This window comes from Alosa pseudoharengus, unplaced genomic scaffold, assembly GCF_046254945.1.
Source record: "Alosa pseudoharengus isolate Yale_2024_CS ecotype anadromous, Long Island Sound unplaced genomic scaffold, YU_APseudo_1.1 YU_APseudo_1.1_scf_2, whole genome shotgun sequence".
Taxonomy (NCBI): Eukaryota; Metazoa; Chordata; class Actinopteri; order Clupeiformes; family Clupeidae; genus Alosa; species Alosa pseudoharengus.
In genome coordinates, this window is record NW_027468663.1 from 21221855 (window position 1) to 21345732 (window position 123878).

The window sequence follows — 123878 nt, forward strand, 5'->3', positions numbered from 1 at the left end:
TCACCTTTTCACTGGCTGGTTCAGTAAGCCGAAGATCCTCTCCAGCCTGAGTCATCCATGTTGATTTGTCCCCAGCCTTTGAGCACCCAGTGTGGCTTGCACCTCACTTGAAAAGCCTGTAGAGAAGACTTCAGTCTTTCCTTGAGTTCTCTTTAGGAGCTTGTTCTTCCTGCACCCTTCTCTCAGCAGTGTTAGCCGTTTTAACGTTAGCTGAGCGGTTTCTCTTGGTCAACCTGGTGTTCAGCCCAGATGACAGTTGTTTCTTCAGGTTTCTCTCTTTCTCCAGCTTGATCTCGAGAGTTGCGACAGATCCTATCATTCTTGGTCCTCTGTCGTGCTCTCCTTGGTTTGAGCGGAGCGCTGTAGAATCCACACATTCAAGATTTTAACATTTATTTTAGTCAAGTCAATTTATTTTTATATCACATTTAATGCAGGACATAACAACAACAATAATAACATAATAATCAGAGCCGCACAGTAACGGAGTACATTTACTTGAGTACAGTACTTGAGTACAATTTTGAGGGATCTGTACTTTACTCAAGTATCATTTTTGGAGAGTACTCATGACTTAACTCAAGTACATTTGAGAGGCAAATGTTGTACTCTTTACTCTACTACATTTCTATAATTTTATAGTTCTATAGTTTTCTAGTTTTCGCTTCAAGTGTTTCAATTAGAAAATAGTATTTTGTATTTGAAATACGTATTTTAAATACATGTATTAGAAATACTGCCCATCCCTGGCAACATGGTAAAAAGATGAAAATGACTTGATTTTACTTTCAATTCCTTTTACATTCTCCAAGGTATTAACATTAACATTTTTCATAACTCCATGTAGGATGTTTCTGTACATAAATGTAAGCACTGTGGCAGTAGTAATGCAATATTTAGAAAATGTAGGCTACTCTTGTACTCTTGATACTCAAGTACTTTTAAAAACAAGTACTCAGTACTTTTACTTAAGTAGACATCTGACTGTTGTACTTTTACTTGTACTTGAGTAAAATTTAGCAAAGGGTATCTGTACTTTTACTCAAGTAATGAAGCTGTGTACTCTGTCCGCCTCTGATAATAATATAATACAAAATGCCTTCATATGAAGAGATAAAACAAACATATTGTCAACAACCATAAACAATCTTAGTAATGTGTTATTATTACCAATTAGTGAAGTCCAGCGTAAAGAAAATTACCAGAGATCAGTCACCCAAAAAACGGCCTCTTCTCTGCCCTACGCTCTGGAAACATTACCGTTGAAATTGAATTGAATTTGCTTAATGCATGCTTAACTTTTTAAAAACTGTTAATTTTTACAATTGTGATGTGCATATTCTGCAAGTCGCCTTGGACAAAAGTGTCTGCTAAATTCCATGACCATAACAGTAGATAGATAGATAGATAGATACGTTATTGATCCCCAAGGGGAAATTCAAGGTCCCAGTAGCTTATGACACCACACACAACAACATAAACAGGATGATAAAAAACAAATCCACATGACTAAATGCAGTAAAAGATACTAAAGATACTAAAACAAGGATCCACATGAATGTACTTTACTGTAAGCATGCATGATCCACATAAAGTAATGTAATGAATAAGCATGAGGCACTTTCTATATATTTCTAGGCTATATATTTCTTATATATAGGCTAGGCTAGGCTATATAAGAAATATGTAAATATCAAATGACAAAGGTTTTGGGGTGCTTGTATAAGAACATGACATGACAATAACAGAGATGCTAAATCAGAAAATCCTCTGGGTTGTTCCCAGACCAAAACATAGACCAAAGAGGAACACGGGCAACAAGGTTCAGACCAAATAATAATTTATTTATGCTGTATTTAATTAAATGTAACCAAATAGCAAAATGTCTAGTGGAAAATGGGAATGATGGTGTGCATGTGTGTATGGATGCAAAGAGCGTGCCAGGGCCAGTATGTGAAAAGAGATGAAGCACACAAAGAGCGATTGAGATACAAATGAGGGGAGAGAGCCAAGTGCAAGTGTGAGAGAATGTGCCTAATGAGAACAATAGGGAACCATTTATATAGACCCTTTCAACAATAAAAACAAAAATAACGTTGAATATTCTATTTGGTTCCCAATCTACTTCCTCTGCATTAAGATAACATATGGAATGTTAAAACGGAAGCCTTGTGGGGCCAACTATGATGCTGATAATGGAACTCTCTTGAAAGGGTCTATAGCCCCATGGTCCCACCCTAACCACATGTGCAAAAATGGTAACCAGGCCCAGCCCTCGCGTGCACTGACAGGAGAAGGCCTGAGGGGGCACTTGTGGTCGTCACAATTTCAACACTCCTGTATAAAACGGTAGGCTACCATCTTAAATCAGTTGCACTAACTGTCCGGAAGAGGGTTCTACTGAGCTCCGTGGTTTAATTTTTGTTTACATGGGCTTACCTTTAGATTTGTACAGATGAAAAGACAAATAGGATAGTTAGGCCTATTGTAATATATCCTCTCTAACTAAATAACCAGAACAGTATGCTTGGGTTAACTGTTTTTGACCTTGTTTGTCAGATCACAACATAGGTTAGGCTACTATCCCGAGTCACTTGCAGTATCTCCAACTGTGTTTTTCTAACGACTCCTCATTATATTCAAGATCTTCTTGCCATGCTAAATTCCCACTCCGACGCACCCTTAGACACAGCAGTGGTTGTATTTTTCTCTTAAGCATAGCATTTATTTATCTAGTGCCATCTTTTAATTGAAAAGTGCTATACGTTTTTTATATTATTATTATTATTATTACATGCTAATGGTTACTGTCTGTGTGCTATAAAAAATATAACCAAGTTTACCAACTTCAAACGTAACTCATTTGGAATGTGAAAAACATGTGCCTCATTAGAAAACGGAAAATTGAGACACATCTTCAAAATATATTTCTGTTCATTTAAGGATGGTTTCTTGTGCCATCGAAAGAAAATATGATGAGAACGTTCATGTTTGATTTTAAAATAGCCTACACTGTGCATTAAATTGTGATGATAATGGATATGATTAAATGAGATCAATGCCGAAACTCCTGCTTGATGGATGGCTTACCTCACTTGTCTTTACACAACATTCCAGGGAGTTTTCCTTCTTTCAGCTAACCTTCATCCTAGATAGCCTACTGTAGTCGCTCTGTTTAACAGAGCGTTCCACTAGGATGGTAAAGGATAAAGCATTATCTAAAATAACTAGATGTACCGCATAGCGGTACAAAATATGACCGCCGCTCAGTCCTGTACATCCGTTCCGCGTAAAGAAATCACACTTCAATTTGTCTCCATATTTTACTCCATCCCCCACTCTTGAGACTTTGTGTATGCTTGTTTGGCATGCCTGAGTGTGTGTGTGTGCGGCTGCGCAGAAAGTAGCCTACTGGTGCTGAAAAGGTGAATAGATTGTAGAATAGCCAAAGAAGATGTAGCATTGTTATAAAACCTTTAAAATCTCTAAACAATCACAAGTAGGGCAGTTCATCACAGTTCATCCATTGCAACTGATTGATGAAAGGTCACTTACACCTGTAGGCTACATTGTATTTGGGAAAAGCAAAAGGTATCAGCATAATGTTATTTATTTATTTATTTATAAACAAAAACATCTCTGTCAGTTCCATGCCGTTTTCAACAGCTATCAAAAACAAAGGTCATTTTTGGATGGATGGATTTTTTGTGAATGTTTCTTCTTCTACATAAGATTTTAGTCATCTTTAGTTCATGTGATACTTTATTGTCAATGCACAAATTAAGTAACAGTAGTCTGAAACGTTATTGTTAATGCACAAATTAAGTAACAGTAGTCTGAAACGAAATGCTGTTTTACATCTAACCAGTGGTGCAAATAACTGACATGTCCAAATGGGCCTTGATGAAAGCCTAGACTGGCAAATGGGCCTAGACTGTTCATATACATTTTAACGGGCCAAAGTTGAAGAGCTGTTGTCCGTTATTGTTCGTCCAAATATAGGCTGATTCCCTTGCATTGTGTAACTGAGGTCCATGGCTAGTCTGGCTTTCACCAGACTAAGCTCAATCTTTTAAGAAATCAAAAAATAAATAGCGGGCAGATCAGGCTGGGTTCACCCAGCCTAGTCCATGCGCCCGATATTGTTTAATTTCCCGATTGAGATATCCACGCTCTGGCTATTCTAAATGCAAAAATGCATCAGGGAGTTATGACAAAACTGTAACTAACAAACTAGATCCTAATAGAAAGCTGTTAGCTTCCCTAAGCTACAGGTAGGCTTATAAGGTAGGCCTATTTACAACATAAATTGTCAATAGGCTATGCTGGCGACACAAATAAAATCTCCTTTGGAAAACAATGGCTTACGCCAATTACAGTATCAAGCGGACTTAAACTGCCATATCGTGGCGAAAAGTTGTAATAAAATTCACGCAGCTCCATGAGTCAAGGAAAGCGCGAATGAAGTAGGCTAGCCACTTCTAAATGGGACCCACTACACAGTAGCTTAAGGTGTGTTGCTAAAGCAGCCATAATGAAATGAAGGTGTCATTGTTTGGATACTTCACACACACGTGCTTTTTAATTTCACAGACTACAGCTACCAAGCTGGAATCAAAGCACATCGATTCCCCTCTCACACCCTGCACACACTTAAAACAAAATAAACAGGCGTCTCAGTCTCACGCATGTATAGGCAAAACTGTATCAGACCGGTGTAACGTTGGTAAATCTTCCATTGCACAGAATGTTTTTTGTAGCAACAAATGACAGTCGAAAGATATAATTACAGTGCTGCTATCAATTTGCTTGGTATAACCGCATTTATAGTTTTCTACAAATGCAATCAATCAAATTGGCCTCCATCACTCAACCAATGCTAACGGTAACATTACCTAGGTCCTTATTGATATTATAAGATTAACGTACCTGCAGTTAAAACCAAGCATGTCCGATAAACATCCTCAGCTTCGCAACATTTCGGCTTCTAGAAGAAATGGGAATTACATTTCATGTGAACATCGTCCTATCCTTATTAGACACGTCCATTGTTTTTCCAACCCACTTTTAACTTCCAACAAAATTATGTCTCACTGCAATGATGCGCCATCTAGTGGACAAACGACTACTTATCGCCAATACTGGAAATGCAGCCATGATGATGATGATGAATATTTATTTTGGCTTTCTTTTAATCCTACTGAATTTGTAATTATGTATCTGCCGTTCTAATACCGATAGTATGTGGGTTCCTGTGTGTGTGTGCATGTGTATATGTGTGCACCGCCATCTACAGGCCAATGAGTGTACAGTCACTAAATGTACACATAACCTAAGTTTTTTAGAGCCCCCCATGGATGAAATTCTACGAAACTTGGTATACCTCCAGAGAATGCCAGGTCAATCATACACATAAAATTGGGTGCAGTTCTGAACATCTTAACTGAAGATAGGGGCGATTAAAGCAGAATAATATTGCATTTTAATTTTTTTACCGGGGGGTGGGGTGCAAATCACAAATGAGTGATTATGGGCCAGGTTGATGTGGGCCCTTGAGACCAACATACCATAAAAGATTCTTCATCCTCAGTGCCACGGTTCAGGTAGTTATTTAGGAAAAACTGCTTTTTTTGCGGTTCGGGGGGCCCAGCACGGGCGGGGGAGTGGCCCCCGGGGACGAAACAACATTTTTCCATAAAAGTCTAGTGGGGCTACATACCCACCAAATTTCATGTGCCCCGGTGGTTTGGTGTCCCGCGTATCGTTGACCAAAAATTCAGGAAGTAGATGACGAAAAAAAAAAGGAAAAAAAACTTTGACAATCCCTATATGACCGCTTCGCTAGCGGCGGTCATAATTAACAAATTAGCCTGTTCTGAAACCTTGCAATACAAAAAGCACAGAGTTAACTAGCCTACTTGTCAAAAATGAAAGCTCATTCTGGCATCGATTCCGTTTTGTTCTCAAGGATATTAGTTATATCACACACAGCATCCAATATGTCAAGTTTGCCATTGTAGTAGCTATATGACCAATATTCATATTTACTTTCTTTTTAGATGAGTCAACACCACACAGGCAACCAGCTCATTGCCCAGAGCTGGATGGGTCTATTATAACGCCTGCCACTTCATCTTGGGACCCAGTTGAAGGTACAGGGTCTTTGAATTTTCCATTTCCAAGTAAATACAATTTCATGACCAGGAACTTGAGAGTAACTAACTTTTTTTTGTTGTAAACAGCACAAGTGACTCATCACACAGAGGGAGGTGGCTTGGCCATGGAGACGGAAATAAGAGGTAAGAAGACTCACTTAATTTGTTCACATATGCAAGTATATAATGTATTTAAAGGAATTATCCGGAGTAAAATGCACTTTAGAAATTCACAATTTTGTCGCCGTTTTTTTTTTTTTTTAAAAAACATAGTCCAGTATTTCTTTCGAAATTGAAATGAAGTTGTATGGACTGGACTATGTTTTTTTTTTTTTTTTAAATGGCGACGAAATTGTGAATTTCCAGAGCGTGTTACAACACACTCAGCAATAAGACTCCTACGGACTTTCCCCTGAAGAGGCAGCAAAGATGGCAACATTTCCGGAAAGGTACTGGCTTGATGAAATTCATTCTGGACTCTCTATTCGACCACATAAAGACCTCGGGATACTTCGGTTTGGCTTTAGGGACCCTCTACTCACTACCACGTAAGTGTTATGTTGTTTGGAACTGTAGAAGAGGTATAAAAATAGCGTTTTGTAGCGGCGCAATTGAAATGCCCCGCTCACTTCCAGGCTACGAGTACAGAGTACAGCTACAGAAAACGGTACAATCGAACTTTCTCAAAACACATCCGAATTACATGATTTTGATGTCAACTCAACGTATGCACCCCCAATCATCCGTAAATTGATCTAAAGTGCATTTTACTCCGGATAATTCCTTTAACAACTAAAACTAACACCATCCATTTTTCCATAGCAATAAGGACAACCATTACCGTATGGCACAGCGAATGGACGCATTTGAGGAGAAGATGGATGAGCTGCTCATGCTCTTAAGGAGCTCCCAGTCACCTCTCTCTGCTCCAATCGATGACATGTTGCTGTCGTCCTGCTTGACATTCACTGAGCTGCAGGAGAGGAGGAACAAAATGCCCTCCCTCCAGGACTTGTACTCTGGGACCTAAGCGGGCAGAGGCCATTACCAAAGACTCCACATATCCTGCACACACACTCTTTAACTTCCTCCCCTCTGGCAGGTGCTACAGATCCCTGCACACAAAAACAACCAGCCACAAGAACAACTCTTTTCCCACTGCCGTCACTCTCCTGAACTGCAGATAAGTGGGGTCATCCCCACTTTGACCATGCACCTGCACATTACATACTTTATCATTCCAATATGTGTCTTGCACACTACATTTGCACTATTACTTTGCACTCTACATCACACTCCATGTGTACTTATATTGGTATTATGTCTTATTTGTATAGTTGTTTTGTATATTGTGTTGGTATCTGCCACAATGTATATTGTTGTCTCTATTGTACAGTATGTCTGTCTATTTGTTGAATGTATAGAGCGGTCTACCAAAGTCAAATTCCTTGTTTTAGTATACTTGGGTAACATGGAGTCTGATGTTTATATATATATTTAGACCTTTTATATGTTATTGTATTTTGATTATTTTATATTAAAGTTAGGCTATAGGCCTAAATCCCATCAATTTTGCCTGTTTATTAATTCCTGTAAATATATAATAATGCATTCCTGCTCATGCAGTTTAAAGTAGTTTAAAGTAATAATAAAATTGGTATGCAAAGGTTGCAACGTTAGGGGAAGGTTCCCTAAAGGTTGCAACGTTTAGGGAAGGGAACGTTCCCTAAATGTTGCAATGTTAGAGGAAGGTTTCTAAAGTTCGCAACGGTTAGGGAACGTTAGGGGAAGGTTCTCTAAAGGTTGCAACCTATAGATAACGTTAGGAGAACATTCAGGGAACGTTTTATATAACCAAGAACTAACGTTCCCGGAACATTCAGCAAACTTTCCATGGGAACCAAAACTTACTCAAAAACTAACCTTCGGGGAACGTTTGGGAACCAAAAGTTAACGTTCCCGAAACCAAAAACTACCATAAATTGTTAGCTGGGAGGGCTGCTCTTTATAATGACCGTCTCATTTATCACCTTCCACATGGGCGAGTTGCGCTGTAGCCTACTCGAGATGGGGAGGGAAAAGAAACAGCCACACGTGCTGGGTTTGAGTCTGAGATGTGTCAGTGTGTGTTGTAGGCGCACACAAGCTGACAGAAAGTTTAACCGGGTCAACGGCACGTAGAGTAAAACCTGATCTGAATTCTTGGCAACAGGTGAATCTTTGACTACTGAACCGTAAAGATGAGCAGTCGGAGGAAGAAGTGCAAACGCCAGATCCTGAAATTCGGTCAGAACGTCGTCAGGTTTATTACTGGGACACTCAGTTCAGGTAGGGTAGGCTAAATTAACTTGTTATCACGACGGTTGCCTTTTAATGTCTGTTATCCTTTAAATAGTCTACTGAAGCATCACTGTTTAATGGCATACTGATTTTAAATCCGTTTTGTGTTGGACAGTTGGTTTTCATGAATGACAGTAGCGCATCTTGTAGCCTCAAAGATTCAAAGCCAAACATTAATCCGGCCATTAATTAATTCGGTCATTGAAGATCAGATAGGTTGCACAAATCATCTGATAAAGTCTACTATATCAGTTTACTGTAATTACTGGCGTCATCCCTTTTCAGGTATAGGTTTGTAGTTCTGTAATGAGGCTGCACCTTGAATTTGGAACACTTTAGTTCCAGGAATAACTGTATGTTGTAGCCTACAGGCTATACATCATGTCATCATAGCCTAATGAGAGATCTGCCATCTCTGTGACCATCAAGAAAATCATATACAAATGTGGAGTAAGCTATACTTTTCTATACATTCTTCCCTGCCACTGTTTACTACTTGCCTTGTGACAGTTGGGCATGCTGTCACCTATACTGTGGCCATACATTAAATACAAATGAGGCTAAGCAGCTCAGGTGACTCCTATGGGCAGCAGTGCTTCAGAGAAGGTCCACTGCTGAACCCAGGGGTGGGGGTGGGGACAGGGAAGGAAGGCATTATTGAGGAGGTGGTAAAGAGATAGGTACATCATACTTTTATGGGAATTCAATGTTAAACTGGGGTAACACTCTGGCTTCTCATTCTATTACTGAAATGTCCTGTTTGTATTTTTATACATCTGTGTTTTACTTAACAGTAAGATCAATAACAAAAAAAATATTTAATTTTCTTTTAACGTAAAAAAAGCCAAAAACATTCTCTTAATGTTACAGCTTTCTTCTGCATGGACATAATCTTTTGTGGACAGTCCCTAGATGCACTGTTCCCAGCCAGAAGTACCACTTAGCTCATTAAGAATGCAATATCCGAGGTGTATTTGGTGGCACTGTCATTATATTAAGTAATTTGTATGCTAATCATTAGATGACATGCATTCTCCTCATACCCTCGATAGTTGGCATGATTAAGTCCCAGTAGTGCAGGCCTATTACTAGCTGGTGGTTTAATTTGATTATGATTATGATATATTCTATACTATATGTTTTTTTTTTCAGAATTTACAGCCAATCAGTCCACTTACTCATTGCACAATCTCTATCTGAATGGAAATGTTCACCTGCGGATTGGTTCTTTATTCTGAGTGGAATTTTAATATTTCACAAACTTAGTTAGGTAATTTTGCAGTATAATCAATAGGCCTACTTGTTGCATTGGACAGTTGTATTTGATGGCACACGGTAATTTAAAATAATGTAATTATGTGTCTCTTCCTCGTCAAATGACCCCCTGTTTGGCTTCTATGATGTAAACTATTTTTGATTTATTCGTCTCGTAGGCTCTGCCCTTTCCCAATATACACCACAGCTGCGAGGTCTGCTGCTCAATTGAAAGACATTCACTATGAATAGTTCCACAGTCCAGCAGCCCATTGTTTCAATGAGTTATCCGTATAGATGAAGCTCAAATGTGTCTGCTGTCTGCTGCACCAGGCATTCATTCCTCAGCTGTAGATGAACTTAAGCGATTTCAGTTAAACTACATGTATGCTTATTGACCAAGGGGAAGAATCATTGCAATTTTTAGACACTATGTCATACATATAAGATGATCTTAAACAGTTGACACTTTGATGCTTGAGTAGGACTATCTTGATAATGGTTTGGCTTAAAAGAGGCAGACATGAGTAGTCTAGACATGGGTATTGCACCAGCCGCCTGGGACAGCAAAGCACAACACTGCAGTCTTGTGCTTTAAGATAGCTAATCACTCTCTCTCTCTCTCTCTCTCTCTCTCTCTCTCTCTCTCTCACACACACACACACACACACACACACAAGTATGTTTCAGCATACTGGAAAGAAATCCCTTGATTGACAAGTCATCTATTAAATATTGTTTTGTATTGCTGATATAAAATCACCCAGTACACTGAACAGCGAAACTTTTCCTGTACTATAAGATATATCATACACTAAGTCCACTGTACTATAAGATATATCATACACTAAGTCCACTGAAGAGTTTCATATGGCTGACTTATGTTACAGATTTCAACAGGGCAGTTTTCATCAAGGCTACAGAGTTACACTCTGTACCACAGGTGATGAAAGGGACTCGGCTGACATTACACACAACACTATTCTATACTATATGTTTTCCCTATTTAGTCAATTTTAAATCAGTTACACAAACTCTTCAGTGGGACTCATTGTTTTATAAAAAATGTCCCAAATGTACCAAACAAAACGTTATGCCTTCATTAGGTGTGTGAATCCAGTGGGGGCAGACATGAGAAGTAACCAGAGCTGTGTATACCCTACAACACGCAGGCTGTGGCCTTTGGAACCGACTGCTGGACAAAGGCTGAGCCCCTTTTGGCTGCTACTGATGTAGGATAGAGTGACCAGAGCCTGATACGATCTGGACCTCTCAGGGTATCTCAGCTGCTCGTTTGCATCTCAGAAAGCAAATCTGTTTACTCTGTCTTGACCTTCCGATTACATGGCACTGGTTGTGAGTTGTGTTGTGAGTTTCGAAGTTGGTCAGTCAGGCGGCAGTTGTAAAGATTATGTTATGATTTAGGGTACGAAAATTATAGGAAAGTGACTCCCTTTGCATCTCAACAAACACACTAATCACATGTAGCGGCATTGACAGACAATTAAATCTTCAGTCTTCATTACTACCTCATAAGTTGATGCCAATTTCATTGTCACTTAAGCTGAAACACCCCACTTCAATTCCTGCATGAATTATTCAGGTAATAACATTTTGAAGGCTTCATAAAACCAGTCTTATCTTGTCACGCATATTTCTACATATTCTATCAGTTTGAAATGTCACCAGAGCAGAGTGATATGTGCTTCAGGAGATGGAGTCCTCATAAAACTGAAATTGAGTAAGCTGCATTAATATGTATGAATTCTGGCATTTAAAGCACACTGGTTAGTCACCATACACCTAGAGAAGGATTTGAGTGTGGGTGACTGAAATAGGTGAGAGATTTTTTCCTCAGTTCTCTTTTTAGAGTATTTGCTCATCCAATAGCAAACAGTAAATGGTTAATGAAGCCTTTTTTATTTGACAGACAGAACTACATTCTCCAAGCCAAATTCCGAGTCCAAGCCAAACATTGTGAACAGTCTCCTCATGAGTGGAGTTCTGTGGCCCAGGCCCCAGTGGATGATGGGGATTATTTGTCATCACTGAGCCCTGCAAAGTGGGCCAATGGCTTAACATGAGTTGAGGCACTTTGGTGAAACTGATTCAGTTACCTGCTCAAAAGAGGTGTGGTGGTGAATATTTAATCAAGCTCATTAAAATGAACGAGAGATAAGGTCCCCTTGTGCCATGAAGTTAGACCTCTTTTACCTGGAAAAACACCTCTCCCTTGCTCCATAAGCCAGTGCCTTTACCAGGTTATAATCCTTCACACTTTCTCTGGATGTGGTGTTGTGGGTAGTTCATCGAATCAAGGCTTATTTTGGCCATACATTGTTATTTGGGACGCCATGATAAGATGTTTTCCTGCCTACACTCCATCAAAATTTTTTCCAAAAATGAAAATGACACTGGTCATGTATTATACAGTATAATCACATGTATTGAGTATTTATGTCTTATTTTACCCCTAATTTTACTGAGTGGTGAAGTAAGAATATTTTGGTGCAGATATACATAGATGACAATGAAGGGCTGTTAAACTGGAGTTTCAGTTTCCCTTTAGGTCTTCAATTAGACAAACACGCAATCATGATACTTCCATACTTTTTTTTTAAATTTATTTCTTAGTGTCTCTATTATTTCTTTTTCTTGTAGTTATTCGTTTTAATGTGATGTATTTCTCAAGCTATTCTCTATTTTTGTTTAAGCTGTTCGTTATGTTGAGCTTTCGTTTATGTAAAGCACATTTAATTGCCTCTGCGTATGAAATGCACTAAATCAACTTGCTTTTGCCTTCCACTTTATTGTTGTGTTGTTAAGTTGGTGTATGGGTTCTGATGTGATTGAAATATTTATCCGTTTTCACAGGGATTTGGAACGTTGTAAAGTAAACAAATAACAAGGTGTATCCAACCTGCTTCTGCCGACCCATATGCATCTTACGCCACTCAGCTTATGACTTACTCAGAATACTGCCAACCCCTATGCATACAAACACACACACACACACACACACACACACACATATAGACCACAGGGGACCCAGGTGACTGACAGGTACCCTCATTCCATTAGACAAGGACATTGTGATGCAGATGGATTGCCTTGGTGTTACTTTACTCTACTTTACTATTGACTTTTTGATCTCAATAGCTCCCTCTTTTGGACATATGTTTTAACAACACCTTTTCACTCTTCAGGAGCCATTATTGCTATGTTTGTTGGGGCAGCCGTGGCCTACTGGTTGGCACTTTGGACCTGTAACCGGAGGGTTGCCGGTTCAAACCCTGACCAGTAGGCACGGCTGAAGTGCCCTTGAGCAAGGCACCTAACCCCTCACTGCTCCTCGAGTGCCGCTGTTGGTGCAGGCAGCTCACTGCGCTGGGATTAGTGTGTGCTTCATATCACTGTGTGTACACTGTGTGCTGTGTGTGTTTCACTAATTCACAGATTGGGATAAATGCAGAGACCAAATTTCCCTCACGGGAGTATATATACTTATACTTTTCCCTTCACACCACTTTTGTGTGTGTGTATACATACATATTTATTTTTCAATGCATAATGAGGTCAACTACAACTTCGATTGCACAGATTTTGTGAATGTGAGTGGCCAGTCATGGGTCCATCAGTTGCAGGTAATGTTGTGTTTTACTGTGCTCCAGACACCGCTGCTGAGGAGCAGGAGCAGGCAGCTCAGAGACATAGACCTGAGACCATAGACTGCCTGCTGGCCCAGACCCACTTTACCAAGAGAGAACTGCAGATCCTCTACAGAGGATTCAAAAATGTAGGCCAAACACCCTTATCTCCTGTCCACATCTCCACCTTGCTTTGTCTGTTTTCTACCGTGTCACATATCAGTGTCAATATATCAGTACAGTGGCTTTCCACTTCAACAGTGTGTAGGCCTACAGTGACATGTTCTGTTTTCTGTTCTGTTTTCTGTTCTGTTATTTTATAGGAATGTCCAAATGGTCTTGTTAATGAAGACACTTTTAAAAACATCTATGGTCATTTTTTTCCTCATGGAGGTTAGCATGATTTTTTTTTACAATACTGTTAATGGTTTGTAAACATAATTGCATCTTCTTGAGATTTGCTACATTATTCCACGTCTACAAGTTGACTCATTCTCCAACTGTTTCAGATTCATCAAACTACGCACATTTTCTCTTTAGAGCTTTTGACAGGAACCAAACTGGGTTTGTCAATTTTGAGGTGAGTATATACTATAACCCAGTGGCGTCATTAGGTATGGGCATTCGGAGCTATAGCCCCGGATGTTTTTTTATTAGCCCCGGATCTCTCACAACACTTATTTTTAAAAAAAGTCTATAACGCAGAATGTATTACAGTATTCCGATCGTGCATTAAAACCTTGAAATGAGATGGATCTATTTATGAAACATACAAGCAGGACACGGACGTCCTCTCACTCTCCTTCATGCACAGATCTCACTTGAACGTTGAGAGAGTTCCAGGGCTGGGCAATGTTTGCATTCCCTATTTGGTATAAGAAAGTTATAAGGAAATCATAAAGGCAACAATGCCAAGGAGATGGCGGAGTTATGCTCTTCTCGTCATTTACAAGTTCTGGTTGGTCATCAGCTGCCCTGCACTCACCTAGTTGGCATGGCCAAACAGTGCTAGCCTATACTTACTTTGCCTTCGTAGAATCGAATTAGTGAGTCTTCAATGATTCGTTCTCCTTAAGTTAAACATAACATGAACCATATGATATGCATCTTTGCTATTTAAAACGCCACTCGGCTAGGTGGCTAGATTATAGCCTATAGTTTGTTTTTAATAGCAAACAGAAATGTCAAGATAACAACAGGTCATTACATTCTTTTCATTGTCAAAATATTATTGTCCATATTATTCAATAAATGTGGTGCAAATGAGGCTAGAGTCGGTGGATTAATCTATCAAAAGTGAGCAGCAAGGGCAAGCAAAATTAGAACTGTTCTTTAATGGATCTGGTGTTCTGTAAATAATGGCATGTCTTCAGTGCGAGTTTATCCATTAATAATAATAAGGACAAAAACACTTCTCTGTGACTGGTGTGACTGCAGGACTTCAGTTTGGGTCTTTCTGCGCTGCTAAGAGGACCAGTGGAAGAAAAGCTTACGTGGGTGTTCAACTTATATGACATTAATAACGATGGATGCATAACAAAAGAGGTTAGAAATCGTAGCCTTGTCAATAAATTTGTTTTGAAGTCTGTTTAGTATTCGGATGACTAGCAGCTTCTTTTCCAGCTACCTTCATATGCTTTTTGAATTGACATTACCACTACGTAATGGATGTGTTGTACATTTAGGAAATGTTGGACATCATGAAAGCAATATATGACATGATGGGAACGTCACTAAATCCCAGACTCTCAGAGGACACAGCGAGACAACACACAGAGATTTTCTTTCAGGTGATGTAATTTTATTCATTTTATTTTGTGGAAAGAAAGTTGAGTGAGTGAGATAGTGAGCTTAAATGATGTAATTATGTGTATAAGCCGTGGCCTACTGGTTAGCGCTTCGGACTTGTAACCAGAGGGTTGCCGGTTCGAACCCTGACCAGTAGGCACGGCTGAAGTGCCCTTGAGCAAGACACCTAACCCCTCACTGCTCCCCGAGCGCCGCTGTTGTTGCAGGCAGCTCACTGCGCCGGGATTAGTGTGTGCTTCATATCACTGTGTGCGGAGTGTCTTTCACTAATTCACGGATTGGGATAAATGCAGAGACCAAATTTCCCTCACGGGATCAAAAGAGTATACACATACATACATACATACGTATAGTGCTTTTTATAGATTTGAATTCAAAAGTAATCACATATGTCATCTTAAAATATTTGCCTTGGCAGGGACAGGTATCAAAGTCTCATGACCTCACCACAGGTGTGCCTCAGGGATCAGTATTATGGCCCCTACTTTTCTCTATTTACACCATATCCTTGGGTGAGACAATTGCTCCCATGAATTTGACTATCACTGCTATGTGGACGACACTCAACTTTACCTGTCTTTCCCACCTGAGGATTCTACCGCTTCCCATCGGATTTCTTGCCGCATTCTTCTACCGTTTCCCATTGGATTTCTTGCCGCATTTCTTTCTGCATGTCTTAAGGATATTTCAGTCTGGATGAAAGATCGGCATCTTCAGTTTAATCTCTCAAAAATGGAGCTTTTGGGGTTTCCAGCTAAAACAGCTATTCCCCAACAGATTAATATTCAGCTTGACTCATCTTCACTGACCGTAACTATGTAGGGTCTTGGTAACTTGTGTAACTTGGGCGTCATAATTGATGACCGACTTAACTTCTCTGTGCTTGTAGCCTCAATTGCAAAATCCAGTTGGTTTGTCCTTTACAACACTAGGAATATCAGATCAATATCATAAAGCTGTACATCCCCATTCACCCTCCGTTCCTGTGATAGTTTTGGGTCTTTCAAGAGGGGACTAAAGGCATATCTGTTCAGCATTTCTTATAAGTTATGGTTTGTATATTATAGTATTTGTTTATTTCATTCATCATTATTTTACATCATTAGGCTATTGATTGCATTGACATTTTTGTTTATTATTGCTAGTCTTACCAACATTTTAAAACTGTTCACTGTTCATTTTAACTATTGTATTGTTTTTATTTGTAAGTCACTTTGGACAAAAGCGTCTGACAAATTACATAACCATAACCATTAAAGAAGAACCTATGTCATGGCTGATATTGATATCAGATTCCATATGGAGCAGTTAAAGTTAAAGCTCTCTCTGCTCTTTCTGTTTTTTCTGCCTTTCCAGAAAATGGACAAAAACCAGAATGGTGTGATCACCATTGATGAATTTATTGAATGTTGCCAAAAGGTAAATCCTTAGTCATGATTTTACCGCATTCTGATTGATTTATCACAGGACATATAGCGTTACCTTATCCAAATAATCCCTCTCTACCCCATAGGAAGAAAACATAGTCAAATCTATGTACATTTTTGAAAATGCAATCTGAGGCAAATCCATGGACAGACCTACATGTTCACCCAGTGCCTGGTCATCGGTGTCTTATCAAGCCTTCAGTCCTGCTGGAGAGAACATTTCCTTCCATTTGAAAAGAGAAAACAGCAGATTAGATCTGATGAATGAGGTATTTTTTTTTCTGATTTATAGACTAGAACAAAGTAGCTCTACACACAGGACAATTCTACCCAGCGTATAAAAACACAAAGTAATAGCAAGAAGATATCAAACATGGTCCTACAAGAGTGCAACAAGATGTTTTTAATATTGTATTATGTTTGACAGGCCACTTAGTTTGCCACTAAAATATTTTACAGGAGAGCCAAGACATGATGAAACACACTCATAATGATAGACTATCAAAGCAAAGTGTGGATTTGTGAAATTACAGCCCCAGATAAAGTATTAAGTAGGGTTTAGAAAGTGTCTGTTCTGTTGCTTTCGTAACTTTCTTGGATTATTTGCGATTTCGCATAGTTGCTGTGAGATTTATGGTAGCTGAGGAATGTAGGACATGGGATGAAATGACTCACATGCATAATTTACATGCCTAGCTTTACAACAGAAACACACTATGATGTAAATATGTTACTTTCAGATAACTTTAAAAAAGTTTGAAAGCTTTAGATAATGTTGTAATGTTGCAAACTCTTAGTTAATAATTTGAATTCAAATTGTGATTGCTATTGAATGTTCCATTTCAGCATTCATATTTCAAGGTAGATTCCACATTTCTTCGTCCTCATTGAACTTTACTCTGATTCCTGAGAGAGCCTACAGCATCATCTATAGGCAACATGTGCACAAACTCAATTGTTTACGAATGGCCATATGAGATCCTTAATGGAAGCACTTACAATTAGCTGAATTTGTGTGTATTTTGTGGTGTTTATGTGTGTGTGTGTGTGTGTGTGTGTGTGTGTCAACACACTCCTCACAGACCAAAAACCTCACTACCACCTATGTCTTTTGTATGTGCAAATACTGACCCTGAAGGACCTGGTGAGAGCTGATCACTTACTGGATCTAGCATTTGAGCTTTGAGAACTGGCATCTACAATATGAACTCACAGAAGATAAGATGAGCCTTTAATGTCTCTTAGAGAAATTTGTCTTGGGCAATCGAGAGAGTGTGGTTACACAAATTAGAAAAAAAAAACATACATTAACACAGAAGGTGAGCTAGCACCAACGAACACAGAGACATATTAACATAGATATAGTCTAACTTCACATCCACACACACATAGCCAAACCCCCCACCCCACCGCACTCCACCCCCACACACACACTCACTCACACTCCCAGAAGCGTTGAGAAAGTGTAGGTTCAATGGGTCGTAGACTACGCCTCAACTAAACTCTGGCAAAAGAAAGGGGTCTGCTTCTTGTCCCTGTAGAAATAACAGAGAAGTGACCATTTGCTTTGTGAGGTACAGAGATCCTATCTGCAAGTGTTCCTACGTGGATGTTCAAATGTTGAGAATGTGAAGAATGAAGGTCATACAGCACTACAGCTTTCTCTGATGTCCGCATAATATGCTGTTGACTGGACTAGTGAAGGTCCAGGTTGCCTTCAAAAGCATTTGAAAAAGAACAGACATGGATCTATTAAAGATAAAACAGGTGAGTTGCAGGCTCTCCCTTGAATTATGTGAAACACATTGTATTTTAATACAATGAAAAAAAACGACTTAAAATTCTGATTAGAGTTGGTGATGGGAGGAAATGAAGGTGATCTTCACCTGTGTGTTGCACAACCTGGAGGTTTTTAGTCATGCACTCAAGAGGTGGTGAGTTTTGATCAGTTCAGCCTCTGGTTTCTAGGCAAGAATAGAGGTCCCTTATTATGACCGCCGTGCAGCGAAGCGGCGGTCATATAGGTTTAGTCAGATTTTCTTTTTCTTTTTTTTTTCTTTTTCACATGTCCAAATTTACGTCAAGGATTCCCGGGGTACACGAAACTTGGTGGGCATGTAACCCCACATGGATAGCATGGAACCATCGTTTTTCGTTTTGATCTGTAGCCCCCCTGCTGGACTGGACCCCCCGAAAGGAGGGTAGGGCAGACACAGTTTTCTGTGAATATCTTGAGAACCGTAGGGCCTAGGATGACCAATTTGTTTTACCTCCAGGGGTCATGTTAACCCATTCCATATGCACACATGTGCATAAACAGATACACACGCACACACATTCACAGTAATCATACGTATGACGCATACTCACACAGTAGACATATGTACGCATGCATGCACATGCACAAACACAGGCACATACGCAGGCAATATGAACAGGCAAGATGGGGGTGGGGTTGTATAAAATGAATTTTACATGCATGTGAAATCTATGAACTAATCATGTTTTGGTACTTGTTGTTTAGCAGATACCAGTGAGAATTGAGTGTGGATAATGCAATTTAGTGAGACAGTTAGAATCATATAGGCCTTTCAGCGTGATTTATATTTGTGGAAAACATGTGCTGGACTGGGCGGCGGTCATATTTTGTACCGCTCTGCGGTACATCTAGTTTTTTATCTTTATCAGTAAAGTCTGAACAAATACAGGGCTACAAGTATGTGATAGAAACCAGGGATACTTACATAAATATTTTCCTGTAACTCTGTTCTCTATTTTATTTATGTATTTTATTTATTAAATTAATCAAATGCAATGTACTGTATTTAATGATTATGAGATGCATATAAATTGTCCACAAGAATGTTGAGCAAAAGGTGTCCTCTTGTCTTGCTCATATGACATTCCTGGAATGTATATTGTGTGCGCCTGCGCAGTTATTCTGGATTTTGTAAGGACCGTCAAAATGTTACCATTTGTCAAAATGGACCGTCAAAATGTTACCAGGAGCTATATGAATGGTTGATGAATAAACGGTAGCTTAAATGTTACAGATGTCCAGTAAACTGCATGTGAGATGAAACCAGAAGGATTAACTATAACTGTAACCAATAAATGAATGAACTGATTGGATACAATCTAAACAGAACCCCCCCACCATAAAAAAAAAAATCCCTGAAGGCATGAGATAAAAACAAAACCAAACCTGGAATGAATGAGTGAGAAATGGAAAGGAAGGAAAGGCAGAAAGTGAAAGAATAGAGGAGCAGGGGACCCCCACACTCAGGAGAGCAGGACAAGAAGAGAACCTGAACACTATCAGGTGTTGGGCTTTATACCCCAGAGCCCATCCCTATGTATTTGCCTCCTGCCAATCCCTTGAGGCCTTAAGATAACACTACCCCCGTTGATCAAGGCACAGCAGAGATTACATGGGACTAGTTGGGCTATAAAACTATGGGACATGTTTCAGATTGTAATGAAACAATGACGAGACTGCTGCCCATGCACATACTGTAATAAGGATCGATTAAAGACCAAATATGAATGTTTCATTAATACAGTACAATTGCACAAACTTGAAATATCATTATTAATCTCAAAGCTCTTTATCCCTTTAACTGCCTGTTCATTTGGTAGAGCACATTTTAAGACACAATTTTTACCAAAAATCCAACTTTTATGAATTCAACCTCAGTACCCCTGTAATGTCGAAGGCCACACCTCCTCAGCATACGCCATTTGAAGAATTGATCATACACTATTTCGGCCATATTTTGTGAAATCACATCTATCAAGTTTTCAAAGGTAAAACTTTTTTTTCTTCATAATTATGTTAAAATGAAGCTACACATTAATTCACCTACATACAAAATTCATATTTTCATGGTCAAATATGTTTTTGAAAACATGCTCAACCAAACAGTTGAAAAGTCAATTTATGGTAAAAGTCATGTCCGTAGATAATACTCATGTCCGTAGATAATAAACTAAGTTTATGAAATCATATTAATCATCATATACTGTTTTTAAATGTATACTACTACTGTAAACACAGCATATATATATATATATATATATATATATATTTAAAAACCATGCATAAACATGAATTATATCAAATATGCTTAATGGCGTTTTCCAAACGGAAGTTCGGGATGAGCGTGACGGAATTTGCCACGCCTCCTTCTTCAATCAGTCAGGTTATTTATTTCGCAGTCTACCTGCCGAAGTTGCAGCATCGGTGTTACTCCGCTCGCAACCCACCACCTCCCCTTACGCCTCCCGTCTTCCATAGTTAAAGAATAAGGGGGTGTATGGCGGAATCCTGCCCGACTCCTGCCTGTGCAGTCGACTCCGGCACGATTCCGCGAAGCCCTTCAGGACCATGGCCAGAGACCTCGCCAAACATGCTTTTCTATTATGCTTTTATGTATTATGCTTTTATGTCTTTATGCAAATTCAGGAATGTGAACTAGTGAACTCGCTATGCAATTCAATGCAATTCAAGTGCCGTCTGGTGGCTTGGAGGATAACATGGAAGCAAACAACAGGAGGAAAGTAGGAAGTAGGTATTGGAAGCATATGAAATGCCATGTCTGAATGCCACACAGCAATGCTTGGTGAACTAGATGTACCGCAAAGCGGTACAAAATATGACTGTCACTCAGTCCTGCCCATTCTCTCCACAAAAATAAATCACGCTTGCCAATTTGTCTCCATCCCCTAATCTTGCAACTCATGTAAGTGTGTGTGTGTTTGCTTCTGTGTGCATGTGCACTCGCTCATGAATATGTGTGCAGTGTGTGTGGTGGGGGGGTAATGGTGTGTGTGTGGGGTGTGTGCCTGTGTGTGTGTGTGAGGAGGGTACCAGTGTGTGTGTGTGTGGGGGGGGTATGGTCTAATGGTGTGTGGGTGGGGAAATGGTCTGTGTGGGGGGTGGGTAATGGTGTGTGTGTGTGGTGGGGGAGGGTGCATATGTGTGTGTGAGCAGGGGGTGTATGGTGTAATGGCATGTGTGTGGGTGTATGTTTTGGGGGGGGGGGGGGGGTAATGGTGTGTGTGTGTGTGAGGGGGGGGGCATGTTTCGACAGCCACATCTTAGAACTTGGGTAGGCCTAGCGTTAGCCTAGCCTAGGTAGCCTATGCACTTACAGTGATAGCAAAAACTAATGTGAATCGCGGACTATCCTACAACCAAAAAATTTCTGTAACAAACAGTGCCACCTATAGGCCTGGGATATGAAGTAACGTGTTGAGTCGTGTTAAGATGGATCCGTTTGGACGCAAATATTCTTGATATGGTTCCAGGGAAGACGGAGGGAAAAAAGATTGGTTTGGTACTGTGGACTAGCCCTTAATTTCTCAACATCACCATCTACAGGCTGATGGGTGTGTGTGTGTGTGGGGTGTACCTGTGTGTGTTGGGGGGGGGGGGTACCTGTGTGTGTGTGTGTGTGTGTGGGGGGGGGGGGGGGGGTGTTGTCATACTACAGCCTAAAACAAAACAAGATAGAACAAAAGAAATACTTTTTCCAACACTTTTTTCATGGTGTGCCAGTTAAAGGCCTAAGTGACCCTGGTGAAGGTCTGTGTAAAATAGTTTGAACCAGATGAGAAAAGGACGCAGGAGATGCATTATGGCCAGGCCTAGGGCACCCGATCTAATCAGTCCATGGATGCAAACAGTTTAAGATGGGGAGCTGTGGTGTGACTTGCCTTTTGGCCACCTTGGCAAATAATGCCATTGTCCATTCATTCTCAGAGTGGATTTTGCCTGAGTTTAAAGCAGTGTTTCTCAAACTTTTTCAGACCAAGGACCACCTAGTAAAAAAAAAAAGCAGTTGATCTACTTCAACAGAATATTACACAATAGGTGAATACTCACTGAACCACCTTGCTTATTGTTTTTGCACCTTGCTTACTGTGTCAGAGGATCATATGATTTACATTGGCATAGCTTACATAGGCAGTGTTGCAGAACTGTTTGGATTTACATACAAGTTGGTTCAATATTGCAAACAACTCATCTGCGGTATGTTATATTTTACCATGTCTGCTTGCGGACCACTTGGGATAACTTGCAGACCACCAGTGGTCCCCGGACCACACTTTGAGAAACACTGGTTTAAAGTGATACAAAAGATAAATTCATAGGGATTAATTGCAAAGAAATATGTTTTTTGTATTTTACATGACAGACCCTCATGAGAGGACCCTGTAACATTTAACCATCGGTCCTTTTTCCAAAGAACATGACAGACTAAAGAGAGACTGAGGATTCTATGCTGGACATTCTTGTTTCTAAGGACACTTGAATTTCCCCTTGGGGATCAATAAAGTATCTATCTATCTATCTATCTATCTACCTATCTATCTATCTATCTATTAAAGGACATTTCACAATCACTCACAGTTTCATACAATCAGAGTCTCAAGTCATGACAATAGCCCATTCGCATCATGTGTGATGTGTACATTAGGATGGGCCGGCAGTTAGGAGTCATACTGTACATTCCATATACAGTACTGTATACACAAAGTTGATTACATAAGGCACAGACACATAGACCTTCTCTTCTGAAATGATCTCACACTGTGAGATTGTAATGATGATGATTGTAATGATTCAATATCTGTCTGAACGTATTTGAAATGGTCTTTGAGTATTGTATTTCAAGGTATAGTATGGACAGAACATGGACAAATATTATCAGGACCTTGTTGGATAATGTAGATCAATTGCCAAGGGGGTATGACAGTGTATTGTAGATACAGCATTGTAATGTAGAAGTCACTATTTTGTGAATGGACGTTAATATACAGTAAGCCACTAGAACTACGAGGAAAAGTCTATAACACATAATAAATGTTTAATGTTCAAGGAATTGAGGTGTTGTGTGTAGCCTTTTTAGCAGAAAAGAGTAGAAAACACACAATCAAACGTACAATGAAGACAGTGCTTCAGGGCTGTAATGCCTATGCATAACTATATTTGCTGTTTGATGATCCCACATTTAAAAGTTTACATTTAGAGTGTAGGTGATTGAATAACTCTAAGGTATTGGTAATGCTAAATGATTTTCACTATAGCACTGCTGGCTTGTCTTCTCTCATTAGGACTATTAGTAATCAGAGACCATTTTACAGTAGATTCAGGGGTGCTAATTTTAGAGTAATTTAACGACTCCAGCAGAGTAGAGTTTATGTTTCTCCCTTCATGGGGGGATGACTGCTGTAAAATCAAGCTGGACTTCCAGTTGGGAAGAGGAACTGATTCCATGTATGGGCATAATGGTTAAGTCTTAATGTTGTGGTCTGACCTCAGGAAGACATGTGAGCTTGTAAGAGCAACAAGTGCCAGAAGTGGAAGAGAAGGTCAGTATATTTATTAAATCATGGCAATGCTTGATGATGTGATTTAGGCGGTCCATGTAATGTTATTTTCTGTAACATCATTACAGCTGCAAAAAAATACTTTTTGAGAAATGTAAATCATAAGTGATTTTGCTCTATACTGTTTTCAGCAGGTTGACTCTTGGAGTGGACTTGGATGGAGTGAAAGGAAATGAATTATTGTTACTGCGAAAAGTTTGTTGGATCGTTAAGTTTTATTGTACCCCAGGTTACATGTTTGAATTTGACTTCAGTCTATATTTACACTGAACTTCAGCGCATCAGGACATTTTAATTACAGAAAAGCGCATGACAAAGCCAGTCATGAGCTAATAGGATTACATCATCCCCATTGGGAAGGTGAAGGTCTTAACTGGATAACTGGACACATTAGAAAAGCAGACCTCTCACTGTTGATACTTCAGACACTAAACCCTCCTCCCCCCTCCTCGTGTGTGCTCTATACAGTAGCAGGGGGCTGGAGGTCTGGTCTCCAACTTATATCTTACAGCAAGCTCCCCTCCTCAGCCGACAGCATCCATCTGCTCCTGCAGACCATGGGGCGGCTTTGCTTTTTGATGGCAGCCAGTGCTCTGACCTCTGCATGATAGGCCAGGAGGAGACGCCTGTTCCTGTGGAGATACCAGAAGGATATCTGCAGCAACATCAAAAGGACGTTATTAAAGGTAATGCATTGAAGCCTCAACAAGGGAGATTAACCTTTGCTTGTTGCATCTGTATGCATCTGTGTATGTGAGTGAGAAAGTTTCAGTCACATTCATCATTATGGAGCTTATGAGGTATGATTGTCTTTGCTTATGAGGAATAATTGTCTCTGCTTATGAGGTATGATTGTCTTTGCTTTATTGTGTTTAAATATAGTTTAGGTGGTGCACAAAATTGTCAGCCTGCGGCCAGCACGGCAGATGGCACTAAAATGCTGTCCAACAGAATTTGGCATTTGAACACAGACACCTGGGCACTGCAGGACAGCAATTGTATTATGCCTCTGCATTCAGGTCTGATGTTTACTTTTCTTGAAAGGAACTTCCACTTTGTTTACATGTAGAGAAGTCCAGCCTCTGCCTTTTATGATAACTTCCTGTGTAGTTTAGAAAATAATTAATGGCTAATTCAGCTCTTGTTCCTCCTCTCTGGTGTGTTTCTGGATAGCAATGCAATGAGGTGACAGAAAACAAGCAAAGTGTATCAAGTCAATATGGCACATTACATGATACTTTACATGAGGCCACATTGTACTTGTTAGAATGCCTGTATTTTCTCAATGAAATGTTAGAATAAAAAAAATGTACTTTTCTAGTGGGTAGTTTCTAGAAGATAATCATGAAAAGGCCCTGTTATGATTCCATCTGTTTGAATTGCATGAAGCCATGCACATACTGTTTCAAAAGCGATGGGTTGTTGGAGCTCTGAGAGTGGCAGACATGTCACAGTACCTTCATGTCAACATAAAGAACTGAGATAATACTGGGGCAATTAGGGAAGATGGAAAATGTTAATCCCTGAACTCAGACTTTAGGGGTCATCCAGCAGAGCATGGACACTAATGACCACTCAGAGATAGAACAGTCTCACTGCGCGACATCTCCTTACTTGGAGACAGAGCTAATTCACCCACCCACCCTGCTGTGAAATCCAAGAGATTTACTGTAAAAGAAAAAAAATTAAAAAGATCATTCCAATCTCATTGTTGGATCGATGGGTACACAGATAAATAGTTCATGGTGGAAATCCTTAGGATTCCTGGATGTCAAACAGTAGAAGTATATTCCAGAGAAGGAATATGGCTACATTTCTTAACATGTTGAAATCCAGTTTTCTGTTTTTCCGTGTAAGCCATGATGGTAATTTTGATACCATAGATTTAATAGAGACCCAGTCAGACCAATAGTATGAAAAATCAGGAACAGAGTTTATTTACAATGATGCGCATCAAGGGAGAGACAGCATGACTTCACCTAAAGATCCATCAGCTGCTCTAACTAGACAAGGAAATAGTTAGGGTTTAAGTATCCTTCCAGGCTAACAGGAGATGGCGTTGGTCATCCCATCTCACGTGGACTACACTGAATCAGACTCTGATTAGTGGCAACCTGGCAATCCGGAGCAGATAGCTACTGACGCAGCCATGCAGAACAGTGAAACACTGCAAAGTCATAATATTCCCGCTTATCTCTAACTACAGTCACACACAGATATACACAGGGACAGTACAGATATCATACAGTCATTACATAGAATCATACTTTTAGTATCAAAGTGACCCACTAATAAGAAATGCAGAACATTAACCCACATATTGGAATATTGGACATAATGCAGAACATTAAACCACATATTGGAATATTGGACATAATGTTCTATTCCACTTTCTCTCAGCCATCATAAAATATCCAATTCGGGGTTTCACCATTTCCTGAGAGAAATTAAGGAAGCACCATATCTAAGTAAAAGTATGTAAAGAGAGGGCAAATTGTATTCATCTGTCTCACCAGTGAGAGAGACAGAGAGAGAGAGAGGGAGAGAGAGAGCTTTGGTCTTAACAATGCATTTTAGCTTTGATAACCGATAGAGGGGGCTGAAGTGCAGAAAATGAGATGTTAAACTCGATGTGGCCATATACAGTATTTTGGAGCCTTTAGTGCACAGACGAGATGTTTACTACTTGTGTTATACTATTTGTTTACTAGTTGTGTTCAGCAGAAACACAAAAGGAAAATTGACTACAATTCCATTAGATTAGTCAAAGCCTTATGTCGTAAGGAAACAGCAAAATAATCTGTTGTATTTTAAGAAACTTGGAATATCTTAAATCTTAATATTTGAACATAATAGTTTCCTATTCTTATTACAAAATAATACAAAATGAATCAAGAAATGTTACATTTATAGAACTTTCCACAACATCATCAATCACGGGCAATGAGTATTGGCATAGATGCTACTACAGTATGCTATGAATGTGCTGGTCCCCAGTTGGCTTGTATCGCTGAAGATCACATAACTGATTTGTCACCAGACGTGCGAGAGCTGATCCATATGAGAGTGACATGTCTGATCTGCTGCGGAGAGAGAATTAAATATCAAAGAAACCGTGGAACCATCTGATGCAGCATCAGTGTTCCAGTGGGCAAGCTGGCAGCTCTTGGCATCTGAAGGTCAGAGGTCTCATAGCACCAGAGCCTGTCCATCTGTCTGTTCCACTGAGAGAATGTATGGTTGCGTCATGGAATGGAATGTCGTTCATGACAAAAACAAGTACAATTTTAAAGCGTTTTGTCCCCAAACAATACAAAAGCCTTCACTTTGTGTTCAGAACAATTTGAAAACAAAACTTTAAACTGTGCTATAACAATTATGCCATTCTGCAAAAAGTTTGTTAAAATACCTTGGTATTTTAGAGGGGCTTTTGTCAGTTAAGTCTGTGGTCTGGATCAACTTGTGACTGTGTGTATGTGTGTGTGTGTAGTGTAGTATAGTGTAGATAAGAGTCGTGGTCTACTGGTTAGGGCTTTGGGCTTGTACCTGAAGGGTTGCCGGTTCGATCCCCGACCAGTAGGAACGGCTGAAGTGCCCTTGAGCAAGGCACCTAACCCTTCACTGCTCCCCGAGTGCCGCTGTAGCAAGGCAGCTCACTGCTCCGGGATTAGTGTGTGCTAAATGGGATAAATGCAGAGACCAAATTCCTTGTATACGCAAGTATACTTGGCCTAGAAACCTGATTTACGAGCTGATTTTATCACAATTAAATGTATTAACCTCTAAATTGTTGTAATTACATTGTTCTTATACATGTGAGCACTTGTGTCTGTGCAAGTACTTAAATGGAAATGTCAATGGGCAGAGTAAGGCTTCTCTGAGATATGGATCAGCTCCATCAGGACAAAGGGGGAGGGAAAAACACCATAGCATGCTGAAATCCAACCATGGAAAACACCCACCTAATTGTTTTTATCAGGACCGTTGGAAACCAGTGCTTGTTTAGTGGCAGAACCAAACAGTGAATACCATTCCATGTAGAGAGAGCGCAGGCCCAGACAAATGGCTAATGTTGGCTGCTGCAGTCCCCTACTGAGGGTGAGGAATGAGGAGCACTGATTAGTTGATATACTTTAGTTTCTCCTCCCAGTCTAGCAATGCTCCGACTTGAGCTAGATGCATATCGCACCACTATCAAAATATCACAAAACAAGTGTATTGTTGACTGGTCTGTCCAGCACATGTTTGGCATGTTATGTCACTTGTCTGCACCAGTAGGCCAGTGAATGATGAATCATTCCAAGCCCCCCCCCCCCCTTCGCTGGGGAACATTTTGTAGAATGTGGCTGTGAGTGTGGCTCACAACGGCAATGCCTATATGTATCAAGAAAGTAATACTAAGATTCAAGTCCGTTGTCAAGATCTTTGCTTATCATCATGCTAACTTCCTTAGTCACAATTTTGTCTCATGACCCAAATCTGTTTGAACATCTTAAATTCGTTTTGGAATTTGCTTCTTGACCAGTGTGCCGAGGGCTAAAGATTGTTTAGTGACGGCTGGTTTCTATATATGGCTGTCACCGACTGCTTGAGTTTGTTTATTTAATGGGGTTGCTGTCTTCTGTGTGCACCCTGTTCAGAGTTGCTGCGCTGCATAGTGTCTTGTGTGGCTGATATAGGTGTGTAGCCCAGCAGAGTCATCTCTGTGGATCTCCAGCTCAGGTTTTGCTTTGGTTTCCTAGTAACTGGTGCAGTGCTCCTCTGCATTCTGAATTCTAAAAATGACTTGCACAAACAAGCTGCAAGCTTCTTTGACATGATGAACATGGCCAAGAACAAATATAGCATTAAGATGACAAAACTCACTCTCAAAATGGTGGGATCATGTTTTCAGTGGTGTCCAATAGTGCTTACAATTAAGAATATTACTCATGTAATGGTAATGGTGTGGTTTGTCAAGTATACATGAAATATACAATAACCTATACTATAGGTGAATGAACGATTTAACAAATGAATTAAATAAATTAATACATAAAACAGGAAAGACTGCTACTCCTGATGTGTGTGGTGTTGTGTCATGATTTTTGTTTGTGTAGGATTGGCAATATTCAGAGCCCAAATCAGCCCATTCCGAGTAGATGGAGCCAGTGCTTGAGGACAAAGAAAGCCCTGACCCCGATGCGTGGTCAGGCTCCAACACCCCCGCCGAGCTTGATGACTCCCAGGATGAAGACTATTATGATGAGACAGACAGTGAAGTGGACCCTAAGGGGCTCAACGACCTTGACCAAGACCAGCAGCATGACCTTGACCAAGACCAGCTAAATGACCTGGATCAAGACCAGCAACATGACCTGGATGAAGACCAGCTGAATGACCTGGATCAAGACCAGCTGAATGACCTTGACCAAGACCATCTGAATGACCTTGACCAAGACCAGCTGGATGACCTGGCTCAACACCAGCTGGATGAACTGGCTCAAGACCAACTGGGTGACCTTGACCAAGACCAGCTGGCTGACCTTAACCAAGACCAGCTGGATGACTTTGAGCAGGATCCGCAGGATGACCTTGACCAAGACCCAAGTGGTTCCGACTCCTCTCTACCTCGCCAGCGCTCCTTCTCTGACTACAGTGCTGATGAGCCCAATCCTGGCAGGGAGCAGTATGAGGGCTCAGACCCTGGATCAGACCTCCATACTCGGGAGAGGAGCTGCGACTCTCCTGTGTACTCCCATGGCTCAGAGGCCGATTCGCACTATGCCACCCCTTCACCTGCCCAGGATGCTTTCTCTGACCGTGACTCTCCGGGTCAGCCTCAGCGTGGCCCCGGGCACTCTGACTCCTCCTCATCGGGTCAGGTGGTGACCCGGCCTGACCCAGGCCGCCGCGTCACCAGCTCACCTGAGGAAGAGGAAGTGGGAGGCAGCCCAGGGGACGAGGAAGGAGAGGGAGGAGGGCAATCGCAGGCACCTCCTGCTTGCGCTTCCTTTGGCATTCCTGTGCAGGGTGCTGAGGCGGCAGAGGACTGGGGCTCACAGGGAGAGAGAGATCTCCACAGAGCCAGCAGGAACGGGCCGAGAGACGCACGTAAGTCCCCTCCTCTCTCACTGCTGCGCACAGCTCACTGCTCAGCACCGCTATATATAGCCATGCAACTAATATTACATTGCTGTGCAGCTCTATGACTGGCATTATACTTACATGCATATGTTTTTGTACCTCAGAAACATGTTACGATTTCCCACATACTCCCTATCCAGCACTGTAGACTTGTTGATTTGTTATGTTATTATTAGCTGGAACTGTCATGTTCTTTATTCATAGCTATTCATCATGTGCATATAAATACACAGTGTAGCATCAGCTCAGATTGATATCCACTGAACTGACCATGTCCACTCTCTAAATACATGGTCAATGGACAAAAAAGGACACAGGCAACAAGAAAATAGGTCATGCTGGCTTGGTTATTACTGTGTCTGGCTTGTTATTTGAGTGGGCATGTGTCAACTGTGTGGTTTCCATTAAATGGACACGCTGCATACATGCACCAAATCCCATGTTGGTTGAGGCTGACCAAAGTGAGCGGCAGCTCATCATGAGGTGGACTGCTGAGAGAGGGGCTTGACGGACACGGACATGTGTCAGCGCTGGCGGGTCACCCGATCCCCTGGCTAGCCGAAAGCGCAGTGGAAAAGTGAGCCGCGCCTCAGTTTCCCCCTCTGCCTGACGGCATTAGATCTGCAGAGAGACCCTCTCCAGGGGAGATTTTTTTTATTGCTCGCTGCTTGTAATGTTGTGTAACTAAAATAAGACCGCTGAAGCTGCAGGTGCTCTTGAGTAGAATGAAGCGCAGCAAGTGGAGGTCTTTCTCCTTCAAACTTCTAGTCAGCTGAAGTAAACTTGGTAAATACTCTGGAAATACAGATAGCACTGTAAGTGTTTGTATTGTGATGGCTTTGTGTAGCGCAAAATATATAATATAATATTGATACCATGTGTTTTATTTTTCATCTGTGCTGCTTGCATTGCATCCTCAATGCTGATGTCATACAAGCAAGGAATTTTAACTGCTTCATTAAGTGCTGTAGACCTTGTTATAAAATAAGACTTATTAACAACTAGTGGTGCTGCTTCAGCAAGTTGACTTCTGAAATGAATTGATAATCTATTCCAGATAAGGTATAATACACTTAATATAACTTCACAGAGTTCTGGTAACCATAATATTCTATGATAACAGGTGATAAATTAACTGTTGTAGTCTTTATTAGGTAATAGCTACAGTGTCTGTGACTGCAGGAATTTGTAGATGTTTTATTTATTGTGGGAATAATTTTATGAGGGTCTGTAAAATTGCACCTAAGAATGTGTTAAATGTTGGCCAGCAATTTCCTAGATTACTAGCATGTGTGGGAGGAATTATATGGCAGGGATTTTAAACCAATTGTACTACCCTATGAATAAGTATTAGTTCATATTTGATATTAGAATGAAAGATGATCCAACGTTTAAGTTCCCTATGCTATTTACATCTAGTCGAGGACCTCTTAAAACAGAAAATGAATCACTAGTCCTATCTTCATATCTACAAGTGCTTTCCCCCAGAAATACAACCTTCACAATTACAGCATGCTTGTTTATCAGTAAAATAATCCAGTTTGAGTTAATCTTAATATGCCCCTTCAATCTCCCTCTGACCACCTTGTATTTCTCCTTGACACCCCCCTCCCCCTTCAGGGCTGAGACGGAGCCAGAGCCAATCTGAGAAGCAGCAGAAGGAAGCCAAGTCTAAATGTAAACGTATTGCTTCGCTCCTCACCAATGCACCAAACCCCCGGAACAAGGGGGTGTTAATGTTTAAGAAACGTCGCCAAAGGGCTAAGAAGTTTACTCTTGTGAGCTACGGTACAGGAGAGGCGGACTTTGAGAACGAGGGGGACAGCGCTGAGTACGAAGACTACAGATACTACGACAAAGACGGACAAAGTATCCGGATCACCCTCTCAACGCCAAGCGACTCTGAATTTGAGGAAGAGTACTACATTAATGCACTAAGCTCAGACGCTAATTTGAACTACAACTATAGCTGGGGCAGCAGGCAAGTCGACCCACCAGGCACATTCAGTTGGAGAAAAATGGAGAAGCTTCCACAGACGAAAGGAAAGGGAGTGTTAATGTTCGCCCAGCGACGTCAAAGGATGGATGAGATTGCTGCTGAGCACGAAGAGATGAGGAGTAGGGGCATTCCTGTGGAAGGTGTCAGGAACCCTGAACCTGAAACCCCCAAACCTTTCACTCCAGAGGAAAGCTATGCCAGTCCGACCTACATGGATGCCAGTACTTATCAACATCAAGAACAGCTGCAGCAACCACAATACCAGCCACAGCAACAACAGTATCAGCAGCAGGAGCAATACCAAAGTCCAGAATATCCTTACTCTCCCAATGGCATGAACGGTCTGGATGCCCTCCAATTTGGATCTGCAGCAAAAGCCCTGGTGGCGAACAGAACCGCCAAGCCATTTTTGGGTGGCCAAAGTAGGGCGCCAGCCACCTTCTTGCCAGTGCGTGGAGTCCCCAGTCCAACTCCAAAGAAACAGGACAACATTTTTAAGGTGCCCGTTCCTGTCAATTCAGCCCCACAGGTTTGGTCTCCAACCGGAGACATTATCGCTTCTCGTGACGAACGCATTTCTGTTCCGGCCATCAAAACAGGCATCTTGCCAGAGACAAGAAGGAGAGGGGCAAACAAAGCAAATGATGGTGTGAATTCTCAGCTTCAGACTAAAGGCGACCGGAGATCTTTCATTGAGTCTGGTCCTGAAGAGGACTACCTTAGCCTTGGGGCAGAAGCATGTAACTTTATGCAAGTCCCACGGGTTAAGCACAAGGGGGCACCCCCACCCGTAGCCCCTAAGCCCACGATAAATAAAGCTTGTCCACCTTGGTCTGCTGGTAGTACTGCTCAGTTGCCTGTCCAAGTCCCTCGCAGCCCCATGCCTGCATCCTCCCCAGTTCCGGCCGGGATGCCCACCATGATGCCTGGCCACGGCTACCCTCCAGCACAACCAAACTGGGCTCCCAAGCAAGAGCTTCAACCAGCAGGCCACACATGGGGTCTGTCTCCATCTCCAACTCAAGCGTATCCCCAGTATCCCCAGGCGCCCAACAACCACTGGGCACCTGCGAGTCCACAGCCTCAACAGTCCTGGATGCCTCAACCCCAGCAAGCCCCAGTGAGTATGCCATCTGTTAGCCCAACACCGGCTGGTTCAAACCAGCCAAAGACCCCTTGGACAAAACCCCAAACTGATATGAATTCAATAGCATCTTGTCCCCCAGCCCCTCGTGGGACCTCCTACTCACATGCACCCAAGGCACCACCTGCTTCTTCAAAGGAACGTGTCTCTGAATTAAGCACTTGCCCATCCGATAAGCCCAAGGGTAAAGGTGCAGAACTGTTTGCTCGGAGGCAGTCCCGCATGGAGAAGTTTGTGGTGGATGCTGACACTGTGCAGGCCAACATAGCCAAGTCCCCTTCCCCAACCCCCTCACTCCCAAGCACCTGGAAATACTCGTCCAATGTTCGCGCGCCACCTCCCACCTCTTACAACCCCATCCTCTCCCCCTCTTATCCCCCTGGAGCAGCAAAGCAGGCCAGTTCAACTAGCCCCATGGTTAAGCCCAAAGCAAAGAAGGAGAAACCCAAACCAGCCCCTAAACACCTCAATGCCCTGGATGTTATGAAACATAAGCCCTATCAGCTTGACACCTCCCTCTTCATGTATAACTCCGTTCCCGAGGTAAATGAGCCCAGCCCCAAATCTTCCCCAGTCCCTCCTGTTCCAGAGTCAGATCAGGTACCCAGGCATGACTCTCCAACCAAAGCCAACCCCCCGGTAAGTGTCACCTACCCATTCACTCAGCAGTCTGCCCAAGCTGGTCAGGCCCTGGACAAGAAGCTTTCTGCATCACCTGCCACGCATGACCGCCCTGACAGCCAAGCCCAGTCCAACTTCTGTCCCCCATCTACTCTGCCTCACATGGCGTCCAGCAAACCCACAGGCAGTTTCTACGCGCTTCCCACTTCATCACCTTTACCCTCTGATTTAATCTCTAGATGTGCTCTACCACTGGCCCCAAGACCTAAATTCTCAGCTAAAAAACCAGCAGTAGCAGCCAAACAATGGAAACCTGTAGTTATGCTACACTAGGGGATGTTAGAGAATCGTGCACGCACTACTGACAAAATTGGCATATCTGACTTATATATAAATTCCAAGTAACTAATCACTGAATATTTATTTAGCCCTATTTTGATAACCTTGGGAATATTGGAAATTAAAAATGAATGTTGACTTTCGATGTTTTGATCCAAGACTTTTTAACCATCACTTTGTGTGGTTGCAAATGAGTATGTTTGCACCACTGCATGCACTGTGTCTTGCAGGAGCATCACAGTAAACTACACAGGCCACTGGTCCTGGTAAAATATCTCTGTTACTATGAGAGAGAAATACAAAAAACTAAAATAAGAGCAACAGACATGATAACCAATAACTGATGGACGCTGAGGTTGGAGAGACCAGCATTTTGGCTGCTGAAGGTGCACAGATGTGCAAACTCAAAAGTGTATGAATAGCTTTGATGTCTGTAATAACAGAGACACTTTGCAAAGAATTCTCAGGAAATGCAAACAAAATCAAAAGTCTTTGTCCCTATATTTGTAATGTGATCTCATGGATGGTCCTTAAGGGCCAGGTTTATCAGTATGAAGGCAGGCAAAACAAATGTGTTCAGCCATGCAGTGCAGAGTTCCCCTCTTCTCCTCAACACGTCTAGGGTAGGGTGCTTTAGAGAGTCCAAAAGAATAAAGTGAACCCAAAACAACATGCCAGCGTTTTGAACAAACTATAAATAGACTGGTGGCATAATGTTTCAAAACAAGACTAGATGGTGGTTGCAAGTATACCAGTGTTCTGAATACCACCCACATTTTTAACTATTTGATTTACTGAAAAATGCATTTTAGAGAGAGCTATGACATCACGTTTGTTGACATTATCAAAACCAAGCTATTCCAGGATAGACTCCCCTAACATTCATTTGAATTAGACTTATTTCCTGCCACATTAATTTCAAAGGAGCGATCATTTTGAATGTAAAATCTCCTGCTTTGCTAGTCTCATTCCAAACAGTTGGGTGGTGTAATATGCAAGCCTTCACTGATCCTGGCACAATTTAATGCACACCACTGTGTGTTCGTAGGTCTTTTTGTTGACGCCTGTACACCCTTTTGAGGACTTCCATTATGCACTGTATGTAACCGTGGAAACTTTCCTCTTTCAATTTGTCACCAAATGTATTCGGATGAACCATCCAAGTGGTTTAATGGTTAAAAGGGGCATTCCATGGCTCAGTACAGAAGTATATTACACGGAGTGATATGGAGCTGAATAACACAGTCATGCAACACTACATAATGGAAGTCTTATGCTTTACCATGCTGCTGTTACATTTGTATGTTCCTTTGTCTGTATGAAACTTGAACAAATCTTTCCTGTCCTTTTCTTCTGTCTTCTTTTAAATATTGCACTTCCTGAATTCTTCCTCTGCAATTAAACATCTCCCTGAAACTTTTACATGTCCTTTCTCTCTCCTGTTCTTTCACTTAGCTGCCTGAACATGCACACACCTTGCCTGCATTCTATTTATGTTCAGTCTATTATTGTTGTATACTGTATTTTCTGTCTAGACAAGTAATATGTTGCAATGTAAACACAATTTTAGATCCACTGCTAGTTAGGTGCTATTGTTAGTACAGCATGCAGCACAGATACTGATATTTAGTTTCTCTTGAAAGTTGTTTAGCAGTTTTTTTTAGCAGGAAGTGTCTCAGACAAGAATAGATGCACTTGCCTTTTTGCACCCATTCAAAAAGATATTGACATATATTTGAAACAAGCTGCAGATGAGTTCACTAGTGTTCTGAAATGCCTGAAAGTTTATCAGTTTTTTATATCCAAAAGTTATGAGAATTTCAATAATCATCCAGCCTATACCATCTTACCATCTACACAATAGCCACAGGAATGAAATACACTCTATTCACAGGGTTTTAGGTCACAGGATACCGTAAAGTATCTGTTTCACTGTGGTCTATTTGTACTCCACACTAGAGCTTGCAAGACGCTAATGATAAGGCAGAGCCTGACATTATAGTGACCATGCAGTCCCTATTAAAAAGCTACCTCTGCTTAGCAACCCAGCAGGATCCACCCTTGCTTGAATGTGGCATGAGTGCCATCACATGGAGGTAAGTGCAGAGATGCCCCCCCACCAGGGGGCTGACAACCACTTGTGTGGCGATGTCATCAAGTTGAGATATGTTTGGGGTATGAGCACATTTACTTAGTAATGTTCTCCAACATTGCATCATATTGACTGAAGCGCTTTTCTGTGTACACAATTGTGATGGATGATTTTTTTGGCAGAGGGATAGCTCCATGAATTACATACGCTTAAGTAAATTAGCACTGCAATAAGACATCATAAATCACTATGTGATAAACACAGTGCAGTTCATTACCCGTCATTGATTTGTCATTTGTCATTTCAATACACAGCACACTGGTAAAAGGTGGAAAGTAAAGTATGGTTTAGCAATAGTGTTAACTTTAACTAACTTAACTATTGTGAAAACCACATTGCAACCATAGCACTTGAAGGCCCTCTAAGCTCTCTGACCACATGGTGGCAGTAGAATCCAAATAGTAATGTTAGCTTAGCCAATTGTCTGCCGCAGTTGTTCCCATGTAAAAAAAATAAATATATATGTTCTGTTTGTACATATTGTACTTATGTTGATTATCTCTAAAAAATGAAATTAAGGCCACCCAAAATTTGAAAGAAAAAAACCCCCAAAGAATTGCAAACCGTTTTGATGTCGATTTAACATTTGAATACCCAATCAGATAAGTGGTAAGGAACGTTCACTGACAGGACATGTTTTTTTTTTATTTAACATTTTCACTACAGTTAAAAACTTGTCTCAGTGGTGCTCTGTGTCCTTCCTAAAGTCTTAACTGGATAAGGTTCTAAGAATAGCATGATACTGCTCTGTTAGCAGTGGTGCAAAGTTTATGTTGTCTTTGTGCCAGAAGGGAGAATACTCAACCAGCAAATCATTTTCACACTTTTCGTCGGTATGAACCCCTGTCATCTCATAAAAATTCACTGTGATTTTAATTCTCATTTTATTTCAGGTGCTTGGCAGAAGCCGCTCTCTCTCTCTGCCCAGAAGGTCCATGTCATCTGTGTCCCCGCAGTCCCCTGTCTCCCCATACGCCAGCCCTGGTGTTGGGCCAACGCGGACCCCACTGGAGAGGCACTCCTCCGTCAAGCCGCCCTCTCCATGGGAGGCTGCTGCCAAGAGCCCTCTGGGGCTGGTGGACGAGGCCTTCGCCTTCCAGGACGTTCCGCAGGCATCTGCGGCCATGCACCGCAGGTCACTGCCCGAGCCACCGCTGGAGTGGAAGCAGAGGGTTTCGTACGAGCCGGCGGGGTACAGTCCAGTCTCCCCACTCTCTCCCCAGCCTCGTTTCCAGCCTGTGTCTTTCCCCATTAGAGCAGCGCCTGTGTCCCCATCCAAGCCAGCTTTCTATGGGCCTCCCTTCAGGCCTGCTCAGCCTCTCACCGCCAACACCAGGTATCCAGGGACTGGCTCACTACAAAGGAAAAATAGGCATTCAAACTCTCTGCCGCCTCTGCGAGTAAGCAGGGTAATGTAATCGATGATCTGATGTAGTAAGCATTTGTCTGGTTTGCAGTAGTCCAACTGAAATCCGAGACAGAGCTGTCATCACTACCACTTCACACGTCAACAGCTTCATCAACAAAATGACTTAGAGTCAAAATGAGGCGTCGTAATTAAAATTAGACACAGATGTTGAGTATGAAGTTAATGCATAACTTTTGAAATGACACTGGTTGGTCGGTAATTGTGCATGATGCCTTATACATGTGTTACGCACTGATACAAGCAAGGATCAGGTTCAGGAAACAACTCTTTCAGGTATCAGGTAAGACTAAGGAATGAAAGTCAAAGAGTAATGTTGAATGTAAAGTGCTGAAATATAATACATAAAATATATATGGAGGTAGAAGCTGTTACAAAACATGTTAAAATGGGAAATTGTACATTTTCGAGGACTATAGAATAAAATAGTTTAAGGGTTGAGAAAAAGCTAAATTATGAAACAAGCAGTGCAGCTAGGAGAAATAAAAGGGATATTCCTGCAAGTTCTTTGAAAGTTGGTGATTTGCTATATCTGTGGATTATGCAAACTGTTGTTTTTGAATCAGGGTATATGACAGGTAAAGTAAAAAGGAAGGATAAAGAATACGATTAGCATAAATCAAATAACAGCTAAAAAACATTGGTGTTGAGGGATAAATTGAGTAGAAGATTATCCTCCATGTTAGAAATGCTTCACTCGTCATCACTTTTAACACCATATTTCCATATATTCCCACCCTGTCTGTTTGATGTTTTATATGTATGAGAATCAGAGCAGATATTGTATTTTTCACTTGGCTGATATGTGAATGTGTTTTACATCATTGTGTAGTTGTTGATACGGCAAGCTGTATTCATTTGTATTGTAAGTTAGTTTGGTATTAGGCCTATACTGCATAGTTATCTCTTCCACACCAATACATCACATGGACACCATGTGGACAAAAAATCTAGAGCTAACTGCAGCTAGAGAGAAAATATATATATATATATTATAAACTAGAAGTGTTCTACAGAGTTGATTGCAAAATGATGTGGCCTACTGGGTATGAAAATTTCACATTTGCGCATTGATTATAATCAACACTATTAAACTTTTCCATGAATATGATCATGTGTGGTCTGCTCATAATGTCAAAGGTTTCAAAAATTAAACTACCATAACATCAGCCATAAACCCAGGTAATGTTTGTGTAGTGGCTATGTGATAATGACTGTGGTTCCTTCACTAGTCTAACCCCGTTCAGAGAGGTGCAACACTGACGGATGAAAGGAAACTCTTGTGTTGGAGCTATCTTAAGCAGTGCACAGGGTCATGTTTCCCTGAATGTGTGCCAAGGCCGACTGACATGTTCTGTCTACTTCTCAGCAGTCGGAGGACACTCCACATACCAGCATGGCATCATCTTCCTGAGGCCTCGCCGGCTGTACTGCTGTGGGTATCTCACCCTTTATCATCCACAAAACAACCCTAAAATCACTCAATGAACATGAACATGTAGGCAGAATGAGATTGACTTTCAGTTATGATGATGAAAGTCCTCAGATTTTCATAAAAACATCACATATCGGGTAGCTGTGAGAGTTTTGCCATGCTGTCTTTAAGACTGGGCTCATGAATGTACAGGCTAGAACAGTGTTTTATTGTACCACAAAATGCAGCACCACACAACCTGCCCATGAGCATCCGCACCCCCCTCACTCTGACGACTGCGGAGCGGAGCGGGCTCCTCTGTTGCGTAAGCCTCCAGGCTCTTTGCCACTCATGCATACTCCCCACAGCTCACTGCTGCGAGCCACCACACATGTGCAGCCACAGCGCTCTGCGCTGGTTTAGTACATGACAAAAAATTGGCCAGCGTCCAGTGGATCACAGAGGAAGCTAAACACTGCAGAACGCTGGCACAATATGATAAAACACCATGGCGCTGCTGCAGCAGCGTGCACATTCCACGATGTCAGAAGAAGTTTGTTTAAACTCAGATGCCACGCCACTCTTGTCACAAAGCATAACCAGCTGAACATCCAGGGACTAGTTACCAAGGCGACTGTTACATAATCCGGGAGGTGATGATGCCATTTGAGGGAAACTGGTGGCAACCAGGGATGACCTGCCTTTTTATGAGTCACAAAAAGCTTAAAAGAAGCTCTTAATGGACTCTCAGTACAACAGACTAGTGTTAGCACATGCTAGCTGGCTCTGTGAATGGTGGACAGTGCTACTGGCAGGGTGCATATTAATGTAACCCTTTGTATGGACGCTTCAGCACCATAAATAGACTTGCCTCATTCAGATGTTTGTACTGTTGCCACAGCAGTGAGCTCACTTGTCCCTGCTCTGTACACATAAGAAAATGAGATGGCCCTTGAGGACTTGACAGTAGCACAATTTAAGATGATGTCTTCAACATAATTGTTATAGAATACATGGAAGCCTTAACATTTTTATAAACAACTAGAGAGAGCAGGGAGAGAGAGAGAGAGAGAGAGAGAGTACATATTTTGTTCAAACATTTGTGGGCTTTGCTCTCTAAGGCTACTGTATCCCTACAGAAGCCCTCCCTTCCAGTGCATGCAAGACAAGCTAACTGCCACTGGCTAATGGATCCTCTTGTGTTTCCACTTATACAACAGGAGCTGTCATTTTGAATGGATGTGCCAGCAGGTGACCTTGGGACTATAATAAACCCAGTGAGATTAAATAAAATATTCATCCACGTGGGCCACACAGGCCCCAGCGCCCACCTTCCCCACACCCCTGCCCAGGCAGGCTTCCCTCTCCGGATCCACATCCACACTTCTCACCTCTAATGCGGGCTTTTCTCATTCTCAGCACCTTCAGCGGGGCAAAGGGGATTTGTATTGTCATGGATGCTCCTACAGTTCAGTCTTGATCTCTTAATGATGTGACTCATTGGAATAGATGCATGAATGTATCATTCATGTATTAGTGCATATGGGTGGGTCATATTTCAGTGAACAATTCAGAATACCAAAGCTGTATACATTTTTGTCTTGCTTGGTTTATTTTAAATCATTCATCGTAGTAAAAAATATGAATTAATTCATGTTATTCAAATCATGTGAAAAGGTCAGTTAGGTATTCAAAGTCAATCATGGAGACCTCTAAGTCTTTATAGTGAGTTTTAACATTCTGAAAAGTTTAGTCTATTCAATCTATACTGAAAAGGAAAGTTCTCCCGGTTGCCTTTTTGTCAGGACAACAGCAGGTTCATTTACAGCTAGTTTGTCAGCATCTCACACATTTTTATTTCTTTGGTGTAAGTCAAACAAATCTTGAAAATCCAATGTGGCAGAGTGTCTGACTGGGTATAGAACAATAGAACATAAAGAATTTGACAACTTACTTGGTGGACACAGACCCTCAACTCTTGACACCCCATCCCCCTCCAACACAAACGCATGTGTGCATGCATGTGCACACGTGCGCGCACACACACACACACACACACACACACACACACACACACACACACACACACACACACACACACACACACACACACGCCCTTTAACACTCCCTATCCATCCCTATCCCCACCACCCCCTCCAACCATGGCATTGTGAGTGGTTAGAGTGTTGAACAGAACTAAAATTAGGTTATTGATGTAAGCTTGCATTCCAGTGTCAACAGACACACACTATCACCCACCCCCTACCCCCATACCCACTGCCTACCAGGCTCTGGAGCCTTCAGGGGGAGCAACCACACAGATAGATCAGGGTGGATCGAAGTACCCAGGGTGACCCCTGAGTTTCTCCACAATTCCACTCAAAAGGTCCAGGTAGAAGCGGCCACAGACTCGGCCTTGATCAGGTAAGACAGGATCTCTCCCCATTCTGCTGATGGGTTTGTGTGTGTGTATGATATTAGATGGTGTGTGCAGTCAGCTTTGATAACAATGCATTGCAAATCATACACTAACTCACCCAACAAAATGGTCCCTAACTAAGTCATAAACCATAACAAAGCTTCAAAAGGACATAGCTCCTCTATCTATTCTCACTCATGTTATCATTTCCTCTAACATGGTGTGCTTGTTACCACACATTCCTCAACATGCAGATATCAGATAGATTTAATCTGTGTCCATAGGGTCCCGGACACACTTAACAAATTCCTCATCGGTAATAACACCAAAAACCTCTCACAGAGGTAAGGACCCGACAAAAGCTATTTGGTAAAATTATCTGTCATAAACTCACTTTAAAATCAGTAGCATCAAAAGAAATAGTATTGTTTGAACTCCTCTTTTTACAATTTAAACAACATCCCAACAGAGTATGACCATGAAGCTCTGATAACCAGATAAGTCATATTTCCCTTCAAACCAAACCCTCTTCCCCTATTAATTGGTAACAATTGACATGACAAAAGTTGACAATCAGATCTTCACTAACTATATTTATAGATATAATATGTAGCATTACCAGAAATAGTTCCATGTTCCATGTAAATCCATTTTTGTGTTCTATCAATGTATGCACAAAATGCTAAGTCTTAATAGAGCTCTGGAAAAGCACACACAATAGCAGTGAGGACACTGTAGAGACAGTTAGCATATTAGCATAGTGATTTCACTTGCACCTGTCTCGCAGTTTGTTCTCTCTTTTTTCTCTATCTCTCTTTCAAGCCAAATCTAGAACTGAGTACCATATGGCAGACCCACTTTATATTATGTTATGACAACATTAGAAAAACAGCACACATATACATGCCGTATGTGCACCATTTTAATGAAACATGACTTAGTGAATTCTGTTTTTACCTATTTAGTTCCATTTACATAAAGTCTATTTAAATGTAATATGTTGATAGTATATATTAAGGGTAAAATGTATGACCATTTATTTGTATTCAACATTCAATATCAACCCATATTGAGACATGTCACTGTCAGTTGTAGATGAGGCAGGTTTGTATCAGACAAACATGATTGGCTCCGATGTTTTGATTGTGATGTGGCGATCAGGAGAACAGCAGTGTTGGCAGGCGCGGGTCCAGGTTCCACTCAGCACCCAATGCCACACGCTTCAGCTAGAACACAATGTCCATTCACGACCTCTAAAACAAAATTAATCACTGCACCATAGGACATGTGACATCTTGCTATGCAAAAGCTTCACTTTGCAGCCAAGTTATTTTAAGGTGACTGTTACCTCTGCCCTTTAAAACACACATTCAACCACACATGCCCTGTCCAGTCACGAGAGGATGTGACACTGCGATACAACAGACCGCATCCAGTGAAGAGCTGTGAAGACTCCGGAAATGTGCAAAAGCCATGAATGTCTGCTTTATGTATTACAGTCTCTGGGACTACTCGTTTGCTGCTAAAACCCTCCTGTCTGAAAGCCACAATGTCACAATTCAGCACACTGTCTCCCAGAGAAAGGAAGATGCAAGCAGCTGCTATTTGCCGAGAGGTCCATGGTGGTGCCAATGGTATTCTGTTTTCCATCCTGTGTTATCTGGTTCTGGTTTCTTGCCCAGTTCTGAGAGAGGCTCAGAACACCCCTGTCTGGCCCCTCTCTTTCTCCCCTTACTACCGCCCCCCCAAACCCCCACCCCAAATAAGTTAACAATGCAAACTAATCCTTTTGTCTCTGGCGTTTGGATATGGCTATTTCTGAGCTGGACAGGATGGGGTACGGTAGAGCGGTTGGGTGGGTGGGTTGGTGGGTGGACATTGATGGTTGGAGGGGTGGGTGGGTTTTGGAGGGTGGACAACTGTGCGAAACTGCTTTGGGGACAGTGAGAGGATCTTGGACAGCTGGGTAGCATTCCGTCTGGCTAAACTTTCAGCATTTGATTGGGCCTTGACATCCCCATGGGTCAGCCATTTCTCCCGGCGTCCGAGAGAGGCATGAGGTGCATGCGCTTACTGCCCACATTACAGGCAAAAGGAACCAGCAGAAACATTAAACAAAGGATTGCTCCATTTGGCTCTCAATGGCTCACTGCATGTGGGCCCTAGAATACGCAACCGATAAATACTTAGATAATGGGAAACTTTAGTTACCAAAAGGTAAAAAACCTTGCAAAAAGTACAGATATAATATGTTTAATGTGTAAAAAGTACAGATATAATGTGTTCCATCTACAGATAAATACAGTAAATAATACTCAACACACGGCTCCTGTGTATTTATGGTTAAGCAGAACATACAGTTGGCATGACAGACTGATTTTTTCTCTTTTAGTGCCACTAATCAATGCATAGTGTGTTGCAAACCTCCCCTGTGTGTATTACTGTCACATACCAGTTATGTGTAGATCAAAATCAGTTCCTCATCTTTCTATCTACCAAACCAGGACTTGATTGATAAGTTCAACATGTTTGTTACAATGAAACCAATTTCAGATCCATTCTGGCTTTCATACCCATTCACAATTCACAAATGCTTAGCAGTAGTATCAGGCAATTATATACATTGACATGTCGTCCTATAAACCAAAGATGAGCTGATTTTTTCATGCAGTATAAGATGGTATGTCTCCAAGGTCTGATACCAAGATTTTGATTGAATGTTTCCAAATATGACATGCCTTGTTTATTGTGTTTGAAGGTGACACTATGGACCTAGGCAAAAAGCTGTGCACACCAAAAGACATCATGTTGGAGGAGCTCTCTCTGCTGTCAAACAGAGGCTCCCGTCTCTTTAAAATGAGACAGAGACGATCTGAGAAGTACACATTCGAGAGCATTCAGAATGAGGCCAACGCAACGTATAGTGTAAGTAACACTATATCACTAAAGCTTTCTTGGTGTGAACATGGTGGATTGGAGATGGTGAAATGTGGATTTGTAATATTCACAATTATCCATGTCTCCATCTACATTTGCATCTACTTGTACTTGATTAATTAATTCTTACATTTCCCTGACATATTGGCCTTGAGATTTGTGCTGAAGGAGTAAGCTGCCAGACGGCATGATGGAGAGGAAGCAAGCTGCCACACAGATAGACAGGAAGTGGCATGTGCTCTGCCACACAGATAGACAGGAAGAGGCATGTGCTCTTTGTCATTCCCAGCGTCCCCCTGGGGCACACAGCCTCTAGAGAGGCTGCCAGCCCACTTTGCTCTTGAGAGCTGCCTCGCTACTTATCAGTTGCAGTCAACGTGTGTGTTTGTGTGTGTGAGAGAGAGACTGTGTGTGAGTATGTGGCTGTGTATCAGTTACTGGTGCTTGTGAGTGAGTATATATATATATATATATATATATATATATATATATGCCTGACAGTCTGCTGGAGCTCTCTTTGTTTGTTACTTTTGGATGCTGTATAGATTTCCTAATGCTCAAAAACTCAAATTTGCATTGATTCTATTCCAGGACGTTTCTGTTGTGTGTTGTGCTTTTAATTTTGCAGACTCTTGAGATTTGTGAGATTTTATTTGCTATTCACTGAAAATGGTTTGAGGTGGATAAAAAAGACACTCAGACAGATAATTAGCTTACATCAAGTCCCTCTGTTGTATAAGGTTCAGATTTATACATTTAATATAGAACATTTCGACACCACGATAGCAGTTTTTGGCTGTGGGTATTTGAGTGTGATGACGTGCGATATGAGTGACTGATCATGTCATAAAATGTTTCTCCAGAATGACATCCCAGTGGAGGGTGTGGAAAATAGTGAAAGCAAAGGAGACGCGTCAAAAACACCCCCAAACACCCCGGATCCCAGGAGCGCCATGAGCCCCGACGGAATAGCACCAGGTCTGTGTCAACACAACAACCTGACACTCCAGTGACATTTGGAGAAACACATGATGACGCAGAGGTCTTGGTGAAACCCTCCAAAATAAGCATTCAAACAATATCTTATCCCACAACCATTTGACAGGAGCCGGTGATATTTGCTGATGCTGGTACATATCTGGGTGTCGTCACACGATGCTGTTTCCCATTTGGGTACATGGTGCTCCACTGTATGCCATGTTATATAACATGATCACACGGTAAAAATAGCCCAGTCTCCCCCGGCCAAACTGACCATCTCTGCCGCTGAGCCGCAGAGCCCTGTGGCGTGGTGCAGTCCTGCCTTGGCCTTTGGCAGGGAGCGCGTGTGGCTCTTCCTGTCCGCACCCTCTGTCTGCCATTGTGTCTGTGTGTGTGTGTGTGTTTGTGTATGTGTGTGTGTCTGTATGTGTGTGTGTGTGTGTGTGTATGTGTGTGTGATGTCTCGAGTCCACAGCAGGGGACGCCAGGCCTTCCCAGCCCCTCCTCCGCCCTCAGAACTTGAAACTGCCACACAGGAGTGGCATCCCACATCAACACACGGCACAGCGGCGTGGTGCATGGTGTGTGTGTAGTGTGTGTATGTGCGCTATTTTAAGCCACCCGCCTGCCCCTCCCTCCCTCCCTCCCCTGGCTGGGGACGCGTTAATGGCTCCACTTTGAGTCAGAGGGGATTAGGGCCTTTCTCATTGCTCTTTCACATCAGCCATATCGTGCTGAAATGAGGCGCGCGAGCCTGCTGCACCGCTCTGAGGTCGCCTCAGACTTCTCTGAGTGGAAATGGGAGACAGAGCCTGGTTGTGACACCTCTGCACATCCGCTGTCTCTCCTGCTATTCCACACAGACCAGGTGAAGAATGAGCAGAGCAAAACAGAATAGCTATGGTACAGGGGGAGCCTCACTGATGTGTGCTGTAGTCCCTGTGCACATTACACTGATTATCTGATATTTGAATACAACTGAATGCAGAATACTGGTGCAAAAGTGAGGGAACAGGGAAGACGTGTTTAGAATATTGGATATGTTTGATCCTGAGACCCAATCCATTAAAAAAAGGTCCAGATGCTTTGTTGATTTGAAAAATATACATTTGAGTCTGTCTTCCCATTGTTGTCTCCCATCTATTTCTTAGGTTATGGAGCCCCACTGAAAGACGTTCCTCCTGAGAAGTTCAATGCCACCGCCATGCCCAAGTCCTACCACTCCCCCTGGGAACAGGCCATCATCAACGACCCAGCCCTGGCCGAGACTCTCAACCTCAAAATGCCCGCTCCGGAGCCCAAACAAGACGTTGACTACAAGAGCTTCAACAGGTAACATGAAGTGTAACTTCCACCAAGTTATCATTGGTACGTTTATCCTCAGCTTAGCGTGGAAAGCATATTTGCTACAATAGATGTGTGTTATTCACAGTGTTCCAAAGCATTTTGACAACAAATGCAAACACATGAAGTAATTTACTGTGAATGCATTAATTGTCAGGTAAAGTCCAGAGCATCTTAGTTCAGGGGAGAAGTGACAGCTGCACAACTGCACACTCAAGAGGCAGCGGAGGGGTAGTTCATTCCAGCATGCTCTGAAACACAGAGAAAAAAACGCTCGACATACCCTGTCATATACTATTACTAGATACATTCATTGCTACCAACAGCTTTGTGGTTTTAACAGTAGGACATTAGGCTTCAAATTCAGTTGCCTTATATTTAGCTTCAAGAATTATGAACAAGACAGTTGCTGAAATAATTTCAGGTAAATATCTAACACCACACTGTATAATTACACAGATTTGCCAAAAAGAACACCCTTTTACCAATATGAACCGTTGTTCAATGTGAAAATATAGCCTAATTGTATTTGGGGGTCCATTCCCTTGATGTCGAGTGCTCACAGTTGTTTTCACCTTACATCACCCAGGGTGGCTACGCCATATGGGGGTTTTGATAAAGCTCCACGCTCCACCGGCATCATCTTCAAGGTCCCTGCCCTGGATCTGAACCCCCCTGCCTACCCTGAGCTGCAGGAGCCTGGTGTGAAGAGGCCCAGCTTCAACAGAATGGCTCAGGGATGGATCTCCGACGGCAACCCTCTCATGCTGCCCACTGTCCCCCTGGACCCACCTGAGATCCCCGAGTCCGATGACCTCTAAGATGGACAACAGATGGGCTGTAAATCATCCAGACAAAAACATTGTGCTTGAGCTTGTCCATGATCTGTCAACAGTGTTGGGAGGGTGTTGCCTTGTCAGTGCAGGTGTGGGATCAGTTAGGGATGAGGGCAAATGATTTCAGATCAGTACTGGAGAGCAAACTCCCACATAAGCAAGAACCTTTATGCTTTGCGCAGAGAAAACGTTCTCATTAGGATGTAAGGGAGGTGGACAATTAGGCCCTAAATTTCTGTGTTCTCAATCAAAAGAATATCTATCTAAAGAGACTAAATTTTGTTGTATATGCCAACTGCTCCCTTTCTTAAATATCCTGTCAGAAATTTCAGTGTAAATAGTAAATTCTTTCTGTAAGTTTCTTGAAGAAACTAAGTGTACAATTAGCAGTACCTTTCACTAATTAGAATCTGTAGAGGACCCAGTGTGGGCTGCATTTGGTTCCACGGTATTCTAAGTAGCATCCATACAAACTGCACTCTGAATAGTTTTTAACTTGACTGCAATTCAATGTATATTTATTCCTGTGTATAGATAGTATATCACAATGTGGAAATAAAGAGGGCAGGATGCAAACCACTTTGACTCCAGATGTCAGTTAATCATTGATACAATCAATGTTTTAAGTTTTAAAACCTCTCCTACTATTGATCCTTTGTAGTGACCTTTTAAGTATTAATAGCAAATAGCATTGCTGTAAACCTGCATCACAGTGTATCTTGCAGTCAGAATACAATACAGTGTCACTGGAATGAGTGCAGTATGAGGTGTGTGGTCAGCATCTCCCCCAGCCTGAACATCAAGACGTCCTATGGAATCCCATAAAGTGGACCTTCTCCTCTGCAGTTTAACCGCTCCAGGAAGCCATAAACCAAAGAGTGCATCTCACCTGCTCCTGTTACACACTGGGCTATGTGATCCACCCCCTTCTGTCCATGCCTATTGACACTGACTATATTTAAAAGTTGCTTTCTGAATTTGATACTTGCCGCGTTACCCCTACAGCAGATAGGATTTGGGGATTAACAGTGCCCTGTTTTAAGTTTGTGAACATGCTCTTGTGCTCCCATGGAACGCCTACTTCTTCTTTGTAAAAAAAAAAGCCAATAAGGGCATCTGTATGCGATGACGTGACCATGCATATCTTAAATTAAGTGCCCAAATCTCCACTGGAATATGCTTTAACTTTACAGTGGTGCTATGCTCCCCTACCCTGTGTCAGCCTGATTAGCCACAGCAGTGACCAGCAAATGCTAATTATAGTAAACAAAATATGGATTGGGCCATTTTTTTTAAAGGGCCAGGCAGTTGGGGGAAATGATGCCATGCTGTCCTTCAAATGGCAAAGAGGGCACAACACTCCTAAAATAGGCTTGTGTCCCCGCTGTCTCTTTGCGTTCTCTGAATCAGGAATGACCGTATTGGCTGTCACAATACTGTTTCTGAAAGAAAAATAACAGACTAAAACTGATATAATGGCTTGTTAATGCACTTTTAAAAAATGCAACTGAAGTAAAAGTCTCTATAACAAACAAACAAAAATAGCTTAGAATGAAACCACAATTATCTCCTGATTATAGTCTGCAGTAATTAACTGACAAAAGTATAGCTCCTACAGTAGTCCATCACCTATAAACCACCTTACAAGTGGGAAGAGATTGGGGGTGGGGGGAAATTGTATTAGACTAGCCTACTGTAGTAGAAAACTGACAGACATGTCATGACAAATTCTCTACCTAAACAAAACTTGGATAAAACATTCCATAGAGTAACAGAGATGTTCTCGATCATGACCTGCTTAGATATTTAGGGCCTGTCCTTGAAATGAATATTTGGCCATATGCCCCTTAATGAAAGGTTATCATACGGTCATTGGAGCAAATTGACATGTTCTGCTGTACTTTTAAAAGCTAGGCCATATGATGGCACCAGTGCAGATGAAACCGAGAGTGCTGGTTTCAATTTAAACACAGCCAAAAAACGAAAGCTATGCGTTACTCCTGCGCAGTCCAGAGTATGATTTTTCACTCATACCGATAGGTGTTTTATTCAGTCAACGCAGAATACTGTGCAGTGAATTATTTTCATAGTAGCATATCGATTATACGCAAAGCTAGATAGGCTACCGCGTTACTATAACCACAGTAAGAATAACATTAATAGACTGCATCAGATCAAACGCACGTGCTGCTTTATGGCGCATGATTATAAAACATCAAAGCTGTCTGCTCTTGTGCTCCACTTTGTTTTCATATGACTGGGATTTACATTATTCAGCCAAAAACTGCTTATTTCCTCCTTATGATTGCGCTACTGAATTGGCTTTACGGGGTAAATAAACGACACACATGATACCGTGGTACCAAGGCGTTTTAACAGGCTGTGTACACTGGGGGCGGAGTTTGACCCCTAAACTCTCAAACCATCACTAATCCCCAGCCGACTCTCTAGCAGCGCAAATCATTCATTGGTATTGCTTCCCGGAGGAAATGCCCACGACTGCACTGGCGAGAATACGGCAATGCTACCCCGTCCAAGTCTGGGATAGCTGAACAAGGATGGCAGTTACGAAGCAACCGGGTTGAATTTTTGATCCATTTTTTTATTTGGTTGAAGTTCTGTTTTCATAATAGCCCCATAATCTTGGTTGTAGGCTCTATTTGCAGATGATCCACATGGTATCTTTATGGACGTCTTACAGTTTTACTTATATAATTTTCAAAGCGTCCGAAGAAGTTAAGATCGAGTAGGGCAACGGTGACAGCTGGAAATGTGTCGGATATAACATCATATTTCCCCATCAAAAGGTGAGTGTATACACATGTTTTGTTGTCTTCCTTTTGATACAGGCGCTGTTTTCAGCGTGGCTTTGAAAACATTGCAGGCTTGAAGGCTACGCTATTGCTGTGAGTTGCGGTAAATATAGAGGTCCCTTTTCGCACTGAACCACGCATGCGTCTTAACAGGTGTAACACAAAGCATACCGCATAAATGCTGTTTGCAACATCACTGTTTTGTATGACAAAGCAGTAGGCCTACACATTAAAAAGTAATGGTAGCAATAGCGACTAGAGTAGGTTAGTATTTATATCAACACATATGGAAATATTGTAGTTTAGATAGAATCGATGCAGCTGCGTAAAGGTCCACCGCTGAAATAGGCTATTTAAACTTGTATGTTATGTGTTACTGCGATCGTGCTCAGTGACTTCTACCTTATACAGTAGGTTCTTGTACACATCACACAGTCTAAATCAAATCTGTCCTACTACTGCAGATTTATACTGCAGATATGTTAACTCCCATCTTGCTGCGACAGACCTATAGCCTACACTGATTACAGTATAGCTTCTGCTACTAGTTGCCTAATTAGTCAAATCAGTTTTCTTGTGTTGACAAGTGATTAAATGCAGGCTACTGCTTACTACAGTTTCAGATAGTTTGCCACTGTCTTATAAATTATTCTTCTGTTGATCATTAATTTTCTTGTTTCATTTCTTCATTTCTTATTAATTAATTTTGTTTTGTTTAACAATGATGTGGAAACCCAGAGAGATCTTACATGGGCATTATGAAGTAGCCTAGGCTATACGTCCCTTAATGCACCATAACAACTTTTAAATGTCAAAATCCCCATCACTTCAACTAAAGGTATGTTATAGGTTGCAGAATATACAGTAGAGTATATCATGTTTATTATTTATAACACAGAACAAGGACATTGTGTGTTGTAATGGGGTTGTGATGGGCTATATAACCATAAACTGATGACAGATTGCTGTACTTACATTTTGTAAGAAGAATGTACAACTTTTTATGCAAACGCATGAATAAAGTTGCCAGGATGGCTCTGTTGAATCAGTCAGGTAATGCTGAGCCTCGGGGGATCCTGACACTCCACGTTAGGACGCAGGCCTCAGTCTTTAGTGACGGGATTTCAACATGGTCTCAACTTTCATTGAGCTATGGACATGCAGATCAGTCCATTTCCACTGTTCAGATATGATTCCTTTGGCTCTCTGGAGCCGTGTACTGCTGCACAGAGTATGTGGGAAGGAGCTAAATACCTCTTGGCATCCTACATAAAGTAGGAGCAGAATATCAACATGTCGTAGCCATGGCAATCCTTGTGAAAATAGCATGGATTTACAGTAAAGCTGACCTATACTACCTTTCTGAATATAGTTAGGTTTTCTTGCTGGCCCTGATCTCAGTATTCTAATTCCATGTTTCTTAAGCAAAAAGAAGAGGTCATAAGGAATAAGAAATTAGTGTTTTTTACTGTAAAAAGAGAAGCATCAGCTGTGTTAATACCTAATAGTATTAATTCACTCAACTATATTAGGATCGATCCAATTCCATATCACATATTACACATAGGCCCCTAATTTAAGAGGTAGGCAAAGTGCAAAGTCTGTCAACAAGCAAAGTTCTTGTGAATGAACGCTAGCTATCATGTTGTATGTGCGAGTATTGAGTATACTCATCAATATTTGCACTTTTTACTCATTTGACCAAGCAAATTGATTTTCATAGTTAGTAGATTAAGTTTAGTTAGACTTAAGACTGCACTTTGCCCATCATCCAAATTAGGGCTCATTATACCTGAGATCTCTGGACATAAAACAAAGACAACAAATGGTCTGAAGCAGTGGCAGAAAGACTGGTTTACAGTGGGGTGGGGGTGGGGGGGTTGCCCAGAACCAGGCTCAGAAGGGCTGCCCATCTGCTGAAGGCTGCTCCTGGAGAATGGGAGGAGGAGGGGAAAGTACTCTGTGGCAAGTGTACACAAGAGCTAATAAGATTATAATGCTCTTTCTTATTGTGTATTTGTGTGGCCGGGGGGGGGGGGGGGGGTGTATGTCCACAGTGTTCTACCACTGTTACTCCTGCTGCCACTAATTGATAACGATGGCAATTGGAGCATTATAACATGATGGGGAGTGTGTGAGCGTGAATCTTAACCGTGATGGACAGGTTGATGGAATATTGAAGTAAAAAGTGAGGATAGAGGTTTGGCTCACCTGGTGACGGCTGTTGTGAGATGTGCCCAGCACTTAGGTTGGAATGACTATTTCTATTGCTTCTACTACTACTACTGCTGGTACTACAATAATATATTATGGTACATTTAATTATTTTTTAAAATAAAATAATTCACTATTTTGTATAATAAAAAGTAAAATAGTTATAGACCTCATTTGTAGTTATAGTAAAATAGTTATAGACCTCATTTGTAGTGAGGTCAACCTTAACACTGTTGGATTTTGGTTTTTGAGGACGGTCACTGAAAAGAGCTGTAAAGGAGCTGTGTGGGGCTGCGGAAAAGGCAGGCCAATGACTATGGCTGAGGCGCTCACAGACTACTTGGGTCGTGCTGTGCCTGAGTTGACTCTGAGATATGTGAAATGTTGTTGATTTGTGTCTGTAGTGGTATTTGTTGGTGTCTCATGGATGTGACATGTGTCTCAGCTCATCATGAGTGTGGAGGGGTGTGGGATGTGGGACGCCAGACACCACTGTTGAGCTTTATGGAGGAGTTGTGGGTCTAATTCAGGGAAACACTGGGGAGGGAAGGCGCCTGCTTAAAACCCCCCAGTGAAATTCTCCAGAAGGCTGCTTTGTTGGTGTTTTTTGTTTTGTTTTTTTGATCCTTTGGTTCTTTGGTGGGACATTCTGGCTACTGGCATGTTGTGCCAACTTGTTTTTCCAAAGCTTTTCCCAGTCAGTTGAAGACTCCTTTCTGGGAAAACTGGCAAATGCTTTCCGATGTCTCTCAAACAATGAATCAATTACACATTTACAGCGGCAGCTGCGGCTCCGATCTGCCATGCGGCTGTTCTGCCACAGACCTGCACTTGTTTCATTAGCTAAGTCGGCAGCCGTGTCTATGGAGCTGAACGGCTTGAAAGATTAGCGGTTTTAGTGGACATCAACCTATTAACCCAGTTACAGCGCTCTGTTTTTCTCAGAAACTAGCCCAGGGTCCGTCTTCACAATTGCAGAGATACTACCACTCTCTGTCTTTCACTTATGGAAAGAGGCCTACTTCACCTGAGCCACACACTGTATACACATTATAGCCTACCCATGATTATGTGACAGACATGCTGTGCATTTGTATGCATATGGTTTGCAGTTTGTGGAATTTACTTTAGATCAAATCAATTGTCTATTGGTATGGTTTTAGGTACTGTAGTATCTCATGAGTTTCTGTTTAACCTCTGTTACACTTGAACATATATTTTCTCTATCAGTTGATCCCAGGCAAGTCATCTGGTTATGTCAGTATGGCATGTCAAGTGTTTGCACTTAAAATGACATTTGTTATGCTAAATCTTTTTTTTTTTTTTTTTTTTTTTTTTTACAGTGTACTACTGTGTAGAATTATCTATAAGATTAGCACAGAAATTACCTGATGTGATTAGACCAGCAGAATGAAACACTTAATTGTCATATTTTAATATAGTAGCAATATGTTTTACACATGCCATGGTGAAGAAAATTGCTTTTGGTGTTGTATATTGTATTCTTCTTAAGTGTTTATATTTTTATTCTTCATAGGAAAATAAATCTATTTGAAATGAACAAAATTCAATACCAGTAAACAAAAGACAATAAGAAGTTGCCCAACACTGACTGTGGCAATCTCAGCAGAAACGTGCACTTGACTTGGATACATTAGAGGGGAGCTGACTTTAAAGTTGTTAAATGTGTGGGGAAGCGGGGAAGCAGTGATGGGGAACGGTAAAGTATTCCACTGCCTAGAGAGCATATTATATTGATCTAGTTGGTATCTACTTTAGCATAAAGTTACCGGTAGTTCATGAACAACCACCTCCAAATCATTGGCTGAGAGAAAGTATTTGAGTTTGGTATTAGTTTAAATAGTGTCACATCAGAAATATTTTGTCCAACTTTTAAGGTGAATCGAATATGTAGTGTTCATGCTCGTAAAGATGTGTTTCTGTACAATGATGATATCCTGCTTGGTAAAGCCATGTTTGTTTGGTTTGCTGTCAGTGTGTTTTTCTCTGTATGGTAGGGCCAGGCTGTGCAAACTTTATGCAACAGTGGTTGCTTATTGAGATAGTGATGCCTTGCACAAAATAGCTAAGGTACTTTTTATAATTTTTTTGTCTAAATGCAGATTATATCCCTCGCACAGATCCAATTGATAAACAAAGACAAAGCTACTCATGTTAAAACAACTCCCAAAGATGACTTCAAGGAGAGAGGATGAGCACTCTTGTATGATATCATATCTTGGCCCAGCTCTTAATTTCTAATTAACATTGAGGTGAACCCAGTAATTCCAAGCGGAACCTGATGCAATGCTTAAACCTGATCCGGCAGCCTGTGTAGCTAAATTAAAAGTGCTCTTCAGGATAGATTTGCTAGAGAACTTTGAGTTTGTGGCAGTTTGTGTTAAACCATTATAACTGGGTGTGCATTTGGGTTTTCTATGAAAGACAGACACAGTACATGTACATTTTATAATCTACATTAGTGTTTGCTAATTTTATATATGACCATTGTAGTAATGTTTCATCTTGAATGCCCTGTCCTACTGGTCGGCTTATTGTGTCTTTTGATACCCTGACAATAGATTTACTGTGTCCATTCACATGAGCCACAGACACAGCATAACTACACGCTATTGACCTACTCTCTGTACCACCGCGATTGATTTGGCTTTATTTTCCCCCTTCCTCTGCCTTCTCCACAGGCCATCCCTCTTTGTTATCAGATGGTTAAGTGCCTCACTCTCCAGCTCCCTTATGGATGATCCTGAGAAGGACCTCCATTGATCTCTTGGACGGACTCAGCAATTGAAATGGATCCATCTTGCAGCTGCCCAACTGTAGCACAGACTCGGCAAAGCCTTTCCACTCTGATGTTCGCCCTCGATCAGCGGAGAGGGGGGATGATGATCAAAACGGAAGCTTCTGGAATGATAACGCAAAGCCATTCAGTTTGGGGGGGAATGGCACTTACTCTGTAGGACTTCCATGGGGACTTCCACCCACCCATAGTGATGCTTGCCACTCTTTTCCATGCTCTCTTCTCCCCTTTCCGCTGTGAACATTCATGTAACACATATGGACGCACATGTAACATATATGCACATTTAAGGACCTCTGGATCTTTCTGGATCTCTATTTCTTGAGTTTCCCCTCGTCCACTGGGCCCAGGTGTGTGGACCCTCATGCTGCCCATGGACCACGGCCAGGCCAACCAGTGCTGTTCGCTGTAACTCTTCCTGAGACTCATTCCTGGCGGGGTGCGGGGCGCAAACCCAATGGCATGGGTGAAACTCTTCAAGAAGCAGGGTGGCAGTCTGGGAAAGACCTACCAGCCTGGCAGCATGGTCTCCCTCGCCCTCACCAAGGGCCTGCTCAACGAGCCCGGACAGAACAGCTGTTTCCTCAACAGCGCTGTACAGGTTGGTTCCACTTCAGCCCATCGCTGCCCTTTTCTATTGCCTGTATAGGTCAACGAATGACTTCATTATCATTATCATTATATCAAGTGTATGGGTTGAGATATCAATCTGCAACCTGTATTCACAGATACAGTTACAGTTAGTTAGATAAAAATCCATTACTGCCATAAATTCAGAAAAAAAAAATATGCTAGGTGTTATGCTTTGAAGATGTAAGAGGACCAATGAATCAGGGTTAGTTTGATAGTTTGATCTTGTTGCAACATAAAAAGAAAATATTGGTGTTTGATGCATTAAATACTAATACATGTAATGGACAGGATACAGCATGCATGCCAAGTATGGTATTTTGGTAGATTTAAAATAATCTCAGAGTTCAGTGCATCATCAGGTGATTGATCACCACAGAGGCAGTGATTGTGGTCTAATGGTTGTGCTGTGCAGGTGTTATGGCAACTCGACATCTTCAGGAGAAGTCTGAGGCAGCTATCAGGGCATTTCTGTCTAGGGGATGCCTGTATATTCTGTGCTCTTAAGGTAAGTGCTTTAATTCCACTATCCTAATGGTTTCTCATGGCCAACTGAAAGTTCAACACTCGTCTCTATGACATGTGAGAGTTAAAGGATGCGATGCTGGTGGGATGTGGGAGGGGAGGTTCAGCACAGGGATGGACTGTACTGTATTTCATTGTTTCTTTTTTAATTGCAGCTGGATTGGTGTCCTATTTGTAATACAGTGTTTATGATAACATATAATGAACTGTCACACTACAACGAACCAGCCTGTCACCCTTGTCTGTTACCACAGAGTATTTTCAGTCAGTTCCAGCAGAGTCGCGAGCGAGCGTTGCCGTCGGACACGCTACGCCACGCCCTGGCCGAGACGTTTAAGGACGAGCAGCGCTTTCAGCTGGGCCTGATGGATGATGCCGCTGAGTGCTTTGTGCGTTTCCGTGGTGACCCCATTGCAGTGTTTATTTACAAAGCTGTGGGCATGGAAGGGGGAGCAGAGAGGGGGCGAGGTCAGGACAGGACAGCGAGTGTCGTCCTGTGACGAGTGTCGGCAAAGTCACAGCACAACAATCTTGAGGCAGATGTGAAGTTGGAGTGACTCCTTGCTATTGTTTTTAACCCTGGGCTTTAGTTATGGGGGAAAGGACTACCTCCAAAACCTGCATGCCCCCTTTTTTGTTAATGTGCACAATAGGGAAACCTTTTTTCTGCTAAGACGAAAAACAAGCTCCATGCTTGTTTTTGTTTGGTACTGTCTCCATGTACCCTCCATGTTTGGTACTGTCTGTCCACTAGCCACTTGTACCACTGTCTTTATGCCTCACTGTTTGCGTGCTATATTAGCACATTAGCACATATGCATAACCCCCCCCTCCAGCCGAACTGTGGCCACACTTATACATTTTCTTAAATAGTTAAATATATAGATATATAGACTTTACTTTACCTTATTTCTGCATTGTTGCACTGTTGACTTACTCATTTGCACTATCACCATGACCACTATCACCATTGCACTACCACCATGACACTCATTCACACAGAGCACCTTAGAGCACCTTACCATACCTTACTATGCACAGAGAATCACAGGCTCAGTCCCTGCCTCAGTCATTGCAAGCGCCTCTGATTTATTAATCACCACTATGTGGATACTGTTTTTATAATTGATTTAGATTAAGTGTTAGTATAATTTGTATTTTTTGTCATTTGTATTTTAGTATATTTTTATATATTGTATTAAGTGTTAGTATAATTTGTATTTTAGTATATTTAGCATATTCTTTATCTTCTACTGTCCTTACTGCTTAGTTGTGTTTTTATATTATATACTTTAATTACTCTTTCTGCTGTTAAAGAATGTGTTTGTGTTGTATGTATGCTGCTGAGACCTTGAATTTCCCCTGGGGATCAATAAAGTATCTATCTATCTATCTATCTATCTAAGCTAACGTTAACATTAAAGCCAGCGTGGAACAGAATGAAAACAGTCTTCATTGCTGCACTGCATTGTATTTTCATGAGGGCTCTATTTTGTGTTGTTACAGGAAAACATTCTGGAGCGAATCCATCTGCACATTGTGGCAAACACGGCCTCTGAGGTCTGCACTTCCAAGTCCTGCATCACGCATCAGAAGTTTGCCATGACGTTGTACGAGCAGGTGCCTCCGTTGTTCTTATTCATTCAGTATTCATATGAGCTTCACTTGGCTCATCATTTTAGACAAGATTCCGAGTTGGATCTTCCTGCTCTGACATCTTTCCTTTTTATGACTTTAAAATCATCCATTAAGGATAAGAGTCCCATAGAGGCAGAATGGTTTTAGAAAAATCTCTCTGAGTCGCTGTCAGACATCTGTGTCATTTTTGTCATCCACAGTTTGTATGTCGAAGCTGCGGCGCCTCTTCCGATCCTCTTCCTTTTACTGAGTTGGTGCATTATGTCTCGACAACAGCACTCTGGTAAGTGTGCTTACTGTTGTCAGCTGTGAATTTGCATAAGTTGCAGTGGAACTCTAACCTTACTCTCGCCAGATACATTTTGTTCTGCTTAGCTCCGCCTAGCTCCACTCACATCCATCTGGGATCGCTTCCGTTGAGAGTGATTTCGGCACCAGATTTTATGGTAGAGCCAATCAGGACGCAGGGCGGGAGTTTCATAGATGTGACGTAGCGTAGAAGCGACTGTGAGACTGTTCTCAGCGTCACGGGTAGGCTTCGATGTGAGTGGTTGAAGTAGCACGTCAATAGATGACGGACAAGTGGCTTATCCAATCATATGCAAGGATTTTTGATAAGGCCCAGCCTTCTGAAACACCCCTCCAATGGATCGATCCCAGATGGATGAGTGGAGCTAGGCGCAACGAAATTCATCTGGCGAGAGTCAGGTTAGTGGAACTCCTTTTCCTACTGCCAATACAGCCCTCTCCCGGCCCATGAGGGAATGTTATGACAAAGCAGTAATTTACTGGACATTATAACCAGCATTTACACTCATTCACAGACGAAATTTGAAGGCACGTATGTCAATGTTACGAGCCCACAATTTTTCCTGTGATACCTCCGTTTGGGTTCAGCCAACAGGTGGAGAGAATCTTGGAGAAGAGTGACGGACTGAGAGCAGACATGTTTGGGGAACTCCTGCAGGCAGCGAACACTATGGGTGACCTCCGCAACTGTCCTGTGAGTGAGCATGTGCCAAGTACTCCTGGTTTATTTCATAACTATGCGGTCTGTGCGGTTCCCCAATGGAACTGGCTGGTTGAGTTAATTGAGGCCTGAAGAACTTGTGTGTCAGAAGGCTGCACTGTGACGTTTGGCATTTCTGGGGACTGAAATGGTCAAGCCATGAGTAAAGCCGACGCAACAGTGTCGTTAGTCACAAGATGAAGTTGCCGGTGGCATTATTCAGTAGTGTTGCTCACATGCCACTTCTACATGACAGGATGCAATGTGAGAGTCCATACTCTGATTTCTGTAAAAAGAAAGCTGTCACAGCCTGGTTTGTTTCCACGTCTCTTGAGTCTGGGGACCAGTTGGTGAGGTGATGTTGGCTGGTCTGGAGTGTCCTGTGACATTGGGGTAGGGGACAGTAGAAGGTGTAGCGCCGCGGCCCGTGGTGTGAGAGGTTGTAAATAGCTGGACAAGCCTATCCACGGATGCTGTCTTAGGCCATTGGCACCTGATGCACACCACTTCACAGCACAAGGGCTGTATCAGTGTTGAAGGCGTCTGGACCCCTGGGGAATCTATAGTGCATGCATTGTTAATGATGTTGAAAGTTTTAACAGTTCCCTTTAAAATGGTTGCATGTTTGTGTCGTCTTCCATTGTTATCTATCCTACCTTCTATCTGAGTGTTGCATCATTGTATAGCAGTGTTGCCATGACTCCTTAAGAAGGGAAAATAAGATTAAGTTAGATTAAATGGGATTTTAATTGTATTTGCCTCTATCTGTTGGGGAAGAAAATTTTAATGTGGTCTTGAATCTAAAAAAACAACATAGGTAAGATCTAACTTAAATAATGTCTTATTTATAATGTTGATATTAGAATTACACATTAATTGTATGCTATATTTATATTGAATTCATTTTAACATTTGAAGAGCATATTATCTCAATTAAAAGACTATCATCCAATGAGGATGTCCTGATACAAGGATGACAAAGTTCACCAGTATGTCTATGCATTACTGTATGTGCATCTGCTTTAAGGAATTTAAGGAAATACCTACGGCTCTAAGGAGTTGATTGAGTCTGGGTGACCACCTATGTCTCTGATATAAGGGATATTAGGAAAGCACCAAACTGAACCTGGGCCAGGGAGTCTGTTCACCAGGACAGGGCCTGCCTGTTGGTCATGCATCCAAGCCTGTTTATATGCTGACTGAGGGCCTCTGGCCAGAACACTGCAGGGGGGGGGGGGGTTTCTGGCACAATGGTTAACTTAACAGCAATGCTGACTGTTGCTTTCCTTTCAATTCTACTGATTTCTTCCTTTCTTTCTTATTGATTCATTTCAAGATAAGTTAAGTTTGTTAATCTGTCCTCGTGGACTATTATCTGCCTTGTCTTTTAAAGGGACACCAGGCAAGCCTGATGCTTTTTCTTTACGAAACTCCCCCTTGCTCGGTCTGAAGCTCCTTTCCTTTTCTTTGCGTCTTCCGTCAAGGGTTTTCGCTGCTTCTTCGCCGGCTCTGCCATTATACACACGTTTGCAACAATCTCTAGCGTTTCGTTAGCCTGCCTCTGTGCTGTAAACTGATCCTGCTTCGGTCGGCGGGTAGGATACACCGAACTTGCAAGTGGGATATTCTTCCTACAGGCAGTAGGGGCGGGCGAGAGAGCCTTCATTCGCCCCGTAATGAGTCATTTAACCATATACCGACTTACGAAGATGATTAATTAACACGAAAACATTGCCTGGTGTCCCTTTAAAAAGCAGAGTTTATTCACAATATTTGTATATAGTCCTCAAAGGATATATGGTATTAGTAAATAATTTTTGTCTAGGTCCAAGATGTCATGTGTGTGTATGCAAAACCAGTGTTTGGGGCTGTGTGAGGTCACAGCGATAAACTGAACCCACTGCTCTCAGTAGCTCTCTGGTTTGCATCTGGATGTGGATGAAATGTCTGGATGACTGACGGCCGGGAATGTCACCCTTCTGTGCAGAGCAACTGTGGCCAAAGTATCAAGATCCGCCGTGTGCTCATGAACTGCCCAGAAATAGTGACCATCGGGTTTGTGTGGGATGCCGAGCAGTCTGACCTCACAGAAGATGTCATCAGGTCACTGGGTCCACACCTAAACCTCTCGGGGGTAAGGGTCACACACTGGCCAGCCTGCTAGCCACATCCCACACACCAGGCTCACACACAACAGGCTGTGATTTGCATGGATGCTGTTGTCCTCCCAGAGAACTGTTGGTATTTGAAATGATTGGAAGAGTTACGAAGTAAATGAAGTGTGCAACTTTTCTATTAACAAATAAACAGACTGCAAATGTCATGCTGTATCACCCATACAGAGTAAAGACTTGTGTCTGGTTCCTCATACAGTACATTCCATGTCTCTTTGGCTCAGCTTTTCTACCGGGTCACGGATGAGAATGCGAAAAGGTGCGACCTTCACCTGGTGGGAATGATCTGCTACTCCAGTCGCCACTACTCTGCCTTCGCCTATCACAGCAAGTCTTCCAAATGGGTATTTTTCGATGATGCTACAGTGAAAGAGGTTTGTAAAAAATATTTAAAAATTCTATCTACAGTATATATACAATATATTATGGTTGTCCTACTTGTTCTTTGCTTTGTTTTATTGATGATGAAATCATACCTGTTTGGAAAAATGTATTGAACATTATACAGTCTTTTGTTGAGTCATTGTCGAGATTCAATGCACACTTTGACCTGATGGTTTGGTGTTCAGTAGTGTTATGTCCACTTGGAGATGAATGGCTGTATTCGGTTTTGTGGTACTTCTGCTGCTGAGTATTTAAAGGGGAGAAATACTGCTATTAATGAGATGAATACCACATGGATCATTTAATGTATAAAAAGCCCATAGAAAAGCTGAGAAAATAAAGCAAGGATATGGTTTCTTTTGCTTTTGTTTTTGCATTTAAGTGTTTATAAGATGCCTTCTCCCTTCAGATTGGATCGAAGTGGAAAGATGTAGCTTCCAAGTGCATGCGGGGCCACTACCAGCCCCTCCTGCTGTTCTATGCCAACCCAGATGGGAGTGCCGTCTCTAATGAGGATGCCCCGAGACAGACCACCATGTGGTCACACTTTAAGTCTCCCATCAACGGGGAAGTTTCAGGTGAGCCTATCTCTGCTGGCAGTCCAAATAACTTTCAAAACGGCAACAAAAAACAACTTTTCTTGTCAGAGATTTGAAAGAGTGACATGATTAAAATTAGTGCACTGCAGTGATTGCTCTGAAATTCCCATCACCGGTTTCTATAAATATTATAACTCAGGAAAAGACTTGAGACAAGAGAGGCAGACAGCCACAGCATCCACCTCTTTCATCCGTGTGCCAAAAATACTCTTTAAAGACCCTGTTGCTGCAGAACAGCTATTTTAGCCAACACGCCAGGTACCATTTTATTAATATCCACAACTCATTTGTTTAAATTCTGACCTCGCTTAAAACCCATTTCTGTGAAACAACAAAGGCCGTCCCGATATAGTACGCCAGGAATTGCACAAAGGTGGCCCATCGCTCCGCAGAGTGGCAGAGTTATATAAAAGCATCAAAAGTCTGCCGTCATCCCAGCATGGTTCTGTGTGCTACAAACCCTCTGGCTTTGGGCGCAAATCCCTCAGTCAGAGTCGGAGCGCTCCAGAGAGTGTGCCCGGTCGGTCCGACCAGTCCTGAACTCGGATGAGGACAGGCACTCTGCTGTCGCATGGAGATTACCGCCCACGCTCCTCTCTTTCTCCTTTTCTCTTTTTTTCTCTCTCCCTCTCACTCTTTCTTTCATTCTCCCTTGCTCTATCCCCCTTTCTCTCTCTCCGTTTCTTTGCCTGCGCTGTAATCCGTGCGTGCGGGCAGCCGGGCGATCCGATCTGATGCTGGACATTACCTACATGTTTATCTTCCACTCAGCCTCGCGCCGCTTTGCTCAGCCTCATGGATTTACATGGACATTATTCCTCAAGTATCCTACGCACGGGCCTTTAGTGGAATGGGACTGAGTCATTATGACCACCACATGAATCTCTGTAAGTAGTGCTGGCACTCTTTCTACATTCACAAAAGAGCAGTGTTATTTTGCGATGGCGCTCCACTGTGTTTAGTAGTAGTAGTTAACTGGCCTTTAAATGTGCACACAGGGGCTTAAGCGCCCGGTGCTCTCCTGAAGTGCCGTGAAGGAGTATGTAGTTTGAAGTGGCTGCCAGTTTGTTAGTCATGGTTTGCTGAGCACTGTGGGTTTTTTTTCCGTAAAGTGCTTTTGCGCTCACTTGGCAGTGCTTTTGCTGAGAACAACAGTGTTGGCCATTTGGAAGCACTGTAATGGCTGTGTTGGATGCCAACATTTTATGGAATTTTCAACCCTTTCACCGTCCTTAAGTGCCCTCTAAATAAAAAAAATGGTACCACCAAACTGGGGTGTTGGTTATGACAAAGATGCATTTTTGATGCACCTTTTAAAGATCGCATCAACGCAAGAAGACTGCTCACAAATCATAGACTATTATTTAGTAATAAACACTGCTTTTAGCCATCAATGAAGTTGGGTATTGGCTACAGTCCATTGTTCAGTGGTGAAAGTGCATTCGTCTGCTCCTTTCAAGCAGTCATTGAGCTATAATCATTATGTCACTCTAATACAGTTTTGGAGAAAATGCTGATGTAAGCATTGCAAGTTTCACCTTTGCGAGCTTCACTCGGATATCTGTTGTGGGAGCTGCGTGTGTGTTAGAGACACACCTCCCAGTGTGCTGTTTGGAGAGCAGTGCGATGGATTGGATTACCACAGATAATTTCCCTGATGGATAATGCCACACAATCATTTTCCCTTTCATCTCTGGCTGTAATCCCCCTCCAGCTCCCAGAGCTCGGCCTGACCCATGCTGCTCAGCATCTGGGCCATCGAGCACCACAGCTGCCCTATATAACTCAGCACAACACACACCAGCAGCCCACTGACTTAACAGATTTCACAACACAGCTAAACAACAAACACACACCAGCAGCCCACTGACTTAACAGATTTCACAACACAGCTAAACAACAAACACACACCAGCAGCCCACTGACTTAACAGATTTCACAACACAACGCAACACAACTCTTGCTGATGATATTTCACTAACCGTAAATACAAAAAATCCAGGATTTGTCTGTGACTGAGACTAAAGTCAGGGTGGCCTAGCCAATGCTGTCTGACTTCACCAAATGTGCTTTCCAAGTGGAAGTCTCCTACTTTGCCTTCTATATTGGACATGTTATACTGTATACACTGCACATTTATTTATTATGTTATGTCATACCTGTGTGTGTGTGTGTGTGTGTGTGTGTGTGTGTGTGTGTATTGTTCCACAGTGACTGACGGTCCTCATTCAGGGTCGAAGAAGCTTGACGGAGTAAGGGAAAGTGCTCCTCTGCGCACCGGACAGAGCTCCCATAAGCCCACTCAGCAGTCCACATCTAACTCAGGCTACAGCAGACGTAAGGAACAGGAAAGACTACAACACTGACACCATCCAGCTAATCACAGATCAGACACATTTACAGATATATATAGCGGTACTGTACATTTGCAATAGGAACGATCTTCTTAACAATGAAGTATACACATATCTACTGTATGTTGTAGATTACTGATTTGCTAAATATGTTATGTTTCGGGTAAAATATTTTATGGGATGAATTTACTAGTATTCTATAACATGTTCAGAATATTTTAATCCTACATTTAACCATAATTTTATATCAGTGTAGATGCTCCATACTGATGATTCAGTTCTCCCCTGTCTGAGTTTGCCATCATATTTTCTCCCCCGTCTGAGTTTGCCACCTTGCCATTTTATTTTGTCCTCCTCCTGCTTGCTGTAGTCAGAACTGCTCCTGGTAGTCCGAGCCGATTCCGAGAGTCTTCCAGGGAGAGTTTCCAGTGGGGAGGGGAGCTGCAGAAGAAGGAGGGGGAGAGGGCCCATCGACGACCAGACTCCCTGCAGAACCGAGGTACCGCCAGACCAGGCACTCAGCCAGCCTGCTATAGAGCTGCATTGATTATGTACAGTATGGCTGTGGTTACATTGGCCCAGCCAGCCTGCTATAGAGCTGCATTGATTATGTATGGCTGTGGTTACAATGGCCCAGCCAGCCTGCTATAGAGCTGCATTGATTATGTATGGCTGTGGTTACATTGGCCCAGCCAGCCTGCTATAGAGCTGCATTGATTATGTACAGTATGGCTGTGGTTACATTGGCCCAGCCAGCCTCATTGCTTTTGAATATTTCCTTGCTTGGTCCCTCTGTCTGCAGAGACAAGAGAAAGTTTGAATTTTAAATACATTCAGCTTTTGGGGCTCATCTATGGACAGATTAAGTAGAAGCATTGTGGAAGATTGATTTGACGGGCTTTGATTAACGGTGCATAATTCAATGAAGTCACCAAATTCCAGCATTTTCTCTACACTAAGTTTCTTTTCAATCATCAGTGTGGGAGTGGCTTTAATCTCTTCTTTTTGAACACTGGCACAAAGTATAATTTTTGCTAAATGAAAGATGCTCACTTTTTGCTTTTGGAATCTAGCGATACTGTTAAATCGTGTTGATCTGTGGTAAAAACAGGATTAATGAATGAATACATCTACAGCACACCATTTCCAGCTCTGCTTAAAATAATCCGATTTGGGAAATTTGGGTGGTTCTGCCTCTTTTGGTTTTTTGTTTTGTTTTCAATTTTAGACTCGTCTTTATGTGTGTGTACCAAGTTTGTACATGTAGAGCCCAAAATAAAAACATGATGGTCTTCTCAGCTCAGGCTTGACCAGAGGCAACTCATCAGCTTACAGAATGTTTGTAAACACAATTTCCTTGACACTCCCCTAAAAAAAATGCCTTTAATATTCTTTGCCTCTGGGCAAAAGATGAAAAGCCTCCTCAACATGTTTTGTCAATGGAAATTATGTTAACTGTTTTGAATCCCTGTCCATAAAACCATTGTATTCTGAATGCCCTATTTTCTAGCACCTTTTTATGCAGAGCTTTTTCACATCATGAAATATCTTTAAGCATTATTGCAACTCCCCATTAATACCTATATAAGTTCATCTGTCACAGGAATACAAAGTAAAACACTTAAATATTTTGGCAAATGTTTTCAAAACAGTATAATTTTATGTGAGTTTTGGCATCACCCTGAACAAAAACCATTTGCATTCGCTAAATGCACTTGATGTTGCATTGTGCAGCTTGCACAGCTTGGTGGCTTACTCGCTCTCTTATGAGTGGGCGATTCTGGATGCGTCACAATTTCATTTTATCCCTTTATTTGCGTTTTAGGGAAAAGAGGGCACTGGCTTTAACAGAAGGGCAAAGTAAGGGCGACTGGTAGTCAGGAAATGCGTTACAGCGCTGGCACGTGTCCAGAAGCCAAGAGCACCATCTGCCTCCAAAGCAGGAGCGAGCGGGCACAAGGCTAAAATAGAGGCTTTGCCTCTGCGTTTCAAATATTGTCTTGTGCTGCACTTTGCGAGGGTTAGCCCATTTACTGTGGGATCTGCCAACGCAGTGGGCACACGGAGCAGCATGTCCGTCTCGGCTTATTCACTATGCAGAAAACTGACCTCAGTTTTGGACATGTACACAGATATGATGTATTGGAACTGTGGCACTTGCAACAGAGTGGGACCACAAAAAATGTCAGGTAAAAATGCTCATTTGGCCTTTTAGCGAGAGTCAGCATATTTCAAACTAAATTGTGGGTGATGTTAGTTTTCATAATATGTTTGAAAAAGTGTTTGTAACTTTGTTACTACTAAAGTGATCAAGTGTTTTCTTTTGTTCCCTGGCAGATATGACATATCCTAGGGCCACGTCACCCCCAGAGAATGGCCTGCGGTCTCACCCAGAACAGCGGATGCGTTCGTCTCAAGGCCGGTGCTCCGCGAGGCAGGACCGCTCCTCCCTCCACCCCCAGCGCTCCCCCCAGGAGCCGCGGCCTCAACCCCACCCTGCCCCCCCCAACGCTGCCGCTCGCCGCCCGGAGCCCCGTGAGACGGAGCCGCCACAGGAGCGCGGAGGAGGGGGAGGGGGCAGTGGTGGTGGGGGCAGCGGAGGGGGGAAGGCGCGCAGCTCGTCCTGGCGACCGGTGCGCGAGGTCTTGAATGTGGACAGCGTGCTGAGCGAGCTGGAGCGCCGGCAGCAGGACAGTCCGCGCTGCGCCCGCGCCTTGCCCCAGCAGCGGGCGGCGCCGCCCGAGCGCAAGCCGAAGGGCCTGATGACCATCTACGAGGACGAGGGCCGCCACGACAGCGAGAGCCGCAGCTCCCAGGACTCGCAGCACCGCGCCACGCGCTCCAAGGACGGGGCCAACGCATCCCTCCGCGCCGAAAACTGGACTATCCAGCGCACGGAGTCGGGCTACGAGAGCAGCGATCGGCTAAGCAGCGGCTCCACCAACCCGGACTCGCCGGGCGTGGAGAACTTCGCTGGGAAGGAGCTGAAGCTGGCACAGGACGCGCCTCAGCTCAGGTAGGCCCCCCCAGTCACCGGGCAACAGGGTGGCATCCTTAGAGCACCCATAACAGCACTGGACATAGTCCCAGTCCACTGAGATTAATGACCATGATTACTGAATGATTGCTCTTTTGTTGAAAAGAGAATCCTTTCTTTACGAAGGATTAAATATGAAACCAAATGCATCGATTCACTGAGAAATGTACCTTCTTGTTTGTCTGTCCTAGGGGTCAGGTTCACCACAGCAGAGGCGAGGTGAAGAATGACCCCGCTCGCTCTCCACTCTACCATAGTAAGTGCTCGGTCAGTCTGAGTCAGTGTTTGATGCCGGGAAGCTGAACAGAGCCTGACAGCTAAATGCCCTGAGTCACCGTCAGGCTGTGTCCTGTTTGTGTTTACGAAAGACCTCACTGATGCCTTTATGGGTACTGCTATAATGTTACAGTAAGGCGGTTAATTAGCTGGCCTGGAGGTCTCGATGGGTCAGGTGCATCCAGTAAGTGTTTGACAACATTGTCAGGAGATTGTGATTTAAAGCAGGTTTAACCTGGGCTAGTGGTTCAGAAGAAGGTATTAATGAGGGTTCTTGTGAGGAGAGATATCTTACAGCTTTAAAAATAGCCATTGGGTGGACTGTGTTCCCTAGTCATTCTGATGAGATCCTAAAATATAGTCTGGAATTTAAATTGGGAAGTTAAATGTCTTTTTGATCTCTTTGCCTCTGTGTTATCGCTTAACAAATTAAACTGTCCAAAGGAAAAAACTGCAAACTATAGAATGTTTTTGTCCCTTCTCTTTTGACCTAAGTTTCTTGCTTTTTTTGAGGAAGAGGGTTTCAAAGGGCGAAAAGCTGATTACAAGTCCAGGCCATTTTATCCCCTTTCTAAATAGTAGAGGATTATGTTCCAGTGTACAGGGAGCAAAGGGAGCTCTGGGAAGCATACTTCAGTCATGTCTGTGGTGTTTTAGTGGAGCGGTGAGCTTGCCATACACAAAGCCCAGCGAGCTCCGCAGTCTAATCTGCATTTGCTATTTAAAAGCCAACAGCGTTTCTGAGAAGTCAGTCTTCTTTCACAGGAATTGTCTTTTCAAGGGAGACACTAAAGAGTCTCTTTGGGTGAGATTTACAGTAAATGCAATCACACGAGTGATATTAGTAATAGGATGCTAACAGAATACTAAACTTGAAATCATTAAGGAATTTGACATTTTTAATTTATTGGGAATTAATTCATAAATAAATTGTATATAAATTTGCTGTAACATTGATTGTACTTGGGTGAACCATTTAGAGCTTCCATGGTGAAACTATATACACTCAAGCATTAGAACATAATCTCAGGCTTGCTTTTTACAATGAACCATGTCACTTTAAAAACAACTTGAAACCACCTTAGCTTTCTCTCTCTACGTTGTCTCCACATCTTTAACTTCAAACTGGAATGTAGGACAACATTCTCCAGGCTCCTGACAGCCCAGGATCTAATGTTTCTGATCATCTCTCGTGGCTTTTATCCTTGTGTGTTGACCTCTGGGTCAACAGGAAAGGGAAAATAACTTTTCTATTTATAAAGTGCCAGAATTTACATGCACCCTCTTGGTGAAACACGCTGAGTGGCTTACAGTCCCTCCTCCTCCTGGGTCTGGCTCTCCCATCCCAACCCCTCTACTGCCCTCCAGTGGTCACATGCTGACACAACAATTACAGACATTATCACATGCTACATTTCAAAATGGAGGCTGTATCATCTCAAATGAAAATTTGAGATGGGAATCGGATAATAGAGGGCACAGAGGTCAGAATCAAAAACAGCTGGAAGTATGGTGTGTAGTATTTTCTGTGCACTTACTTTTGAGAGGATTTTAAATATTTGAATTTGATCTCTCACAGGTAAACATCTGCTGAAATCTCAGGGAAAGAATTCAGATCACCTGGTGAAATGCAGTCCAAGTTCCAGGTAATACATGGGACCTTGGAAGCCTATCAATCCACATTGATAGATATCAGATCAATATCTCAGTTTTGTAGAAGTGGCTATAGGGATGCTCTGCCCTAACCTGTTCTGTGTTTTTCTCATGCAGAAGGAAGCTCAGATATTCTTCCAGCAGTTCAAAGAAAGGCAGCACGTCAGAAAGGGACCCCATGCCCTGCAACTCTAGGCATGAACCGGAGGATTTGTCCCTCCGGGGCCACCGTTCAGACAGTCCGCCACCAAGACACTTGGGTAAAGTGAGCAGCTCCGAGTGCAACAGCTCGGACGACCTGACCAACCCGCTATCGGAGCAGGAGGACAGCGCATACCGCTCCAGCACCAGTGAGACGGCGCCGGCCGAGTCCCCCCGCCCCCCCCGCGCCCCACAGCTCCCGGCCCCCCCACGCCAGGAGCCCCCCCCGGAGACGCCCCCGACCCGTGCCAAACCGGCCACCGGAGCGGCCGCCACACGCCTGGGAGCGGCCGCCACACGCCAGGGAGCGGACGCACGCACGCCCGCGTTCCGGCCGCGCCTGCTGCAGGAGCCGTCCCAGACGAGCCCGCGGCCATCCGCCCGCACCGCTGCCCCCTCCTCCTCCTCGTCCGCCTCCTCCGCCTGGAGAGCCGAGCCCAGCGGCGTCCGCACGCCCTCCTCCGACATCAGCTCCAAGTCGGGCTCGGATCAGGAGCGCAGCGACGGCGGCGGCAGTGCTGGCGGCAGCGGCGGCTGTGCAGGGGAGGGGGAGGACAGAGGCCGGCGCGGCTCGGACCGCAGCAGTAGCAGCTCGGGCGCGGGCAGCGGCGGGGGTGCGGGCGGCCCACCGTCGGGGTTGGGGGTCGCGCTCACCACCTACTTCTCGGTGGACAACTGCATGACGGACACGTACCGGCTCAAGTACCACCACCAGAGGCCGCTGCTGCTCTCTGTGGCCGAGCCCAGACTTGCTGGGAGAGGAGGAGGAGGAGGAGGAGGAGGAGGAGGTGGAGGAGGAGGAGGAGAGCACCGGGACGTGGGACTCCCCGGCGAGACGCAGGGCGCCTCAGAGTACGGCCGGAGCAGAGCTGACCTGGGTTAGAGCACTCACAGCACACCAGACTCCCACCCTGTGGACAGCCCTAGGCCCACATGTAGTCTGTTATCCTTAGGTGGCCACCAAGGGCCTTGTGTCCCAGTGTCCTCACACGGCCCCCTCTGCAAGTCCCTCCCCCTAGACCCTAACCTCAGAGGAGCTGGACTGCAGAGCTGCTCCTCAGACTATGTCTTGTCCTGCCTTTAGCAGCTTGTTGCTTTTGTAGTGAAATGCAGTGTAATATTATTGGCCCCATGCTGACACAGCGGCAGATATATCACTGTTCTGACTTGGCCGTGTCTTACAATTTTAGGCTATGCAAGCAGTAAGCCCACAGCAAAATGGAACCCAGTGACTCCAAAAGGACTGGATGAGCATGGCTTTTTGTGATGAATGTTGCAGTATTGGTAAGTGGTCTTGTTGGTCTAAAAGTTATATGAGCGCTAAATATATATATAGGCAGGACAGATGACACACTGTCAAGGTTATTGGTCTTTTAGTATGAAGAAATTTCACTTGCACTTGTATGTGTGGAGGTTACATATTCAAGCCCACTTCTTGTGATGTGTGTGCGTGTTTTTGTTTTTTCTCTCTTCTCTCTCCAGGGTCTAATATGGATGGGGAATCTTGAGATCTCTCCAGGGTCTAATATGGATGGATGCCAAAGAAAACGTGTGGGAAATAGATCCTAAAACCTCAGATAAAAGGAACATTGCCAAATCATAGACCTGGTTATTGTGTACATATAAACAAACTATGTAAGCCATAAATGTAGTGGAAGCTGAATGATCCCTCCTCTGTTTACCTCTGGTGTGGGGTCATTCCCTCAGACGTCCACCAGAGGTCAGTATGCACCTTTACTTCTTGCACCTATACTATTCTCTTTGCTTGCTAACATGGTTGGCCAATTTCTATGCTTTAACTCAAGTGGTACAAATAATGTATGAAAAACCTTTGCATAAGGCTCGCCTAAAAGATGAGTCTTAGTATTATTTGTTCCCTCAAGCTTTACTGTTTTGTTGTATTTTCTTTCGATGTGGAGTTTGTACATACTTGTCAGATGTTTATTTATGGAGTGCCTTTTCAAGTTTTTTCATGAATAGATATGATTCATGATTCATGAACAATGTTGTAAAATGATGTCCACTTATATATTTTTGGAGATGCCTATGCATTTATTTTTATTCTTTGTTTAATAAACTTCATTCAAACATGATTTATTTGTTCTATTGTCTTTTATACAGGGTATTTTACGCAATACCAGTATGACTTGATGTCATGTCATGGATTTACAAGAATAAACTTGTTTTTTGTATTGTTTTGCAACACTCATGCAAGTTAGGAAAAGGATGTGGAACCACATACGTGAAAATAATGTGCCTCATGAGGAACAAAGCCTAAGACCTGACTTTCATCAGATGAAAAGTAAAACTATTATTATAGATGTGTGGTTTATAGATATGTGGTTTTGGTTTTGCAAATTCCTCTTAAATCTCAAACGTGACAAGTGCTATGTGATACAATTTCTCAAAGGTCAGGCAACACACAGCAAGCTGCATCTTTATAAGCAACCCGTGCCACAATCCTGACTGGGAATCAGATAGTTCCAGAGCATGTGAGCTTAACTTCTCTTTTCACTGTGTACGAATACATCTGCTCCACACCGGTTGTGCACTAACCAGTATCAACGCATGTGAATGGAGACATAGAACAGGGAAAAAAATACCTCCGAATTTTGTAATTGTTGAAAATATATCTGCACTCTTACTCTATAGATTCTATAGGTGGAATTAGTCACAGTAAACCCGCTTTGGACAAAAGTGTCTGCTAAATACCATAACCATAAATAGAAAATCTCATCCAGAAATCCCTTTAGTGCAGTTGAATGACTTTAGTTTTAATTCTTTCATGTCTGCCTTTATGTATGAAAATAGATTCAATCCAGCTCTAAGAATATGAAAAACAGCTCCTGTCACAACCTGTGAGGTGGTTGGGAGAGTTTGTTTGGTTGATTGATTGGTTCCAGTGGAAGCCTGAGGGATCCATTGTTTATGGCCACACAGTATACTTTGATCCACATGTACCACATCTGGGAAAGTTGCGGAACTTATGGTGCCATATTATGTACTCGCTTTCACCTTTGACTGCTACGCATCATCTCATCTCATGCGTCTCTGTGGGAGCTGTGCTCTTTTGACTAGGCGCTGTGCAATATCAGCAGCAAGTGGATGCGGGCTTCCTCTGCTCGTTTGCTGACAGGCAGTCTATATAATGTCACATTTCTTCAGGGATTACAATACAACTCCACTGTTACAAATGTGTGTGGTTTCAGTCAAAATTCCTCTTCACTCTCAAATGAAGTCACCAGAAATCTTGATTGGGGCAGAAGAGTTTTCTGTGCGCATTGCCTCTAATCCCATCACACAACACACAACACACATACACGATAAAAATGACCAAAAGCCATTCAATTCTAGGTATTTCCTTTAATATCAAAAATGCACATTTACTTAACCAATCACATTTATTTCATTTCATATCAAAACACAGTGCACATGGATGGTTTTACATTCTGTGTGTTGTGAACAGTGCATAGCTGGATGAAGGAGATCTGACAGCCTGATGTTCCAGAATAGTAGTATTAGTATTGCAGTCTTTTTGAAATGGTTGAACGACTAGACAAGCTCTCTTAGTGCCATCTGGAGCCAAGCCATCCGAGGTGCTATGTTCTCCTTGGAGTCAGAAAGACGACTGGATGAACTGGCTTTCCTTTAACCCCTCTTGAAGATCCTCTTAGCATCCACACCCTCGTAGTTGTAGCTCTATAATGCAGAAGGAATGCTTAAAATCAGAAATGACCTCTCCAACTGAATGTAATGCAGGTGTTTGTGCCACTGATAAAAAAATCTCCGTAAATGTTTTATTAACTCACCTGAACAAGTTCTCCCCCCTCAATGACTCGCGTCGTTGTCAGGACTTTGCCGTTGTCTTTCCTGGTGAATAGGCCCTTCATCAAGTCTCCCTCCATGGTCCATGCGCCCTACCACACACATGCCTGCCATTAGCACTCACACAATCTCTCTTCAGTACAGTCATCACAGCAATTCAAGTGTTTACCTACTGGGCGAGGCCTTCACAAGAGAGAACATTACAGGCGTCTCACTGGCAGACTAATAGTTCAACACTCTCAGAGACCTTCATGAATTCTGTACATGCTGTTGGACCACATTATTTTTGGTACACCAAATGATTTTGGCATAACTACTGTATGTCACATCCAAAAACAGACATCACATCAACTGACTGCAGGTTTAGAGTATCCAGTCTGTATTTTTGTTTCAATAAGTGTCACAATCATTGTATTCCACAAGCGAACTAAGACCTAATAGACTTACAGAGAGCTCAGTCCCGTCGGCCAGGGCATACTCAAAGGTGACCCCCAGAGTGAAGTCCAATTCTAGCGTCCTGAAGGCACTGGTCTCATTGATGTGAAACTTGTCTCCAGTCTGTTCGATGGTGATCTTCAGGTTGTCGTGGGCAGCCAGCTTTCGCTTGACCATATTGACGCCTGTTGATACAACAATGCAAAAGGCTACCGTTAGGAACATGGCTCAGCTGGATTGCCAAAGTACTTCTAGCCCCTGGCGAAGGCTTGGGAAATGAATGAATAATAGTCACACCTCTGAGTACAACATGCAGAAATGAAGACTTGTCTTGTCATGCCATTTTGTGCCTACATGACTTGCCTTGAAGTTTTGCTGTGTAAATCGATGTCAGACTACACTCACTATTACACCATATTTGAAGGAAATGGAAATTCTGTGATTGCTATTTTTACAGACTGGGTAAATAACACATATGAAAACAGAACTGTTGAAAACATACAGTCAGGACCTGAATTAGGCATCTCCAAATCCTTGCAGGTAACATGTATTAAGTTGTTATGTATTTATTACATTTTGACTAACTGTACACTTCCACATCTGTTCCACAGTGAGCTCTTAAAAATGCACTTAGATACCACACACACATCCACTACATTTGTATCTTTTGACCGATGAAAACTGGAATCAATTAAACTTTTTGTTTCTGCCCCTTCTGGCTGTGGCTGGCCCACAATCCCAGGTTCCAGAAAATGCACATTTTGAAGTGATATAATCTTCTTCATATTAAAACTCCAAACACAGAGCAAGTCCATACCCATCTTCTCCATGAACTTCTCATAGTTGTCGTTGCGGTCTACTTTCCAGGTACCGTTGAAAGTCATGTTTGCTGTCTTTGCTGTGGTTCAGGTGGTGAAATGAGTGTATCTGCTGTGTGCACGCTCTGAGAGTAACTGAGTGAAGCGCGGAACTTGCCCTTTTAAACTGTTCCAGGAGTGAGCGCACTTCCTTATCTCCCCCTTTATCATTATGCTGATGTGGACGTTTAAAGCTCACATTGAATAAATCTCTCCAAGGCTATGTCAGGTACCAGCATGCAGTGCGGCGACTGTTACAGTGTGTGGAGGAGATAGCTGAATTGGTTCACTCTGTGGGAAACAAATGCTGACTTGTGTTCAAAGAATGAATGTTTGTTATTTATTTCTCGGCCCCCATTGATGTGTGTGTGTGTGTGTGTGTGTGTGTGTGTGTGTGTGTGTGTGTGTGAGTGAGAGAGAGAGAGAGAGAGAGAGAGATAGAGAGAGACAGGAGAGAGGGGTTGGGTTTGGGGGGGTGGGTGGTAAATAGTCCTGATGTTAGCTGAAGTTTGCAGCTGTGTGCAAATAAAAGCAATTGTTCCTCTAACACATTGTCCAGTTCAATTTAAATTAAATGAAATTCAACCCCATTTCTGTGGATCAGCATTAGTACAATCAAACCTGGTCAAAATATAATGTAAGTAATATGAAATGGGAATTCCCTGAATTTCCCCTTGGGGATCAATAAAGTATCTATTTATCTATCTATCATCTATTACAATGATAAAAGCTATACACCATCAATAGTGTGGTTAGAAGTGCCCTAAAGATAGTATCAGGCACTAACTGCACTGTGTTGGTAGAATAAGTGGCATTTGTTCCAAAGGCTTGTTTTACATGTGAACTCCTACACAGAGGGGGCGAGTTGAGTTTGTTGACAGAATGTATCCAGGAACTGTGTAATGGGTGAACAGACTTGGAGCAGCACAGATGGTTTTCAAACCTCTGTTGCAGAAATAGAACTCTGCCTCCTCTCACCTCTCCACTCACAGGGCAAGTTGCCCGGCAATTGTTCTCTAATGTGGAAAGGATGCTTGTGTCTGTGGCCTAAACCTTGACACAGAGGAAAGGTCTAAGGATCTGTCAAACTCTTTAATGTAAGTGATAATTGACCCCACCCGGTGAAGTTTCCAGAAAACCATATGCTTGGCCTTCATGCCATTAAAAAGACATGCTGATATATTGTTCTCCATATTGCAGGACACACTATTTTTAGATCAGTGAGCCTTTATTGTACGATATTTAATTATTAGTCAGTTAATGCATTAGATCATAGAAATCTGTTTTGGTTTACAAACAGATTGCTCTGACATTTTTATTGCAGGTATAATATGGGCTATTGGTGTAATAGCTACACCAGTGCATATTCACAGATGTATGGGAGAATAAAAACGCAAGTAATGGACTTTCACCCATTCACCCACAAGTAATGGACTTTCACCCATAGCTGTACCGCAGGCCTGAGCTGCAGACATCGTCAGATCTTGGGTTTAATGAGGAGTGTTGTCACTCAGGGGTGTTTCGTAGACAGTGTAAGATGCAGAGCTGAACAGAAGAACCCTTTCATCAGAGACACTATGTCATGACTAACAATGACCAGAGTGGACTCTGCAGATGTCCAGATAAGACTTATCAGTATGATTTGCACATGAGCATACTAGTGACCTTAGGTATGGAGACTCCTCAAATCCAGATTGTGTGATGATACTGATATGTTCCATTTCGACATCAACCTTAGACTCAATAAAAGAAACTTTTGAAGTTTACAAGTTGAAGATCCTTTTATCAAAGCACTTTGATGAAGACAATAACCTTCAGAGATGGAGCCATTGTAAAAAAATACACAAAACATGCTAATAATAATAATAATATTAATAATAAATACTGCTACGAATAATACAAATGAATTAATCAATGATTATTATGATTATGATTATTTAAAATTGTCATTACTCTATAATATTTGAACTTTTTAATTCATGTCCATGGTAGCAGTATGCTACTCGGAGTCGTCTCTGATGTTGCTGTATGGAATGTTACAGATGTGGAAGTTTACATTAGTCAGCCAGCAGTCACCGCTGGCAGCAGCATGACACTTTTTCAAGCAGACAACAAAGGTACTACCAGTGCAAAACTCTGATGATCTTTTCCAATGCCATAATAAATACAAAATGTGTTTTTTATTTTAATTTTATTTGTATCACAGTATCTCTCTGCTCTACTAGTCTGATTCTGTATGTGGGATTCCTATTTCACTCGCTAGCCGTATCTGCCGCATGAAGTCCTTTCAACTCCATATCTCCAAGGTCACAACAAATTATTTATCTTTCAAATGGGCTTAATGTTTCACTAATGTAACATCATTAGACATCACACACTTAACCTGATAACCTTAACATGATAATAATGTTTTCAAATGCAGCCAAACTAAAAACTTTTACATGTGACAAAACCTGCCATTACACATTTAAACCACAGGGTGGCTATCTTTTCTCATAGTTATTTTGCACATCCGACAATGCAATATAGCCAGTTTCATCATCTGCCACTATCTAAAATGCGTTCTTTTAGTTCATATAGTCATGATCTTAAGGTCTTGTGAAAGACTATGTTGCTGACAAAGATGTTGTGAGAAGTCAGCTTAATTCTTAATTCTTTCAACCACTCAAAAGGCAGATGCTCAGTGAAGTCATCAGTCCCTTCCCACCATCCTTGAGATGAGGACAAGATCACTGCAGTGTTCAACAGGCATGTAAATAGCTGCAAGAGCAGCATGATGACACCAGCTTATACTAGTTCTGATGTGAAGGTGTGTAAGTGTGTATCCAACAAAAACATGTGATAGTTCAACATAAAACTGAGCTGTTAAGAATAAAAAGAGCACTTGGTCTTTCTCTGTTGTGACTCAAAGACATTAATAGTGGCTGAAGACAGTAATATTGTGTAAGGTGGGTTTGAATGCAAAATATAACACCACTCACTCAACTTGCTCAGATCTTTTCAGGCCAGACTATGGCTATTTCACAGCAGGATGTGAAGTGTTATGACTTCATCATCTGCTTCACAATGCCACCACCAAGGCCATCATCAGCAGGCAGTCTTGTTACATGGACTTTTGAAAGGTATGATTATAGACAGTTTTGCATCCCCACACCTTATTCATGTTTAATGCAATTATGACATTTTTTAGATATTGTATTGCAGGAAGCACCAAAATGCTTAAAGGAACATCCAACTTCCACAAAATACAAAAGATTCCCAGTTTTCCATTCAGGACAGTTTCCTCATAGCTCTGCAATAGGGTAATCTCAGTACATAATCAGGAATAAAGGAAAGTAGCTTTATATGGACAACACACAGATTTGGCACAGGGTGCTGGAAAGTTGACTCTGACTCAGTTGGCCATAGATAATGCTTTGTGTTGTTAGAATGAGATTTGTTGCTTAGTTTAGTAAATACTGTCCTCAAGCAAGCACTGAATCAGTACTAACTCATTCACTTCAGATTACACATTCACTATGAATCCTTACAGTTCATGTGCATACCAATTTAACATTATTCTGCATGCATGTACAGTTAAGAACAAAATTATTCATACCCCTGGCAAATATTGATTTAATGTTGATTTTCTCTTCATCAATATGTTTGTTCTGACTGAAAATGACACTGCCACATGGCAAAAGGTTGCAAGACAATGGAATAAAAAAGAAGTGTTTTCATCTTTTTAAAGTCATTTTTATGGAAAATGGCATGTCCAAAATTATTCATACCCTTTTTAAATAATCTTTATTTGCATAAAGGCAGTGTGCAGAGACCTGCCCCAATAGGCGTCATTGGACCATTAAACCACAATGATCCAAAACATACAGCCGAACAAGGCAAGAAATGGTTAACAGAGAACAATGTCAACATTTTAGCGTGTCCCAGCCAGAATCCAGACCTCAATCCGTAAAATAAGTGACAAGCCCAGAGAGATGGCAAATAATCGTTTCTGCCTCAAAACCCGGATTGCTGCTAAAAAAGTGCTGTCTACAATCATTGTGAAGACATGGAGAGGCTTGGTAGGTATTATAAGAACTATTTTGAGAGCTTTGATGGCAAATAAAGATGTTTTAAAAATGGTAGAATAATTTTGGACATGCCATTTTTCATAAATAATGTTAAAAAATATAAAAACGCTTATTTTTCTTTATTCCATGTTTCTACCACATTGTCTTACAACTTTTTGGCATGTGGCAGTGTCATTTTCAGTCAGAACAAACATTGGTCAAGAGAAAATCTACATTAAATCAAAATTGCCAGGAGTAATAATTTCATAATGTCTCAATACTTTTGGCCACCACTATATGTATGCATGTAGAGTATGTATACATAATCACAATATAGATACAATTGAAATGATTTTAGTTCCATATTGCTTTATTCATTTTTATTTTCACACTAACGTAACACTTAATTTTCAACACTTTAAAGAATCGGGAAAAAAAAGGAATCTAATCTGAGGAACTGCTAATAGTACTTCTACGCAAAATGAAAAGTGAGCAATTAGAGAGTGTGGATTTCTCACAGCCTGCTCAGTAACTTAATATCTTATTCAGCCTCTCACACCTCAGGAGATGCCTTCCTGCAATCCTGAAAAGCAAGTAAATGGCAAAATATGCCACCTCCTAAAAATAACTACATAGTATACCTGACAATGTTACTGAACATCAGAGAGAATCTAAATAGGCCTTTACTATTTCAGACACTTCATTACAAAGGAAGAGGAATCTGAAGGTAATACATTGTGAGGCACTTGGCACATTTTGATACTAGGATATAACGTTGTAGCAAATCAACAGAAATGACAACAACAGCCCCATTTTGGTTCATAAATAACTTAAGAATAACTTTTGTTTGTAACAATTGTGATTTTTGAAGTGGCACAGATTTACATTTTAGAGGATGTGAGAAAAATAAAGCCTACATTTCTCAGTCATGGATACATGCACTACGGCTGCTCTTCTGCACCAAAATCATCTTTAAAAAGACAAATACAGAAAATGTGACATACTACATCATCTAAATTTGACCGAGTAAAGTTAAGCGCTTTAAACAAAAGAGGACATGTAAGCCAATTGACTAAAACCATACAGGCTAAATCTCTCCTCAAATACAGGCAAGATACTGAGAGTGGTAGCAACTAATATGGTTAAACCTCTGTAGGAACACAGCACACAGGGATTAGAATTAAATATTAGAATCAAAATGCTATTTCAGAAACAGAGCTACTTAGATACAAACTTGACTTAGACTATGCATAGTGCCCATTCTATAAATTAAGATAGCAATTATTATTCATTTTCGGAAAGTGTACATACATACAAAAAATAAATATGTTCTGCTATGTTTAAATACAGAATTGTGTTTAAAAGCACACTTAAAAAGGACTATATATTACTTTTTAAAGCTTATGATCATATTCATAAACATATAAATGTGAATGTCAGTTGAATATCATTGGAGTTTTTAAATCATTAACAATACTGTGTAATCTCACCATGTGGAAGAGCCTCGTCACCTTGAAAGCAGACATCCCAAAGCATAATGAACAATAAAATAAATAACACTCATGAACTCCAGAATATTGAGTTGTGAGTCAAAAGAGCAGACGAGTTTGAATCAATGGAGATGGTGATGTAAGCATATTAACCGCTCTAGCTATTATTAATTATATTATAATATTATTGACGGTTTTAACTAATAAAGATACAACAGGTTTCATACAAAAAACACACATAAAAACATACAATACATGAGTTATGTTAATAATATGTGATTTGTTTTAATGTACTGTGTTCAAGATAAATATGATGTGTCTGCACAAGTAGGAAATGTTGAAACTGAGAGTGGCATGTTGCTGTAGGACAGACACTACACATTTGTCTCCGGTGTCTTCCGTGACAGAAACCACACTTTCATTGGATCCTTTTTGCCCTTCATAGTGATCGGCCCTCTATACTCCAGGTGGAACTGGGGGTCTGCATTTTCAGCCGACTGCAAACACCTGCAACACAACAGTAGCACTGAATCTATTACATTTGTACTGCAACAAAGAATAACATAACCACATTGGCGTTTACATGGTAGAGTCTCATTAGAGAATTATTTCCTTTTGAGTTATTGAAATGGTCTGAACAACACAACAAATGCAATGCGTGCTAAAACTGAAGCATTTAGGTATTTCTCCTGTCAATCTTTGAGATACTGGGGATAGTCCATTTATTTATTATTATTGTAAGCCAGCAGTCACCTGTAAGTATACTCAGAGACATTGATCTTGCCCTTCTCGCCTGTGGTCTCAGTGCGACTCGTCAGGTTAACAGTGTTCCCAAACAGGCAGTAACGGGGCATCCGCTGACCAATCACCCCCGTGACCACCTCTCCTGTGTGGATGCCTATGGTTATCTGGAAAGAGAGATTTTCAACGTGAGTGAAAGATAAACATGGTCATGTTCATATATCGTGGCTTATTCGGAATTATCCAGTGGGCAGCATGGCTGTGAATAGTCCTGTCATGTAGATCCTATGCAGGTCAATCTGACAAACGTGTCCAGGTCTAGATAGATAGATAGATAGATAGATAGATACTTTATTGATCCCCAAGAGGAAATTCAAGAACATGGTCTCATGCTTACCAGTGCCTCAACTTAAATGTTTACAAAGAGACTAACTATTTTAAAAACTTCAAAAGCATTTGGAATGTCTTTGGAAAGTCAATGAGTACTGAAACTCTTAACATTATAAATGAAACATACAGAGTTACCAATATTGTTGATATAATTAAATAATAGCGCCCTATTAAAACCGTTATAGTGGCATGTTGACATTTCTACACTTGCTTCATCTGGCAGATTGTTTTTTCTTTAGGGACTGTTATTTTACACCCTTATTAGGAGGCGTGTCTACCCTTAGATATTACGGATTATGTCCCCAAGGGTCATTTGCAAGTGGCATGATATTTATAAATAGTTCATGCAAACACAGAGCCATGTGTTTACTGTTGCAAGGCACTTGCCCCAAACTACTCAGGCTTCCCTCGGAGAAGGCAAGCTCACATTTACATGTTGTGCTTAACCTCTGGGGAATAAACACAGTAAACAGGACATTTAAAGACGCTGGCATCTCAGGCACACTTCATGGGCTACACCATGTAGTAACCACTGACTGATACAAAGTCTCCAGCTCAGGAAACACAGCACTGTTTCAGCTCTGTCACAGTACCAGATGTTCAGGACAAACTTAATGCAAGTTTATTTTTACACTGTATGAAGGGCTTCTGTACTTTTGCCAGACAGTGGTGTCACGTGTGTGTGTGTGTGTGTGTGTGTGTGGTGTGTGTGTGTGTGTGTGTGTGTGTGTGTGTGTGAGAGAGAGAGTGTTTGTGTACATTTGTCTTTTTAGACCAATGAACAGCCTCTTCATTTAGGCAACCCCCATTTTCCAATTCCCCATCTTCATGGGTCACTGATACAATAACAAAGACAGCCAGTGTGTTTATACAAATGACGAACTGTAGAGTATCACCCTTACAACAGCTTGTTCAGACTGTGAGATGTCCTCAGTGCCTATTTCAAGCAACACAAGTATGCATCAGGTCATAAAATGAATAAAAAGCATTATAATATATTGAAATCATATTTAAATGCTTTTGAATCCTACTGAAAATATGAATGAGTCTCAAAAAAAGTAGCAATGGTGGCATTATCCCTCCAGCGGAGTGGGTGGCATGTGAGTTTTCCCCATACCTGGTGGCGTCTGCCCAAACAAGGCAAAACATGAGGGTTGTGGCGTGTTTGTGGGCATATTAGCACTTGGTTGGCATCTAAAATTTGCCTACAAGTAGGCAGCTGTTCATCTTGCTTCCAAGAGATCTCTTCAAAACTCTTTTTACTATTTTTTAAAAAATTATTTTGCATTTGAATTTTGAAAATGTTCAAGGCTAAAACATCATCGTCCGTAATAATGAATAAATAGTTTATATTGTCATATCTGAAAACCTGTGTGAAAATGAAAATCAATGAGAAAATGGGAGGCACAAAAGTCCTATTTCCTCAATTCTTACCTGTACAGGCTCATCATCTACCTTCACCTGGCCGGCGATCTCCATCATGTCCAGGGCCAGGTGGCAGATGGACTGGGCGTGGTGGGTGCAGGGCTCCGGGAGGCCGCTCACTGTCATATACTTATCACCCACCGTCTCCACCTGTCACAGGTAGACACACACACACACACACACACACACACACACACACACACACACACACACACACACACACACACACACACACACACACACACACACATGAAAGGCCTCTCAGAGCTCAAGAGGTTCAAACGGTGCTGCATCTAATTTGCAGGCTTGTGTAAAACAGGAGGCCATTTTGAGTGCTGAGAAAAGCAGGTTGCTATGGGGTACAGGAGGCTCCTCAGCTCCCTGAAGAGGTACACTATGCAGGTTTAGGTACTTTTGGCGACTGTAGAGCTCCCTCTAGAGTTTAAAATATATTTAGATTTTACTCTACTGTTGTAAATAGAAAAGTTCTCATGACTTATGCCCCTGTACAATGGAAATGCTTTTCTTGTGGAGGTCAGCTATATCTACTGACAAGGTAATGTTTCACGATTTTCGCGAGATTGGTCGGGCCGCTGTTCTTGAAGTCTTTTCTTGGTAGCAACTCGCTACGTCTATGCTGTATAGCTATGCTAGGTGAGTTTACCATCAAATTGGCTTTGTACAGGTGAAAATCTTGCCTGGTGTACATTTAACGTTCCATCTTGTTTTTTTCCCAGAGATGAGAAATAATAGTCATACCTCTGAAAAACCTGAACAGATTCTATACTGTGTACATAGAAATATTATGATCCACAAATTTTAGTCTCCCTCTCTCTTTCAACATTTGTGGCAAACATTTGGAACTCAGCCACAAGTGATCTATTCCTGTGAAAAAAAGGAGTCACATATACAGTATGTGTGCAATTTCTGCTTTGGCACCAAAGCCATTTGGCCACTGGTTCACACTGCAAATATTGGCCATGGTTTTGCAGGAGTCCTGTTGAGCTGAGGACAAGTGAATACAACACATGACAAAACACTTAAACAGCCATGTCTCTACTGAGATACCCATGTCCATACAGAGACTGTAAAATTCTGAGACCACCTAGCTGTTGGAACGGGAAAAGTAAATATTACTTTCTTTGGTTAGTCAGTATTGAGATTCTTGCCCTGCTTGGTTAATACGGCTTCTTAAACTGCATTCTTGTCTAAAAGCCCAAAGGCTACACTTTCAAGGTGTAGTATTGGTCAAATCTGACAGGGTGAGTTCTTTGATGATTAATCTACCTTTCCAGCAGTAGCTCAAACGGAGCTACTGTAAAGGCTAAAATGGCATGCATGATAAAACTCAACAAGCAGGCATTGATGCATGATGAAGTGATTTACACAATAGGAAATGTCTCTGACCTTATAGACATACGGGTTCCTCCTTGTGTCAGTGAGGATGTCAAATCTAGTGTACACGTCGTTGAGCAGGTTGACTATTTTGATGGCTCCCTCGGCTGAGGCGTGCTTGCTGCAGAAAGTGTTGAATCCCATGATGCCGCTGAAGAGAATGGTGACGTTGTCGTATCGCTTGGCAGGTACAGGCCTCTTGTGGCGCAGCTCATTAGCCACTGATGGTGGCAGCACAGAGTACAACAGTCTGCAGAACACAATCACACAAAGCAGACAATGAAACAGACCTATTTAACACAATCCCAGTGCTTAAAAAGAGGCTAATGTGTGTCGGTTTGTAAAGTCCGGAGGTGAAATGCAGTGCATTCTGTGTAAGTGTTAGAGATAACTAGTAAAGTGTGACATTTTATCACTCTTCGGTACATATTTTCTGTTACATTAATACTTTAAAAGTATTTTCACACAGTACTTTCACAGATTTAGCAAGCTGACACTTCTGGATATGAACCTGACTCTTAAAAAGAAATCAATGTTCTTCCATTATAAATGAACCACAGATGGGTTTAGCACATTCCGCTGTGCCACTCCTCGTGATCGAGGGAGGAAGTTTTACCGTGTGAAATACATGGCCCCCAAGGACATGCTCCTCAGAGTCTTATCTCCTACAGCAGCACCCGGGAGTGTCAGGAGATGTTGTCATGGTAACCACCCAATGTATTACTATGGGGTTCAACGTGAGATGTTGAATAATATATCACGTTTCATACCCAAACATTTAAAAATATCCCCTATCTGCAATTCCTGAACACACCTCCACAGAAACAGTGAAACACGTGCTGACAACCTTTCCCCTTCCGTTCTTTAGAGGAACATGCTTATGATTTGGGGTGGTGGGCAGATTGGTCTGGGTCAGGACCATTGTGTAGCGCGGGAAGTATAGTCTCTTTGCATCTGAACCTTGAAATGCTTCACAAACGCCTCTTTGCTCTTGCTCTCCTGTCCTCCTCTGTCTGACATATTTACATATGAAAGCTGTGGCCAGACGGTCACCATGATTATGTCCCCCATTTGCTTCAAAAAATGTGACTTGAAAGTGTTTTCCTCTTCCTTTATAAATTATATGGAAATTTCCCGTAGCCTTGGACCTAGGAAATAACATTTCAGTGTTGTGAATTATATGCTGGGAGAGAGCCTGCGCAGGAAAACAGGCCTGGCTGAGCAGATAAGCGTAAAACCATTCATCCAGTTCCAGCCGGTGCACTTTCCTCAGCAAGTTATCATCAGATGCTGAGCCTCCAGAGGTGTGTGGGAGCGGCGCGGCCACCGCCGCATCACGCTCGCAGCCCAAATTGCTGAGGGGACGACTTACATATTCATGAAATGTTGTGATTGTTGGTCGTCTCGGCCGAGCCGCTCCCGGACCGCCATTGGGAGGCTGACAGAAGGACTAATGATCAGAGACTTGGCTGGGTGTGTACGCACATGCGCACACACACACACACACACACACACACACACACACACACACACACACACACACACACACACACACGCACACACACACACAGACAGACAGACAGACATGCACACACACACACACACACACACACACACACACAGACCCAACGGCAGGACCAAACAGCTGCTCTTGCAGAAATTCCACTATACACCCTGCGACTAGCAGGTGAAGGTCACACAAAAGAGCCTCTCCAAGGCATCTGCACAATTAACAGGAGAACAGGGTGCCCGCTGTTAATATGGTGGGCCACTTGGCGCAAAACAAAATAGATGTCTGGATGAGCTGATGCCGTCTACTGCAGTCGTGTCATCTGTGCGTTGTGGTGCCTCTGAAACTCTGTGGCAAATCCAGAAGAAATTCTCCTTTAGTTTTTCATGGCAGTGCCTGCTAATGACTTCTAGCGTAATACCAATTAGTTCTCGGCTGAAAACAAGATCCTCTGCTGAAGTGGCAGCTGGCATTTGTAAATTAGGTGAAAAGCGGGGGAAAAGTCACGGGCAATTTATCTCACAACAATAACAGAGTCATACAGTCACATCTTCCTCTTTCACGCCAGAGAATTTTAGCCCAGATTAACAACCCAAAAGCAAGAAAAGATCCCTGAGCAAATACAACATGTACCAGACATGGCCAAAAATGCATAACTGGTGAATTAACAAATCTACTGGTGTAAACATCTAAGTGCAATGTCATTGAAAAATATTTTGCAATATAAATAAGTTATGTATAAGTATACTGTATCACTTCATTTATCTCTACTTAAAGTTATTCTAGTGTGCTATTTTTGAAGCCTCCCCCCTGCCCTCTTCCATATACAACAGACTTACAATACTCTCCATCAATGCCCTTAACACAAATATTAATGAGCTGTCTTTGCTCTCCTTTCCATCGCTGCCACAGAGATCGTCCAATTAGACATGACGGCTCGGTCCACCGCCAGTGTCTTCGGCCTGGCCTCCTCCGGCAGCGTGAGCCCCCGCCCCTCACTGCACTCACACACAGCTGCTGGGGGGGTGCTGTCTGGACGTACGTGAGCCAGGAGCTGGAATATTGACCTCGCCTTTGATTCGGACAAACATGTCCTGCTGGGGCAGACAAGCTCCCCTCTGGCAGCGGCCGGCTGCAGAGTTTATTATTACAGCGCTGGAGCAGAGGTGGCCATTTCATGCAGGGAGCTGCACCTTCAGTTAACACTAACTCTAAAGCACGCCGCGAAGGGGAAACTAGAGGCGGTCAGTCAACCAGCTGGGTGAAATGTCCGTAATCTGTCAGGCAATAACCGATGTGGTGAAGCGAGATTCATGAGGTAACTATTTGTAGTGCCTGTGATCAAGCTGGAGCTAAATAAATGAAAGGGACTGTGTATAATTTAACTTTTCACATAAGAATGGATAATGTCTGGTTTATAGCTTATTAAAATGAGTCTCGCTATAAGGAACCTTTAAAGGAACAAACACAGACATAACTTTTTGACAAACAAATTTCAGGTGTTGGTGAGGGGAATCACTAGAATAACGCAATGCCTGCAGCGCTGCAAGACAACATGCTTTTTGCACACACCTAGTGATATTCTATAAATTCCGTAAAACCTGAAATTGTTTAGCTGTCACATTGTGTTTCGCTGGCACATGACTGCAGTACTTCTGAGACTACATCCTTATTTATGTACAGTGTACACACCAGCACACAATGGACTGCTTTATAGAAGGCTACTTTTCCTATATTATGATGTGAGTGTTGTTTTTTGGCTGCTTCACAGCAGTAAAAATGCTGTGTAAAACACATTAATATCACAAATAAAACTCATTGCTATCAATGAAAGACTGTCGGTATCATACATTGATTTGTGGGAAATGTACTCTGTGGGTTGTTATTGATTGGTGTGCTGTGGTTGACTCCTGGAGGGAGGAGTTGACGTGTTAGCAAAGGAGGGGCAGTTTGTTCTTTACCACTGAGGTGAGAGGACCTCTGAGTCATGTTCAGTGATAGCAAGGTTGGCTGTACTTATCGTCACTTATCGTCCTATCGTACTTATCGTCATCGTGTACTTATTGACTGTCCAACTTATCGTCACTGCTCAACAATACTCTACTTCACAACTGACAGCTCGGGTTTCAGAATCTCAGTTGAATCTTGTGAACAAAATGCTGCAAGTGATGCATACTTCAAATCTAGTTTTCCTCTGAGCAACAGAACAAACAGAATATCTGTGTCAAAATCTACTCTATTGATCCAAACCGAGGTTGCCAAGCGGCTACTGTTTAACGGAGTGGGGTTGGGCTATACTGGCTGGGACAAAGGAGTCAGAGAGAGTCTGTGCTGCGTAACGGACTGACCTGTCTGTTTTCTTTTTCTCGTCCTCAAGGGCGCGGAGTGTGTGCTGGAGGCGGTCAGTGAGGATCTCCAGCTCCTGGGTCAGCTTGTACTCCTCACGGAACTGTTCTCCCAGCAGCACCAGGTCCCGCGTCGCATCATGCAGCGGGATATCGCTCAGGTACAGACCCCGCCGCGTCAGGTCATCAAGGTTCATGACACTGGTCAAGAAAGTAGGAGCGAGTATGAAGGACACGACAATAACAAGATAAACAACCTTACATGACTTGAAATATCTCATATCTTTACAAGCCATGTGTGAAGAACACCTAATAATAAAAGCCAGAAATGGCTGTGCAATATTTTCGATTTCAATGACATTTCTACTAAGCTATACATGTAAATGCAACACACAATCCCATATGAAGTACTTCAACAGGTAAGGATAGTTTCTAATGCTTTCTAATGTTTTTCTTACAACGTATTTCGTGTCACTCCAATGTGACAAGAGATTTTCCTTTACAATTAGTGCTGCAATGCAGTGGACTGCTTTGTCTGGAAAACTCCAGCAGAAATCCAGCTGGGGGTTTGACTCTGCTGTTTTTCCATGCAGAGAAACAAGTGGTGCATTGGTGCTTGACTGTGAGACGGAAGCCACTAGCCCAGATCACACTCTTGTTATAGAATTATTCCAATGTGCCTGCAGCTACTAAATGAGAACCCTTCATTTAAATGAGCACTTGATAGAATTCCATAGTCAGCCCACAAGGCTGTCCTGCCTGAGTGCGAGGCTGCAGGTATGGAGGACCAATGTCCATGCAGCGCTTTAAGAGACACAAACAATGGAGGTGCTCATCACAAGCCCTGGTCTGTAGTACATCCATGCTCATGTCATGATTTAAAATTGGACCTGTCCTGGGTACCTAACACAGTGACAGTTACTTTGACTCGGTATGTTAATGTTACATGTAACATATGCTTACATTTTCATATTATCTCATCTATTACGGAGGAACCACCACAAAACCTGTTTTTTTCCAAGCAGGGCTCCAGAGTGCGACCAATTTGGTCGCATATGCGACCTAATATTTCAAAAGTGCGACTAAAAAAAATCGGAGGTCGCACCGTTGCGACCAGCTATTCGAGAGGAAAAAGTGTCCGCATTGAAACTCTACCTTTGGTTCAATAACAGACACATATTTGGCCAATATTGTGGTTTAAACAAATCACAGATAGTGAAGGGCGGGACCTCCCCTCTGATTGGCCGTGGCCCAGTGCCTGTGCGTAAATTTGAAAATGCGTGTGCTGCAGAGAGAGAGAGGGAGGTCCGAGACCCATCAGATAAACAGAGTGGATGTAGTTGCATTACAGTGTGGTCACATAGGCCGAGATAAATGTCCCCTCTCCCCACTGCCTTTCAGCGGCTGGCAGCAGCAAACCGATCAGACGAGCCCGAGATGATGATTAAGTTTATCGTTGCCTACGATAGGACTAGTGAAACTTCCCTTCACCAAGTTCAGTCCGAAATAATTATTCACCAGAAAAATAGTTTGAACGTAAACCCGACGTACAGGAATGCCACGTGCGCCAAATTTATAGGAGTCATTGCAGATGAAAAGACGTCTTAAAATTGCGAACAATGCATACAAGGCCTTCGCGAACGACAGAGATACAGATATCGCCGAAAAGGAGTGCATCATTGACCGCAGTTACATGCAGGGAGTAACCCGGTTTTCAACAGCAATATTCGTTTTGCGCGCGAGTTGTGTAGCCTAAACTCATTCTGATGGCATCAATCAATTTAATCCGGTATTTGGCACAAACCGAATATCGCTGCTACATTTAAAGCCCGAATATTCCCTGCATGTATACAGTGGTCAGTGTGTACGGTGAATTGAATGGACACATTTAGATCGAGCATGGCAAGTCATTGCAATAGCCTATAATAATAGGCCTACCATTTCGTTACTGCATTAACCATGTTCTTGTTGAAAATTTAAAAATACTAAAATTAAAAAGTAAATTGCATTGTGGGGCTGTCAAATGATTATTGCAATCATCATACATCAATCACATAAAAATCCCCCAGGCTACTTGGAACATCTCTTTAAATTGTGCTCAAATACATTTCTATGGAAGATGCTAGCATGGCGAGCTGGTTTAGCCAAGGCCTAAAGATCATGAAGGATAGTATGTAAAACATTGAGCCATGTTTGAAGCCCTTAAAAGATGTGCACTGTTAATTTACTCACTGTTATTTTTATTTAATACATCTTGAGATGTTTTAAGTTTAAATTTCAGCTCAGTGAAGCACTTAAAGCACCAACACTTCATTAAGTTACTTTTCTTGTAGAATTGTAAATCATAAGTCATAGGACAACCTATATAGGACAGTAATTAAGGGAAAAAAAGTGAACCTGCTGCGGTGTTAAATGCGATGTGGTTGAATATGTGGGTGCACCTGACTTTTGTGCTGGTGCACCTAAGAAAAAAAGTTAGGCGCACCAGTGCAACCAGTGCAAAAAGTTAGTCTGGAGCCCTGCCAAGTGGGGTGTAATCTGTCATTTTGTGCAGCAAGCACTAAACTAATTGGCCCTATCGGAATAAATTAAGTTTTTTTATTTAGTTCTGATTGGTTGAGTTCAATTATGGAGCCTGTGTTCATTCTGTAAGCTAAACATGTGATTCTTTTCATGGCACTTCAGGCATTATTATTACCTTTATCTACTGACTCTACAAATAAAATAATTAAGTAATTATAGAGGCAATCGCAATAAAGATGATGACTTTGATGCCTGTAATTATCACCGTCCTCCTCTTAATGACGATGAGGATGATGATGATAAAGAAGATGATGATGGTCATTCTCACCTCGGGGAGCAGAGGAAGAGGATGTTCTCGGTCTCAGGGAGGGAGATCATCTGGCCTTTGAGCCGCAGGCAGCTACTCTCAGTGCCCGTCAGCTCATCCTCACTCTCGGCCGTCTCCACGTTCAGCAGACCCTCCTGCACCCAGGATCACACCCAGAGCGTTCCTCACACACACATCCATGTCCAGCAGACCCCCTTGCACCCAGATCGTTCCTCACACACACATCCACGCTACTACTGCCTACTGCTAACCAAGTGTAGCATCCAACACACACACATACACTTATAACTTTGGTGCTAATGGACCAGCAACACACAGAATTGTATGATTTGTTGACTGAAACGCAGGAGTTTGCAGGAGTTTCTGGTGAGTGAGTGACTGTCATTACTAGTAGGGTTCAGTGTGTCAGCTGCATTCTGAAGATTAACAGTATATTCTACCATTTCAGTTAATGCAGTTTATAGCCCAGGGACTACAGACCATCAAAATCTCTGACACAAGTATATAATAATACCCGACTCAATAACACCCGACTCAAAATAATTCTCTAAAACAAATCTTTCCATTTTTGTGCTACAATACACACATTCAGTTGTTTCCTCAGGATTCTTCACAGGCTTGCTTTTCTCTGTGATGCCTGGTTCTGAGATGTAGTGCTTTTCTTTCTTGTCTTTGTAGTACAGCCTTCTGGCACACATACCTTGCTGCGAAGCACGAAGACGGTGTTAATGTGGGAAAGGATTCCATGGAAGCCGAAGTCAATGTGGGGCCGCACCAGAGAGAAAACGGAGGACAGGTTGCACACACCAGGCTGGAGCTGTGGAAGAGAAACACTGAATAGAGCTGATCTTACCAAGACAGTGGCTATACATTCACACTCTATTTTTAGAACACCCTTGGAAAGGCCTGACTAAATCCTTGCTTCTTCAAGGTGAGAGTGTATTTGGGAGAATATATTTTTAATTCATCCCGTTCGTTCCCCTCATCGGCCACACTGTGTAGCATTCTGTCCCATTCAAAGTTAAACACATGGCCAAAATCTGATACATTTTCAGTTGAAAGATGGACACACATTTCCTATTGTATGGCAGTGTTGTTTGACCAATAGAGTATATTGGTTCTTTTGAGTGGAACTAGGTGTTAAGAAAGTGGTAACTACTGTGCTTGCAACACTGAATTCTGTGATAAAAAGTTAGAGGATGATCCAAAATGAAGACATCAGCTTTGTGCCGTCTGTGGCCAATGTTTATAAATAAACTGGAATAATGAAGTCCCCTTCCAATCTTGGTAAAAAGCCAATGCAGGCACCACACTGGTTTCACTAAGAATCTCTTTGAAGAAACCAGACATCTGAGCATACCACATCTGAGCATATCCACATTTTCATATGTATGATGGCTCAGGAGGGAATTACCTGTGGTAGGACTCTAAAGATAGCGTTGCCACACTGTGTGAGAGTGAGGTCCTGATCAAACATCAGGTGAAAGGGAAAGGCCTTGCAGAAGGTGTAGGGACTGATCCGTGTCTCCTGCGTGCCGTTCTCCTCAAAGCCGTCCAGGTCCTCATAGAAGGCCTCTTCCTCCGACTCCTTCTCCTCAATCAGGAACTTGATGTGGTCACACTCCTCGCCCTTTTGCTGAATGACCTGGTTGTCAAGGCAGAAGAGGGATGGCAGAAGTGAGGACTCCGATAAAAGCTGGCCTCTTAAATGGACAGAGACATAAACAGAGGGGTGGACTGGATCTTCTCAGCCAAGGGATGGTCTGGAAAACTGATGGACAACTGAGACAAAAGAGTCAAATGAATGAACTATGATGTCTCTGTGCTAAACCACATTATACAGTTCCTATGCTACTTACTACATTTTGTACTGCACTGCATGATTCTAACTACAGTATGTATGTCATGGTTTTGTGAGCTTTTTTCTGTGTGCATAACTCAATGCAATGGCTACTTTTGTGGAACCAGAGAACCAGCAATCACCATTTATGTGCATGTGTGATATTTGTATTCAGTGCCATAGATAGTAAACAAATTTTAAGTAAGATGAATTGATTTGATTATTTCACCCTCAGATGGCCGAAATAACAGCTTCAAAAATAATATTATCAGACAGCGGAATGAGTGGCTTGGAGTGTGAATCGTGGTGAGACTGGTAAATGCAGTATTTTTTTCTGGTTACTGAGCTCATAGCACTGACGTCAACCAACTGTCTCTTCGCCCTGCTGTCACTATGGCAACGCTAGCTAACAACGAGAAATCAGGTGTCACATTTGGAGGGTCTGTCAATTCATCTCCTTCATTTTGTACTAGGCTTACAAAAAAAAAACACAATACAAAATGAATCCAGTGTGATGCTTCCGGTGTTGTTAGGGCCTGATGGTAGAGGCACCTTTAAAGGAAAAGATAAACAGAGTGCAGTGATACTTCTGCACTTTACATGCAGCATACTCGTACTACAGCTTGGATTTAAAGAAATGGTAACAGAACACATTTAATTTCTGGTCAGCAAATATTCTGTGTTTTTCCAGTAATTGTTACATAATCACTTTTCCAAATTAAGAAGGGTACGATTAAGGTCACCGTTAAAATTGTTACAATATTTATCCAGTGGTGGAAAGTTATTTCCCTCTCAAAGCCAACTTTTCATTTTTGCATTAATGACTTGACTATATAATCATACTTGCCTAATATTATTACTCAAGTTGATTATCCTAGGTCAGTTCTCCTCCAAGGTGATACATCTGACCAAAAAAAGATATATAGAATGGACAGGCGAATCTAAAAATCTAAAAATACACCTTGTGAGTCACAGGAACCGTCCAGGGCCAATTTCAGATTAGTCCCATGTGAGGGTCAACAAACCGGTGCAACATAGCCTTTCACACTCCGCCTGCCAGCCATGCGGCTGAAGGACAGGAGATAGCCCAAAACAGGAGAAAAGAAACAGAAGAGGGAGAGAGAGAGAGAGAGAGAGCTAGAGAGAGAGCGAGAGCGACAGAAACCTTCATCTCAATCTCTGTGCCATGGATCTGCTGAGCCACTGTCTTGATTATGCCGATGACGATGTCCTGCAGGCCCTCTCGCTCTGAGTAGTAGTGCAGAATCAGGTTGGTCCCCTTCTCACCGTCAGTGCAGCGGAAAGATGGTGCCCGCATGCCTGGGTAAATGGTGCCCAGGTGGTCGTGCAGAGCATCTAGGTTCTGTCGACCATGAGAGGAGAGGTCAGCATGACATTATTGTGCTCTTTTGTTCTCTTATACTTTCTTTCCACTTTGCTTCAGTGGCTCTGATGCTATTACGCCAATGGCACTGAAGGAAAAGGAATTGCTGAAGGAAAAGGAATTCACATGTACTTTTTCTACCTGTATACTGTATGTAATAACGGTTGTAGCCTCTTACCTGCAAGAATTCACGAACATTGGACCCTAACACACGTAGTATAGTGTCATATCCAGATTCTTGGCAGAACTCAAAAAACATCTTTCCAAACATTTGCAGGATTTGACCAGCATCTATCTCTAAAGGAATAGGGAAAAAAAACATTTCAAAACTTTTATATTTGCAACATTTGACATAATCACATCCCTCTCCATTTATTTAATCTAACCATTCAACGTTTGTCTCTAAGCTCTCAAGAGAGCAACACCACATTATATAATCATGGCAAAAACAGCATTGAAAAAATCAGCACTTACTAAGAACCTTGCTTGCAGCAGCAACAAGATCATAGGTTTTGGCATCTTCATAAATTAATCTGACCAGGAACTGGCCTTCAACATCAAGTTGAGCTTCTCTCCTGCTCAAAAAGAAAACTGAGAATTACCCATTTGCCTTCAACGGAAGGCAAAGGTTTCCCCAAAGACTCTGTCTGACATCTGAAACCTTGTTTGGCATCAAGACACGCTGAACAATCAGTTTTGTAATTTTTAGATTAATATTAAAGGTATACTATGCAGGTTCAGGTATTCCCCTAGAGTCACTATATATTTATATCAGCCTTTGTACATACACTTGTCGTGGCTTGTTCCCGCTGTACACAATGAAAAAGGATTAGTAAGCAAAGATTGGCAAAAACTATCTCCAAAGAGCTATATCTACTGACAAGGTAAATTTTCGCGATTCTCGCAAGATGTCTTTGGGCCGCTATTCTTGAAGTCGCATGGCTGGTTCTCTCCTTAGCGACTCGCTACGGCTGTGCTGTACGGCTATGCTAGGTGAACGATTCCTCTATTACAAGTTTGGTCATCAAATTGGCTTCGTAAAGTTTACATTAAGGTAACAAAATCTTTAATACCTGTACCTTTAATGAATATTGTATTAATTATAAACACCAGTCATGCTGATGATCCCTTTGGAATCTAATGATATATTTCTTTCAAATATATTTAAAAACAACAAAATGTATAGATAAAACACAATGAACAGATAATGCAATGAGGTTGGCTTTTCAAGACGTACATATTTTCAAACAAAGCTACACAAAAACATACATTCAACCTTTCTCATTAGGGGTTTGCACGGACGTCACGTTCTGGACGGTAACCATGGTAACCCAGCACGCGCGGCCATATTGGCGGTACTCGGTGAATGAAGTACAATGGAGTAGTATTCACTTTGGATATCTTACGTGATTGTAGCAGTGTCTAAACAACAGAAAAGCTCATCAAAATGCGTCTAAGATGCAAAGGCATATAGGGCAGGACTTGGACCACAAGAAAAGGCGTGATATTTTGAGAAATTACGGTTTATTGGCAGTGCAGATCCATATGAGTTGGGTGAGGGAGACGAAGTACCAAGTTCAACCATAAGCGCCCCCTTTCCTCTGATAACTTCTGGCATTATTCTCCTTTCACCCTGTTTTTTTTAATTACTTTTGGAAGTCGATACCTACCTACACCAGATGTTTTTCTCAGTCTGACCTATTGGTACAACCTAAAACACGGCAATAATTAACCATTTTCCTTGACGATGTAAGGGATTTACTTCAGTGCCTAATGCTTTCTAATGAGGCGAGTATCTCCAATATGGCAACGTCCAGATCTGATGACACGCCGTGCAAACCCCTAATTCACACTCAGTCCATAGAATATATCTCAATATATGCAAGCAAGCAACTCAAACACGCGAGCAAGCAAAACACATAATCCACAACTGAGGAAGCATAACCAACGTCTTCAATGAATGAAACAATAACCCCAGCAACAAAAAATGAAGGATCCAAAGATCCAAAGTCTAAACATTTTAAAGAAGAGGGTCTCAATTTAGGTCAGATGCTTAATCTCCATCTTGTGTCTTTCAGTGCAGTAAGCTTGCTGTGTATGAGATGGTGGTCTGTAGATGAGCCTCTTCTGTGGAACTCTTGAGTTTCCCGCCCAGGTTAAGTTCAGCAGGGGCTTTCCCATAGTCTCTGGTTGGGCTTGACTGAGAAGAAAGCGGAACTCTAGGTGTTAAGACACTGGCCTACATATGATCCAAGCATGGTTTAAGGACCAGTTTGTATGTTATGTTAAGTCTGTTTGTGGATGGTAACTGGTACAGCCCCCCAGGTCTTGTAGAGATTCATCAGAAGGGCGATCCTCTGTCCGACACCAGATATTGCGACACTCCCCACCAGGTGAAGATTACTTCCATGAGGATCTTGATGAGACGAGGTGTTTTGCTGTCTCTCCAGACAAGGGGCTATATTTTGGGTCACCAGCGCATGGCGTAAAGTTCGTTATTCACCGGCGCGAAGTTGAATTCGTTATTTTGCACGTTTATTTTTTAAGCATTGCGCCCAGGGGTGTGGCAATTAACAACCTAGGGAGGGACCTGGCGCATTGTCTAAAAATCGCTATCATACACCACCTAAACCTGGTCAGAAGTCAATGGCGAGTTGTTCATATGCTATTTTAAGAGCGCATGTCAACAGTCATATTGGCAGGTGCACGCACCATCCTTCTATCATTCATGAACGCACACCAGCGCACGTCCATGCAAAGCATTACAAATTGCACGATTACAATGGGAAACATAATTAGAATAAAGATATTACGAAATACTGTACATCTCATGATGAGTAGTTATTCACCATCATTTACAAATTGGTAATGACGGTTAAAAATGATTAGGGGAGAGGCGAGAGACACGTATGGAGCACAGCTGAAGACGCACTGTCACGAGATATAAGCAACTCCTCTGCAGGATAAATGTTGTTTTATTCAGTCATTTGAGCAACATTAGGGTAAGTGTTGCTTTTTCCAGCCTATGTTTTCGATGGTAACCCATTGTCTGTCAATAGTGAAATTAACTGCATATAACTGTCTTGTCGTTGACTGACTCCTTGGTGAAGTTAGTTTCACTTTGCAAATGAGTTCAAATAATAGACGAGTGCAAATGCGTGAAGGCTATGCTAGGTTTTAGTAAAGCATGGTTTAAAAATGACTATTCCATACGGTCTCGCAAGCAGCCTCCTTCAAATGCGCCGTTGAATGCCAAAATACCGATGCATTTATTTGACATATCGCGCATTGCGCCGTTAAAGGGAATGACAGATGTCATTCTCATTGGTTTAAAATGATGTTACGCCCCAAACACACCCATATGACTGATTAAAAGACCTAGGAACACCTTGTTACGCCATGCGCTCCACTTTTGAGAACGAAACCCCTCCCAATGTGAACTGGACATCCTACTAAATTTGAATAGACTTTTGACGAGTGACGATGCACTTTAGAATGTCATGATAGGGCCCAAGGTATTTTACTGCCCATTTCTATTTAGTTGCCTTAATGTAGACACAGCCTGAAAAGGAATATTTCCATCCACTTGGAATAATAGTCGATCACCATCAGGAGGTAATAGTTGGCCTTTTTGCTCCAAGGGAATGCACCCATGAGGTCAACTCCCAGCATCTCCTCTGGAGCTTCCACTATTGCGCCCTGCAGTAGATCGGACGGCTTGGTGTTATCTGCCTTGTACTTCTGACAGGTTACACAGGACTTTGTGTGTTCCCACACATCCATATGACCGCTCAACCATCAGGCCACCTCCAGTACCCTTAGCAGAGTCATAAGCTGGTCCAGGTGACCACCCAAGGGATTGTCATGGCAGTTCCAAAGAAATCTCATAGACCAGTGACTGAGGGTCGCCACAGCACCCCCTGTTGGACCACAAAGGCACCAATGTCTCTGAGCAGTCTGGCGTTAGTAACTCAAAACACTGTTACTCTTTCTCCTATAACATTTCAAGGTGGTAGACAGATCGGAGTGGCTTTTGGTGAAAACAAAGAGACATATTGATAGATGTATGTAAAGTGGTCCATATGCTCAAGACAGGCATGTATCACATGTTCACAATCAAGTGACTCCTTACATGTTTTGGTGATACACAGGTACAAGCTTTTCATGGCTTCTGACCTCTTCTAATAAAACATTCAGAACTCTCAAGCCTTTATGCATGCCTGCTGAGGGCTCTCAAGCCTTTATGCATGCCTGCTGAGGGCTCTCAAGGCTTTATGCATGCCTGCTGAGAACTCTCAAGGCTTTATGCATGCCTGCTGATCAAGGCTTTATGCATGCCTGCTGATCAAGCCTTTATGCATGCCTGCTGAGGGCTCTCAAGGCTTTATGCATGCCTGCTGAGGGCTCTCAAGCCTTTATGCATGCCTGCTGATCAAGGCTTTATGCATGCCTGCTGATCAAGGCTTTATGCATGCCTGCTGATCAAGCCTTTATGCATGCCTGCTGAGGGCTCTCAAGGCTTTATGCATGCCTGCTGAGGGCTCTCAAGGCTTTATGCATGCCTGCTGAGGGCTCTCAAGCCTTTATGCATGCCTGCTGAGGGCTCTCAAGGCTTTATGCATGCCTGCTGAGGGCTCTCAAGGCTCTATGCATGCCTGCATGCCTGCTGAGGGCTCTCAAGGCTTTATGCATGCCTGCTGAGGGCTCCTGTGGACACAAATTCATGTTTTTTTTATGCCAGCGTCTCCCCACTTTCTAAGAGCCCATGAGATCCTTAAGAGTGCACTAAGTGCCCCAGCACTCCTGTTCCATTTCTAACCAGGGCCACAAGCAACCTTTAACAATATCAGAGCTATATCTACACTTGTTTTGTAGAATAGTTTTTGTGATACAGTTTCATATTTTTGTGTGATTTTATGACAAAGTTTCAATAGGCCTCCCTAGAGCATATTGTTGATGTTTAGCCTACAGCCTATTATCCATTTTTAATAAAACAATAGATTCCTATCCACTGTCTCTTAATCATTGTTTCTACATTTTAAACATTTCAATAAGTTAAATATTCTATCAATTTTATTTAGTTTACGTCTTGCTTAAATCAGGTGAAATCTGGCCAGATCAAATTTTCTGATAGGCTATGTTTTTACTCTATTGTCTATAGGCTAGCTATCCCTTTAAAATACTGTACTACAGGCTAGTATATTATAACAGCACTGTCATTTCAGACATAAACAGGAAAGGTGTTAATTTGTTTGCACTGTAAGGAATTTATATCAACAACAGAGTGTGCTGTGTGTAGGATTTCCCTGTGCACATATTGTATCTCATCTAAACCATGTGTAAGATAACATACTGTATGCAGGTGTTTGTCTGTTCCCACTTTGTGTGAAGTTTTTACATGACAGAATATAGCTGCTCTTTGCCCCAGTCTGATAACTCAGCCACACACTGACTAGCATCACTGGTGCACATTTACTACCAGAAAGAGGAGAGATGACATTTGGATTGTTGTTCTCCTGATTGGCAGTACCAGTCTCCCTCTTGATGGCTGTATATTTACTCTAAGTATGAGTTGAGAACCAAGTCAGCGGCACCCGACATTATAGTGTATTTCTGTCCAATCATTCTATTTGGCTGCACTTGGTCTTAAGCTAGTAAAACACTGACAAGTACATGGTGGTTGGAATTGTTTAACTAGCATATTACAAGCCACTAATATAGAAATGTACACAAACTTACCAGGCATGATCTTTATGTTATGTTATGCCATGGGCACTACCCACTAAGGTCACTATCTACATTAGTGATAATAGCAAGTACACGTAGATACAAGTACAAAGAGACGGGAAGGCATCACAATCCCTAGTATGACGTCCAGTAGCCTGGGTGCAGGACAGGGAGAGTGGTAAGGGGCCACTGGAGTCATGGGAGTGAGGCAACTGAGAATGGCAGGGCACATAAAACTGCATTACCGTCAAAGGGCAGATAATCCACCTTGAGGCAGTTATTCAGACAACATGGAAAAATGTCACAGAGCATTCAAGGGCCACCCTACAGTAGAGTCACAGACATTATGCATACAGTGGTGCAACTGACAGTGTTCCTTTAATGAGACCTGGCAATTCATTTTTGTCCTCTGTGGGGGACATGAGTCTAAAACCTTTAATTCTAGCACAATTTATGCCATCTATTTGAGTCCTACTACACTCTTAAGAGGACATCCTGGGCTGTCACATTTATGTAGGTGGGGTTAACAGTGCACACAAATTTTCTTTTCAAAATGGCGGATTTAACATTTTCCTTATTTTATAGTGACAAGTGCATTTTTTTTGCAGATATTATAATTCTTTTGCTAATAATGAAATTGTTTCCTAAATATGAGATTCTTAACTTCAATTAAGACTTTTATTCGCCTTTGTAATGGATAGTGGGTCTTACTACCTCCTGTCTTTTTAACTGATTTCCATGCTTCAGAATGTAGAGGGCTGAGTGGGGCAGTGAGGATTTTTCTTGTAATTTCTCATAAATAATAAAGTAGTCAGTCTTAAAGGTGCAATGTGACTTAGAGTCACACTTAGATGCAATGTGTAAGATTTATTGGGAAATGAGAACCTTTTAGGTGAATTTACATTCACCCAAACGCAATTGGTTAAAAGCTTGATTTGGCAAACTAATGACCCTGTTGGCTCATGTTGGCTAATGCATTTGATAAAAGTGCATTCTCACACAATTATTCATCCAAGCATCCCGCTACTGTACTTCTGCCCTCCTGGGGTGCTCCACACTAGTGTTTCATTCATTGCATAGGGGCCAGGGATCAGACTATGGGTGTCCCTCATAGGCTCATACTCTGGGCAAGTCTCGTATGGCCTCACAGCAAGCCATCCCACTTCTTCACAACATATGTAGTGAAGAGACAGTGCAGTCACCCCTCCTGGACTACAACTCAGGTCTACAGGGCACTACACCTGCACCCTGACTGCCTGTATGTTTTCTCTCATGGGCTTTTCAACTTCAGCTGCTACTGTAATGCCGGCAGCGATAATTTAGCTAGAGTTACAGTTTGGATTGGACTCTCCACACACACAGTTTCTTCAAAATCGTTTTAGAAAATACAGTATGGCATTCAACTACCATATTTACAGTAGTGAAGTGTTTCCTCGGAGAAGAAATGGCATGCTTTAAAGTTTCACATTGACCCTTCTGTCTCCTGGCAGTTGTATAAGACAAGGCAAACATCCAAAATGGGCTTTTTCACCGTTCACTGTTTCTAATTTTAATTTTGCTTGTTTGGAAATGAACACACTGGATCTTGGATGAATATGTTCCTTAAAGCATGGTCTGATCAGTGTCTCCTCAATGACCCTTCAACTTACGGCCTCTGTCCCATTAAATAAACACACATCTTTAGCACCAAGTACACATTTAGTGAACAGGTTTTGTTGAAGTTTAGAGTTTTGCTCACACGCACACACACACGCACACGCCCACGTGCGCGCGCGCACACACACACACACACACACACACACACACACTGAGGGTTCACAGGGCTAGGTGGACAGTGTAACAAATCAGTGTTGCAATCTCTCTCTCTGCAGGAAGTCTCTATTTGGGATATAGGATTTGTCTTGAGATCTGTTTGGAATGCACCAACTAACAATAGACATGGCAACACTCTCCATTCATCTCACTAACACATACTCATACCTATTTTTCCCAACCACAAGACGGCTAAAGTAACGGCTCATATATTGTAGTAGACACAACAGGGTTAAGATAGGAAAACAGTCTTGATTTGCTATCCTGGCACTCAGCAACATTCTCTCCTTGCAATTTATACCAGTCGGCGTACAACACCTGAACAAATATCACGTGAAGTAATGTAAACTTGAAAGAAAGAGGACCAAACACTCCCAAAATAGAAGCAGCATGAATAATTGCATCATTAATCACATCTATTCTGTAAGTTCCAGATAACTTTTGCGATAATGTGAGGTAGAAATCGTTATGGTTAGGTGAGAATGCACTGGCTCTTCAAAACATGCTTGAATAAAGACAGCTGTGACTTAAAAAGATGAAATGAGAGTCAAGTATGGGAGACAGGAGACCAGGAAAAGTCAAATAAACTCCACCAGCTCTATGTTTGTGAGTTCGGGGAAGGAATGTGACCTAGTTGTTTATACATAGTTGTGACTGTGGCACTTGGTAGACTATAATAGAGTCCTGATATCTTGAAATCCAAGCACAAATGAAGTCCTTACAGAATAATTTAAAGACTAAAGCCTAAAGATGAAAACACCTCTGATGATTTCAGTTATCATGAGTATTATCATTTATTTCACCCCATACAATGTTTGCAGTCAGTAGGGTTGGCATATGTTACAACTCAGATAGGCTCTTATGGACTGATTTAGCAGGTAAGACAAAAAGCCTAATCTAGTTCAAAGGATTTAAAGTTATTTAATCACAATGTTAAAATGGCATAAATGTCATAGACTTAAAGCTTTTCCTCTTGAAAAGGTCATTTCATAAAGGGGAAGGCCTAACACATTAGATCATCTATTGATTGCAAATTTGAACCAACCTCCAATGATCTTGCTTAACCTCCAATGATCTTGGTTAACACAATAATGAAAAAGTAAGAAATGTGCAATTAATAAATGTTAACTTCTCATAAGATACTAGAACTTACTTGATGTCTTCCCACACGTCTGGTCCATAATTTCTCAGTACCAGAAGCTCCAAGGCGTGGTTGACAAAACCGTACTGTAAACGAAGCAGAATATTGAAGTTATTTTAATTAATCATCACCTCAAACGTTTGGATAGATAAAATCAGGTAAGAGCCAATAAGAATGAATGCAAGTGCATGTGGAATCATGGCTATCCGACTAACCGTGATTCCAAAACACATCGTTAATTGAGCTGTAGCCTATATTTGGCTATGATATTGCATTACAACTTACATTTACAGCTCATTACGTTATAGCCTACGCTTATATTTGACGAAGCCTTCGTTTAATACAGAATGCATTTTCCCTAACACTCTGCAGAATTATTTTCTGTACTGACGTAACGTAACCCAAGCGAAATAGACTAGTCTTCCGCATTTATGAGAAACACAAAATTGCATCTGTACATGAGAAAATAGCCTCTTAAAAGCAATATTCATACATACCATGATTAAGCAACGAGAAATTCCTCTTTTCCGTGAAGCTCTTCGGTATTAATTCTTGGCTCTAAATACTGTTATTGCTAAAACTAGAGGTTGTTATGTGGGAAACCACCATTCCTGAAAATATTTCTCGTAAGATTGACAACAGAAGTGCCCAATAGAATGTCAACGTTCCGAACAGCCAGCCACTGGGAAGACGAGAAAGGACGGCACGACTGAAATGATGCTCAGTGATACTGCATGTGGCCTTATTATCTATAAAAAAAATAACACAATCCCTAATCTTTCTCTGTGTTGACATGCTGCATGTGTTTTTGGTTTGAACAACTGACTTAATTGTAGGCTATCATTGTTTTGGCCAAAATGCTAATGTTACAGATTTCTTTCTTGTATTATTTTGGGCCCATATGGTTTATTTTGATTCTGGGTTGTGGTTTTAAGCACATAGTCATAGCCTAATCACAATACACGTTCTTGATATGCCTAATGAGTAAAAAAGAAATTCTTATTGTTGTCAGTCATTTAAACAATTAATATAGCATAGGTATTTTATTGTGCCCGTAGGGAAACCTTTTCTCAGTGAGTAAAAACATGTCAGGTCTTCATTGACATGACAATGCCGACAGAGTAAACACATAAGACACTTGACCACTTAGCATAATATGCCCCAGTCATGTCACAATGTGAGTATTGCACATTTCCAGGAGAAAATAGGCTAAAAAAAAAAAGGCCGACTTCAACACCAACATTCTCATCACAACACATACATCAGTCCACAGTACCACAGTGATACACAGCGGCCTTTAGTTGAGTGCGTTTGGAGATAAATACAATATATATAGACAAAAAGATATAGATATAGACAAAAAAATAAGTATAATAAATATAAATATAAAAAGATCACCATTCAGACCTGCTGAACAGGGATACAAAGAGTCATGACCTAATGTTACCACTCAGGAGTTTGTTTAAGGAACTAATCACTTTAAAATATTTGTATTTGTATTATACAGTATTTTTACTGTTTTGTCCTTTTTCTTGAGAGGGCTGGGTAACACCGTAACAGTACCTGCGTAGCAACTCAAAAGCAGTAAAGAGTGGGTATCTTGGGTCTAATAGAATTTTCCTTTTTTAGGTTATATAAAGTTGAAATAGACAAAATGCAAACAATGGATTTTTGCAATGATATAGTTGAGATATGTCAGTAGGTGGTAAAATATGAGCTGTTTATTTTTTTTTTCATATCAAGTGCAACTGTATGGCAATACATGACAAATACTTGATTTTGCTGTTGTGATGATACAGCTCTTCCATAAGATTGTCTGACGGTGGTGGTGCACACAAACTAAAAAAATCCACAGCTACGCCCCGAAGGCAGTTCCGATATGTTATCTAAAATGAATGAAAGTCTCATCATGAGCTACTATAATCTGTCTAAATGTCTTACACAGATCTTAATGTTCCCTATAGGTGGCCTTTACATCCACATGGTCCTTAGGCTACAGTCCCAAATTGTGTCCTGTCCTGGAGAAAATGTAACATTGTGAATTGTCAGAAATAAATAGACAGCTTTATGGTATTATAATACAATTTAACCACAATAAGAATATTTATAGTAATTTAAACACCAGACATATCTCAGACTTGAAATTGCAATTTTACAATGTATATGAGTACTGAATCTGTTGGCAATATGATAGATAACTTATGGAACCCTTTCTACCCTATCTACCTCTTTGGACATCTACTGATGTCAGTTGTTGGCATACATTCCTGGCCTGTAACTTCAACAAAATGAACGACTTTTAAGGTCGGTGAATGGCAAGGCCCTAAAGGCAAGCAAGTCTACTAATTGCGCAGCAGTAGCCTATAGCGGGTTGTTCTCCTCGATAACACATAACAATATCAAGAGGTCTCTCCTGAAGAACGTAAATGTACAATGCAAAAAGGGTATGTAAAAAAGCACCACCATTTGAGTAGTCATATATCTTTATTATAGATCAGTTAAAATACAAAAGGCCAAAGTAATGAATGCTTTCATTCTGGAATGTTTGCACATCCATTATGGTCTAACTAAGATGCATTATAGCTGTAACTCCTAAAGCTTCATATTAATCCACTGTGTGCTATAAAAAGAAGTGTCTACAATCTAAGTATTATTACTACATATTTAGTTACAAGGTAAATCAAACAGTGCACTGTGAAAAAAGAGCAAGTGGTTTTGACAATCTTAGTCCTATCGCTGGAATGGCTGCTATATATGTGTCAATGGCATGTGAATGGTGAATACACAACTTCTGGCATCAGCATGGCGTGCTCTGTGTACATTGTCCCAATGATATTTATGTATATGTATGTTCCACTGGAGTGTTTGAATGGCCAGCCAGCGGCCCATCTGTGTTTGAGTCACTGCTGCTCCTTTGATCGAAAGCCTCAAGGAAGTAACAAACACCAGGGATCTCAGAGGGGAAGTTAGGCGGAAGCTCCTCTCTGCTCCGCGGTATGAAGGTGAACTCTGGCCGATCTTTTAACAACCTGGAAAGGAGGAGGACATGTGCAGAGCGTTAAAACAACTTAGCACACTCTCAGACCTAAGTGCAGTTAAAAGAGAAATATTGTGTTCATCAATGGCACGAAAACTATAAGTGGTCACAATCTTCCTGTGGGTCAAGCATAGTTATACCTATGTCTTACAGTTTCAGAAATGGAGGGGCATACAGTACATACCAAGAGCTTAGTATAAACAAAGTAGTCATTGCAAACATGAACAACAGCAGAAGTATTTTTACAGTCAGCATGTCAGTGTGCATTCAGAGGCCTGTATTAGGCACTTGTAATAGTCACCTGTATGTGGTTGGGCTGACGTTTATCTTCCGTGGCTGACTACAGGACTCAAATTTGTTTGCAAGTGTCACGTTGTTACCAAACAGGCAGTAGCGAGGCATTTGCACACCAACCACACCAGCCAGGACAGATCCTGAGTGGATGCCAATCCGCATCTGATGAGAAAAACATGAGACATGGCTCAGAGCTTTGATCACACCTCTCTCTCAGAAAACATCTTGATATTCCAATGATCACATTGACGACTAAACTTATCTTAGTGTGCAAAGGATAAACATAAAGTTTGCATTCCTCAAGCTGTAGAGTACAGTATAACCCTAGAGCAACATTTGTTCCTGTTTCCTTACTAGTATGTGGGTCTTTTTCTTTTATGGTAAAAAGGTTAAAAATAAACGTTATCACAAGCTTGTACCAAATCCTCCTCAAGCAATTTGGCCAAGGAAAACATATTTTCAAAAATATTTTTTAATAAATTGCATTAACATTTACAAAAACACTTTTCAGTCTTTTCCTTGGTTTGGCCATCTGATATCGCAGTAGAGAAACATGACTAATGTAGAACAATTTATTCATTATTTATTAGTAATGATATCATAACTCCCTTTCTTTTTCCCAACACACCACGAGAACCTGCTATCAGCAACAACAGCCTGTTCATTTCAGAACCTGATGTTCCTGCCAAGTCTGGGATTGTAGCATTCTGTTGAGTCTGTTGTGTATCTCATTACAAATGCCATCATCTGAGCTCTCTTGACCAGGCTGACCACATTGTTAATAGGGAATCTTAAATGCCACCAGCTGGATGTCCTTCTTGGGCACTCTAGGTAAGAAGACTCCAGGGCAGACTGACGGACTGGATGATGCACTCCGTGATGCTGTAAACATTACATTAACATTGGTTCCCTTTACAACAGTGGTGCACTCCGTGATGCTGTAAACATTACATTAACATTGGTTCCCTTTACAACAGTGATGCACTCCGTGATGCTGTAAACATTACATTAACATTGGTTCCCTTTACAACAGTGATGCACTCCGTGATGCTGTAAACATTACATTAACATTGGTTCCCTTTACAACAGTGGAGACAGTCTCCTTCATAAGAAACACTGGCCAGCCAAGGAGCTTACAGTACACTGTTGCTACAGACAGGCAAGACCAATTTTTTTTTTACCAAACTCCTGTCCATATTTAAATTGATGAGACTCGCTCTCTGATTAGGACCGTAGGACCTCCCTTTCAGCTGTGGGAAAAGGGAACGGAGAGGCTTCTGCGGACGCTACTGACCCTGATGACCTCTCCGGTGGGGGTTGTGACTTCATCCGAAAGTTCCATCATCTTCAGAGCCATAAGAGCAATCTGCACAGCGTGGTTCTCACTCTCCTTGTGCAAACCACCAGCCACGCAGTAAGCATCTCCAATGGTCTCCACCTGCAATACCCCAGGAGACACAGCACAGCTCTGAAGTGGTCATGCAATATGCTCTGGCCATCTAATAATGAAACAATGGTTGAGACAAAACAACACACTCCTTTGTGGCAACCTGGTGCTCTGATTTATCATTTATCATCCGGTTTATCATAAAAAAATAAATGTATTCTGTGGAGGCATACTTGAAACTGTTGCTTATAAACCTTCTATACTACCTAACCTACTACCTACCTACCTATTTGTTTACCTTGACATATACCTAGAAATGTAATAATGAATCTTTTCTCAAAAAAGTCATTAGACACACTGTGCTGAATGCCAGTATGATATGACAGCTATCAAAAAGCCTCATGCTGAGGAAACTGATGATTAACCGAAGGCTGACCACATTTCTCTTGCACTTATTATAGATGTATTTACTTTCCATTGAGTTAAGAAGAGCATCTGACAGTTGTCTGGTTAAGATGAAGTGAGATCTATTTTAGGCTAGAGACGTCCTCGAGAATGTACACAAAGCAGGGTCCTAAACTAAACTCTGACTTCACCATGTTTTACAAGAGCCCTTGGCTCTCATGTGTTTGGGATGTTTCACTTAGGAGACACAGTGATTACATTAGCCAGCCTCCTGGCAGAACACAAGCAGCTTTTGCTCAAAATCCACAGAAAATGATAGATAGTCTTCTAAGCTTTTAACGCAATTGCTAAGATAAAGTTAAAGGAAAGGGAACCTGTAGTCTTTTTTCACAAGTTTCTGGAACTGTGTTTTTCCCCTTCACCATGAACTCAAATGCCTTCATCTGACCATTCATTAGAGGCTTCCATCACAAGCAGCTACCACCCACTGGGTGATGACGACAGACCATCAGTTTTGTTTCCATTTCAAATTCAACATGGATCAACTCTAATGAGACATCTATACATCTGAGATGTACATTGCCTAACTTAGCTTACTAGTTGACAATAGGTCTGAATATGTTTTTATAATTTCAGTATTTATAATTTCGGTAAGAATGAAAAAGAAGATGAAAAATGTTACTTAGACATTTCCCTTGTTGTTGTTTTTGTTTCCAGTTCAATCTGTGTTTGGTAAGATCCTTCACTTAACCTGACAGCCTTGTAATTGTAAATAAGGAAATTACGCTGATTAGTCTAATGTGACTCATTTCCTTTTTTCCATTCATATTATGTACTTTCAAGTCCATTGGTGGACACACACACACACACACACACACACACACACACACACACACCCTCTAGGGAATAATCAGTGAACATGCATGCAAGAGTTTTTTTTTCATTAAATCAACTTTAAGCACCTAGCTATGACTGCGTGATTGATCTGTAGGCGTCTCAGAGCACAGATCTTTTCCCGTCATTGATCATTCAGCCAAAGTCCAGTGCCTGTCAAGAGCCTACCTTATATACATCCAGCTCACCAACATGGTGGTCAAAGCGTGTGTAGAGCTCCCCTAACATGGTGACCACCTGCATGGGCGTGCAGCGTGAACAGATGGCGGTGAAGCCCACGATGTCGGAGAACAGCATCGTGACGTTGTCGAACTTCTTGGCCTGCACGGGGAGCCCCTGCCACAGCCGCTGGGCCACGTTCCCGGGGAAGATGGTGAAGAGCAGCTCCACGGTGCGCCGCTTCTCCTCCTCCAGGGCCTGGTGCGCCAGCTCCAGAGCCCCCTTGGCCTTGCCCAGGCGCTTCTTCAGGCCGTCCTGGGCCTTGGCCTGCTCGCCGACCAGCACCACGTCGCGCAGGGCGTTGTGGATGGGGATGTCCGCCAGGTAGAGGCCGCGGCCCATCAACTCGTCCAGCTTGTCCACGCACGGAGAGCCCAGAAAGAGGATAGCGTTCATCTCGGACATGAAAATCATCTGGCCCTTCAGATCCATCAGCTGCAAGGGAAGAGGAGAAAATGAGACAGGAAAGGAGAAGCAGGGTAGATTGTATGATAGAATCACATTACGCTGCTGAATGCTGGACAAGTCTGGACTGACAAATCTGCTGCTCTAGGAAGAAAGCCCATAGAAATACAGCAGTTTGCCTTATCCACCATGCAACTGCCTTCATTAAATGGTGGCATGTCTTCTCCATGATTGCTCCATTTGGAGTTGATCTCAACATGTCACTGCTTTGTCCATGTTCTTAATAATAATCACATCATTTGTGGTCCTTTCTATAGTCACCTCTGATCACCTCATAATTATATGATCCATAAGCTGTGTTAAGCATGGATTACCCAAGGTGACATGAAAGAGATGTACAGGTCTAATGGTTTTGTTTCATCATTATATTTGCCACAATCTGAGTATAGTTTATGTTCAGGTCTTCTTTGAATAATAATATTGTAACACTAATGTTGGTCTTAATTCAAAGATTAATGTAAGTAAGCTTTGTGTACATCATTTTATCTTTCCCATATTGTATAGGTCAACATCAAACTCATTACAGCAGACTTAAAAGGGTGATCTTTTCCCTGTGACATTTCGTCCTCATATCTCCTCACTGGTTGCAGGCAGAGAAATCCCTTTAATTAGCAGGGATTCTGATTAAGACTAAGACATGCTGCTTCTCCGAGAACCTCTCATGGCAACCAACTGCCATTAAATCCAGACAACCTTTCATCTCTCTCTGTCTTTGATCCCCCCCAAATCGCTTAAATGCCAGCATCGACAAAACACACGCACACACACGGCAGCACATACCTTGGCAGAGCTCTCCACGGTCCACACACCTGGTCTCATCCGCAGGACAAACTGGGTGTTGAGCATGGTGAGGATCCCCTGGAACGTGCAGCAGATCTCGGGGCTGACGATGACAAAGTGCTCCTCGAACCTCGGCCTTCTCGGGGCGTCCCGGCGGGGCAGCCGTCGCCGGAGCCCGACGCCGATCTGGACCAGACCCATGTCCTGGTCCAGCATCACGTGGAAGGGGAAGGTGGAGTAGAGCAGCGAGAGCGGGATGTCTCCGCTGGACAGCGTCCGCATGGGACTGGGGGTCAGGCTCTTGGCGTCACGCATCAGCACCGAGTAGAGCAGGTGGGGCTGGTGGCTGGCCTCCAGGGCGCTCTCCTTGGCCCCGGGGTCCATCCGCACCTCCACGTCCAGGCGGTAGAGCACCCTGGCCGCCGCCTGGATGATGCCCGGGAAGAAGAGCTCTGTGGTGGGATGGGGGTTGAAGTAATAGACGGTAAGCAGTCCGGGGTCTTTGTCCAGGCAGAGAACGGACGCTTCGCTGATATGTCTCCTAGCCTCTGGGGTGGGTGGGGAGCTTTGCTTTAAAAGCACATTGAAGCTGTTCAAGAAGTCATGCAGGGCTCCCCCCACTACTCCTAAAATATGACCATCCTCCTCATAGCAGGTTCTGAACACCTCAATGCCCAGGGATATTTTCAACATATCCATATGAATACCTGAGATTTTTGAAGAAAACAAAAATATATACAATATATATATATATATATATATATATGCCTACTGTATTGACAAAGTGATTCTCAAAATAATCACAGAAACTCATGTTAAAATGTGTGCTTTCAGTGTACCTGTTTTGACACATAAGTTCTTCATAATATCCTCTAGGTGCTCTGGCTTTTCCAGTCTCCTGTTTTGAGAAAAATCAGTGTAACATACATCTGAGGTGTGGACCAAAGAAAGACATCACAAACGAGACTCTCAACACATTAAGAAATGACCACACAACCATGCAGCACGAGGACACAACTAAACAAATCTGGCATCAGGTCAGGAGTTGTACATAAAAGGACATATTGACCAGGGTGTGTCTGTTTGTTTTTCTCCTTGATTTGTTTCCTTATCTCTAAAAATGTTTGTCATACAGTGTAGTTAAAGTGTTTATTAAACACAAGCAAATGGAGAAAATATCTGCACAGGATTGATCTTTGAATTTCCCATTCCAAATTTAGTTGGAATATTTGACAGCTGCACAGCTGACTACAGGCAGAACACTATAATTCTCCCATACAGGGAATGAAATCTTCCTTCTGAAATTAGACATTGTATTCATAACTCTATTATTAATATATGATATCAGTAAGACATAACATATTATACCCATCAAATGTGCTATTGAAAACGAATGTTTCATAACTTACCAGGGATCATCTGATTTGTGCTGCTGCACCACACTAATGAAAGCATTTTGTAATCTCTGTAACTGCAAATAGTAAAAGTCAGAATTAGAACATGTTCAGTATGAACGACAGGTATTCACTATAATGTGTGAATATTTTGTCAGTCATAGTAATTCTCAAGGGAGTGCTTTAAATTCAGACTGTGTCCTAATACAGAATGATGCCATCATCTTCCAGCAGAACCTGGATTAGAATGCATGTTGCCAGCTCTAGACTAAAGAAAAATTATTCTCTTAGGCTAGTGGTACAGTATAAGGGATTGATATTTACCTCAGGACAAACTAATTTTCGAATGCTTTCTCCGAGTGTATGCAGATTAACTTTACTCTTGCTTGTTTTCCGTTGAGGACGCATGAGTGGTATATGCCCATGCACATCTTTGGAAATGGGCAATTCGTTTGTTGAACGACCGCTTGAGCAATTCTCAAAATTCCGTGGCTCTTCATTTTGAAGGACCATAGAAAACGGGCACTCTCCAGAAATTTTAAGTTCCTTTAATTTTGCGCAAAACATCCTTGGGGTATTAATCCTGTCCGTGTAAATGGTAACCGATTACATATACATACTGAAATAAAAACTCTTGTCCTAAATGCAACCAGCTCCCACATGGCAACATTCCCAAACTGATGAGGCAAAATGAAAGACTGTAGAAAAGGTGTTGGACACCTGCGCTGTCCTTGCTGTTTCAAACCATCAACAACTAAGCCAGCAGTAAATACAGTATTCACAGTTTAATTCCAACCTATCATAGGCGAAAGTGGACTTTCCACCCGGCCAATCGATGTGCGAGGAGGCAGGGCTCTTTTAAAAAAAATATACCCTATCTGTATGAAACGCCGTGTGCTCCGTGCGTGCGGCGAGCCGTGAAAGAGTTGGACGTTGATTTAAGCGGAATGCTGTTACGCACGAAGAGCTTTGAGTATTCAGCGAACTCATGGCTCTTAATGGTTATTCAGATATCATAGCTTACGAATGAGGGTGGTAGACTTATTACACCAATGGTGTAGTGTTGTAGGATTTACGAGACAAGTCGTAACACAGACCACACAGTCAGCATCTGGAGGTAAATTTGATGTGTGACCGATTTTTCTTCCAGTGCATTGCATGCTTTTCTATTGATATAGCAGGTCTAGTACGTTGCCCTCCTGAAATGAACCACGCTCCCTAATAGAGAGAATGCATCACATCTATGTTGTCAAACACAAGTTATGTAAGAGACCTTATTCCGCTAACGAGTCTGCATTAAATCCTGTCTTTGTTTTGCCATAATAATACACTAATGACTCCATCAGCTGACGAATCACACACAGATACTCAGAGCATTGCTATGAGAAACTATTTGATTGCAAGTCTTATACATAAATTGTGCAGTGGTTATATTTTTTCAAACTCCAATATATAATAGTCTATGGGACAAGAATGGATAAAATATAGTAACATCACATATAAGTTGATGTACAGACAGACATTTAGTGCTATTGAATTCTTAATAAAATTCACTCCATTACTGACAACAAGGGAGTCTTGCATGATGACAACAGATGAAATGACAAAAGAAATCAAGCACTTCCATTCTTGCCAATCATTAGCTTTTGTTGTCAGAATCTTGCTGTTTGTTGTTATATTTGGGTGTACAACTCTACAACTTCAGGTTTTCTGGAGATTATGTTGTGCCAACAGAAATGGCAGCTCTTCCTGAAATAATCCTGCAGCTTGACTCAAATAAATGACTTAAATGAATTGGATTCAATTCTCCACACCTCACCTTTGGAGTGAACAATAGCCTGTTTTATACCTGTATGCCTGCAATTCCCATGCAAATGTGACTGTGTGCATGTTTGTTGATACAACTAAAGTTGTCCCATGCTAACGTGCTTGGACTCCCGATTTAGTCTCTCCCTGATAGTCTTTCTCTGTCCCTCCCTTTTTATAGCTCCATCGCGCGCGCACACACACACACAGACACACACACACACACACACACACACACACACACACACACACACACACACACACACACACACACACACACACACACAGAGTAATTATACTGCTTGAATGGCCTTCCAATTGTAGGTGTGATGTTCAGTCTCCTTCTATCTTGTTCCTTTGATGTGCATTTGATGCCACCATCTCCCCTGATCCACATACACACTCATGCCTCCCTCACTCTCCTGCTGCTGATAGACTGACTCCAAACCGCTCAATTCGCCACTGCACGCTGAGATGAATTGTTGTGTGTAGGGATTTGCTTGCTGCTTCCCCAGAAATTTACTGTAGCATCATCAGAGCAACACTGAGAGTAATGACATAATGCTCTGTAATTTAGGTCATTGCACACACATAGAGCATATGCGCATAGGTGTGTAGCTTAGTGTTGCATAACTCAGGGTATGTGCAATTACAAGCCATTGTAAACAATCAATCACATCAGCCTTATGCATACAGTACCTCACAAAATGTGACGGCTGCATATCTGTATGGTTTGCTCTCTGTCCCTCTGATTTCATGATAAAAGCGACAGTGAAGTAGAGGAGCAGGTAGCTGTTGATCAATAATGCATGGTGCACTATGGTGTCTGGAGATGCAGGGAAGGCCAAAACCTTTGCTTTGGTGCCAAATTGTTCTCGGCTAAAACAATCCATAATTCAGAAGGCCTTGGAGTTGACTTGGAATTCATTCATGGGCTCAGGTTCATGGGCAGAAAGCGTTGTTCTGAACCTGAGCTGTGGAGCCAGACCGAGCTCAGGCCTTGAGTGCGTTTCAGCCGAGGGGACGAGTCACGGGGGCCACAGGAGCCTTTTGTTTTTAGTCGTGTGTCATATTTCTGATGTTCCCAGTGAAACAATGCAGAGAGATATTTGGGTTCTGTTTCCCTATTTGTCTCTCCTGACTCTGTGTTTCTTATCCTCAGCCTGCTTCCTTTTAGCTCAATCTGCCTGTCCACGCTCCTAATGGGCCCCTACAGCAGCAAAACGGGACAAGAAATATCTCTGTCAGTGCATGTTTGTGTGTGTGTGTGTGTGTGTGTGTGTGTGTGTGTGTGTGTGTGTGTGTGTGTGTGTGTGTGTGTGTATGTGTGTGTGTGTGTGTGTGTGTGCGTGCGCGGCTGTGTATCTGTGTTGCTCAGAGATGAGTTGTCAGTTGTTAAGCACAAAAAGGGAACAAACTGGGTAATTATCCGCCAGGGAAACACTGGCAGGTTGCTGACAGTTCCCTGGCTTTGGCACAGTGACTGACCACAGAGACAACTGAACTGTCTAAATCATAGGTACCAACAAGCACATGAAGCTCAGTTATGGGTGTTGTTCTTTCCATCGAGGAACACAGACACACTTATTATGTAAGTGCCATCATCATATCCTCATGTGCACAGGCCATGGACAGCCTGGAGTGTGTGTGTGTGTGTGTGTGTGTGTGTGTGTGTGTGTGTGTGTGTGTGTGTGTGTGTGTGTATGTGTGTGTGTGTGTGTGTGTGTGTGCGTGTGTGTGCGCGCGTGTGTGCACGTATTTATGCGATCAGCACTGCCGAATGCCATAGCAACCTACAATCTGAGTGGAGAAGTGATTAGCTTTGTCCAGTGCACATGGACTATTGCAAAGCCCTTTTACAAAAATATCCTGCCAGGACCATAGTCGTGTCGCCTGACACAATTCAAAGTCCCATATATTTCATTGCAAAACCGCCAACAATTCAAGCTGGTGCATAATACCATAATACAAATAGCTAAATGGCCTGCAGCCTAAACAGACTCTTTTCAAGGATACAGCCTTTTTTCTATCTTTATTCATAGTGACTGAAGGGGACAAATATATGACTGTGCTATGTATCTCTAAATATGAGCAAGATTTTAGACACATAGAATAGGGGAGGTTAACATACAGCTCAAAACCGATATAATCATGAGTGTGCATTAGAATATTGAGGGTTAATAAAGTGGTCTACAGTACGATAAAGAGTTTTAAACTTCAGTGGTTAGGGGGAGACATCCTCAGAGATCTTGTCATCAGGACCTATTGGCAAGTGAATTGCAGGCTTGGCATGAGATGGCTTTGTGAGTTGCTTTTCAGCATTTTCTCACTCCAACACAACAAACACATTTTGTGGCTTAAATAATACACAAGGTGGGAGTGAGGGACCTTTCAAAGCCTCTGTCTCCGGTCTCTAGTCCAAGCTAGTCCAACTAGACCAACTACGCTACAGCCAGATAGTCAATGGCTTGCCTTGGAGTTTTTCTTTTTAAGTAACAGCAGCATGTATCATTAATTTAGTGTTTTTTTTTTCTATATTAAATTCCTATTCAAAAATTCATGTATAACAATGTAATGGCAGCCTTGTCAAAACAAGTGATCAGTCTGGGGTATGAAATTCTCTGCTCTTGCCGTCACCAGCATTTTTGGTCTGAACGCAGTTTCCATTATAACTGTTTGCAGAGCTGCTATGAGTATTGTAAGTATTTCTCACTAAAAAGTCCAAAAGAATGCATGCCAAGACAAGCCCAGAATCCAAATTATATGCATATGTTTTGCCATACATTGAACTAAAGAACCCATGTGAAAAACTGCTGTTTTTTGTGAGCTTGACTCTTGGATGTTTTGGAACAGGAGCCTGATGTGAGAGAATGATACTGCAAAGGAGCCTTCTATTTCCACCTAGCATATATGCCTCACAATGATGAAATGAGATCTTAGTGCTCAACAGAAAATTGTCAATCAAGGACTTCTACACAGCAAAGATGATTTTTGTGCTTCTGCTGGGATATGAGTAATCCTATTTGTTTCTTATTTGTTTTTATTTCTGCTGGGATCTGTCATCCTATTTGTGTTTCGCTCAATGAGCATACAATTAACACATAAAGCAAAGCAGAGCAGCTGTGTGTTTGATCATGTTTGCACATTAGGCAGACTACATCCATCAGTTACACAAATGAGTGTAATCTTAAGGTTTACATGTACTTCACTGAACATTTCAGCCTCAGAAGCAGCTTGCGAGTTCTGGCTTCTGCGTTGTTTCATTAGTTAAGGTTTGGCTCTGGAGCAGATTGCTCTATTGCGCAGTCCTCAACATTAAGCCCCAATACGGCACACTTTCAAACCCATGAGAAGGAAATTTATCACCATTACGTCTCCCACCACAAAACCGGTTCTGCTCTTATTTACACAAGCTGGCTGAGGAGTTCTCTTTTCAGGTCTTAAAAGGTATCTCAGGTAAACAAAGGCAGTTCCCACGGTTGTCTGCAGTATAACGGGACCTTTTAAATCTTTTGCAAATATATCCTTCTGTTTACATGTAACATATTAGCACCCTACTACCTTAAGACAGGCAACTAAATACCCAAATAGCAACCTGGAATCCTCCGCTATAAGAAGGAAGATAAAAAAGATAGTTAATTCATGTCTTGTGTGCACAGCTGTCCCCAGAAGCACACATCCAGAGAATGTGAGTCCAGCGATTTGTAGGGCAGCATCTGACCGTGACCTGCAGTCAAGAGGGAGAGGAGATTTTCTTCCTCCCCTCAGCCCTCAGGGAAATCCTATTTAGAGTCCAGGTCCCTTGTGAGCTGAAGAGGAGAACAAAAGCACAGAGCAATCACTTGAGAAGATGCATTAAGCCTCCATCAGATATCAAAGTACAGAGTCAAAGGTTTGCTTCACCAGGGGTCTAAGGGGGTTTCAGACAGGCTATGTTTCTCTTGACATAAAAAGGGTGACATGGGAAAATTCATGGTTTCATATAAATTCTGTTGTCTTTGGATGATCTGATCATGGATGCAGTAAGTCAATCAGACAAGATATGTGAGTGCCAATGAGATATCAGATACCAATAGTTCGGTACCTCATGATTTAGTAACGTCACATTTTCTCCAAACCTTGGATTTTTGCAATTCATATGCATTTCTGCTGATATTAAAAATCGTTAAACACAGAGCCAATGTGTGATTTGGAGCAAACCTGCTTAGCCATAACACTCTCGAAGAAACAACAACGTATATATGTTTGTGGAATGTTATTTAATATCTTTACATGTCAGATGAAGATGCTGACATCAAAAAAGCTTTCCTGTTTTTTTCTTCCATGAGGTAGAGTGCTTGACATGGTTCCCCTATCCCAGGTCACAGTATAACTGGCATTTGTGGAGAGTGAAGATGTGTCATGCTGCAATAGAAAAAGGCTCAAGGCTGTTGTGTTGAGAATACAGCAGGAGTTTACTATCTGTGAAGAGCTGTTTATAATGAGCCTCCACCTGCGATGCAGAGACTGTGAGAGATTGTTAGGTGTGAAAGCAGTTATTCGTGTTGGCATCTGGTCTGCCAAGAGGAATGTTGATATTCTAGTCAATCCCTCTGCATCCATCTCAATCTGGTTCGTGTGCAGCATGGTGATAGGCCTCCTCAGTGTCTCAGTGGTTTGAGGGAATTACCATACACAAATATCAGATCTTCTGCTGTCCTCATCATATTTCACAGAGGACAGCTTTCATTTATTTGATCTAATTACAGTCAGTGCATTTGTGCATGAATACAGTACATATTTGGCAGGTATAGGTTAAGCGGTGGAGTTGAATAAATGAGATGCACTGCAAGGCTCTAGGAGAAAAGGTTTTGATAAACTGGCCACACTGAAACCAAACGCAGCTCCACCATTCAAGCTCTGAGTATGCAATGCAATCCAATGTTTCCGCAATAATTATCGTTTATGGTTTTCTATTTCAGTGACGAAGACCAGTCAAGCATCGTTAACAGTCAACAATACAAATGTCAAACCAGCTGCAGCTGACATAAACCAGTGACTATGGCTAAAAGGCCGCGCAACTCATAATGCATACAAGAGATGCAACACTTCCTCCTCTGAAGTGTTTCGGCGGTGGTTACATTTTGCAGCTGTTCCTGCTTCAGTCTGCAGGAATTCTCAGAAATAGCTGTGCTAGAATGGCCATGATCAGAATAATCCATTTGAGAATTTAAAGACATTGTTTTTTGTTCTTTTTGCATGGTTAATATAACTTTTCTATTTATACCCTGCATAGCTTAAAGATAGCATGGAAGACAAAATCACAAGTAACTGACAACTAATATTGTTAGGTTATGTAATGCCTCTTTTTGTTATGTTTAAACAGTGACAATACAGATGTCAGACACACATTTTCTCTACTGCATAGGATAAACCACTGTTGCACCCAGAACAGATCTTCCAACAAACATTATAAATCACAAATTGGCCTCCATTCAATTAATGAATTGGAATTTAATTGGCTCCGCCCCACAGGAAGTTGAATTTGAACTGGAATTGGAATGACAGGAAGTGGAATTAAAGGGCAATTCAAAGCAATTCCAGTCACACAGAACAAAAAGAATGTGTTGAATCACACATATACTGTAAAAATTTGAAAACTCAGGTTGTCCAATTTATCAAACCATATTATACTTATTACATAAAACAGGCTAGTTTTGAAAACACAACCTTATTGTGTTCAAATATCAAATTGAGTAATCAATTTGTCTAATTAAATCATGCAAGGTAAGCGTATATAGGGAAAACAAGGAAAAGAGGTTTTGTCACAGTTACTAAACCACAAAACTAGAGCTATCAGTTATGTGATTAAGGACCAGGCATAACGCGTTATTTTTTTAAATCGCATTAATCGCGTGCCGCCAAAGACTTTTTTTTTATTTTACACCGTCAATTGTTCTGTTATCAACAATCCCTTTGGCTACTACTATTTTGACCCTTTGATGCACCGTTTCTTGTCCTCAAACTACCACAGACACTTCCTTAGTAGGCTAGTGACTGACAAAGCCAGAGTCCAGAGTAGACTGTCAAATAAAAGCACAAGGCCACAGTGATGGCAAATAATCACTCATAACTCAAAACCTGGATTGCTGTTAAAAGGGTGCAGTCTAGAATCATTGGGGAGACATGGTTAGGCTTGGTAGGTATTATAATAACCATTTTGAGAGTTGTGAATGCAAATAACGATGTTTCCATTGATTATTTAAAAAGGGTATGAATAATTTTGGACATGACATTTTTTTATAAAATGAAAATGCTTCTTTTTTTTTATTCCACCTTTGCCCCACATTGTCTTGCAACATTTTGGCATGTGACAGTGTCATTTTCAGTCAGAACAAACATATTGATAAAGAGAAAATCAACATTAAATCAATATTTACCAGGGGTATGAATAATGCTGTTCTTAACTGTAAATGCCATTCAATTTCACTGGAATTACTCGATCAAATTGGGTTATCGCAATGTGCAACTGATGTACATGATGAAATCAAGTAAAACCCAGCTATTCTTTTTTTCAGTGTACATTCAGTGTTGGGAAGGTTACTTTGGAAATGTAATTGCGGTTATAAGTTGTGTGTTTGATGCAATCACAGACATACACTGTGAAGCTTTATTGTTAAACATTACCATTAAATTATGTACATGCATTTCTTCGAATTTCACTGAATTTTAAATTCTACTTCCTTTAATTGTAATTCTAGATCCTGTTTTTGACCTCAATTCAAATTCAAGAATTGAATTGGAATTTACTAAAGACTTAACTAATCTTCCTATTTGATTGTGTGTCAGTGTTAGTGATCAAATAGTATACTCTGTGAGTGCAAAAGACTCATAGTAGTAGTAGTAGTAGAATCTCTGTGACAAAGAAGCCCCCTCTCACTCTCTGTCTGTATTTTGGGCATCTCTGTTTTTGAGGGTGTGGCTCCTGTCCATCACTTCCTCATGACAGTCATCAGATTTACTTACGTGATGGATCTCACTCATCTCAACTGTGATTGTTTGGAAACAATGTAATGTAAAAAAATAACTAGATGTACCGCAGAGTGGTACAAAATATGACCGCCGCCCAGTCCAGCACATTTTTTCCACAAAAATAAATCGCTGAAAGGCCTATATGATTCTAACTGTCACACTAAATTGCATTATCCACACTCAATTCTCACTGATATCTGCTAGACAACAAGTACCAAAACATGATTAGTTCATAGATTTCACATGTAAAATTAATTTTATACAGCCCCACCTCCATCTTGCCTGTTCATAATTCTGAGAAATTCTTGAATTGTGTGCATGTGTGCATGTACATGTTTATGTTATGTGTGTGTGTGTGTGTGTGTGTGTGTGTGTGTGTGTGTGTGTGTGCGTGCTTGTGTGTGTGCCTGCGTATGTGCCTGTGCATGCAAGCGTATATATGTCTACTGTTTGAGTATGTGTCATACGTATGATTACTGTGAATGTATGTGTGTGTGTATATCTGTTTGTGCACATGTGTGCACATGAAATGGGTTAACATGACCCCTGGAGGCAAACATACGGAAAAAAATGGTCATCCTAGTCCCTACAGTTCTCAAGATATTCACAGAGAACTGTGTCTGCCCTACCCTGCGGGGGGGCTACAGATCAAAACGAAAAACGACGGTTCCATGCTATCCATGTGGGGTTACATGCCCACCAAGTTTTGTGTACCCCGGTCTTTCAGTGTCCCGGGAATCCTTGTTGGTGTACGTCACTAAATGTACACATACATTATTTTATTGTAAAGTCCCCCATGAACGAAAGTACACAAAACTTGGCATGCATTCGGAGGGTGTCAAAATGATCCTACACTTTTAATTTCGTGCAGTTTTGACCTTGTCAGCCAGAGATATTGTGATGAAAACACCTAATTTTTTGCTTTTTAATTTGCAACATACATAAAAAAGGTGGACCTCCTAGGCCCTACGGTTCTCGAGATATTCACAGAAAACTGTCTCCGGCCACCTACAGGCCAGTTGGTGTATAGTAACATAAATTAATTTATTGTGTGGCCCCCCATGAACGGAATTCCATGAAACTTGGCGTGCATACAGAGGGTGTCATAATGATCCTACACTTCCAATTTCGTGCAGTTTTGACTATGTTAGGTCACAGATACCTGCGATTTTTACTTTTTTGTGTTTAACTAGGTGGCGCTATACATGAAATGAGTGGTTATGGAATGGGTTGACATGGCCCCTTGAGATCAACATACAAAAAAAAATGGTCCTCCTAAACCTTACGGTTCTCGAGATATTCACAGAAAACTGTGTCTGCCCTACCCTCCTATCGGGGGGTGCAGTCCAGCAGGGGGGCTACAGATCAAAATGAAAAACGATGGTTCCATGCTATCCATGTGGGGTTACATGCCCACCAAGTTTCGTCTACCCCGGTCTTTCAGTGTCCCGGGAATCATTGACAGAAATTTGGACATGCGAAAAAGAAAAAAAAAAAAAAAATTCTGACTAAACCTATATGACCGCCGCTTCGCTGCGCGGCGGTCATAATAATTCACCAGACAGGAAGCATGCCGATCATGTTGTTTTGAGATGATACCCCAGTGAAAACACTTCCATCAATTTCATATTGACTGACTATAGAAAATTGTGAACAAAGAGTGATTGTACAAATTTCAAGTTGCTTTTCTGGTCAGACTCAGAATATCACTTGGTTAGTGATGGAGAATAGGGTGTTTGGATTTCTGGGGCTATATTATCTGGTATAGGTATATAGGTAATGACAACAGTTATATGCAAAAGCAAACAAAAAAATAGGCTTGAGAACATGTCTGGGTAAGGTGACATGACGTGCAAAGCTGACAGGTGGAAATGAGAGAATTGTTAAAAATGGTACATTAGCTGTCGTCACTCATGGTACAACCTTGAGTAGGTGTCCTATTCATCAGTGCAAACGGATGCCTTGAGAGTGAAATTAAACATAACATATTGCAAGTTACATTTCAATGTCATTTGTACCAACCCATGGCCAATTTTATGTTCTAGATCTCTCTATAAGTGCTTAACAGCTACAATTCAGGCCTGGGAATGGACTGAGTGCCTTCAATGAATTTACTCTGATATATGTTGATCAAACTTGCAAAATACTTGTCTATCATGAGCAGAAGTGTATAGCCAGGAATATTACACTTTTGTTGCCTTTATTAAACCCAAGAGGTGTTACACATTCATGCCAGCGCATTTATTTTTAGAGCACTGGCTTTCATCTGTTTGACAGGCTAGTGAGGTGTTCAAAGCAGACTTTGAACCCTGTCTGGGGCACACTGTATATCAGACCCCTGCAGATTGGCAGCTTTGCAGAAATTAGTAAAATGAAGGTGATGTGAAAAGAAATACACTATCATCTTTTCCACATGAGTCTGCAGACATATAGACCACCAGAGAGCTGCAACTGTATATATTTTGTGTTTATGCAGTCTATGAAACTTTCGACTGTAAATGTATTTATTCGTTGTGGAGAAAGTGGGCATTATTATTCCTTACACTATCACTTACAGATATTTGAACATGTTCATGTAGCCCACACACACACACACACACACACACACACACACACACACACACACACACACATCTTGGCCTTTAGGCTGCACATACACCAACCAACCCCCCACACTCACCAACACATATAGAAAAGAGGAATCAGACTTGAAATGCATTGATGCATTAATAGAGATGAAAGTTGTACCACAGTCTACTCAAGGATGGCTTGAGGTGTTGCATAACCTCTCCACTCTCTCTTCTGGGTGACAGTTGATGAGCACTGATGCTACAATAATTAGATCCAGTCAGCCTCTGTTCACCCCTGGTTCCCTTCCT

General features: G+C 41.9%; 7 protein-coding genes and 1 long non-coding RNA gene across 11 annotated transcripts; 5 read left to right on the forward strand and 3 right to left on the reverse strand.

Annotated features, from left to right (window-relative positions):
* Positions 1–6065: 6065 nt before the first annotated feature.
* LOC143135120 (uncharacterized) lies at positions 6066–7131 on the forward strand. Its single transcript, XR_012988806.1, has 3 exons — positions 6066–6152; positions 6243–6299; positions 6978–7131. It is a non-coding gene; the product is annotated as an uncharacterized LOC143135120 (long non-coding RNA).
* A 1213-nt stretch (positions 7132–8344) lies between these two features.
* On the forward strand, positions 8345–18721 carry LOC143134073 (Kv channel-interacting protein 4-like). Its single transcript, XM_076294157.1, has 8 exons — positions 8345–8483; positions 13421–13545; positions 13720–13789; positions 13906–13976; positions 14834–14941; positions 15082–15186; positions 16562–16624; positions 16719–18721. Exons 1-8 carry the CDS (start codon positions 8396–8398, stop codon positions 16764–16766), a joined length of 678 nt encoding a protein of 225 aa, XP_076150272.1. The 5' UTR covers positions 8345–8395; the 3' UTR covers positions 16767–18721.
* Positions 18722–29694: 10973 nt separating this feature from the next.
* Positions 29695–38945, forward strand: synpo2b (synaptopodin 2b). 2 transcript variants are annotated; one of them, XM_076294158.1, is made up of 3 exons: positions 29695–30120; positions 31774–33935; positions 37302–38945. In XM_076294158.1, the coding sequence occupies exons 2-3, from the start codon at positions 31890–31892 to the stop codon at positions 37824–37826; spliced, it is 2571 nt and encodes an 856-aa protein (XP_076150273.1). In that variant the 5' UTR covers positions 29695–30120; positions 31774–31889; the 3' UTR covers positions 37827–38945. The 2 variants fall into 2 exon arrangements, with proteins under 2 accessions (XP_076150273.1, XP_076150274.1); XM_076294159.1 differs by lacking the exon at positions 29695–30120 and adding an exon at positions 30271–30968.
* Positions 38946–41512: 2567 nt separating this feature from the next.
* On the forward strand, positions 41513–48344 carry myoz2b (myozenin 2b). Of its 2 annotated transcripts, XM_076294160.1 has the most exons (6): positions 41513–41672; positions 43167–43301; positions 44426–44592; positions 45468–45582; positions 46737–46917; positions 47519–48344. In XM_076294160.1, exons 2-6 carry the CDS (start codon positions 43217–43219, stop codon positions 47748–47750), a joined length of 780 nt encoding a protein of 259 aa, XP_076150275.1. In that variant the 5' UTR covers positions 41513–41672; positions 43167–43216; the 3' UTR covers positions 47751–48344. The 2 variants fall into 2 exon arrangements, with proteins under 2 accessions (XP_076150275.1, XP_076150276.1); XM_076294161.1 differs by lacking the exon at positions 43167–43301 and having other exon boundaries at positions 41518–41672.
* Positions 48345–50263: 1919 nt separating this feature from the next.
* Positions 50264–72175, forward strand: usp53b (ubiquitin specific peptidase 53b). The gene is made up of 17 exons (XM_076294162.1): positions 50264–50572; positions 55495–56211; positions 56656–56748; positions 57020–57154; positions 58272–58385; positions 58604–58686; positions 59301–59406; positions 61400–61546; positions 61811–61960; positions 62380–62548; positions 64781–64906; positions 65294–65422; positions 67261–67939; positions 68152–68216; positions 69816–69882; positions 70007–71374; positions 71573–72175. Exons 2-16 carry the CDS (start codon positions 56068–56070, stop codon positions 70971–70973), a joined length of 3174 nt encoding a protein of 1057 aa, XP_076150277.1. The 5' UTR covers positions 50264–50572; positions 55495–56067; the 3' UTR covers positions 70974–71374; positions 71573–72175.
* Positions 72176–73438: 1263 nt separating this feature from the next.
* fabp2 (fatty acid binding protein 2, intestinal) lies at positions 73439–75308 on the reverse strand. Its single transcript, XM_076295842.1, has 4 exons — positions 75168–75308; positions 74363–74535; positions 73900–74007; positions 73439–73789 (listed from the first exon to the last, which is right to left on the reverse strand). Exons 1-4 carry the CDS (start codon positions 75232–75234, stop codon positions 73739–73741), a joined length of 399 nt encoding a protein of 132 aa, XP_076151957.1. The 5' UTR covers positions 75235–75308; the 3' UTR covers positions 73439–73738.
* A 4286-nt stretch (positions 75309–79594) lies between these two features.
* gucy1b1 (guanylate cyclase 1 soluble subunit beta 1) lies at positions 79595–103925 on the reverse strand. 2 transcript variants are annotated; one of them, XM_076294164.1, is made up of 13 exons: positions 103805–103925; positions 103320–103393; positions 95102–95202; positions 94806–94924; positions 94409–94606; positions 92818–93048; positions 92104–92220; positions 91404–91537; positions 88556–88753; positions 84710–84947; positions 83312–83452; positions 81500–81654; positions 79595–81253 (listed from the first exon to the last, which is right to left on the reverse strand). In XM_076294164.1, exons 1-13 carry the CDS (start codon positions 103805–103807, stop codon positions 81121–81123), a joined length of 1842 nt encoding a protein of 613 aa, XP_076150279.1. In that variant the 5' UTR covers positions 103808–103925; the 3' UTR covers positions 79595–81120. The 2 variants fall into 2 exon arrangements, with proteins under 2 accessions (XP_076150279.1, XP_076150280.1); XM_076294165.1 differs by lacking the exon at positions 103805–103925 and adding an exon at positions 103593–103670.
* Positions 103926–105772: 1847 nt separating this feature from the next.
* gucy1a1 (guanylate cyclase 1 soluble subunit alpha 1) lies at positions 105773–112868 on the reverse strand. Its single transcript, XM_076294163.1, has 8 exons — positions 112507–112868; positions 112198–112259; positions 111628–111686; positions 110789–111495; positions 109493–109978; positions 107933–108076; positions 106646–106800; positions 105773–106336 (listed from the first exon to the last, which is right to left on the reverse strand). The coding sequence occupies exons 1-8, from the start codon at positions 112747–112749 to the stop codon at positions 106144–106146; spliced, it is 2049 nt and encodes a 682-aa protein (XP_076150278.1). The 5' UTR covers positions 112750–112868; the 3' UTR covers positions 105773–106143.
* Positions 112869–123878: the final 11010 nt, after the last annotated feature.

What these genes read in the sequence shown, in the direction of transcription:
- gucy1b1 (XM_076294164.1), bottom strand. An exon ending in GACGTGTGGGAAGACATCAA is followed by an intron (nt 95,203 to 103,319) that starts GTAAGTTCTAGT and finishes CTTTTTGAGCAG; the next exon opens with GAGAGAAGCTCAACTTGATG. An exon ending in ATGTTCGTGAATTCTTGCAG is followed by an intron (nt 94,607 to 94,805) that starts GTAAGAGGCTAC and finishes CATGGTCGACAG; the next exon opens with AACCTAGATGCTCTGCACGA.
- myoz2b (XM_076294160.1), top strand. Translation starts at nt 43,217, where the DNA reads ATGTCACAATTCAGCACACTGTCTCCCAGAGAAAGGAAGATGCAAGCA. An exon ending in CCCCGACGGAATAGCACCAG is followed by an intron (nt 45,583 to 46,736) that starts GTCTGTGTCAAC and finishes TCTATTTCTTAG; the next exon opens with GTTATGGAGCCCCACTGAAA. An exon ending in GACTACAAGAGCTTCAACAG is followed by an intron (nt 46,918 to 47,518) that starts GTAACATGAAGT and finishes TACATCACCCAG; the next exon opens with GGTGGCTACGCCATATGGGG.
- gucy1a1 (XM_076294163.1), bottom strand. Translation starts at nt 112,749, where the DNA reads ATGTTTTGCGCAAAATTAAAGGAACTTAAAATTTCTGGAGAGTGCCCG. An exon ending in GAAAATTAGTTTGTCCTGAG is followed by an intron (nt 112,260 to 112,506) that starts GTAAATATCAAT and finishes TACTATTTGCAG; the next exon opens with TTACAGAGATTACAAAATGC. An exon ending in CCACCGGAGAGGTCATCAGG is followed by an intron (nt 106,801 to 107,932) that starts GTCAGTAGCGTC and finishes TTTTCTCATCAG; the next exon opens with ATGCGGATTGGCATCCACTC.
- synpo2b (XM_076294158.1), top strand. Translation starts at nt 31,890, where the DNA reads ATGTTTAAGAAACGTCGCCAAAGGGCTAAGAAGTTTACTCTTGTGAGC. An exon ending in CAACCAAAGCCAACCCCCCG is followed by an intron (nt 33,936 to 37,301) that starts GTAAGTGTCACC and finishes ATTTTATTTCAG; the next exon opens with GTGCTTGGCAGAAGCCGCTC.
- LOC143134073 (XM_076294157.1), top strand. Translation starts at nt 8,396, where the DNA reads ATGAGCAGTCGGAGGAAGAAGTGCAAACGCCAGATCCTGAAATTCGGT. An exon ending in CTGGGTTTGTCAATTTTGAG is followed by an intron (nt 13,977 to 14,833) that starts GTGAGTATATAC and finishes GTGTGACTGCAG; the next exon opens with GACTTCAGTTTGGGTCTTTC. An exon ending in ACACAGAGATTTTCTTTCAG is followed by an intron (nt 15,187 to 16,561) that starts GTGATGTAATTT and finishes CTGCCTTTCCAG; the next exon opens with AAAATGGACAAAAACCAGAA.
- usp53b (XM_076294162.1), top strand. Translation starts at nt 56,068, where the DNA reads ATGGCATGGGTGAAACTCTTCAAGAAGCAGGGTGGCAGTCTGGGAAAG. An exon ending in TCCTCAACAGCGCTGTACAG is followed by an intron (nt 56,212 to 56,655) that starts GTTGGTTCCACT and finishes TGTGCTGTGCAG; the next exon opens with GTGTTATGGCAACTCGACAT. An exon ending in AGACTCCCTGCAGAACCGAG is followed by an intron (nt 65,423 to 67,260) that starts GTACCGCCAGAC and finishes GTTCCCTGGCAG; the next exon opens with ATATGACATATCCTAGGGCC.
- fabp2 (XM_076295842.1), bottom strand. Translation starts at nt 75,234, where the DNA reads ATGACTTTCAACGGTACCTGGAAAGTAGACCGCAACGACAACTATGAG. An exon ending in CCGACGGGACTGAGCTCTCT is followed by an intron (nt 74,008 to 74,362) that starts GTAAGTCTATTA and finishes TGTGTGTGGTAG; the next exon opens with GGCGCATGGACCATGGAGGG. An exon ending in AGGGGGGAGAACTTGTTCAG is followed by an intron (nt 73,790 to 73,899) that starts GTGAGTTAATAA and finishes TCTGCATTATAG; the next exon opens with AGCTACAACTACGAGGGTGT.